At 35.2% G+C, this 113143-nt stretch overlaps 4 protein-coding genes across 8 annotated transcripts; 1 reads left to right on the top strand and 3 right to left on the bottom strand.

Moving 5' to 3' along the window:
* Window positions 1-3741: 3741 nt before the first annotated feature.
* Window positions 3742-21595, bottom strand: LOC128994376 (juvenile hormone epoxide hydrolase 1-like). Of its 2 annotated transcripts, none has more exons than XM_054418912.1 (7): window positions 21535-21595; window positions 14344-14533; window positions 12221-12466; window positions 11051-11358; window positions 8702-8904; window positions 8146-8380; window positions 3742-4025 (listed from the first exon to the last, which is right to left on the bottom strand). In XM_054418912.1, exons 2-7 carry the CDS (start codon window positions 14530-14532, stop codon window positions 3791-3793), a joined length of 1416 nt encoding a protein of 471 aa, XP_054274887.1. In that variant the 5' UTR covers window position 14533; window positions 21535-21595; the 3' UTR covers window positions 3742-3790. The 2 variants fall into 2 exon arrangements, with proteins under 2 accessions (XP_054274887.1, XP_054274886.1); XM_054418911.1 differs by lacking the exon at window positions 8146-8380 and adding an exon at window positions 4693-4927.
* Window positions 21596-22531: 936 nt separating this feature from the next.
* LOC128994324 (negative elongation factor B-like) lies at window positions 22532-52725 on the bottom strand. Of its 2 annotated transcripts, none has more exons than XM_054418779.1 (14): window positions 52542-52725; window positions 51250-51384; window positions 50173-50271; window positions 45250-45510; window positions 43206-43388; window positions 40491-40664; window positions 35677-35775; window positions 35069-35215; window positions 34430-34504; window positions 30451-30601; window positions 25346-25527; window positions 24648-24845; window positions 23861-24001; window positions 22532-22861 (listed from the first exon to the last, which is right to left on the bottom strand). In XM_054418779.1, the coding sequence occupies exons 2-13, from the start codon at window positions 51373-51375 to the stop codon at window positions 23861-23863; spliced, it is 1836 nt and encodes a 611-aa protein (XP_054274754.1). In that variant the 5' UTR covers window positions 51376-51384; window positions 52542-52725; the 3' UTR covers window positions 22532-22861. The 2 variants fall into 2 exon arrangements, with proteins under 2 accessions (XP_054274754.1, XP_054274755.1); XM_054418780.1 differs by having other exon boundaries at window positions 45322-45510.
* A 7963-nt stretch (window positions 52726-60688) lies between these two features.
* Window positions 60689-84083, top strand: LOC128993966 (zinc finger protein on ecdysone puffs-like). Its single transcript, XM_054418111.1, has 14 exons — window positions 60689-60714; window positions 63884-64160; window positions 64515-64658; window positions 65423-65604; window positions 67221-67278; window positions 67637-67708; window positions 68380-68481; window positions 70148-70294; window positions 72979-73080; window positions 73791-73884; window positions 76391-76612; window positions 77156-77292; window positions 78881-79015; window positions 82410-84083. Exons 2-14 carry the CDS (start codon window positions 63888-63890, stop codon window positions 82668-82670), a joined length of 1929 nt encoding a protein of 642 aa, XP_054274086.1. The 5' UTR covers window positions 60689-60714; window positions 63884-63887; the 3' UTR covers window positions 82671-84083.
* On the bottom strand, window positions 68425-104954 carry LOC128993967 (probable cytochrome P450 303a1). 3 transcript variants are annotated; one of them, XM_054418114.1, is made up of 11 exons: window positions 104934-104954; window positions 93985-94070; window positions 93206-93463; window positions 92267-92529; window positions 91038-91199; window positions 88614-88722; window positions 88065-88245; window positions 86928-87045; window positions 85822-85960; window positions 85243-85441; window positions 68425-68566 (listed from the first exon to the last, which is right to left on the bottom strand). In XM_054418114.1, the coding sequence occupies exons 2-10, from the start codon at window positions 94067-94069 to the stop codon at window positions 85254-85256; spliced, it is 1503 nt and encodes a 500-aa protein (XP_054274089.1). In that variant the 5' UTR covers window position 94070; window positions 104934-104954; the 3' UTR covers window positions 68425-68566; window positions 85243-85253. The 3 variants fall into 3 exon arrangements, with proteins under 3 accessions (XP_054274089.1, XP_054274087.1, XP_054274088.1); XM_054418112.1 differs by lacking the exon at window positions 68425-68566 and having other exon boundaries at window positions 84564-85441; XM_054418113.1 differs by lacking the exons at window positions 68425-68566; window positions 104934-104954 and adding an exon at window positions 99825-99859 and having other exon boundaries at window positions 84564-85441.
* Window positions 104955-113143: the final 8189 nt, after the last annotated feature.

Below are 113143 nucleotides of genomic sequence, written 5' to 3'. Positions count from 1 at the left end.
GTCAAACGAAATGTCAACAATGCTCTGAACAGCTGATTCTAAACTTCACGTTTAGTGGTCTAGTGTACCAAACCGTTAACTTTATGGTATCCAAAAACCAATCCGAAATTACCTTGAGCGAAGGGGTGAAACAGTATCCACAAGAAAAAGAACACATGGTGGATAACGCACGATCACTGAACACTGAACAGCTGATGACGCTAAACTGAAGGCGCGCAACGAGCAACAATCCAACAATGGACTGGCGTAGTCAAGGTCGAGCATATATCTCTCTCACTCACTCACTCTCCCTCTCTCTCTTACACACGTCTTATACGGCTTCTATTTGCCAGGAATCGAGGCCGACTGTAAAATGATTTAGTATTTAATAATCGCCAAAATAACTATTTCAAGTAATTTGTGCTTCACATGTAGATATTTCACATTGATTGTTCAGCAATAAAAATTTCGATTTACCACCCTGAAAACAGACCGGCTTGTTGGCTAAGTTTTGAAATTTGGACAATGCACATCACGGTACCAAACCAAAGCTGTAATATATTCACATCCTAGGATGCTGGCTCCAACCCGGATTTTACACATTACTGGGCCATGGCATTATCACTTTTGGATAAAATCCATTTTGGCGATTGGCAGAGTTCAATCTGAATTTATATCCTCATTGGATGCCAGTAGTATTGATGATATATTTGGTACATGTAGACATCAGATCCAAGCTGAGTTTGCCTACCCAAAAGACTTAGTGTGTGTCTAACAAAAACAGTTTATATAAACAACCTAGACTGCAATCCGATCAAAGTCGTTCTTTTAGTTTAGTAAAAGTTCTGATTGAAGTGCGTCCAACAGTCTCAGTTGTCCTCACCCTCCATTATGATCTCACAAATGGATTGAACAAACAGCATCCCAAGATGTTTAGTGGTCTCAAGGCGGACCATATCTCAACGTGGGCAACGGAAGAACAGGTGTTCCTCGGTGTTGTGTCTAGATTGCCTCCCTCTTTGCTGCCAATAGTTAGGACAGGAATAACCTCAGCAATCACCATAACAGCCGGTTCAGACATTGTGAGGTATGCAGAAGTGACCCTGAGACCACCCCTGAGTGACCCTGTGGCCTGACGCTGCACTCAAGGTCCAAGGAGCCTCGACTAATACACGTTTTTGATGAGTGCATCTGGCCACACCTGTGACGTAAAGTAGCACTGGCCTGGCCCAACTGAAGACGGCAAGAGTCTCCTTAGCTCTAACAGGACAAAAGACAGTACATAGTGGATAAAAAATATCTCCTAGTAAACTGATTTTTACCATTATTGTGTAATTTCAAGATTCAAGATTTTTAAGCAAGTGATCAAGCAGAGGGACAATTGGTAAGTAAAAAGGTAATTTTCTGTATTGATTCCCCATTCCCCCACTAGTGTTGAATGTATTTCTAAAGTTTACTTAAAAAGACCCAGAAATGCTGATAAATTTATTTTATAACAGTTTAAATTAATGTTAACTAGTGTACATATGTTGCTCGACCAATTCGATCAATTGCAAAGTATTACAGGAGTTATTTCAAAACGAATAACAGTCATATTTACAATAAGTTTAAAAGATTCAACTCAAAGATTACCGGTGTGTAACTCAGACCATGTTTATCTTCGTTATTGATAAACCTATAGCATTCCGGCCGGGTTTCTCCTTCTCAAAATGCCTCGCTGTAGAGACAACACAGGTTATTGATAGAGGGCCAATTGAGAACGAACAGACGTTTTGGGGTAGTGTTAGGGCGCATTTGTAACCTAATAGTTGAGATTGTTCAGGGTCAGGTGCTGACTGTGATCACACTTCTGTAACTGCGGTTGTTATCACGACCACGCCTCCTGTCAATGTTTCGTTGTCAATGCGTCGGAGGCATTTAAAAGAAAAAGAAAACAACAAATAAACAAATTATAGCTACACAAAACAACGATAAATGCACAAATTGAAGTTACAATCATGCTAACACGATCCGTCATAGCGACAGAAAACAACGATAAATACACAAATTTGAGATACAACCATACTAACACAATCCGTCTTGAGGGTTATGTTTATACAAATTCAGATAGTAAATAAATGTACTCAATCATTAAATTCATTAATTAATTCATTAAATTGAAAAATAAATAACAGCAATTAAATTATACAGCTGATCAAAATGTAAACAATTATGTTCATCATAAGGATAACATGGGAGCTTTCAAAGCCACTGGGGCAGAGCCCAAGGGACTTTTTCAAAAATGTAAGGTCAGTTTGCAAATCTACGTGACACGCTCTTTCCAATGAGACGTCAATGGATAAAATCGGTTAAGAAATGACGGAGTAGTTCGACTGACAAAGTTTCATGTAGGGTATTAATTACATAGATTGTAAATAAACAGCTGACCCATCAGTTAAATAACCACAGTCCAGAGACAACTCTGTGGGTAGTGCGGGGCCCATTACAAACAATCAGAGTGTGAGTGGGAAAAAGTAGTTTGAGAACAATAAAGACTAACAAAATTCTGAATAAATAATTAATATTTACTAATTTATACTCCCTCTTTTCCTTTTTTCATAACTGACACAACTAAATTAAACTTAACAGACTATTTTTGGCCCCCTGAGGTGCGGGGCCATGTGCGGCCGCACCTTTCGCACTCGCCTAAGGCCGGCTCTGCTACAGTCAGATTCTAAACAAGAGTCGAAACAGTTAATGAAGAGATTTTCCAGTTAATGCAAATGGATTTTAAATAGCCTAGGCTATTTACAGTAATAATTGTAGCCTGATTAGCAGTATCATTATTTTGTAATGCTCAACATACAAAATTGAGATTCTCCAAGGAAAACTTTCTTGTTAAACTGTATGTTCTTCAGTTTCTCCACAGATTCTTTTGTAGCTACCAAGAAACTACTGGGGCAGGGGCGTCGTCCTGTAATCCAGCTACTAGGAGGTCATATATTTATAGGCATACACTGTGGACGGGATACTCCCTGGTGTGGATTAACATCCACACTTGTGAGTACTACAACATCCACTGTCCTATCCTGATGATTAGACCGATTTGTTAACTACAAGGCAAAAATATGGTTTAAATTTGAATATAAACTGTAGGTCCCTTAGTTGCCATTGGCTGTATAAGCTATTAATTAACCGTTGTGTCTAAGGAACATATCACTAACAAGAGACTACAAGATCACGCCATTCATCTCTATTCAAACTTGGGGCTTAAAATACATACATTCGTATGGTTGCCATTTCAGAATAAAGTATTAAAAATTAAGAGGGTTCCACCCGTCGGCTGGTTACCGCGTAAACATAGTCCTACATAAAAGACTCTCGTGGCGTTATTAAAGTGTTTATTGAGTTGAAGTTGAAATACACGGTAAAATATTTACAAAGATCTAAACCATGTTCTGGATGAACTAAAACTTCAAAATTTTCATAGTATTTACAAAATCATTTTTTAATATACGTGAATTATTCTTTTTCACATGGAACTTAAACTAAATTACAAGCTCTGTTACGTCAAGCACATAAGGCACACAATCATTGGAAAACATATAGTTTTCAAATTTTGAGAGCTTGTACAATAGAGGCATGTTCAATCCCAAACTATATTTCAAACCATTCAATCCGCTATTTGCATTGACTTCAGGCTGCCGATATAACCAACTTAAACTATTTTTAAACATATGTAATCTTAGACTAAACCTACATCGATTAGTTTTACACTAGGGAAAAATTTAAAATGTAAACTTTATTTTTACAGACATCTACAAAATAACACTTAAAACCACTTAACATCTGGATGCTCGAGAGTAAGAGTGTGGTTTGCAATAGAGGCAAATTTCCAGATGTCATCAGCGAGCAGTTTCGGCTCCTCAAACGCAGCAAAGTGTCCACCAGTGGGAAAATCCGTCAGATGGACGATTTTCTTAAACTTGAGACCAAGTATTGAGCGAGGTTGGTTAGCAATCTCATTGGGTAATCGAGCAATTCCCGTAACAACTGTGACTGGAGCCCTGAAAACAGATTTTGATTAGACAAAAAACTTTAAGGAAATAGATTATAGAATTAAGTTTTTCTAAACACAGCCCAAATTACAAGTACAATTCATTTTTACGGGACAAACAACCTCATTTATTGGCTTTGTTTACTACATTACCGACTGATCAGGTGATAAAAGTTTTGGCGATTTTATCCATACAGTTTAGTATTATTAGAAATTAATTGTGTTGTGACTCAAGATAGTGCTTTCACAAGCCCAAAGAGTACGTATTGTAGAAGAATATACAAAAAGTAAACTATAGGCCTACATTTTACCACAAGAATTTTTGCATTTAAGATTTTAGTTGGGTACTTAATAAATCAAAAGTTGTATAAAGTGTAAAGATCGATTATACAATTCTTCTCGCGTTTTATAGAAACACACGTTGAGTTTTATCACAATAAAATCTCAATATTACTTAGCCAAGTAGACAGCAATGCATTTCAGCTGATTGTTAATGAAGCAGGACTGCCAAATTATGAGCTTCTTTTGTGTGTACACAATGACTCTTTGTATTTGTATTTTGGGTTGCGTTTAAAATAACACCCTGTACAAATAATATTAAAACTAAACCTACCTAGACTTTCCGGACTTGCCGATTGATCAAGTCTCTGCCACAACACACCACTTCTCATACTCACTTTTCAAATCCCAAAGTCATACTTTTCTTGTTGAAAGTCTCGCTGTACAGTCTCATAGATGAGGTGGCTGATCCAGTGAGCCAGTAGATCATGATATTATCTAAGAGATCCTCCAGTTTGTACTTCTTCAAGAGGCCTCCATCAGGCAAACTCTTCCATGAAGGGTTGGTCCATGTGGAGAACTTTTCCAAGATGTAAGCAGCCAATGCGATCGGAGAATCTCTCAAAGCAACTCCTATAACAATGTGACAGTGAAATAAAACGGGTGTCTTTGCTAAACATGTTTGCTATTTTGAAACAGGTTTAGTAAAAATGTACAGAGAAATCAATTTCCTAATTTCAGAGTGTTTTTGTACAAATTCTTTGTAATGTAGGATTTATGAAATAAATTGATTTGATTTTAATTATTGCAGGAATACAGATCAGGCTTATCAACAGCATTTATGATGACTTATTCCATTTTCCCTCTTTCACAGATTGACTAAAATTTTAAGCAGCGATATAAGTTGAGTAAATTCCCCATCACTGATTAGTAAAACAGAATTACAAAATTTCTAGTTCTGAAGAATGGAAGAAACTTAGAATATGATGGGATTGTGCTTGTGATGACATTGTGAAGAATCTATGTATTAATTACGTAAGGTGATTCTTTGCGTCAAAATGGTGGGCGACTGGGATGTCCTAGAACGATGAGAGAGGGCTCAAATTAAAGGTCTCTATACCATGAAGGCGGGAAAAATAGTGGAATTCCCAAAACGTTAACCAAAATGTTCATATAACGTAAAATGTTCTCCATAAGAATAGTATTGGAGACCATACAGAGCTTATTTTTGTGTATAATCTTGGAATGAACTATATTAAATCACAATAATGCAGATTTGTATCATATCCAAAGCATTGTTGTTAGTAATACCCTTAGTGAAACACAACATGTCAGTTGTCAATGAGCGGACTATTGATTAAATGTCCTACAAAGTCATGGTTAGTACTAACACTAGAGTTTGGACTGTTCACGTATCAAAAAACGTAAAATTTCTGCTCCATGAAAACACTGAAAATATAATAATTTGCAAACTTTTCAAGTTTAAATAATAGATGAACCAAACTTATATCACTCCTTATGATTTTTTAGTATGTTAAAGAGCGAAGATGAAATAAGTTAATCAACAAATTGCAAGCACTGTAAACCTGAGTTATATTCCTGCAATAATTTAATTAGTTCCTCTGTTGATCTTGATACAAATTATGTTTCAACATATTATGTAAGACACAAAATTGATTTAACAGTCACATTAGTTACCTCGTCAGGAGTTGCATTGAGAGATTCTACAATCGCATTGGCTGCCTACATCCTGGAAAATTTTTCCACTTGCACCAAATTTTCATGGAATTGTTTGCCTGATGGAGGTCTCTTGACGAAATACAAACTGGAGGATCTCTTAGATAATATCATGATATACTGGCTCACTGGATCAGCCACCTCATCTATGAGACTGTATAGCGAGACTCTCAACAAGAAACATATGACTATGGAATTTGATAAGTGAGTATTTATTTTGTGTAGGTATAAATTAAGAACCAACTCAACAGACAGTTTCAGGGTGTCTACTACATTCTGGATAAAAAATTCATGGACAATTCCCGTACATTTAAGGACACTTTACCGTAACCTTTGTCGGTGTCATTAGGCCTACCGAATAATTTTCCTGATTTGTCAAACTGTATTAATCTTGTTATTCACTGTAGTTGTACCAGAGAGAAAAGTAAATAATAATAGATAACTTAAGAGTTAAAAATTTCAAAATAGAAATTTATTGAAAGTAAACAAACATAGGCCTACCTATAAGTTACTTTAGGTAAAGCTTTTATAGTGTAACAGAGAAACGCAATCATTGTCTCCTGTGATAGCGACAAATATCTCCATTGGTCACGTAAACTTCATAACATAGCTTATCCGATCCAGGCCGATTAATTTGGCATGATTCGCCCTGGCTTAACGTTAGGTTCTCGACTACTTTTGAAAAAAAAATCTTTAATGCATATTGTTACTCAATTCTTAGTACAAAATCAAGGTATGGTAAGCGGCTACCAATAAGCAATAAGCACAGCGTAAGTTTATTGTATTTTCATTTGCAAAGTTAATATCGACACATAGCAATCATTAGTTGTTTATCTTGGGCTCAATTACATTTTCTTAATATATTTTACAGCTCTTTCAAGAATCAAAATACCCAGGCCTAGACCTAATTATTTAGGAGGGCCTATATAAACTTGGTAACAAACAATAAGGTTATAATAGCAGCAAAGTCACTATCATCATTCTAGTTCATAAGATTTAGATTGCTTAAAGCATACAACTCAATAAATAAATATATGGGAAACAAAAAACATTGAAACCTGAATAGCCAACAATATAAGACAAAGATACAGAAAATGCAATGACATAATTTGAAACCAAGCAGGCCTGCATAGTGATAAAACATTGCAAACAACAATGCTTGTGGTTTTGTCAATTGAAAGATAAAATGTCCATAAAAAAGGGGTTAACTTACAAAATAAGACTGTAGATTATTTACATGTTTAATATGAAACCATAAACAGTTTTATGGCACTAGGCACTGGCCGCGGCAAATTGAATCTTCAAGCCGAAAGTACAAGTAAGAAGTGAAATTTAACAGCCATTATAAAGCTATTATTTTCACGATAAAATAGGTTTGGGATCTAATAATAATTACCCTCTAGTAATAAAAAAAGAAGTTGTAAAGGAATAAAAGTAATACAACTTTTATGAGCTAGCTGCTGAGTCAACAGTTCTTGGAAGTACTTGACTTGACACTTGATTTTCGTGATAAAATATTAATGGGTTAGAGATTGCTAATGGGATTTTTATTGCATAATTACTCTAGTAATAAATTATTAAAATGTAAACAAACATCTGATAAACCTCTTATGTGCTCCTAACCAACTAGCGATCAATAAAATTATGGCCCATTAAAAATTTAAGGACATAGTCTGGTATTTAAGGACAATTCCGTACATTTCATGGCCAGTAAAAATGTAAGTACAATTTCCGGTTTTCCCGGTTGGTAGACACCCTGTTTGTTTAACAATTGTTCAAAAATTTAATTTTCAACAAATGAATGAAGATAACTGAGTTTAGACCTATTTGTAAATAACGCACTTTTTCATTTCATTTAATGGTAGGAACAATAAACAGAAAACTAATGATCATCATCACAACAACAAAAAACACAACTGCCGTACTTTTGAGGAATGACACTTGATCATTGCTTCTCACCATGACTCTCATCATGAGGTCCTTCCACATTGAATGACAACACGCAACTCAAATAGGTGCTCTCCAGGTGATTGTCTAGTAAGCGAGTAAGCTACCATCCGGGCTCTGATTAGGTCTGCTAGGCTCGAACACAACACACCACTTCTCATACTCACTTATTAAATCCCATAGACATATGTTTCTTGTTGAAAGACTCGCTGTACAGTCTCATAGATGAGGTGGCTGATCCAGTGAGCCAGTAGATCATGATATTATCTAAGAGATCCTCCAGTTTGTATTTTTTTAAGAGGCCTCCATCAGACAAACTCTTCCATGAAGGGTTAGTCCCAGTGGAGAACTTTTCCAAGATGTAAGCAGCCAATCCGATTGGAGAATATCTCAATGCAACTCCTGCGGTAACAAACTGTCAGTTAAATTGCATTTATATTTTATATCTAGGTTAATATTTTGTTTGTATTTTTAAACGTGATGTAAATTACTGATTTCTCTCACTTACCAGGTTAAACTGATATGACGACTTATTGTAGGCTATTGCATCTTTTATGACACGTCAACTATCTCAGTAACATAAACTATGGCAGAAAATACAATTTTAGAACACTAGCACTCTCTGTGACTGGCTAATTCGACCGTGTCGTCCGTATAGATGAGATGTCTACTTCAGTATTCAAAAATCAATGCTTTTACTCAGATCCAATACACACAACTCACCCACAGTGTCAGGCTTAGTGGCTTGTATATGTAAGTATCCGGTCTCCTCCAATAGGAAAGATAGTTTGTCCAGCATAGGATAAGTGAACTTCTCTTCTCCCTCGTCACAAATTAGTCTCGGATACAAGCTGCCGGCCATCAGCTTCAGTTGTATACCGATTGTTGGTTGTACGTTCGCCATGTTCAAGTGTAGTCCGATGACACTGTAAATTAAGTGGTAAATCTATAATTACTGGTAGGAGACTAAATAGCTACATAACAAGAAAATAAGAAGCTATACGCACAAACGGCCATAACTTAAAAAAGACCCTCTTAGAAGTAGACATATTATACCCATAAAGCTGTCACTCCCAATTAACTGAGGTTATTGGGACTGAGACGAGACTATCTCGGTAACCAAGCATCTTGGATAACTTGAGGGTCGCTTAGATTTTGAGGTAAGGGCACATTAGGAAGTAAAATACTTTTAAACTATATGTTTTAACCCACTGACGATGACTTACGAGTGTAGCACGTCACCAAATTTTAGCCAAATACAGTAGAACCTCTTTAATCGACCAGTGGTAGTTCGGACTATTGAATAGTTTGAACTACTGAACAAGTGAATTGTTGTTTTTATGTAACAATAGCTGAAATGTGGCTAAAATAGATCGTAATTGTTACGGGAAAAGTGAAAAATGATTTATAGAGTAAAATACAGTGGGAAACATAGTGAATAAACAGTAGGCCTACTGTAAATTACAATAGAAAAAATTATGGTGAATATACAGGGTGATTTTTAAATGAGTTCCCCCCCTACTTTTTTCTACATTTCTTAAGATATCAACTCCGGACCACGTCAGATCATTGTAAAGTAGTAAGTACTTCATTTTGACTGGGTACAAATTTTTGGCCGCCATCTTGGATCCGCCATATTGGATACATAGATTTTTTTTTCAAATGTAAAGGTAGGGTTGTGACCCATTATTCCAAACTAGAATTTTACGCTGATTACAATGCCGCAAATAGTTTTTAAAAATCTTGATCCGTTCTAAAGTTATAAGGACTTTTTATAACTTGATTTTTAGCCCATTTTAACATTGTGCATTTACATACTAAGACCATAATCTCAAAATAGTGCTAGATAAAGATAAGTATACACCACCATTCATTGTCGACCTATTTTCACTTGGTTATGACGGATGTATTTTTTTCGGCCGCCATCTTGGATCTGGCATTTTGAAATGTGACAAATTAATTTGAATATGAAGGTGGTGTTGTGACCCATCATTTTGAACTATTGTTTTCTGCTGAACTCAATGCCGCAATCAGTTTTTCATTTGCATGTTTGGTTTTTGAATTATTGAAATTTTAAATAAGATAATTTTAATATTTCATCAAGAAAGCTTCATAACCAAAAACGAATTGCGGCATTGAGTTTAGCAGAAAAAATTAGTTGAAAACGATGGGTCACAACACCACCTTCATATTCAAATTAATTTGTCACATTTCAAAATGGCGGATCCAAGATGGCGGCTGAAAAAAATACATCCGTCATAACCAAGTGAAAATAGGTCGACAATGAATGGTAGTGTATACTTATCTTTATCTAGCACTATTTTGAGATTATGGTCTTAGTATGTAAATGCACAATGTTAAATGGGCTAAAAATAAAGTTATAAAAAGTCCTTATAACTTTAGAACGGATCAAGATTTTTAAAAACTATTTGCGGCATTGTAATCAGCGTAAAATTCTAGTTTGGAATAATGGGTCACAACCCTACCTTTACATTTGAAAAAAAATCTTTGTATCCAATATGGCGGATCCAAGATGGCGGCCAAAAATTTTTACCCAGTCAAAATGAAGTACTTACTGCTTTACAATGATCTGACGTGGTCCAAAGTTGATATCTTAAGAAATGTAGAAAAAAGTAGGGGGGGAACTCATTTAAAACTCACCCTGTATAAAAAAATACAGTATACAATATTAAACAACTGTATTGTGTATAGAGTACAGCAATGAGGCGTTCCGATTATTGGATGTTCGGATTATGGGGGTTTGGATTAAAGAAGTTCTAAGATACTGCTAATTCACTAGCGCTATAATAGTTCATTGAATCTAACCTGCAGGCCTAACTAGGTAGTATCGTTGTGTACTTATAGTGGTAATCAACACATTCGACCGACGGTGGCATGGCATCTACTTGGCTTATTATTGAAATATGCAAACAGTTGAATAATGATTGATCACTTTTGGTTTACTATCTTTACCATTCATTAATTTCTCTTTACAAAATCATTATATTCACCGTCAAAGTACTCTAATCCAGCATCTATGTGCAAGTGCTCGTTGCCAATGGCACTACTCACTTGTCAGGATACATCTGGGCAAAGTAGATGCCTATTATACTTCCCCAGTCTCCTCCTTGGACGAAATACTTGTCATAGCCGAGTCGCTCCATGAGAGAGTGGAGAACGACAGCCATCTGAGCAGCTCCTAGACCCGGCCGAGCGGCTGCCTCCGAGAAACCATAGCCTGGGAGTGACGGAGCTACTACCTCAAAGGCAAAGGGAAAGTCTTGTCCGGGTCTATGTGTGATCAACTTGGGAATCAACTCGTAGAACTCTCTTACTGAACCCGGCCACCCGTGCAACAGCAAGATAGGAACCACCTTCAACTGCAACAGGGAGACTCATCATTGTAAGTTAGATTAAATGAAAGGTTTGGTTTAGTCATCATGTCAAGTTTACAAAGACTGATTATTCACATATAAACATAATGACATGTCAATACAAACTTAATTTTTAAAACCCAATAAATAATAACTAGTGCTAAATTAATTTAGAAAACCATCTAAGGAACAAGTACACAAGAACATGAGATAGTATTTAAGTTTTATTTTTTTATTTTTTTGAAAAATTTCAAACATTTTCTTTAATTTTAATTTGTTTTAGGAGCTGATTGTACATTTTCCTATGTGCCATGGGCGGCCCTACATAAAGAGCTGTTCTATGCACAGGGTATTGCAGATCAGTCCTTTATTACTTATTAAATCAATGACTCTAATTTATGAACACTAATTCCTCATAACTTCTTTTTATTAAAGTGCCAAATTTAAGAAAATTTACGAGAGTTTCATCTGAATAAAAAAGGTGGCGGCAAGAAGGGTGGTTCAGTATCCACTAAGATTCATATGGCTATTTTTGTAAAGTAAAAATACTCTTGCAATTTGGGAACTGTCCATGAGACAATACAGGGCCGTTCCTAGGGTTGGCGGCGCCCGGAGAAAACGTGGTCTTGATTATAGTGTTTGCCCCCAAATCTGGAGGTCGTAAGTTTGATTCTGAGTGGTATCAATTCTGGACCGAGATGCCCTTCGCCGTTGGTTAACAATTAATCTAACAATAGGTCGACTTTAGATAAAACAAAGCAGGGTTTAGACTTTCACTTCCTTGCAAAACATAAGTTAATACAAATTGTAAAAATTAATAATGTTACAAATTGGAGTTATTTATTTAAAATCCTATGATCCAACCTACCCCTGGTTTTTTTGTCTGTGTTATCTTTGTGTGGATAAAGTGGATCTTGAGGCCTTGGATTTCTGTGGTGAACTGTGGAAATGAGTTTAAGTACTTCTGGCGTTCTTCCCAAGAATACTTGGTCTTCCAAAAGTAGAGTACTTTTCGAAGAAAATTAGTGTTGAAGCCATACTCGAACCCAACACCTTCCAGTGGGGGGTGGAATACTCTGGTGTTGTTCAGCCGAATATGGAGATCATCAAGCACCTAAGAAATCAAAATTATTTGAAACGCTGAATTTCCAAATAGAGAAGTATAGACACAATATTACAAAATAATCAAAGTTGTTTATTTATTTTGGAATAGTCCTTTGTTTTGAATTGTGCAGTGTGCTAAAGGAACACTGATAAAATTGAATGTATATTTTGAAACCTTTTTGATTGTTTAGTAAATCATGGATTTTACTTGAACATGTGCGTATCCTACAACTAACTCAGCAGAAATATAATAATTTAGATGAAACTCGAAATTGGAACGACATTGACTCGCAAATATTACCAGAGGATTCTCAAACATTATTATTCAAAACTTCAGGTTTTAGAACAGATTGAAATAAGGCAGCAAAATATAAAGTAAGATTAGTAGAACAAAAAACTAGAATAGCCTAGGAAGTAGGGATGGTCAAGTCTCGAAATTTCGGGAAATTTTAAATCTCGTTACACGAGACGAGATTTCTTTTTGGCCGAGATTTTTATCGAGACGAGAATAAAAAAAAAAAAAAAAATTAAAAACGCCTGCAGAAAAACAATGCAATACCCGCAATACAGGAGCGTATTGTAGTTGCGTTTCCTTTGCGAAGGCGTTCTTATTTAATTAATTCTTCAAATGTAAATATTACTTTAATTATTTTAATTACATTTGAGAAGTTTTGTTAAGTGTTAGCAGTGTGAGGAATGTTTTATTACTATAAAAAAAGTCAAAAAAAGTAACTATTTTATAAAAATTAATATTTTATTTTATGATTTATTTTATTTTAGGATAAGTTGAACTCTATCCTAACTGATATCACTATGTTTCCTAATCGTAGGCATTTTTAATAATTTAGGCGTGATTAATAAAAAAATGTTATGCTGATGTTTTTTAATAAAATATTGTAAATATTCTTGCCTATTATCATTATTTTTGTATTTAAACAGTCATCTAACAATGTTACAAAATCAGGTAAAAATTCCGAACGTGCATTTCCCGTTGTGTATGAGAAGGGAAATCCCGTCTCGATCTCGTCTTGAAATTTTATGAGAAATAAAAAATCTCGTCTCGTCTCGTCTCGAACTAAAAATCCAATCTCGTCCATCCCTACTAGGAAGTTTTATGAAACTGAGGAGAAACATGTTTGTTTGTCTCAAAACAATGACTCATCATTTGTGGCTCACACTTGATAATCTCTAATCATTGTACTAACAGTTCTAACTGCAAAACAGTTGTCACTGAAACCAAAAGAGCCAGGTCAATGAAGGCTTGAAGCCATGATTTCTCAGTACTTATTTGAAAGATAAAATGTTTACAGATGAAAACATAGCCTATTGTCTACTGTAATTTATGTAAGGTTAATTAATAGATATTCAACTATCCAGTATTAGATAACAGTCTGTGAAGAAGCAAGATAACCAAGGACAACTAGCAAATTACACACTAATCACAGGTCTAATCCTATTATCTCATGAATGAAATATTGATCAAGTGTGTACAGAACTAGTATCCATCAGTTTTATGGTTGAAAGATCATATCATATTACTGTCCCTATCATAAACATCAAGCCATATGTAAGAATATATTTCTTTTTTTTTATTGGATTGTAAAAAAATTTACTTAAGTAATGAACTATTTATGTAGAAGAATTTGCATCATGACTCTTCATGGTTTAAATTCGCACCATAGGGTGACAGCTTACATTATTTAGTCTCGTTTTCAGGATTCTTAACAAAACACCTGTTTTTTTTTATGGGTAACAAATCAAGTTTTCATTAATAACATTTCAAGACGATTTATTTCAAATGCAGAATCTATACGATGATCAAAATGAATTGTCATAAATTTTAAAATTAAGTGAGGACAGCATTAACACATTTTAGGATAAACACACCTGTTTAGGGTAGTTTATCTTGAAGGGGATGATGGAGGTGTCGTCTTCTCTAGGAGGGCCGACCCCCCACCACTCCTCAGTCAGCTGAGGTACTGCGCCTGAGAATGCTGTCAGGTGATCATAGTAGACACCTGCGCCAACTGCTAGCAGAACTATCACAACGCTCAGCACCAACCCTCTCACCACCATCCTGCCCAACATTAAATGGCTGTAGTATGCAAGTTTATCAATGTATGGTGTTTCATATACTAGGGTTTGTTTTTATTGCAACTGTGATATTTTTCAATGTTTTTTTTTTGTTGAGTACAGTAGTTATTTGTGTAACTAGTGGGCAAAGTGGTACTTTGCTGCACACAAGAGAAATTTTTACACACGAGCCCTGGAAAATTTATGGAGTGCAGCAAAGGCAGTTTGCACTCACGTTACACATTATATTTTTCCTACAGTTACTATAAAGCATAAACAATTAGTCTTTCAAACATTGTACAACACTTTTTTAGTTTAGGTTGGATCCAAACATTGAACGAAATGGGAAGAGCTGCACCAGAGGATCGTAGTTGTAATATCTTTAAGTGTTGCCAACTTATTTTCAAGCGTACTCGTATTACGTGCCTAATAAAAGCTTTTGTGTTGTTTGGTAGGAATACTGGTATGCGGCAAAAGTAAGTAGATGTAGCAATTTGTAACTTTCTGTGCTACAATCAGTGCAAGGAAGGCCACTTGGTCAGGTGACTGTAGGAAAAGACTTTGCTCAGCTCACAAATTGATATTTGAAACTGGTACTGTATTTAAATTTTCTTTTGCAAGTATTTTTTCTGAAATTTGGATTAATAATTCCTGGACATGGCGAGTTTACAGATAAAATGATTAATTTGTTTACTTTAAAATATTCCAACACATTATTTGTGACGTTTGTTTTTTATTAAAAGTGGGACAGAGAAGAAAAGGCTAAATCCTAATCTAGTTAACTCATTTGATATTAATCAGATTTATCATTATCAATCAGATTTATGAAATCCACATAAGTTTTAAATTATAAAATGAGTTTTTTAAGTATACTTTAGAATCTTAAATAAAACATTTTTTTTAGTTTTATATCACACAGTTTACAACTCAATCAGCTAACCAGTTGAGTTGTGTTGTAGCAATACAAATTAAAATAAATTCCAAGTCATTACAGGGAGGAAAACATGTTTGCTCCAACTCAAGCTATTTGGGTGGAGGCAATTAGTTTGTGTTTCCAGTCAAATAAAGTAACAAAATAATCACTCGTATTTCATGTTTACGCATTTCAGTCGTTATCAGGCAGCCGATGAGGAAGGAGCTCGCTATCTGATCGTCCTTTGCCCGGTCCTGAGCGTCGCATACACCGTGACTACATGCTAGAATATCGTTACAAACTGATATTCCGAGTTTTTTTATATACCTTACTTAAAAATATTGCTTAAACTATGGCCGAGAAGTGTGTGAAGTGCAACGTGGAGTGCAATGTGGACGGGTCTGACGCTGTGAAGTGCTCGGAGTGCGGCGATGTGCTACACGTGGCCTGTGCGGGACTGAGCGTGCAGAGGAAGACAAGAAAAAATAATCAGTTCAAGTGCGACAAATGTAAAGAGTCGGCGGTATCCATTTCAAGTGCTAGTGACAGTGAGGAGTCGTCGCTACTTAAAGCAATAAATAGTTTGCGCGCCGATTTCACTGATACACTTGGTAAAAAACTCTCAGAAATGGAGAAGAAGATAAATGAATCGATCCATGGTAAGCTTAACGAAATAAATGATAAAATTAATTCGTGGCAAGAGACAGTAGTAATGTCAATAACAGATCTTAAATCTGAAAACGAACTGTTAAGAGAGGAGTGTGGCGTGCTCAAATCACGGTGTGATGACCTGTCCAAGCAGGTCGGCACTTTGACGGGAGACCTTCAGGATCTGCAACAATATAGCAGAATAGACAATCTAGAGATCGTCGGAGTCCCCCTGACTAAGGACGAGGATGTCTACGCAGTGCTGCAAGCAGTCGCCAACGCTATAAAGACGCCATGGAGGCGTGATGACATCTCCATCGCACACCGAGTACCTTCGAGTCGCCAGCGCTTCCCCAACATCATCGTGCGCTTCATCAGACGGACTGCCAAGCATGCATGGATCAGCGCAGCCAAAGATCTACCAGAGAACCTGACAGCCTTCATGGTCCACCGAAGCTTCCCCAACTCACCTGTATTCATAAACGAACACCTGTCAGCTCACAGTAAGGCAACTTTAAGCCACGCCAAGACATTAGTTAAAGAAAAACGTTTAGCATATGCATGGGCGAAGGAGGGTAAAATCCTTGTGAAGAAGACACCGAACGAGAAAGCAAAGCGAGTGAAGAACGTCGAGGAGGTGGAGGCGGCAGCGGTGGCGGCAGCGGGGGCGGCAGTGGGGGCGGCGGCTCAGCAGCAGACCAGCGACAAAGACAATGGAGAAGCAAAGGGACCAGTGTGAAGATCGCCAGGAAGTTTAAAAACAATATCATGCTGTAAATATCTTAAGGTATATATCAGCCACATTAACAATATTAACTTATTATATTTTTGCATGCACCAAGTTTTATTTATATTCTAGGTATCTGTTTATTTATTTATATAAATTATTTTCAATCTAAATTTTTTTACTAAGATCATTGCCTGTTCATATATTTCTTGTTTACTAATTTATAAGCTAGGGCAAAAGAGAAATATTTTTGGCATTTTAACCATTTAATTCTGAAAGTTTTAATAATGTAATACCTTAACTCAATCAATTTAATAATGTAAATTAATTGTTAATGATTTCAATTCAGGAAAATATATACAATTATTTTGCAAGGGCATGAAACAATTATTTATAAAAACAATTCATTAAATTTAAATTCATATTTAGTTTTATACAACAAAAGAAAAATGAATTGCACTTATTTATTATATAAATTGCTTTATTATATTAATATTAATATTTTATGACCTATTTATTTTTTGTATTATATTTATTATATTAAATTTGCAAGTGATGAAGAATGCAGCTGATAGGTAACTTTTATTTGTGATTGATATTTAAAAACAGACATTATGGGACGGAGGGACTGGGTGGGGGTTTTTCAGGGGCGAAAAGGGTTTTGTTTTGTTTCAATCTTAAATAGCACACAAGTAATTTGTTTATATTTTTCCCATAAGGAGACATGGATGATTCCAATTTGTTTTTCGATCAATATAGGCAGATAGACTGTACAATAGTAGATAGGTTTAAGGACATAAGTTCTGTTTTTAAAAGTAGTTCATTCAAATTTTTATACATGAATGTTCGTAGTTATAATAAAAATTTTGATACACTTTTATTAATGTTACAGTCAATCGATGTAAGGTTTGATTTCATAGCGCTTGGGGAGACATGGCTGGGTAGGGATGGGGGGTCGGGGTTGGACATAGAGGGGTATAAATTGTATTGTACAACTAGGGGGAAAAATAAAAATGATGGGGTCTTGATGTATGTGAGTGAGAGAGTGAATGTGTGTGAATGCAAGGAACTGGAGCTGGGTGACGTGCATGGACTGACTTTGGACTTTGTCCATCAAGGAACTAGATCTAACGTTCTGACTGTGTACCGTACACATGACAGCGACTTAGACAACTTTACTAACGCTCTTAGACATTACTATGAGAACAAAAATGACTGTAACACATACGTCTTCATGGGTGACACTAACGCCAACTTACTAGAAACTGACTACAAAACTGAACGCTACTTGGACGTTTTTTACGAACATGGTTTTATATGTGGCATAAATACACCTACTAGAGTAGTAGGAAATAGTCAAACAAATATTGACCACATATTTGTAAACCACAATGATTATACTGCCTTACAAACTGCTGTGGTGAGGACGGACATAACTGATCACTACAGTATCTGCCTACAAATAAGTCACAACCCCTACACTAAGGACACGTCACACAACACAAACACTTACATTGACAAAACATCTTTGAGCTTAAACATTAAAGAGTGTGATTGGTCAGATGTCACGCACACGTGTGACGTTAACACATCTACAGACATTCTTTTTGGCAAAATTAAAGATTGTGTAAACAAATCCACAAAACAAAGATCTGTTCTCAAACCGAGGCTGAGGCCCCTCAAACCATGGATTACCCATGACTTAGTACGAAAAATAAGGGATAGGGACAAATTGAGCAAGTTAGTTAGGAGACAACCTTTTAATATGGAATTGATTTCAAAATTTCAAAGAGTAAAAAATGAGTTAAATCAAGATACAAAACTAGCCAAATACAATTACTTCAGAGAAAAACTTTCACATTCAAAAAATAATCCAAAAACATTCTGGAGTACTTTAAACGAATTAGCGGGTAGAGGTAATAAAAAGGACATTTTCCCACTTACACAATTTACAGGAAACAGACTGAATGTTGAAAACGACTGTAGATTACGGGTAGCCGACGAATTTAATGAGTACTTCGCCAACGTTGGTCCCAACTTGGCAGCAAGTGTGGATTCGGGCGGTTTACCTGTGGTCGATGACACTGACCACTCTGTTGACTCCATCCTCACGCTTCACACTGTCACTGAACAGGAACTGTACACTTACGTCACTAGACTGCGAGGTGGCTCAGCTCCAGGGTATGATTGTGTATCAGCTGAACTACTCAAAGACAACTGGGAGACACTTAAACAACCACTGCTACATATAACTAACACAAGTATCCAAAATGGTATATTTCCTAATGCCTACAAAATTGCCAAGGTAATTCCCCTCTTCAAGTCTGGTGACGTCACCAATATCTCAAATTTTAGGCCAATTTCTTTGCTAAGTGTGTTCACTAAGATTTTAGAAAAAATTATCAAAGATCAAGTTTGTCATTACCTTAATCAGCACGATATTTTGACACCCCGCCAGTTTGGTTTCAGAAAATCAAAAAACATCACAGATGCATTGTTCGAGGTTAATAAAGATATAAATTTGGCCATCAGTAGAGGCAGACGTGTTATTCTGGTATTTTTTGACTTGGCCAAGGCTTTTGACTCAGTTGAGAGATCATTTCTTTTAAAAAAATTAGAACTGGTAGGTGTTAAAGGTGTGGCTCTAAAATGGTTCCGATCTTATTTTGATGATAGAAAACAGTTTGTAAATATAAATGGAATCGATGGGAATCTTGGTAATGTAGATTTTGGTGTGGTTCAAGGTAGCACGTTAGGGCCTTTACAATTCTTGATATACATTAATAATCTTGTGAAATTGGACATTGAAGGTGAATTTTACCTCTTCGCCGATGACACCTTAGTTTTATTCCAAGGAGAAACTTGGGACTCAGCTTTTGCCAATGCCGAAAGAGGTGTATCGAAAATTAAAAAATGGTTTGATCAGAATATTTTAACGCTAAACGTCACCAAAACAAAATTCATTCCAATTTCCTTAAGAGCTCGAAGTGACACACTTCGCAACGAAATCAAAATTCATTCATGTGGTCAAGAAACCGGAAATAACTGTATTTGTCCAGTAATAAATAGAGTTCAAAATTATAAATATCTTGGAGTTGTATTTGATTCGAAATTGTCATGGACAGATCACGTGTCATATTTAAACAAAAAGTTAAGAAAGTTGATATTTGCTTTTCGTCAACTACACCAATTCCTTGAAAAAGATGAAATTAAAAATGCATATTTTGCTTATGTACAGTCGCTGCTTGAGGGGGGGATAATTGCCTGGGGTGGTGCTTACAGCAACATTCTACAACCTCTCGTTGTAACACAAAAGGCAATCATAAAAGCGGCACTCGGCAGGTGTAGGCAATACCCTTCTGAAACTCTGTTCACTGAAATGAATGTGCTTGATGTAAGACAACTTTTCATCAGAACAGTTTCACTGTTTATTTACAAACACCATGAGACGCTCTTTGACCGTCCACAACATGACCATAATACTCGACGTGCACTAGGCCAAGGTATACGCTTACCCAGACTTACAAAGACATTTTCTACCACTAACTGTTATTATGTTGCACACATCATTTATTCTAACCTTCCACTAGACTTACGAGAATACGGCAGACACTCAATTTCAACGTACAAAAAACACATTGTTCACTGGCTTAATCTCATTGGTAGGGATGGAGCTAATAGTTTATTAGTTTCTATATACAGACAATAGGTTGACAGCTGATACAGGTGTGCGTGACATTGCTGTGTGTGTGTGAGTGCGTGTGCGTGTGTGTGTGTATGTGTGTGCAGTTCTCGATTCTGTGCCACAGGGACAGAGCATTGACGGCCCTAGTACCCTAGGGCTACCAGCCGCTTGTTGGTGTTGGGACCGAGGACAGCTGAGTGTATCAGTGTGTGGTAGTGTGTTGGTGTGTGTGTGTGTGTATGTGGGGGGAGGGTGGGGGGGGGTGATCGGGTTGGTTAGGGATGGGGTAGGTCATCATGACACTGATAGTTGTTATCTACATGGTAGATTAAAAGTACATAGTGGGCCTAATCTACTATGTCATGACTCCGCTGGCGCTTTGGAGTCTTGCCCGCACTTTAATTATTAGAAGTACCTGTTTTTTGTTATCAAACCTTTTAATTCTTTCTAATCAAACATCATACGACTCACTCCCACGCACGGGTTATCCCATGTGGGATTAATTTCGTTTATTTTAGTTATACATTTAAAACCTATTTCTATTGCATGTATTACATTTTGTAAATATTGTCTATTTTATACGAAATAAAGGATTTTGATTTGATTTGATTTGATGTTATTTCCAACAAAATTTCAGTGTAAACAAACTCAAACTCCAATCCAAGCACTCATACAACTTTTGTTGGATTTGAAAATACTGTCAGAGTGGAAAACAATCACACAAACAAATGCATCTACCATAATCATAACCCAATACAACAATTATTTTTAAATTACTACACTGGTTTAACACGTTGGATGCTGATGACGGGAATTCCCGCAATTGCTTAACATTGAAATAAATGCAACTTTTATGTTCAAACATGTCGACAGCACGAATAGTGTTAAAATAAAATGTTATTTTAAATGTATTTTAATAACTGTATCTTATGACATAATGTTAATAGCAATGTTAGATATAACATTGTATTGGATGTACAGTAACTTTATTCTTTCCTGATAAGGAACTAAAACTCAAGTTCATGGACTCACCTTGCAGATGATTAGGTTATGTCCAAGGATTGTGGCTTGTGGCTGTGCTGCTCTCTACAGCTGTACTGCTGGGAAGATTGGAGTGGGGAGTACAGTCCGGTATGATAAACATTATGACTAGTACAGTCTAGTCTGGAGCTCTTATTATGGGTGACTTGCACTTTGGAATTGACTCATCCTTTGACATGTTTATCTTGCCTGATTTAGCTGCAAGGAATCTAACTACTACAGTAATATCTGAGTGAAAAATTACATTTCACTGGTAGTTTTTATTCTTAATAGTTTTGTTGGAGAGGAAAAATGGGGCTGTTTAAAAACAATACAAAACTGTTCAGTGAAGAATCCAATTATTAGGTCACTGAAATTAATACACTCAACACACAATGAAAAATGTTATTATATAGTTAATTTTCATCATTCTTTTATTAGGGTATAACAGTTATACCTTCAAATATTTCATAGGACTTGGATGAAGATTTTAAAAACTAAATTTCTTTCTTAATTAAAAGCTACCTTGTAATTGAAAAAGGATTTATCCTACACATGAAGTCACATTTTTGGTACATAACGATTTTTATGACAATAAGAAAAGGTCAAACCTTTTCCCTTTACTGCTAACCTACTATAGCAAAAACATAGCGAAGATTATTAAATGATTTCAAACATATATTAATCTTTGGGAACTGAATAATATATGTTGTGATTGGGATATTTCTGAACCACAGAGCTGATAGTGTCTTCTTAACTCTTAGAATAATGTAAAAATAGAGGCTATATAACATTTTTTTGTAAGACACTTCAAAATAATATAAAATACACTTTTATCGGTTTTAGAAAAATGTGAATACAGTATACTAATTATTGCTTCCTTTAAGTTTAACATAAATATAAGTTTCAAAATTTGGTGCAGGTTTAGAAGAATATAACCAAAGGATGAATAAATTGGTATGGTTTTCAAAAATTAAAATAATATTTTATTTACTCATATAACGTGTTTTTTAAAACAAGAAAAATATTTTTACAATATTTACATTGTTGAATGGCACATATTGAGTAACCAGGTCCCAATTTGTATTATGGGCTGTCTGTGCTATAGCCCACAGAGGAAATTATTTAGGGCGCTATATTTCCAAAAGATTTTACAATTTTATTATGATAAGTTTTGTTGTTAAGTTCCACTCTAGAGAAATATTAATTTGGAAAAAATATTAAGCTGCTTTACTTTTGTACAAAAAATATTCTCACGACCCCCTTTTTGCTGGGGAAGTGCTACAGCAGCCCTGGGCCTGGCTGTGCCTGAGATCAGGAGCTGAGATTACTCTTCAGTCTGGAACATAATTAATAATAGATTATACAGAGTCCCCAAAATATCAGGGAACTGTGACTACTCAAGCAAATATAAATTTTGATCATCATACTGGGAGTATGAAGGAAATCTTAAATAGAATATGTCGTGGTCATTAAATTTACGGTTTCTATAAGGGGAACAGAGTACCGCAAACCTGACCCTCAAAAAATCCACCCTAGCCAAAACAGTGGTGATTTTAAATCACTAATTTGGGCTTGTTTTGTTGTATTGGACAGTGTTGTGCTAATAGAGACCAGACCGTTCATATTGATAACAATAAGTTTTTGTGTACACTGACCACAACTACTATTGAGAGTGAACTACTTCTGTCAAAAATATGTTTTTGAGGAAATAATTTGATTCTTCTTCCTTGATCTTTACCGACTTTCAGTGGGAAACAAAATTTCTGTTGTAAACACTAAAAAACCGTTTTAAACTTAAAAATGTTTCTGTTAAAAAAGTAGTGTTTCTTGGTTTTTAGGAACATTAACTGCAAACACGTGTTCATAGCTTCGGTTAACGGTTGGTTATGGATATCCAAACCGAACCGAATCCGACCCGATTTTTCGTATATCCTTAAATTTTAGCTTTAGTACATGTATTACATTTTTTGCATTATATGCAATAGTTTAAAAGATAAAATGCTGTTTCTGGTCTTTTTGTGAAGTCTTTGTAAGAGCTCAATTGCAGCGTTGAAGCCACTGCACCACTATTTTACCTATATAAATCGTGCAATAATCATTCAATTATTTGTTATAAATTTTAAAAATAATAATTTTACCTAAGTCACCAAGGATTTTGATTAAACTGATTGAAGAAACTGAAAGTACATCCAATAACTATTGCACAATCATATAAAAGATTATTGATTCACCAAGTGCTGCCATCCCTCGGAATAATGCTTAACTAGTAGCAATGTCCGTCTATGTATTAGTGGCGGGACAGAAATGTACATCCGAGTATGCCAACATCCCCTACCTATGAGATGGGCGCAGGAGTAGGCACAGACATCAGTGGTGACTCTAGATAGTCCAAGTTCTCAGGTATAGCAGGAGGCTCTTGCTCGCTGCCTATCTTCTCTGTCAGCTGCTTGTACAGTGAGTGGACCGCGTCGTTGTGCTACAAACATCATCAATACAATACAAAAAAACCAAGGAAAAACAGGATTTTTTAGACAAGATTTGTGTTAGACACAGTAGGGCTGCTTTTGTTAGAGAGTTTAGCTCTGGGCATATGTGGTGATAAGGGGAGGTTGTATTTGGTAAGATGGTAAGGTTTGATAAGGTAAACGTAATGTCAGATTTGAGAGGAGAAGTTGAATTTGTTAAGGAGTTTAAACAATTGTAATAAACTCAAGATTTTTCACTGACTAATTAAGTAATCAAATTAAATTTTTATATTTTTTCATAATGTGGACTAAATTGTCTTTTAGATGTAGTATAGCCTACTTTGTAAGGAATTAAGTATAATGAACGCAAAATAATTTTAATAAAAAAGCTTGACAATTTGTTTTCCTTAATTCAAGCAAAATTCAAAACCATTTGGTTAAAGAAATTCAATTGCTATGAGTGACAATTGATTTGATTGGATTAAATTTGACACCTTAGAACCAAAGTAAAAAAAAAAGATATAAGGAATATGTTGGTGCAGCCAAATTCCGCCATGGGGATGAGTGAGAGTGGGTGAGTGAGAAACAAAGTTCTGCACCTAGATGTTATTTACACCAATTCACAAGGTGAGTACAAATCAAGGTAACACTGTTTACCTGTGCGTTAGGCTGTAACACCTTCATGATAGCATGTAGCCGAGTGCTGGACAACTTGGGGTAAACGTACCACAGCAGCTTCAACATGTGTCTCACCACATTCTCTCGGCTGATACCTGCGTAGAAGAACTCGTCGAATATCACAGTGCAGAAGTCTTCAGTGGAGAACTCGTCTCCCATGTGGATCAATAAGGATATCTGGGAACAAACATGTCAATTGGTGTGTTTACTTGTGCTGAGCTGAATTTGCTGGGTTCTAGTAATGTTTTAAATGTAACTGAGAAACAATAAAAAAAGTAATAATTTAATAAGTCACCCTGAGATTTTACAAGTGGTAAAAATATAATCTAAGCTAATTTTTAGTTATATTGTACAAGAATACAATGCAACACTATGAAGGGATTTAAAATGTGTCAGACATATTTAACAGCTTTACCATTGAAAATACCCTCTGAACATGAACTGTATTGAGAACAACATCTTGCAACAACAGTTATTCTGAGAACAACATTGTGTAGAACTGTATTGAATGGTCGATGTTAGGAAAGCATTGGACAGTTCTACAAATATCAATTCTACATATACGCCTAAACCTATTCTCAGTTTCAAAAAGTACTTTTAGTTTATTGTGCTTAGGACTATTCCAAAGGCAAAAACTGTCAAAATCTGCTAACCTAAACATGTTGTTTAAACTTTACCAGGAAGTGTAGGAAGGGGTCTTCGAAGGCTCGGTCGCTATCACAGGTGGCCAGAGTGCCTAGCACTCTCATCAGTCCTATCCTGTCTCTCTGCTTGGCTGTCTGTAGAGTGTAGTACATAGCTATGATACTGGCTACTGAGCTCTCCTGTACATAGGCCTGGCAGGCATCAGGTGGCGGACCTGGCAACACAAAGATGCCAATGCAAGTCTTTCACACTTCATTGCCAAGGGTGTAACAATTTTCGTGTACCACTTAAGCCCATTCATAAATAATTGAGACTGATCACCTCGATTATGGATTAACCAGTTGAAGTAGCGCGCCTTCAAATGTTTGGCAATATCTACCAGGAAATGTTGTGCCATTGCCTACCCTCGCCTGAAAGGAGCAAAAGAATTGCCGTTGAGCCAAAGTAAGTCAGTTACCCTCCCCTCTCCGCCTAGACCATGTTGAACGCTGCCGATGATTCATGAATCACGTGACTTTGAGGATTGTCGGTGCATGCAAAAATTCCAGGAAGAGTCGACAACGCTTGTAGCGATGCATTTTGGACCTTAGTTGGAGCATAGACCAGGACATTGGAAGTTTTAGGACCCTCATCACCTTCGTCGGTGGATTTGAATGTTCGATTATTAGGAAATTTCTGAGGTAAGCAGGGAGCCTTTTCTTAAGTATCATGATTGAGTATTTATTTAGATTTGTTGTAAATAAATGTAATACCCGATTGCTTCAAAGATAGGTTTATGAATTTAGTATGTCGATCAGCCGTATCAAACCTGTTCAGTAGGATGTTTGAAACTCAAAGTTGGAGAGAATATTTAGTTAACAAACCAATTTAAAATAAAACCGTGTCATGTAAATTTGTAGGTTAGTAAAAATGTTGTACTTTTCTGGAGCTTTATTCAAAATGTTTGATTTAAACAAATGTAATTAATGTCAGTTGTTACATAATTTTGTCATTGTATTTGCAAGACCATTCATGTAGGTTATTTTATGTAAATGTACACGATTTTGTTTGCCATCTTGAAAATTTCATGTTTTATGTTTCTGTCGTAAATGTAAAGTAGTTGATGTTAACTTTTTGAAGGTCAAGAACCAAGGAGACTAAATATTAAAGTTTGAAAAATCAAAAGGGAATAAATAGACGATTTTAATTAATAAATTTATTAGTGTTAAATTTTTAGAGTGTAGGCTATGTTTCAATTGTAGTAAATGTTAAAGTAAATAAGTAACTGTTGACTCAAAAAGTTATAAAATGCTTAGATTTTAGTAGTAAAACAAACTTTGCGAATTAACTAGTGTACCTTTGTTTAAATATTTGCTGAACAATAATTTATGGCCTTTAAAATGTTTATTAGTGTAGGTAATGTCATTGTATTGTGTTAGTTAAAGCTCAAACTAGGGTCATTGTAATAGTTGTTTTGAATTTGTCTTATCTTTCAGCAAGTGCAACATAATATTTATTGTGCCATTCAACCTTGTATATTTTATTTTGAAGTAGCTTTTAGTTGAAAACTAAAGTTGGAAGTTAAATTAATTGTTGACAAGTAAAAATACACTTTAAAAATATAGTCGTTGTTATTTTGAATTTACAGTAAATTAATTGATTTAAAGAATAATTGATTTATATAAATACTGGACAACTTTCACTTGTAAATATTAATGTAAATTGTAATTTGTAAATATAATGGTAATTTCACATTTTATTATTAAATTTGAGTAGACAAAAATTTGTGTTTTCACTGTTATGGTTTTATTACAAGTCAGTAGGCTATACCAAATTTGTGCACCCAGGGTTTCCCGTTTCCCGACTACCGTACTCTGAGATCATTGTCCACCTGGATTGACTGAACTCTCGAGTGTTACCTGTGGACCTGGAGGCCCAACCATCTGTCGCAGCCTGTGTCTGGCGTCGACCCATTTGTCTGCCGCTACCGTCTACTGTCGCGCGGTCAGCTCAGTTGCCGCGACACACTATCGCCCGGTCCCGGCCGGATATCTATTGTCGAGCGTGTATTGTGTTGAAGACTTCTATCGGTGAGTGACTTATATTATTTACTCACAGCAAGTAAATCTACCGGACGGACATTCTTTGGACTGACGACTCATGGCAGTGCTCCAGAAGCTATTATTGGAATTTAGTTATACTGTATATATTTAGTTGGGAAAAATATTGAAATATTTGTGTATATATATTCTTGTTTGTTTGTATGTTCTGTTTAGGTGTTCCGGTGGCCACCGTCAAAACTCACATGTGTTTTGATTGATATTTGTTTAATATGTTTATGCTTAATTAAGATAGAGTTTATTTTGAAATATATATTGAATTTTGACACTTAAATAATATGGAGTAAGTTGCTTAAGAATTGAATTTGATACTTTGCCTTTGTTGAATTAAGGGACATTTCAAGTCCTTAGGCTTTAAATATAATTTGGTCCTGGACCTAAACAAATATTTTGAAAATTAATTTGTATTTTAGTAAATATTATCTGTTGTTGAGCTGTAATATGATTCAAGTAAATGTAACTTTGTTTTAAGAAAAAGGGTAAATATTTGAATTTTGAAATATTATTAGTTGATTAAAGAGATATTTGACTTTTGAAATTTATTTGAATAACTATTGTGTTCTAGCTCAATTTAGTCTTTTTATTGAAGTTGTTGGTATCCTTGGTATATAATTAAGTTAGTGTAACTGAACATATTATTTCACTTGATTGAATATTTCTTGCTAGTTTTAAGATTGTCTATTTGGGTATGATATGTCCCTCATTAGTGTAAATACGGCTCATTGACATAGTTAGATTTTTTTTCTCTCTTTTCTCCCTGCTTACTGAAGGAGTCACTCGGACTGGGAAGGATTAGTTCCTTGTTGCATCCTGTTAGTAAACCCTCAACAAGGTGGCGCCCTCAAATGAATTAGTTATAAAATATCGCCCGAGTGTCTGCTTGGCCCAAATTCAGGACTTACCCCGACCCAAACAGAGCTAGTCAAAACTTTGCTGGTGGCATATATTTTTCAGTCAAATGAGACTGTTGCAAGGGTTGTTTAGTAAATTTTGATTTTCTTCTGAAAGCTGTGGAAGGTTTTAAGGGTGGTAAAATTTGTTGAACATATTATAGCCGGTCACTGTTTGACAGCCTACACCTAGCAGCTTAAGACTAGTACTATTCATTATGTACATACAGATTTCTAGAACATACCGTTGGGCATTTGTTGAGGTTTACCTTAATGCTACCATAGACAAGTAAGCCACAGACAGCCATGAGCTTTTCGCTTATGTTGTGTCGAAAATATACTTGTCATGACAAAACATCTGCTCGTGCCGCGTCGTGTGTGGAACTAGTTTCCGAATTTATGTTAATCGTCTGTCAGTATGTCTCGTGTCATATTTATTTAAATGTTAATGTATTTGTGTGTCTTTAAACTCGACGATCTCGCAAGAGTGACAACAAGAGCCTGATGATGAGGTTATAACCGGTTGCTCACTACAATAATTTAGGATCACAGACGGAATCAGGTAAGTTTATACAATTTTAACAATAACAAGCAAGGAGCCCAAACGGCAAGTACTGTAAAGAAATTCCTATTGCACATGGCACAGGGTCTTCCTCCACCGGAAGCGTTATTGTATTACGTGAGGGTGAGGGAGACGGTGATGGACTATGCCCTTCACTAGTGCTAGTGCTAGACACGACTTACTTCTTCACTACTTATCTTTGATGCTACAGATACAGTTGTGTATATACAAGCTGGTGAAGGTAAGAATCTAAAATTGATTTGAATTCCTTATTAAAAAAAAGGAATTCCCTAAAAACAACTTAGAACGCTCCATGGCTACTTTTGCTAATAACATGAGGGTAAATTTGAGAGTTTTTGATTGAGGTAGAGAAAGTCGTATAAATTCACACAGTTCTAGGAAAATATGTTGCTGAAACATCACTGAAGAATTTGGATCTCTGCTGTACAATCTTTCGGCAAATTTTGTATATGTGATGTGGAAAGCGAAAAGAGACCTTTGGTCAGAGATACAACATTTTCAGTACGACCAATATAAGCAATTAAGGTCGAAAATATCAAATTTTGGGGTTTTATCGATTGTTATACCTCATTTAGCACAGTCATGACAGTATCGGTTAAAATATCAAATTGAAGATGCATAAGGTCGAAATAAATCATTTTGTTAGCCTATGCGCAGTCTGAGAAAAGGTACCTCTTGTCGCGCAATGTTGTTTCGCCATAACGACAAGAGGTCCCATTTCTAATATTCACTTTTTAAATAGATTTTAGTCCAAAAAATGAATTGTCCTGCATTCTAGTGGACATTTAGAGAACTACGTCAAAGTTCAGTTCACGAAGAACAAAATATCTTACAAATTTTGTGGTCCCAACAAGAGGTACCTTTTCTTATCTTATGGAGAAATAACATAGGGCCAACAAGAGGTCCCTTTTCTGAAATATTATTTTTAGACATGCTTCAATAAAACAGTTAATTAAATGAAAACTACCGTGAGTTAAGAAAAACATTTGTATTGCTTTCAAAGAGGACATTATAAGCTTTCTTTTGATACCAAAATTGTTTCTTAAATAAGAAAAGCACTGTTTCTATGCCTATTTGAAATTTTCATAACAGTTTTTCGTTTTTCTCAAAATTACCCTTTTCCATAACAAAATTTCAAAGTCCTATAACTTAAACAAAAAAAAAATCATACATGCGTGGGACTTGCACCAATTGATTCGGAATTTAATAGGGAATTCAAATATATATACAACTCAAAATCGAAAATTCCCGACAAGAGGTCCCTGTTCGCTTTCCACATCACACATATATTTCTGCTACTTACATCTTAGAACTGACCACTCTTTAAGCCCAAACTTCAAACCATTGTTTTAGGTTTTGAGCATCAATATGGAATTAAAGGGTGAAACCACAATAATAACATTCAGTCTGAGGCACTACTGATAATCAGAACAGGGAGTAAAAGCAACCTTGCGTTAAGAAATATACTGTACGAGGTGACACAAATAATAATTTCACCTATTACTGATAAGCTAAAGAACGTTCCTGATATTGCAAAGTAACGGTACAGTATTTCCCATCATTACCTGAATGTTCAATGATAGTGATGGCGGACTCCCTCTCGTCAGGAGGCAGTTTAGAATTGAGTGATCTGACTTGGTCGTCGACTATCAGAGACATGAGGGCAGGCAGGAACTTAGTGACAACTTGGGAGTCCAGCTTAGGTTCCTTAAACTCCTGCAAACGAAACATCATGCAAAATAAGTTGTTGCATATTAAAGGATTCACTAACAACACACGGCTGTGGTAGATAGCTAACTAAGAGTGATGAAAGAATAATATATGTTTTGGTTCATAAATTAACGAAAATGCAAAAAAGATACTCATCAAATGATAAGTTTTAGATGGTATATTATATCACACCAACAGAAATTACATGTTTTAATTAATTAGTAACATAATAAGTAAAATTAATAGTATAACACTACAAAAAACAGAAAATGATTTCTAAAATGAATTCGGATTTGAAGAGATTAAAATGTTATAAGGTAGAATCACGATAATTTGGCAATCGATAATCCAGTCTGTCCAGTAATTTGACTCGATCCCATCTCTCAAAGAAATCATAGCCTTAAGGACATGGTTTGTAAATAATGTAATTTAATTTTAAAGTACAAAACAATATATTATCATGCTTCAATTGTTCTTTATTCAATTACAAACATTACATTAATTACTGTACCTACTTTTGGATCATTGTGTTTTTGTAAAATACAAAAAATTAATATTTAAGACTTATATAAAAAAAAATTTAAAATCCTACTAATATTATAAATGAGAAAGTTTGGATGTTTGTGACAAGTGAACGCGAAAAATACTGGTCGGATTGGGCTGAAATTTGGCATGATGATAGCTCACATTCCCGATTAACATATAGGCATATTCTTATTTCAAAAATCCTTTCGGGCTCCGCCCCAGTGGCTCTGGAGTTTCCCATGTTAATCTTATGAGAAATGGAATTATTGAATCTTAACAGCTGTTTCAATTAAACAAGTTGGTTCCGTTCTATGATGTTCAATAGCATTAAAGTTACAAGGATTACCAACAGGGTGCAGCACTATTATCTCTTTAACATTTATGACAACAGCTAATTTGCAACCAAAAGGTGAGTGAGCGTAGCGAACGAACTTCAACCTGGTGGCGAGTTAGCGTAGCGAACAAGCTAACCTGAAGGCAAGTGAGCGCAGCGAACGAGCTCCAACCTAAAGGTGAGTGAGCGTAGCGAACGAGCTCCAACCTAAAGGTGAGTGAGCGTAGCGAACAAACTTCAACCAGGACGTGATTGAGCCATGCCAACGAGATAATCTTGAAAATTAAGAAGTTAAACGGGGCAAAGCCCGCGGGTTACAGCTAGTAGGTAATAAAAAATAAAAAAATTATAATATTTAGGGTGCTTAGTTGTACTTTATTTACTACAATAATTTAACATTGTATTTTTGTATATTAGTGGTGAATTGCAATGCCGAACTGCACTTCTACAGTACTAACTGGCAAGTGGCAACAAATCAGGGGACTAAATTCAACTGAGAGTTCACATAGGCCGATTTGCTCTTGCCACTGCTCATAAAAAAGGTCATCTCTCTTAGACAGCAATTATTTATTCGTAATTATTTTTTCACCACATTGTAAGTCATTGGTCATCAACTTCAAGCTCAGAACATTAAAAAGCAGTGCATAAAAATGTCGATGTTACTTTTTGCAGCGACTTTGGCAACCTATCCCAAATTCACAAACAATAACTAACGCCTATGCGGAAAAATATATTTCTTTTTAATTTATATCTGTTTATTGTTTTGTTTATATTTTGGAAATAAACGATTTGATTTGATTTGATAACTGTAATTTTCTATCCAATAATAATCTATATAAATAAAATTAGAGTTTTGTCTGTACATTGCTCAGAATCATAAACTTTACGGTTATTTTTACGATTTATACATTAAAGAAACCGATACAAGTCTCATCTAAATTTCTGTCTGTCTTCCAGTCTGTTACGGCCCAAGAGCCATTTTACGCGGCCTTCTCCTGAAAAACGAGAGTACCTATCAAGTTCCAAATCATTTTAATCTATTAACTGGATTGGCGAGATCGTCTTTAGCCATTAAAATATAGCGTCACTACTTTGTAAATAAAATGACGGACGTTTAAAAACCCTATTTTGTGCGATTTTTTGTAAAGTTTTCTTCCAATGTTTATTCATCTATGAAATAACGAACAGCTGTTCGAATCAAGATTATTTCTTCTAGCTGTCACTGATATGTTTACATTGAATGTTGTTTATAAATACCGCAACCATTTCCGATCACGTTTTGAAGGCAAATCCAAACCAAGTAAGATTAAAAACGTGTTTCCTTACATAACGGATTGAATTAATCGCAAGTGCAATAACTTGTAGGGTAACCGTAAATGAAAATAGAGATTCTTTGTGTATGAAATTGTTCTTGAGTTTTGATAACCGGGAAAAAGACCTTGAATCAGTGTTGTATATGGCTGGGAAACTTACATTTTTTAAATGAGTGTTTTCAGTCGAGACTCGGCACACGACCGACGCGCGTCTACATGTCCATAGTAAAAATAAAAGTAGGCATACCGTGTACTTATGTTTAATTCATCATGTGTATAAGTTTACAGTTCGTGTATGTGTTTTAAAAACTTCAAGACGCACCTAATGGGGAAGCTCAAGACCTTATATTAGGTCTGATGATGGCGATTTAATTTCGCCGAAATGCATCTCCTGTAATAAGATACTTTAGGATCGACCGGCGGACACAGGTAATTTATTAACCTTTTATTGATTGTCATACCGTACCGATTCAGAACAACAACAAACAGCATAAAATGAAGTTATGTATAATAGTTTGGCCAGCATATCTGAAAATATGCAAACCAACTGCTGTTCTTTATATAAGAAGGTTTCAACTGAATACTATAAGATCCCCGTGCGTAGAACGGGTACACAGCTAGTTAATTCTATATCTGTAACTAGTGTACATGTTGCTCGAATTCGAGCAATTGCAAAGTATTACAGGAGTTTCAAAACGAATAACAGTCTTATTTACAATGAGCTTAAAAGAGTCAACTCAAAGATTTACCGATGTCTAACTCAGACCATGTTTATTTATCTTCGTTATTGATAAACCTAAACTTTCCGGCCGGTTTTCTCCTTCTCAAAATAACTCTCCGTACAGGCAATACAGGCCATTGATAGAGAGGGCCAATTGAGAACGAAAAGTTGTTTTGGGGCAGTGTTAGGGCGCATTTGTAACCTAATAGTTGAGATTGTCCAGGGTCAGTCAGGTAATGACTGTGATGAGTTAAGCCTGTTACGCGCCACTGTTCTGTAGCTGCGGTCGTTATCACGATTATGCCTCCAATCTATGTTTCATTGTCGTCGCGTCGGAGGAATTTAAAAGAAAAAAAAACAATAAATAAACAAATTATAGCTACACAAAACAACGATAAACGCACAAATTTAGGTTACAATCATACTAACACGATCCGTCATAGCGACACAGACAACGATAAATACACATATTTAAGATACAACCATACTAACACGATCCGTCTTGGGGGTTATGTTTACACAAACTCAATTGGTAAATAAATGTACTCAATGCGTTTCATTGAATTGAAAAATAAATAACAGCAATTAAATTATACAGCTGATCAAAATGTAAACAATTGTGTTCTTCATAAGGATAACATGGGAACTTTCAAAGCCACTGGGGCTGAGCCCAAGGGACTTTTTCAAAAATGTAAGGCCAGTTTGCAAATCTACGCGACACGCTCTTTCCAATGAGACGTCAATGGATAAAATCGGTTAAGAAATGGCGGAGGAGTTCAACCGACAAAGTTTCATGTAGCGTATTAATTATATAGATTCTCTATCTGTAGATCTCTTGATAGTCTGGCCTTTTCCTAAATCCGGCCTGTGACAGCTGTTTAAGCCGGTTTATCGATGTTCTACTGTATTTAGATGGGGTTTTTAATTTTAGTCTCACTTACCTGAGAATCGATCATGACCCAAGCACTGAGCCCCAAAGCCAGCATCCTCAAAAGCAAGATAAGGATGGTGTTTTCCTGAAAACAAATTAACTATTTTAGAAGAAGAACCTTTCTTGAATGAATTGTATTGCAATCGTTACCCGAATGTTACAGGTAGGCTTGTTAAGTTTACCTCATTTCTTGACCTACCTTCACATTCTAAGACACATGTGTAAATTACACATAACTTCTAGCTAGGCCTTGTGGGTTGTGTTAACACATAGCTTAACACCATATTGGGGATTGGCATGATTTGAACCTGGTACCTAAGTCCCACACTATCACTAGACCAATGACCCTGTGAAGTTAACCATGCACTTCTAAAAATATAGGTATAAACCTTGTAACATTTCATAATTATCCACACAGATATTTAAAGCACATCATAAAACACTTAAGATAAACACTTAATGATCTAATTCCTTTCATTTCTGAAAAAGATAATTGCTTTGCCTCCCAATTTTCACTATTCTGAAAACAAGTTAAATTGATTAGATTTTTTCTCAAATAAAATTTCAATAACAAAGCGTAGCAACTTTTCTGCTGGATAAGTGGCCTCTATAGTTATTTTTCAACAGCAATCCGACACACGTCACATACCCTGGGCAGTCCCTCGTTGTTGATGAGATGTTGCAGTATCTTCATGGCGGAGGTGGCGAGGAAGTTGATGGCGTAAGGGTCACACAAGGTCATGGAAAGATCGCCCAGGACCTGTTCTTGACCTCGCTTAATGCTGTCCAGGAATCCCTACAACATATCACAAACAACTTCAGAGTTCAAATTTTTTTTTTTTTTTTTAACTTTATTTAATTTACAATCTGTTCAAGTGGAACAATAAGCAAATGATATTGTATCAAAGAAAGTATTAAGACTGGCCAAATAATTTAAAAGCTGAACAAAGAAAGTTGCATAGCTACTGACATCAGCCCTGAAGACAAGTCAGAAATGAGGAATTTAAAAAATGCAACTAATACCTCAAGCTTCTAGAGTATATCAAATAATATTCTAATACCAACATATTTTGTTTGTACATCTAGAATACATAAAATCAACAGCATATACCAAATTGGTAATGCAATTAAGACAAAAAAAAAACATTAATTAGATAGGTCACAAAGTACTACTTTCTTACACTTAACCGGCAATGCATATTACATGAATAATGTTCGTAAAGAAGTTAAAATTTGTAGTTTAGTAGCTGTACCTACCTGAAGTTCTCTAGATCGTTTGATATCCACATTTTTCTCCCGAATGCAAGCATCGAGGCACCACGTAAACTTGTGACAAGGATCGACTGATATAATGTCCTGCAAAGCAATATCACATGTTACAATTACCACAGAAAAAAATATGTCTAATAAAATTATAAACATATATTCACACCGTCTTATACTCTTTGCTTAAAAGCCAATAAATACATATAAAAGATAACGAGTGGTGATTGTGGTAAGTGGTCTTTAGAAGTAGATAAAAAACCATTCAACTATCTATTGTAACATACGAGGCTTGTCCAGAAAGTAAGTAACGCCTGCACAGCCCTAAAAACGATAGTCATAGTCATAGTCATAGTCATAGTCATATAATCTTTATTCAGGAGTAAAACATGTTGCACCAGAATGGCGTTATACAATTAAATTATATTGTTAGAACTAACCATAACTTATATAAAAAGGCTAAACAAAAATACAAAAGCTTAGCTTAAAAATTTACAACACATTCAACTAAAAAATTCATCTCGGGAATAAATGGGCTTGGATAACATAAAAGTTTTTAGCTGTTTTTTAAATTTATTTTTGTCTGTTATTTGTAAAATATTATCTGGTAGAAGGTTATAAAATTTAATCCCAGCATATGAAGGTTTATTTTCAAAGAATTTTAAGTTGTGATTTGAAAAACTGATTTTGTGTCTGTGCCTTGTCCCATAGCTGTGGCATGAACCCAAGGTCTCAAATTTTGGTAAATTATTCTTTACAAACAAGATTAAATCAAAGATGTATTGGGCAAAAACAGTAAGAATACAAAGTTTTGAAAATTGTTCTTTAACTGAGGTTCTCCAATCTTGAATGTTTAACATGATACGAAGTGCTTCTTTTTGAAATAATAATATTTGTTCCAAATTTTCATGAGAGGTTGCACCATATAAAATTATGCCAAAGGAGATGTGGGAGTGAATAAAAGCAAAGTAAATTATTTTTAATGTTTCCAAAGGACATAATTTAGACATTTTTCTCAGTGTAAAAATCCCTGATGAAATTTTACGGCCAAGATGTTCAATATGAAGGTTCCAATTCAAATTTTTGTCAAGTACAAGTCCTAGGAATTTAAAATTTTGCAGTTCTTCTAGACATTTTCCTTCCATCAAAATTCTGTGTTGAGCTGGTTTATTACTTTGATATGTTGAGAAAGATATGCACTTTGTCTTATTTATATTAACTAAAAGGTTTAAATTGTTTAAGAAAGTATTTACGTGTGGAAATTGGTTATTTGCTATTGACTCTACTTTTTGATGGGTATTACCAGATACAAGTAAGCTAATGTCATCAGCATATAAACAGACTTTAGCATCATCTAATACATCTGGTAAACCCTTTGTATAACATATGAACAACAGTGGTCCCAGGATTGATCCTTGTGGCACTCCATATTTTAAAATTTCCAATGATAAAATAAAATTTACCTTATTGTTGTTTGTGACATTAGTTATTTCTACATATTGTTGTCTGTTATTTAAATACGATTTAAACCAATCTAAAGCTCTTCCCTTGATACCCAAACAAAACAGGATATTTACCAGCTTGGAGTGTGACACACTATCAAAAGCCTTGCTGAGGTCCATGAAGACCCCAGTAACATTATTTCTCTTATCCACCGAATCTATTACTGATTCAATGAACTGAACACTAGCACTAATCACAGACTTGCCGGATTGAAATCCATGTTGTTCTTTATCTATCAAGTTGTTGGTTTCCAGAAATTCTGTTAGTTTTATACACATAGCTTTTTCATAGATCTTAGAAAAGGATGGTAGTAAAGATATAGGTCTATAGTTTGAAGGTATAGCGGGGTCTCCCTTTTTAAAGACTGGTTTAATCTTAGAAATCTTTAATTTGTCAGGAAAAATACCTGTAATAAAAGAAGAGTTTACAAGATGACATAACGGATATTTTAGATAGTCAATTGCTGTTTTAATAATAGGCATGGGGATCTCATCATAATCACAAGAAAATTTATTTTTAAAAGAAAAAACTATTGATTTGATTTCTTCTAATGATAGAACATTGTTACGATGTTACGTGCATGCACACTAGTCTCCTTGTTTCATTGTTGAGCAGATGACGCAGTTACGGCAAAATTGTGTTGTGTTTACATTGGTAAGTGTGCACTCAAAATGTTTGAAACAATTTCTGATCCCCTGGCCTGTGAAGTGCGTTCTGTAATACGATTTTTGAACACAAGGAACGTGAAGCCTGCTGAAATTCATTGCCGACTTACAGAAGTTTATGGAGAAAAAGTTATCAGTGATGGAATGGTAAGAAAATGGATTCGGTAATTCAATTATGGGCGAACCTATGTTCATGACGAGGCTCGCAATGGGCGGCCATCTGTTGTGAGTCCCCATTCTGCTGGTGCCATTCAAAACCTTATTCACAGATTTGGTTGGGAGCACAGTTTGACCATCTTCCATACCTCCCTGATCTGATATCCACTTGTGTTTTGCTTGAAGCGGGATTTCGGACGGCGCCGCTTTGACAGTGATGACGACGCTCAATACGGTGTTCAGCAATGGCTCTTTTCAATGGCGGCATCTTTCTATGAAGAGGGTATAGAAAAGTTGGTTCCTTGCTACCAGTACGACAAATGTCTGAACAATGGTGGAAACTATGTAGAAATAGTTGTTTACGCAACGATTGCGTTAAGTTACTCTTTACGACACGAGAAGAAAATTTAAGGCACGAGCCTTGGCAAGTGCCTTAAAAACTTCTACGAGTGTCGTAAAGACTATTAACGCGAGTTGCGTACACTACTTTACCTACGACCGTTTTTTTAATTACTAAAAATCTGGTTTTAGCGAATTTCCCTATAGGGAAGTAGCTATTACCGTAGGTGGCACGGTAAGACCTAGCCCCGGGACCGATTTACTTTTTCATTTTGATGTCCCCAGAGGCCAAAAACACCATTCGTTCAAATTTTTATATATGTGTATATATATATATATATATATATATAGACTTATATATATATATATATATATATACGTCCGTGAACGCGATAACTTGAGTAATTTTTGTCCGATTTTGATGAAATTTGGTTTAAAGGTGTAAAGCGGGATAAACTTGAATGAGTTCGCGAACCAGCACGATCGGACCATGGGAACGGGGCTTTACGGGGGGTTTTATGGGGTAAAAATTGGTTTTTCTCACTTTTGACCCTCAAAATACAAAATTTCCCGATTTCTCTTTAGACCTTTTGAAAGAGCTTAAAAAAACAAATAATTTAGTATATAAAAGTATTTTTGTTCAATAATTAGTAACGGAGAAAATTAAAAAAATTGTAAATTTAAAATTCCCATGTTATTCTTATGGAGAATATTGTCAAATGTTGTAGTTTGCTTGTTTATGGATATATTTTGATCAAACTTGGCAAATTTATTTATTTTGTACTAAGCTAACAATATTTTACTCAAAAACACACTTTATTAGTTTCCTTGTAGCAGCAAACCTAGGTACTCGTTAAACCTAATGCTATTAAAATATATTTAACTGAAAACAATTCAGACAAATGGAAATTCGCTTAGTCGGCAGGTTTGCTGCGGCGGGGGTATTTTATTACTAACAATAACTACTTCCTAGACAGGTTATGTTTTCCTTTATTGTCATTGTCACTGAAAGTGATGCAACGACTTATTGTATAATCAGCTGATTTAATGTAATTACGTGTTTGTAATACTTTGTTAAATAATACATTACTTTTTCAGGCAATAGGTTCTGCTAGCAGCATTCTTACCATAAATACTGTATAGTATATTATAAATATATTTATATTAAAAATATAAATATATTTTTGGACAACTGAATAATATAGTGAAACAGTTAATTTACAGTTAGATCTCAGCATCGAATATGTGGTCCAGAATGAGTTGGGTGAAAAAGTGGTTAAGAGGTTTTCAAAATAAACTAGAAGAACATTTTCATTTATCAATTTAACCTTATTTTGTTTCGTCCATTTAATGAATTGCTGGTATGTAATTGCATATGGTACCTTTGTTTTGATTTTGGTGGCAAAAGATTAGCACAAACAGTTTGTGCTCTCATTTCTATCTCGTCAACATCACTTTTACTAACTGATATTTTAAAATCAACCTTCATTTAACTTCCACCAACTTAGGTTAAGAATACGCGAGTATCAACAGGAACAAGCCGGATCAACAATTAAAATTGTCAACTGATCAGCTGATTAGTTGACGTTCGAAGTATTACAATTGTACTTCTTTTCTCTCAATCCTTGAACCTCATTGGTCCGTTACCCGTGTTGATATGAGAAAAACTATGCTGATATGAAAGTAAACAGCTGTTAAGTGAAACTTTTCAATTCTAAGAACTGAACTGAAATGGCTACTTTAAAAAACGGTCGTAGGTAAAAAAGTTTAAGATATCCTCTTTCTTTTAGTAATAAATTTTGTTGAAAAATAAAACTATCTGTTTGTTTATTTCGAAAACGGTATTTAATTTCTGGACAAGCCTCGTACTTTTGAAAATCAAATTTAATTATTGGGCTACAGTTAACTCAAAACAATAATGTTTCAAAATGATACCAATGATTAAAAAAATGGTAAAATTGATTTAGGATTTTGTAGTTCAGTAGCTGTTTGTTACAAGACTATGAAATTCCATTTTCAAACTATGGCTCGATATTCGACTTTGGCAAAACAAGAATTTTACCTTACATAAAAGCTCTAACTGCCACACGCCTTCATAAACTTAATACTTGAAATACAAAAAATATAATAATTATCATATCTCACCTGAACTTCCAGATCATGCAGAGCCATGAGCAGTTCAGCGCGCAGAGTGCAGTAGTGAACATTGCGTGTGCGCAGAAACAATGTGCGCAAAAACTGTAATACCATGTCGTAGAGTTTCACACTGTTGCCGATCATGTGAGCCAACTTCTGAACAACGTCTCCCTGTCTCCTCAGCTAGGGACAAAGTATAAGTGGCGATGAGTGAATAGTCATAACCCATAGGATATGAAAAGAAACTATTTTAACACGTTGACTGCTGAAAACCTTTACACAGGCGCTCCTAAACTGCTGCAAGGCAACTGAATCCGCGGTTGCTATTAACATTGAAAAATCTCAGTAAGACGAATCACAAAAGAGCAATGGTGATTGTTCTGCGTTACCCCGAAAGTGGACGTAGTTCACTGAAACACCCAGGGAGCAGCATTGCCTTGATCAATAACCAGAGTCTTTGTAATATGGCTCAAATCGATCTATACTATTTGATGGGATTTTACAGGAATGTTTAGTACCAACCTACACCAAAATAAAGCTTGTAGGGGAGATACAGCGTGGCAACAATCACATTGTCGCCGGCCGAGTGCTGGGCTTAGACAGACGCAATATTTGGCAGGCAAGCACACTACTTATATAGCAGTAGGCCACGAGCAGTGCCAGTGCCGCGCTACTGCTATAACAGTAGGCCGCAGTCAACATGTTAATTTATGAACACGTAGGCTATAAAATATATCATATTAATATGTATCTTATTTGAAAAGGTTTAAGGATCTTCATACTTTGCCACGTAGATGTACCAAATCACTTGTCTTTCATCAGTTAAAAAGACTTTTAATCAACAAGAGCTTGAAGAAGCTTCTGGGTACAAGATTGGGTTTCTAAGAGACAAATGGTGTTACCCTCAAGTCCAAACACCATATTGCCAAGTCCACCTTCACACTCCAGCTGGCTTTGTGAATCTAGTATGATAACATTGGCCACAGACTTTGTTTGTGTTGGATCGTGTAGCTGCATGTCGTAAAAATGGTAGGCATAAAAGTTGAGCAACGCAATTGTGGCTCGGTACATCCGCAACAGAGATGTTTTCTCTCTTACTATCAGGGCCGGATTTCCCAATAGGCCCGGGCCTATGGGCGCAAGGTCCCAGAGGGTGCACGGCCGAGAGTAATTTTTTTTATACCTAGGCTATCTAAAAATAAAAATAAATAGTCATAGTTGATAAAAAATCCAAAGCATTGTGATTCTGAAGTTTATAAAAAGAATGAAGAAATAATTGTTAGGAAATTTAAACTATTTTTCAGAATTACGCATCAATTTCGTTACAAAATTGGTAGCGAACATTGGTTATACGGGAGTAGGCTGTAGGGATGTTGACGTTGACGAGCGCCCAGGGGGTACGCATCGTATTGCCACTCTGCTCTACTATGCTGGCTCGGGCCTCGGGCTTGGTACTACTGATCAGAGTGATTAGGGGCGCATACGTGCTAGACATTGTTACCACCCTCATCTCACAAAACAAAAGTTATTAACTGTTGTGTTGAATATTAAAACAACGATGAATTTACCTTTAAAATTATTGAAAAAATATTAATTTCAGCTTGCATTAGATTTTAGAAAAATCCAATACCCTCCAAAGTACCCACCATTAATGCTGTCATTTTCTCCTCAGACCTAAGGATCGGTACGGTTGGCCGGAATATTGCTCTGGAAATATAACCTAAATGCAGTACGACCATAGATTAAATATAAATCAAGTCGACTTCTTATGACATTGTTAATTCAAAATTTGTTCATGTCTAGTTCATGTTGGTGACACTGGACGTTAGTTTTGACATAATTTTGTTTCTATTTTTTTCATGGTTAGTTCTATGATGTGTGTTTAAATTTCTTGTAATATAAACAGGAGACGACCTATTGTTGATGATTAGATTGTTTTATTTTGGATAAACTAGGTTTAAACATAGATAAAACATACTCCTTAAACAACAAGAATTGTTTTCAGCTAATCCAAAATGACGACAAATCTACTAAAGGAGTATGTTTAATCTATGGTATCACGTACTGTTGGAGTTAATGTTTTTGGGCCTGGAATTGGAATCAATGGCCATGTTCTTTTTGCAGGAATGCTTGGTGGGTTGAGTTGTTTAGTTTCATTCCCACGACCACGAACGTGAGCATTTATTAAAAGCATAGAATTGCTAAACGTGTTTAAGACGGCATTTTGTTAAGGCTAAACAAGTCAATTCTTAAAAGGAGTGGTATTCAAGCAATTGACTTAGGCCTATGGGCATGATATAGTTTTTAATAAAGGTTTGAAGGAAAGTAACTGTTACCAGACTAGGGGGCGGAAAATTATTTGGGCCTAGGGGCGCAAAAATGCTAAATCCGGCCCTGCGTACTATTTATTCTTACCTGAGGATAAACAAACCAGAACTAGTTGCGGAACATGAATTTGTAGATCTGTAAATGTTGCCAAAACTATCGTCATCCAACCTTAGAGGAAGATAAGTCACAAGACGAAACTAAGGAAAATTAACCTCTTATGTAGATTAGACTTTTATAGATATGTCAAGGTACGAGAGTCAGGTACTAGAAAACCTGCACGACATTCACAATCCTGCACCGCATTTGGCAGCTAGGAAAACCCGCCATAATGGATTAGTGCCCCTTAAAACTGTCTGTCTCTAAACTAAAAATTACAGCATAATTTTAAGAGCATACCTTTGGTGACGGTGTGAAAAACAGGTTGGTCAAGTTGTTGTGGTCAAACAAGACGTTTTCTTTCTCTTTGATGTATTGCGACAGCAGCGGTGACACCTCGTCTCCAAACAGAGATTGGTTGTCCTTCCAGATCTGACGCTTCACTTCGGTGTCCGTGTCATTGTACAAGTCTCGGTCCCTTACCTGTGAAATTGAACAAAACACTACCAGTGGTACCAAGACATTATATTCATAATTTTGCATTTTCCTCTCCCATGTACAATATGTTAATCTCTTAAAGGGTATTTCGACATAAGTCAAAACTGTTTTCAAGATGCATTTCGAAGTTATATGGATTAAGGGGAACTAAGCTCAGTGAAAATTGCAAAGCAGGTTTTGAGGTTGAGGTTTTAAATGGTTTAACCCTTCCATGTTTATATTTTACCCCCCCCCCCCCCCCCCAAATATAAAAAAGCCCATTATATGTCAAAGAGAATATTGATAAGTACAGTTACTGATCCGACATACATGATCATTACACAAGAATCAGCCATAATCTCAACCTGTGAGTGCAAGAGGAGGAGCTTTACCTCCTACAGACATTACAATGATGAATTTTGATGTTTATTTGTTTTCACGTCCAGTGCCTTTGGATGACTGAAATCTGTCATCGCATGCTGATTGGTTCCTGGAATCTGGAACCTAATTTCAGCTGTCTCTAGTAGACATTTCTGAATTTCGATATGACTAATCAAAGTCATTTTAAACTAAATTGAGGTATAATTAATAATATACATAGTCTCTGTGAAATCTTGAAAAGTAGGGCACTCTTGACATTGTGGATTGCTAAATTCTTCCACTGTCACACAGAGTTTGTAAAAGCGAGTCGAACGCTCGTACTGCCCAGTGAATGCTGGAATCTCGTAATGAACACGTTCCACGCAAATCACATTTACTGTTGTCTCATGGTGGTCTTCGGACCTATCCATTATGGATAGGTCCGAAGACCACCATGAGACAACAGTAAATGTGATTTGCGTGGAACGTGTTCATTACGAGATTCCAGCATTCACTGGGCAGTACGAGCGTTCGACTCGCTTTTACAAACTCTGTGTGACAGTGGAAGAATTTAGCAATCCACAATGTCAAGAGTGCCCTACTTTTCAAGATTTCACAGAGACTATGTATATTATTAATTATACCTCAATTTAGTTTAAAATGACTTTGATTAGTCATATCGAAATTCAGAAATGTCTACTAGAGACAGCTGAAATTAGGTTCCAGATTCCAGGAACCAATCAGCATGCGATGACAGATTTCAGTCATCCAAAGGCACTGGACGTGAAAACAAATAAACATCAAAATTGATGAGTCCGTCCACAATAATTTTAAGAACAATGAGGATTACAATGATGATTATAAGCAAAACAAAAGATTATGATTACAATGCAAGGAAAGGAAGGATAGTTACGGAGCTGCTAAATCTATTGACAAGAATATGAATCTCTTGGTTGGTTCTGTTTTTATTTAGGCCTACCACTTTGAGCAATTTTTTACGCTAAGAATGTGGTAGCAAAAGTAACTAAAAAAGAAGTGAATCTAAAAATGTTCTATAAGCAAACATTTGTAAAGGAAAGTAGATATTACCATAGTCTTCATAGTGAGACCTATATTTGTGACTAACGTATATCAAAGTGTATTTTTACTTTTATTATGAATATGTTTTAATAAAAACTCAACAACTAAACATCAACTTACTCTGAAAGTGTGATGTTACAGAGGTATTAATATAAATACTTTTAATTATCGTATTGATAAAGTTTTAGTTTTTAGGCCTACACTTATTTCAAAGATAGATATAGACCTACTTTGGTGGATGTTTAAATATTGACATTACCTACACAAGTACAAACGACAAAATAAAATACATAAAATATTTACTTAGGTAGCCCTTTCTGTTTTTTGTAGACCTTTGTAACTACAAGTAAAAATCTCACTGCTAGATAAAAGAGTAAATTATCTTAAGTCTGAAGTGGAACTTGAAGACTGATGCTGGCCTACTCACCAATACCCGCAGGTATTTATCATCTATGTGTGTTGTGTTACGTAGGATGGCCATTACAACTGGCCTACTCACCAATACCCGCAGGTATTTATCATCTATGTGTGTTGTGTTACGTAGGATGGCCATTACAACTGGTCTCAGTGGTTTCACCTTCACCAGGGGAAAACTTTTCGACAACAACTCCTTCAACTTCTTGTCCCGTTCCCTGCCTTCCTTCTGGCCTATGTCATTGATGTGCTGAATAAGTCTTTCTCTTATTTCCTGCAAAATAATAAAATCATATACAATACCAGTAACCAGCTTATTAGTATAACAATTCTTGGTAGAGGACTCTTGAACAGAATATGTTTTATTTGGTTTAGGGTCTAGGAGGGAGAGCAGGCATCATACGTACGTGAGTCCTTCTAAATATTGAACACATATAGGCCTGCACACACAAAACTAAAATATTTTATGGTCACTGACCGCTTTGTTGATCACAAAGAAAGGAAGATTGCAAAGTGGTAAACATTGATTAAAACCAACAGTACTTGAATTGGTCACTCTTGAGCCTGGGTCTCCAACATATTTTACTCGAGGGCCATATGGTATGTCTATGGAGGAAACAGGGGCCAGCAGTATTTGATTATAGAAATCTTAGCCCAATAAACCCGCAATATAATTTTTATTCAATAGTTCAGTGGTGGTTTTTGAGATTTTCTCGCTTATTTCTTGTTCCTATACTTTTCCTCACATGTGATTTGTTGGCGAACTAAAATTGTTTGCATGTTTGTGCGAATAAAGCTTTACAGCTAATTTTCACTAGTAGAGAGAGAGAAATTCTTTATTTACAAATTATTAAGCATAACAATTAATTTACTACACAATTATAATTATATATAAAAAAAAAATGTGAAACCTAACAACCATATGCAAATGTAACTCAATAGTAGGGGAGCTCATTGCTTGCATTGCATTACATCCAATATCTGTTTACCAATACACATTAATTTTTTTTCCTTCGATTCCCAATTTTACTGAGGCGTGGATTCCATCAAGTAAGAGTGCTGTAGAAGGTACAATAGATAGTCCAGTTATCAGTTGGTTAGGTCTAAACGAGATATTCTGGGCTGATAAGCGACTCTGTATTGTCGAGGCCTATCTCCATCAGCCAATTAGCGATAACCCTCTTATATACACTCAGTGACACTCGCAGGTCCCTAATTTCTGGAGGAATATTACGCAGCAAGCAATTAGCAATGTAAAAGGAATTTGTTAAATTGATTGATTTGAGAACTCTTGGGACCTGTAATCCCATCATCACCGAGTTTCTGGTATGATAGTTATGAACTACGGGCGATGCGATAAGGTCTAAATGAATGTATGAATAAGCTAATAAATCTTTAACATATAGCTGCCTTATTGATAAAAGCTGAGATTCTTTGAACAGATGATCAGTAGAATAACGTCTCGGTTTTCTTAAAGCAGCTTTAATTATTGATTTTTGAATTACGAACAAAGGTTCAATTACCGATGAATAAGCCCCTCCCCAAGCTATTAAACCATACTGCAGATGAGATTGAACGTATGCGTAATAAATTCTTTTAATTTCTTCATGTCTTAAAATTTGACCCAATTGGTGAAAAACAAAAATCATTTTTCTAAGTTTGTTTTAAAAAAAATGTATATGACTTTCCCATTTCAATTTAGAATCCATTATAATGCCCAGGTATTTGTACTGCGACACAGTTTCAATAATTTGGCAGTTGCAATCGCTGCCTGCGGTGCCACATGAGTGCAAGGTTAGTCTGAGTTCGGCGGGCGGCCCGCTAGCGGGACGAAGTGCGATAGGCAAACATTTTGTTTTACCGACATTCATTGTTAAAATGTTTTCTGAAAACCATCTTTTTAAAATTTGTAATTCTGATGATGCAATATTAAAAACCTCTTCCCAAGTACGTGCCCTAAAGATTACCGCTGTGTCATCTGCAAACAAGAATATTTTTCCAGAAATATCAATTTTATCTATGTTATTTATGTAAATTAAAAATAGTAAAGGCCCCATAGTAGAACCTTGAATAATTCCAAAATCTACATTCATTTGATCACTAATAACGTTATTAATTGATACTACTTGAGTCCTATTGCTTAAATAACTTTTAAACCATGCCAGGGCTAAACCCCTTACACCCAAATATTCTAATTTTTTTAACAGAATTTTCCTATCAATAGAGTCAAACGCTTTAGCAAGATCTATGAATGCAATTAGTATTTTTTCATTTCTATTCACTGACTCGATTAAAGTTTTATTGATAGGAAATAGTGCATCAGTAGTATTTTTACCTTTTCTAAACCCAAACTGTTGGTCTGATAAAATTCCATGTTCATCCAAATAATTTTGAAGTTGTAGTAAAGAAAAAAATGTACTAAGGAGGAAGGAAATGTACTAATATTTGATACTATTATAATATTTGATAATATTTGAAGTTGATACTAATATTTAAACAGCTTTTCCAGCCAAGCTGAAAACCTGGAATTGTAGGTGAATTTTAATGACTGGAAAAAAATCTAAAAATGAACTTAAATTTGGATTCCAGAATAATAACCCTTATCCTATGACTATAATTGATCCCAGGGCTAGAGATATACAAGGGCTGGCTCACTCCTTTGATGTTAGCGGTCGCCGCCTGATCCTACTTCCCCTCCCCCGCACCTCCTCAGTGACATAGCGGAGATACATCGGCGCGAGGCGTGACGGTAGCCTAGCACGGCAGTGCATATGTCGCCCGGCATCTACTCGCATATTAATAATTGTGTTTATAATAATGTAGTTTTATAGTGTGATTTTTAAAGCGGGTTTCGTTAACCCTCCAACTTGCAATGGGCAAACTCTGTAGTGGCAAGGCATTTTTGGCGATTTTGCAGTCATATTTTCGAAAATTCATATAAACTAAGCCAACAGATCAAACCTATGAACCGTATTTATTATTTCCCACTTGAAGTGTTCGTAATGAAATGAAGAATTTGAAAATGGCAACGAAATAAATATTAAAAATATTATAGAAAATATTGTCAGTAGGTAGAAAAATTGCTGCATGAACCAAAAATGTTTTATAAGATATACAAATTGTTTGGAATTTATTTCCCTATATGGAAATGTAAAAAGATTCCAATTACCATTCATACAAAGTTATGGCCCAAAAACAATAAAATGACAAGTTTCACGATTTTGCACAACAAATTTCAAATAAAAACCAAATAAATGTATTATCAAGAGATAAAGTAAAAGAGGTAAAAGTAAACATTTTTAGGCAATAATATTGGAGATAAAATGAAGTAAGAATTGTTTATGGATACTGATCATTTCAATAGATGTTTATGACTTTTAATAAGTGTTTATATTTGTCTAGAAAAACATTTTGTTATTCACACGTATATATTATTTTTAAAACCCCATAAACCAACTATATCAAATGAAAATAAACTTATCCCCCTACATGAATATACATAGTTATAAAGCCAAATATACAAAAATAAATATTTTATAGTTTTTTCTATAAAATGCTGCTGTGCCTTTTTCTTTTGGCGATTAAATAGTTTGTTAATTATGACGAAATGTTTCAAAAACGGGCTAAATGTAATGTCCCAGACCTCAAATTAAGTAAGTATGTCCACATAAAACAGTTGATAAACTAAATAAGTACAATTCTTACAACTAAAGAGATAAAGAGAGAAGATAAAGATAAAGAGATAAAGTCAAACCCACGATATTCATTGTTGGTAAAAAGTAAATGAAGTTCACAAAAACTGCCTAAAAAATATTGTCTCAAGTTTCTAAAAGTAATGTCACATTACAGTCGAGGCACAATAAATAATATCGTAACTAAACATTTAAAACGTATAATCACGATGTAAACCGATAAAGTAAAATCACACCAAAACTCGACTTGTTAGTCAGGCAACTTAAAGTATTTCTGCAGCTATATGTTATTTTAATGTATTGAAATATGTAGGGCCTATAATAAAATGTAATTGATTAATTGAAATTCTTTTCCTTCCTGTAAAAGTTACAAAATACTAAGTAGGCCTATAGGTAATGTATACAACCTCAATGTATTTTATATAACCTCAATGAATCCTAAAAGGTATGGATAAGTAATAAATAAATACAATTAATAATCCACACATTAAGATACATTCGAGCAATATGAACACAGATATTACACAGTAACTTTAATGCATTGGATCAATAACTACAGTAATCTTAGCCATCGCTTTACATTCCACTCCCATCCTTAAATATCTACTAAAGTTAATTTTTTACTTATTAAAATTGATGTTATACGTAATCCTATTTGAAAATCAATTACTTTTATAAAATACATTAATACCTAATAAAAAATGTCCAACATAGAGCTTAATAAACGCTAAATGTGCGGTAATACCAGCGCTCACACAGGCAAAGATATACGGTGTCGGGAGCCCGAGGTATCGCCGTGACGTCACAGCGGCGGAGTGGTGGGGAGCCACCTGGCATCACTTTCTGAGCTCGCGTGGCCTAGCCCTTGTATATCTCTAGCCCTGAATTGATCCTTTATTCTTGATGACGTTCACTTTTAATTTTGTAAAAAATCCTGATTGAGGTATTGCCGAGACCGCAGGATATGCTCATTTGCTCATGAGTATTACTATGTTCATGGGTTACAATCACCGTGTCGCTGAGGAGACCAAGAGAAATAATCACAAATGTAACTGTAATCTCAGAAGACAATACTATCAGATAAAAATAACATTTTTTTCAATAGTCTACGCTAGATTTGCGATACCGGAAATAAATATTTTCGCGGACCATAGGTAAAAAAAAATATTTTCACAGAACATAGGGACCTAGTCGACACAATGGAATATTTAAAACCGTTTTTAATATAAATAAAAAAAATTTACCTCCATTACTGATGTGTGGAAGTCTAATCTCCTGACTCCGTGAAGGTCCAGCAAAGGCAGCATTTGTCTCAGAGACGGCAGAAGAATTCCATTTTCCAACTGAAAATGTAAAAATATAGTTCATAAAGTCTAGTCTATTAGGATCCAGGACACAACTTATTTGGTAAATAATAGCTCACAAATAAAAAACATTTAATTACCTGATGTCGCCTTATCACCAAAGTTTTGTCCTGACAGATTATGTGCATTTTGGCTCTTCAGCCATCATCAAATTGTTGTAAAGGAACTTATCTTGCCTGAAGAGGTGTGTCAAAAGTTTGAAATAACTTCTTGATCAGCATTGTACGTGTTATTAAATTTACGGAAAGTAAATAAAAGAAACGTCTTATAACATTTAAAACATATATTTACGCTTATACTGTTACTCACAAGACGGTAAATATACAAAAAAGATGGTAAGTGGTGATCAATTTCAATTGGACACTCCAATCATCATCAGACCCAATAGGCGAAGATTCAATCGTGTTTTATGTGTTAAAGTATTTTGTTGTGAACTTTTAATACACCTTTTTAGACAAGAAAAATTCTTATACAACCATCTTATTGGAAATTACCAATACAGTAGAACCTCTTTAATCCGAATCCCTGTAATCCGAACGTCCACTAATCCCAACCCCTCATTGCTGTACTCTGTACACAGTACAGCAGTTCTTTATTGTTTACTGTATAATTTACAGTACTGTTTATTCACCATGTTTACTACTGTATTAAATAAACACTGTATTTTACTTTATAAAACATTTTTCACTTACCTATCCCAAAATAATGTAGATTAATTTTAGCCTTGTTTTAGCTACTGTATTGTTATGTAAAAACAACAATATGTTCTGTGATCCGAACTATTCAATAGTCCAAACTACCCTTGGTCCCAATTAGTTCGGATTAAAGAGGTTCTACTGTAGTTATTTCCCTACAAGGTACAAGGGAATTTGCTGTAACCCAAACATCTCAGACTAAAAATGGGGGATTTTGCCTTGTTGGACAATCCAGTTTAATAAATAAATTTGTTTATTTTACCTGAAACTCCTCGATTGCTTTGAGCGGATCAGTGCAGCTAGTGAGAGCATCGCGAAGGAACATTTGTCCCGGCACTCCGATGTCTTCCAATCCAGTCCCAGGCATCTTCTTTTCGTTAGCACTCATTTTTGAATCCTGAAAATGAAACTGATTCAATTACAGAGTATAAATACCCACCCTTTCAGTGCTATGCGATGATAAATGTTGTGCATCTTTTTCCCAAAAGTGCTATGGAACGATATATCGTTGTTTGCGTTTCATCAAAAAAGTGCTAAGCGACAATTAATAGGCAATTATATATGGTCCCAGACATAGTGGCCGAGATGAGAGGTATGAGAGGAATGAGATGGGCTGGCCATTTACTAAGGAAAGAGAACGACTCCTTAGTCAAGAACGTCCTTTTGAACAATCCGGAGGGCAGAAGACCACCAGGAAGGCCCAAGTTGAGATGGCAAGACCAGGATAGAAAAGACCTAAGAAGACTTGGAAGAAGGGAAGAGGAGGCAATGGATAGAAAAATCTGGAGGCAGTGGGTTGGCAAGGCAAAGTACCACCTTGGGTACCAAGAGCCTTGGCAGTAAGTAAGTAAGTAAGAAAGAAACCTTGTACTATTCTCTTATTTTAGTTTTTATTTTAGCTGTAGTTGTACTGACGTTTTCCAGTAATGTAACCCTGCATTTTGTGGAAATAAAAATTCTTGATTCTTGATATAGGCCTAGACCGTCCCTGACAAGGAATAGCTTCCCGCAGTTGCAGTGCAAATGTTCAATGCGCTGACCTCACCTGAGAGACCTTAAGACAAACATTTTTTCAGGAAAGGATCAATTAGCTCCTCCTGTGAAACCGATACTACTCCAATAAGAGTATTTTGAGGAGGCACAAGCTCTTGACTGCCCACCGCCATCATATTAAAACCAAAAGATGTAGATATGCCTAACATGTTTGTTCTAGCCTAATCCAAGAAGTTTTATTTTTTTAATGTTTGACACTGTCCATCCAGCTCTGGCTGGTCAAAGACGAAGAGGAGGTAATAAGGTGTATCTAAATATTCCTAGGGCTCAAAAGGTAAACTTTGCCAATGTGAATTTAGGCCTCAGTTGAAAGAGGCCATGACTGCTTTGTACATTTTTATTTTTAAGCTAAATTATTAACTTATCTCATTATTGATCCCTTGTAGAAATATTAATGATACGTTTCGAATAATTTAGGGAGAAATGTTGTACAGTAACACTAACTAACTGCCACAGGGTAAATAGTTTGCTTGTATCAAAGGCCTGATAGGCTATACTCACTGCGAATAGTTAATTTTCAGTTGAGATGTAAAATATAACCACGAATGGAATGACCTAGAAATTAGCCTGAAATTCTAACATACTTTAACCATTTAAGTTTTAGCATTTGTAGTCACTTCAACAACCAATACCTAACCAAAAAGGAGACTTCAAAACTCAATTATTTAAAAACAAAACAACAAAGCTTACAAAAAGTGAGCAAATGACCATAAACCATAAAACCTGATCGCCCTGATCTACCACTACTACCAAACTAACAACAGCTACAAAACAAACCAGTAACCACGGCTACCACCATGGCCGCCTTTACCGCCCGCACAATTTGTTCTTCAGGATTAATTTTGCCAACAGTGTCATTTAGAGGCTTCTGATTGACTATAATGAAGGTTTACTAATTGAAAAATTAGTTTTGTTCATAGAATAAAATTATAAATGCCTCAAATTCGATTTTATATTTTTTTATTGTAAAATTAAATCGTCATAACCTAACCAAACCAACCAAACGTGCTAAAAAATCTAATGAAGGTTTATTAATAAAAAAAAATAGTTGTGTTCATAAAATAAAATTATAAATGCCTCAAATCCTATTTTATAATTTTTTAATTATAAAATTAAACTATCATAACCTAACCAAACTAACCAGACTTGCTGACAATGAAAAATCGAATGAAGGTTTTATTCGAAAATATGTTTCTGTTCATAAAATAAAACTATAAATGGGTCAAATTCAATTTTATAATGTTTTAATTATAAAATTAAACCATCATAACCTAACCAAACCAACCAAACGTGTTGATAATGAAAAAGTCCAATTCAAAAAATAGTACTACGGGTGGGATTCGAACCCAGGTCCTTCGAATTATCAGCCCAGCACTTTATCCACTACTCCACCGAGGCCGTTGACGTCGATCCGTATCGTTGCGGTAATGATGTTCCCTCAGCCAATCAGAAGCCTCAAAATAATACTGTAGGCAACACTAAACCTGAAATAAAAATTCAGCTTACCGCCCTAACCAAGCGCTGAATTTTATAACTTTTCCCGTTGCACCATTGATTATTAACTGGGACTGACTACTTAGTATGTGAACAGATATTAAAAAATAAAATGAAGTACATAAATCAAAGAGGAAACTTATTCGTCCATAATATACCCCTTAAAATAAAAGTCTATACTGAAAGTTAGTAATTACTGAACGTTTATTATATTATTAGATTATAAAAGGTATAATGTTACCTGGATCTGCCAGAGTAATCCAAAGGCTGTCTGTCGAGACTACGCGTTTCGAAGCATTAATAGCGTCATCATCAGGGGCCCATTTCATAATAAAGTACAAACTAATATTATTAGTAAATCAGCTGATCGCCCAATGCAAATCTAATGGAAATTACAAGTTACAAGTTGTAACTGGTAGTTTATTATGAAATGGGCCCCAGGTCTTCAAGAACACTTATCACTCATCAGTTTGTCGTTTAATAGATCATAACTATGGCTTTTTGTTGCTTTGTATATCTCGTATTCTTCTATGGTGTTCATGAAGCTTCCTTTTAGCCGGGTTTACACGATGCCAGTTGGCGAGACAATTGTCAGGAGACAACTGACTGGCTTGGAATTACTGGCTTCGTGAAAACACTTCAGGCCAATTGGCCCGCCAATTGTCCCGAAATTCAGTTATCTCCGGGAGTCCGGGAGTAGACTGAGGACAATGAGCTGGGCCCAGTGAGGCCCCCACCCCTCAAAAACCCAGTTGTCGTGACAATTGGCGCCGTGTAAATAGTGTAGAGGCCAATAGCACTGTCTTGTCTTTTGGCAGTAGTACCCTGGTTCACTGTAAAATGCCTGGGCAAGTGTTGGTCACGTGTAAACAGGTTCTCGTTCAACTTGCCTGGCCTACGACAATTCCAAAACCACGTGATGCCAATTGGCAAAGACAATTGTCTCGCCAACTGGCATCGTGTAAACCCGGCTAGTGCAAAAATGTAGGGGTGTCATGTTTGTTTCGAAATTTGTATAGTTATGATTTTCATTAGTCAGATGGGCTGCATAATTGGATTTTAAATAATTTTTTGCTTTTGGAAGGTGTTCTTTGAATCTGGTTTTGATATACAAGGCAACAAAAAGCCATATTTATGATCTATTTAACGACAAACTAAATTTCCAGTCAAATGCATTGTATGATACTGTAATAGCTAACCAGGAACAGCTGACCGGCAAGGGACAAAGTTCACGACACCAACCTTCACCGCTGCAGTCAAAAGTGCGCACACGCGGTTCGTAGGCCTACTATTTTTCGTATGTATGTTTGTAAAAATTATATTTATTTGACAACCTCTGATGAGTGATAAGTGTTCTTGAAGACCTGATGATGATGATGAAGCTATTAATGCTTCGAAACGCGTAGTCTCGACAGACAGCCTTTGGCAGATCCAGGTAACATTATACCTTTTATAATCTAAAAACAGTAATCCTGAGACAAGAAACAACATGAAGTTTATTATTTGGAAACGACTGTTGTTTATTTACATCACTATAATATGTACATCAATGTTTTATGCAAATAAATAATAAGTGCTTTACATTTAGTTTTAATATTTTAGATTCTCTAAGGATGCCTCAGTGAGGTGAAATGCGCATCGTTTAACCCGGAACATTACAATTCTTCAAATTCAAAATTCAAATTGTTTATTCAAACATTTACAGTAATAGGCTGCAATGTCAAATAAACAAATGTTAAGATATATACCAAATAAGAAAAATAAGGCAGCTACCAAATAAAAAGTTTTCTTGAAACTTTAACGAAATTTGGTATGCGGGTCGGTATTTATTCGATAATATCAGGTATTATTTGATTCTTTTTAATTTAGATGTCTAATACTAATTTCAACCCTAAAACCCTATAAAATTACGGAAATGGGATTTTCATCAAAACTACTCGAACGTATTGATTAAATTGAGTATTCAATGGAGCTTTAAATCTATACAAAATGGTCCCCTCCCAGTGGTGTAAAAATAACGGTTCAAAAGTTATTGCAAATTTTTCAGTTTGTAGAAACCGTTTTTTATTTGTCTTTTTTATCTGTTCTTTTGTTGTCTGCACAACAAAAAAATGCTCAAAAGCAGTCGAAGTTTTCTTCGAAATTTGCATAGTATAATAAATGCAAATTTCGAAGAAAACTTCGACTGCTTTTGAACATTTTGAGACGTCTTTAGGGCGTCTTCTTATACTTTACTGTAAGATCATCACTACCACTTTGGTCTGTTACTAAATTTATATAATATATATATTAGATTAAAGAAGTAACAGTGTCACAACATAAGAAAGACGCTCTGAAGATTCCTTAGAAGCTGGCCAAATGTGCATATGAATATACTACCTATATATAAAATAAACTACAGTGCTGTGTACTGTACTGTAACACTCGGTAGACTACTACGAAAACAATCAAGCTCGACATGCTTGCTTGTTTGGTTCTTGGTCTGGTGTCGCCCGATTATTATCCCTCTGGAATTCTACCCCCTGGTCAAAGCTGACGTCACTACGACGTAGTAACCGGAGTGCTCAACAGTTTGTTCGCGGGTGGAATTTTACCCCCGCGGATTCGGAAGTCTAATGAAAATAGACGGAGCGTGATTAATTTGACTATCAATAAAACCCGGAATTTTACCCCCTGTAGACTACATATAACTAGCGTTTAGACAACTGAAGATGTACGGGCCGGAATTTTACCCCCTGGCCGGGCTTAATTATAAATTAAGAATGATTGATTTTCTTGTTTCTGTATTTATTCAATTGTAAACATTTTATTATTAAGTAGCCTATCATTATTTATTTATTTTGTAATCTTAACTTAGTAAACAGAATTTTCTGTTTTATTTTGATGTTCGGGATTTGCGTTTGGGGCCAACACTGTTATGTTATAAGTACTTTATGTAACGTAAACTGAGTAGCTCATTTAAATAACAATAGGGTGAACGTTTCACGACTTTATTCTACCACCATGAAAAACGATGTATTTATTTTGTTGTAAAATAACACAAAACAAAAACACTGTTTTACCACGGTTGTATAATAAATTGTAAAAGAAATCTTCGAAAAACCATTCAGATGTTTGTTTATATGTCATCATAATGAACCAACATTTGGCTTCAAATATCGAATCCTGATACTCAAATCTCAAAATTAAAATTAAAAAACCTGTTCGATTAGTTTTTGTTAAAAATAAATTGAGAAAGTCTTAATAAAATGTTTACTTTTAAATTAAAAGTGAATGAAGATAATTAACCATTCTCACTAATTTATATATTAGACCAAAAATTCCGGGGGTAAAAATCCGGGGAGTAAAATTTCGGGGGTATAATCTGGGGGTAAAAATCTGGCCCGTACAATCTAGGTTTTTACAATTTGATGTGGTCTGATTAAATTCACAACCGTGAAAATATAGATTCCACGTTCAATCCATCGAACTGATGTCGCGATCAGCGAGCACATAATAATAATAATAATAATAGAGAGGACACGGCGTTTAACCAAATGCACTGAAAGTGTGGTCAAATCCGCCATATTGGTCCGTCACACAGCCTGAATCCAAGACCCGCGAGCTCAGTTCGCATTAAAAACCCCGCGACAAATACACGATCATAAATAACATTAATAGTTGACAAAAAATTCTGAAATTTTGCACACTTGTAGATATGATACTGAGGAAAACGATGGTGTGAATATAAAATTATTAGTTATGATAGTAATTGAGTAATAAATATGTTTAACACTTCTGTAGTTTAATTTTTCAGATTCAGACATGAAAAAGTTGTATTGCGAGGAAATTTTTTATTTTTTGGTCAGAGAAATTTCGTCAGCGGGAAAGTTGTGGATAAATAACCAAATTTAACTATGCGATTCACAAAAAAATTTTATCATGTTCGGTTTTCTAAAAAATCAGGTACAAAAGGGATCCATTGCCGCTGCTTCGCGCCACGCCCGCTGCGCCGCCGGGCCGTCGTCTATACATTTAGCGTGCAGTGTTTTAATGTTTTATTTATACTGTTGTACTGTAATTATTACAGCCAATATGATTGCAATATGATTTCACAACGTTGTACACAGCGCATGGCCCCCACAAGGGTGGGGCTGGCGCAACTCTAGTCACAGGGCCCGGGCCCCCTAGGGGGCCCGGGCCTACCCATTTGTTTTTTATTTTTTTCCCCATTGAAGATCACTTTACAGCTCATAAATTGAAGATAAAAAAATAATATTTAAATATTTTACAAAAAACAAAGTTAAATAATTTAAAATGTATTAATTCTTGATTCTAAGGAAGTTTATATTTAAATTCTATAGGTGCGTAGGTGCGTATGTAGGCCTACTATACAACAGCAGAACAGCCAGCTCGGGCCCCAGTGGCCGGCTCCACAAACTCCCTCTACCCCTTCCTCCCGCCAGGCGCCTAGCCACTCCTACCTCATTCCCCCTATAATAAACAAAGTTTGGTTTTATAATTGAACTGATAGTTTCAAGAATGAATCCTTATAGTTATAAGTTAAAATAAAATTTGTAAAGCATTGAAAAATTGACATGTACTATGTACCATAGCTAAGGTGACCAGACGTCCCGTTTTAGGGGGACTGGTCCGTCCCGACAAATCCTCTCGGGATGCTTATTTGTCCTGTTTTATCAACATCTGGTCCCGGTTGCACTTTTATGTATGGAATATTTCAATTAATAATTATTGCAATCTAGGTTATTTGACACAAACTTAAAAATTCTTTACTTTTGGAGTTTTAAAAATATGAAAGATTGTAGGCCTAATAATTTTGACCTAAGTTTTCTTCCCAATTTGCTCGGTATAATACTGTACTAAAGCATGGATTGGATAGCATCGGTCATTCTCGGCATTACTCGTGCACATTTGTTTTTCTCCGTGACTACTCGGCGCAAGTTCGGCAGCTCAGGCATCCACTCCCAAAAAATGTAGTATTGTTAAAATTCTTGATGAAAATTGTCACTGAATAAAATATGATTTCATTGGTGTAAGCTGTTAAACTCAATTTACGTAAGTTTTTTCCTACTCCATATTACTAAGTACAATTATAGCAGTTAAGATAGCCAAACCCTCTTACAGGGAAATAAAAAGGACAAAATATTAATAGGCATGGAGCTTTTGTGTATTGATATAATAGTTTTAATTGCTGAATTCCTGTAATTTTAAGTCTTATAAAACTCATTGAAGAACTCTTTTCTTCCTTAAAAAAGGCTGCAAAAGTGCCATTTACCACTCACAAATTTAATACCTAGATTGCCTTAAAAACTCACTAAAATACATGACATTTTCAAAATGTTCCCGGGGGGGGGACCCCCGGACCCCCCCTCTACGCTGGGGGGTATTCCATACCCCCCCGACCCCCCGGTTGGTAGGGGGGCCCGAGCCAGATCCTGGTAACAGGGCCCACAATTAAATGTGGGGGCCATGCTGTAATATTGTATATATTAAAGACATTTTCAAATATATTGTCTATGAAGAATTTTCAACCGATTAGCACAACTTTTTAAGGACTAATTAGCTTTCAATATCATCCAAGATAAACTAAAGATAATTCTGTAAGTTAAATTAAACTTCCCAAATATATTTGTAAAATTACACTCAATTTATTGTCCCAGAAAAATTACAGTTTTATTGAGATGTTGCCTCATTTTATTTTTGTGAAAACTTTCGTTACTTATTTTTTTTACAGTAGTAGCGAACTCTAACATTGAAATATTTTTGAGCAATAATTTTAATTAGGTACTAAAAAAAATGATTTTTGTCCATATTGTTTCATATCCTGAGAAATATGTACTATTTGGAAACAAATTTACTCCTACACATTGTCCAAGTACTTTGTTCGTCAAGTCCTCAATTACATTGTTTTCCTTTACACTAATATCATTAACTTTATATCCACACTATTCTCATCAAGCATAGCAGACGACTAGCGCGCTGCACACGCCGGGACTACTGTCGGGGAAATAAATATGTGCTTGAGTTTGAGCCTAAATATCTCTTGAGATTAATTATCCAATTTTCTTGAAACAAAAATTAAATATAAGCTGGTTTAAATACATTTTACGTGGTAGCAATAAAAAAATCCGTTTACCCGAAAAAGTTATATTGTTGAAAGATCCTAAAAGTAGGTACCGGTTTTTAAGAAACTCTGCACTAACACTGAAGTTTAAAACTTAATTGTAAACAAACCACTGAGCCAATCTTTCTGACCTTTTTATGGCTTATTGGTAGATTTATTGTTAACAGATCCATGCATTTTAAAATTTTTACTCACAATAGTTTTTATGCTGCTGTTTATTTTTAAAACGTATGCTTACATAATAAGACGCTAAAAATTTCGTTCAAAATATCATCGTGTTTGTCGTGACACAATAAATAACACCAATATGACAGATTAATAATGCGAACAAAAGTGTTTTTTAAACAGATATATAAGTTATTTGTAAACAAAAATTTCTCCCGCAACTGGCAGGGGCAGGCCGATTGGCTCAGTGGTTTGTTTACAATTAAATTTTAAACTTCAGTGTTAGTGCAGAGTTTCTTAAAAACCGGTACTTTTAGGATCTTTCAACAATATAAATTTTTCTGTCAAACGGATTTTTTTTTATTGCTACCACGTAAAATGTATTTAAACCAGCTTATATTTAATTTTTGTTTCAACAAAATTGGATTATTCATCTCCGAGATATCATATTTATTTCCCCGACAGGTAGGCTAGCGCCGCCATCTTTGTCCGTTTCGCCGGCTAGTAAGACTGCCACGCTCCTGCGCTCCGAGTAGCGCTTCTATTTTGTTATGTGTTCGCTGGTCGCGATACTCAAAAGTTCGCGGCCGGAATTTTACCCCCTGGGGCCCATTTCATAATAAAGTACAAACTAATATTATTAGTAAATCAGCTGATCGCCCAATGCAAATGTAATGGAAATTTTGTAGTTTATTATGAAATGGGCCCCTGGTTTGTGGCGTCACGTTTTCCCAGGGGTAGAATTCCAGGGGGAAAATCCGCTACCCCTTGGTCTGTACTGTACTAGTTTCTGTCCTGATCTGTGATTGTGGTGTGTGGGTGACGCTGTGTCACTGTGTCAGCCATTTTCTTTTTCACTAACCGTACGTCGTGTTACACGCAAGCTAACCGGTAAGATAATTTTTATCTATAGCCCTAGCCTATACCTTAATTTATTTTGAAGATACTTTGCTCAAAGGACAAATTTTCGATGTATGTATTAAACTAAGAATCAGCTTATCAGTTTCAAAGTAGCCTATGTTAATAGGATAAGGCATTTATGAGTTCTGCTCCACGCAACACGCAATAGAATCATAAATGCCAGCCATTTCAAAAGCTTAGGCAGGCAGCTTGATGGGCTATTTTTCATCTCATTCATCAGCAGTGTAGTCTTAAATTAACCATTATGGAAAGCTTCCCCTTTCCTAGAAGTGAGAAGTGACGGATGTTTGATAGTACCGGACTACCGGTATTCTCATGATTTCACCACAATCACGGGAGATATTCATGGTTTTGCCGCGATCGCGGGAGACGCAGCCGATTTCACAGTGATTTATTTAGGCCTAACTCAATGCAATTTAACATTGTGTAGCAAACTTAATATTTTTAATACGTACAAATACAATAGCTTGTCCTAGCAATCAATAACAATGTAGCACAACATAGCCTAACTTATGTAAAATTTATAACTTTTAATTAATAAACTTAACAAATAACCTTTGGAAAGCAATAGGCAAATATTTGGGCCTACGTTAGGCTGCCACCCTAACTTGAGGTAGCCCAAGGCCGCATTAGATATATGGCATGCAGCCTTGGGCTGCCTTAAGTTATGGTGGCGAGGACTAAGTCATAGAGAAGGCATAGCCTAACTTAACACATTGAGTGCTGCCTGATCACCGAGGACCAAACCTCTATCATGCTGGCCTCCAAACACCCGACCAGGCTGGCCTGGTCATCTGCGCCCAGCCAGGTCCCGCTGAAATTGATCACTCAGTGTAGCGCTACATTGTGGAGATTGTATGTGCGTTGCTAGCGGTAAACTTATATAACCTATTGGCCTACTGTGTGTTTTTCGCCCGCCGTTCCTGCGGACTGGTGCCGGTCCCGGGACCCGTAAATTCCCACTTGCATAAGTTACCGGTACCTCTTAAGTTAAGTTACTGGTATTGACTTTACACATTTATTTTCCTACGGTTACCTAACAATGTACATGTCCTCTCACTGATTTTAGAAAGCAAAGTGGCCAATTTGTTCATCAGTGAGACAATGTTAACATTGTCTTACTCTATTTAACTTACTTTGTCTCACTCCAGATTTGCAACAAGAAGACATGAAATAGTGAGCGCGTAACATGCAGGCAACGTCGTATGCGCGCGAAATACATTGGCAGCACTGGCTGTAAATCAGCTGGTCAGCTGTTGTACTGTTGTATTTGTCACTTCACATTAAATGTTATATTAAAAGTTCACTTCTGTGTAAAAATAGGTTAAATGTTTCTTCACCAATTTATTTGTTTTATGGTAACTGTAGGAAAAGTATAATGTGCAACTCGAGTTCAAAGTACAATTGCCTCACTCGAGAAACCATTCCTCACTCGCCTACGGCTCGTGAGTAAGGATTTCTCTCGAGTGAGTCAATTGCTCACTTTTCTCACTAGTTGCACAAATAACTATTACGTTACTTAGGTAACTTATTTCTTCTGTGTTAAGTTATTGCTTTTTAAGTTAAGTTATTTGACATAAAAGCCCTTTCCAACTGATTTTATTAGTTTATTATTTTTGTTAACTTAATGTGTCTTTTAATAAAGATCAGCAGTTCCATGTTCCACTGTAATTAAAATTAACAATGGTTGGGTGGGAGAAAGGGGTTGGTACCTAGGTATATAAATTAATTTGTAAATAAGTTATTAGTTATACTGTAGTGCTATAACATTTTTAGTGTGAAAAACAGCGTTTGTGAGACCAAAAATGGAGTAGGTATTTTCGTCATATTGCCTTCAAACTTCATTGCACTGGCCGGGCCGGTCACTTGTGACAGGCGATTTCGGGCAACATTTTTATTGGAAAAAAACTGCTCAAAACACTATTTCTGACCTGGATCCTCACTTCTGGCAACAAAAAATAACATTTCATGTAGCCTACAACAAAAAACTTTTAGGTCCTGGTGAAGGACACTGATATATTTACAGCCCCACTCAATGTGTTAATAAGAAATTAGAAGAGGCGGAAGAAAAAAAAACCTTTAATTAGGCTAAACATTTAACATGAAACCCTTAAGTTAGGCCTAAATATTTAACATTTAAACCCTGGGTGAATATAATTTTGTAGCCTCTACTGTCCACATTGACATGTTATTAATAGCCTATTGTCAGATTTTCTTTGCTGGAAGATCGTGAATGACACGTGCCACATCAACCTCACTGGCAGAAGCTAATCATAATCATAATTGGCTAGACTTTTTGTATTGTTTATAACTTAATACCTTACTCCATATAAGTTAAGTTACCGGTAGGCCTATACCTATTGTGTTTTAGACGTTCTCTGGATTCTAAATTTTCTTATAGATGGCATAAGTTAAGCCTTTGCTGTACTGTATATAACTTAATAACGTAACCTTTCTAAGTAGTAGGCTATATTATAGCCTACTACCTAGCCTATCTTTTAAAAAAATATTTTGGATTTTTCATCGCTGGTTGTTTTATACATCAGAGAATAATATTTTATTTTTTGTTGTGAAACCGAAACTCCTAGGGTGATCCAGGGATTTTTTTGTAGGTATTGTTTCTTTTTCTTCCGGTTTTTAGAATGGACAAAACATTAAGATTTTAAATTTGAACTTTATTAGGCCGAGGCCTAAAAAAAAACAAAAAAAACTTTAGTTATAGAAATCCTATGTCTCTTTGGTGAGATTTTTATTAAACAGGGATAGATGTAGCTTATATATTAGCTACTTGGGAACAAAACACGTTTCACAGATACATTAAAATAGGGGGAATGTTTCCATGATTGCGGAAAGTGATTGTACAACATCACTAAGACAGCAGGAGACTAAAAATTTTACTGCAACCGGTTTTTGAGGTTTTTTTGTTCTGTCCACTACAAACTGCCTTGAGTACGTCTAGATCTTTGTCAGAATCAACTTAATGGTTCTAGAAACATTGAAATCATACTCTACAATTCAAACTGTGGATTCACTTCAGGTCATACTTTTCTAACATAAACTTGTAACAAGCCTACAGATAACTCGTAGGCAGATGAGACATGTTCTGCAAACCTGCTAATCTGATTCTGTAGTTTTACAGAGTCATGTCGTACAATCGAGGGATGCGCCGAGACAGTGGCAGAAGATCTGAGTTTGGTGGCGGCGGAGGCAACCGTAGGGGAGGTGGAAACTACATGAGCAGCTACGATAACTATAACAGCAATATGAATCCGTGGGAGGGAGGAATGGTCCCAGGCCGCTCAGGAAGCAGCATGCTTGGAAGCCAAGGGCAGGGCGATCTTCTATCTCAGCTGACCTCACCAGAGGCACAGCTGGCTCTAGCAAGCAACTTGATCACCAAGTTGATTAGCCAGCAGGTACAGCTAGCCTACAATATTGTTCTCATATTAAGCTTTTTCACACACTTCTAGCCTATCTTTATATTTGCATCTTTAAAAAAATCCTTCATTAAAAATATTTTAAAATGTTCTCTTAAATCCAAAGATTACCTTGAATCAATATCACATTTAATTTTTCAATCCTCCCACAGAAGTTACTTGGGCATTCTGTCAGAAATTATTTTGAAGTGCTACTATTAAATAACTGCACACTTTTTGTAGTATGATTTTCTAATTGTTTTAGCTATTACTAACTTTCTGCAGTAGGCTATAATCTTACCAGTAGTTGATTACCGATGACATTATTTAACGTTGTTGTTCGGTTCACTGCAGCAGTCAGTTCCAAGTCTGCTCAACATGGGCAACATGGGGTCAGGCGGAGGCATGTCCTCTTTCAATGATAGCTATGGTAACAACCGTAACTTCCAAGACCGTCGACGACGCATGGACCAGCGCAGAACAGAGCCGTATAATAAGGTATAGTATGGAATTACGGTATGCATCAGCTTAGTTGTTACTTTTCTCTCAAGTTATTTAAATACCTTTGAGTAACAATGATCGTAATATGGTCTAGTTGAATATGGTTTTACAAGAAAGTTTTTATGACACAAGATCAGGTAACTTTTTTCATCATTTAGACCCCCTATAATTTTCTACATCGCTTCAGAATTTCTTCCCTAAAGTACAGCCTAGTTTTCTTTAAGTCAGTTGTTTTAAATCCTCGATGAAAAACATTGACAGCACAGTTGTAGGCCTATTCTCAACTAACAACCTACTTAAATACCCTAGACCTCCTTTAATCTCTTTCCTCTTGCAGATAAATGTTGAACATTTTGTTGTATTCTACTGAAATTCAGTGAAAATTTTAAGTTTTAAGAAACAGTTACTATTGCTGTTGACTTCTTTCATCCAGCTATTACCGTACTATAAAATTATGCATTTTCAGTGAAATCTTGTTCCAAAATATTTTTTGTATACCATCTCAGTAGGCATTAACTGATTTCTAAATGTTAAATAGCATAATTGAGACAGTTAAGTCTTCATACATGTCCATTCTTCTGGATTGCTTAACTTTAGGCAAACAGTTAAATCGCTTTTCAATTTGATCAGTTTATTAAGAATTCCTATACAAATCCTTTTCATATTTTCAATATTTATTATACATTTCTGTCACTGATTTTCTTAAAGTTTGTTTTAAAAGGTTGTTACTTACTTGTATGGTTCTCCACTATGCTTTCCAGTCGGGTATGAACCGACGTATGGATAGTGACCGTCGCAATCTAGGCCGTAACCGAACAGGTTACGAACGCAAGACTCCTGTTTCAAAATCTCCCAAAGCTCAGAAAGAAGAGAATAAGAAAGATAAAGAGGCTGAGAAACCCAATGGAGATGTTAAAACTGAACCCACTGATGTTTCTAAAAGGTGAGTCGGATGGGAATTTTCACCCTCTATCAGCAAAGTTTCTGTTTTTCTTTGAAAAACAAAGACATTTTCTCTACGTTATCTCCTTCCAATAACTGTCCACCAATCAAAATATGCGTGTCTAATGATTTCTATGTGGCCATTAAATGCTTCCTGTTAAAAAATTATACATCAAAACCCTCAATCAATTAATGTTCAATTGTTTTATATACATTTACAAGCTTTTATCTAAGAACCGCCCTTTTTGCTCAAAAGTTGGCTTCTTTCAAAGCTATTTTACTCGAGCTGAAGGCTGTCGTCAGTTCCATTTCTGTTGAGAACAAATTATTCCTGGGTTGCATGGAAATTTGACCAAACTCATCATTCATTGGCTAAAATCAATAAGTGCCAAAATCCATTGATTCTTGATTGGAGCTACGTTGTGCGTAAATATTCTGTCTGGGCTCACTACAAGAAGTTGATGTTCGATGAAATCTACATTTTTTGTGGTATGTATGTAGTTTTAAAGGGAATTATATTATAAGAATAATGAAACCGTATTTGAAGGAAATATGAACTTGAAATGATTTGAACTGCAATAACATTCAAAGCAATTGTCGTAGAGTCCAAAACAGCTGCTTCGGTGGCAAATCTTTTGACAATAAGAAATCAGATATGAAATCAGACTGTAAGCGCAATCTGCTCTATTTAATAAAGTATAAAAAAAAGCTATGTCATAAATACTCTTCTTTGTATGCTTATCTTTACTCACAAATAAGAGGCGTTAGCTGTTTGCTAACGTTCTGACTTGTATTGGACTGTAATATTTAAATGATTGATTGTAAGTTTTTTCAATTCAATAAACCCCGCTCTTGAAAATTAATGTTAGAAGTACTCTTGGCCATGTACTATAGGGATTGTCATGGAAATAGGCAAGAAGTCATGAAAATTTCCAATGATGGATGGATTTGAGGGGACCATTCAATGCTCTAGTCAGCCGTAACTCCGACTGTTGTAGCATTTTTCAGGATTTTTCACAAATGTGACAATTCAATTTATTACAGTTGTATTATTTTATGAGTTTTGAGTTTGTTTAGTTCATTGTTGTACCTATTGTACTCCATTGTCATCTGTTATTAAATATTTCAGTATTTTCTACAAAATAACATGTCCAGGCAGTATTATTCGTGTGTGTATGTTATATAAAAATTTTTGAGCAAAGTTCGCAAGTCATGGAAATCAATGTTTAATGGTCATGGAAATTAACGACAAAATTTTTCGGACACCCTGTATACATTAGTTTTGCAGATTTGTTATGGTTTATGTGAATATCAAAAATTATTTATTTACATTAAAAATAAAACACTTTCTTACTGTTTATTGAACAGTAATCTTAAGATTTTTTCCTAAACTTATATGCACTTTTATTTTTAAATTTTTTTAAACATTTGACTTCTTTCTGGTCACAAAAGGCCACGGTCCGTGATAGTCTATCTGTGGAGCAATATCTTCGGCTTGCCAGGAAAGTGGTAGAATTTTTTTTCCAAAATGTAATCTAAGTTGCTTGTGTATGAACAGCAGTTTAATGTTTAAGATACATGCCCTTTCTTAAACAAATCTGTACTTGATTTATTTAGGGAAGAGAAGAAGGAAGAAGAAACCGAATCTTCCCACCCCAAAGAGGCTGAAAAAGAGGTAGGCCTAATATTAGATAAGCTCCATGTTTGGTTTTAAAAATTTGTAATAAAAATAATTAACTTAATGACTTTTTTACATTCTTTTTAAGTACAAAGGCTTAGAAAAGAATAAGGTATAAGCTGATATAGTAGAAAGTCCATGTGGTAGAAAAGAATTAAAAGTTGAAGCAAAGTTTGAGCAAGTCTTATTTAATTGACTCAAAACAACTCAGTTTTATATATTTCTCTCTTGACCCTAGAAAACATAATATTTAATGTTTTAATATTATTAATATTTAAGTGTTTAATGTGTTCAGACAAAAATATGAAAAATGCATTACATTTTGAAGCTAAATATATATTTGTATTTTTTTCAGACCAAACCGATTCCGATTCCCGCAGCTCTGCTCTACTGCCACGTTTGCTCTAAGAACATGTGGGATGAAATTGTAAGTTGATTCTGACAAAGTTTTGTGTTGGTCGGCAAAAGTAATCTCATAATTGGGTATCTAGCCGACCAGGTGAATCGGAAATTGTATGTACATTTTTATGACTGGAAAATGTCCATAAATTTTGTATTGAGACTGATTTCCTATTATTTAGACATTGAGTAACCACTGATAAAATCCAAAGAAAATAGCCGTTTGTTTGTTTTCTTTTAGTTTATTAGGAAAGTTTTAATTACATTTAGTATCCACTTACAACAACACTGCTGCTTTTTTAGGCAAATATACATTTTTAAAGCTAATATTTTGTGTGTAATTAGTCAAATGGAAAAGAAACATATTTTTTTAGGTAACGAGATATGACCTAGGCAGGCATATCATCATCATTATCATCAAAGATTTATTTATTTAGATCATTATTTAGATCATTTAGGCAAATGATTGAGTGCCGGTATATTTTTTAATCTTGAAGAAATTTAATTAATACATGGCAACGGCTTTAAAAACTTTAATACTTTTACAATGGGTTGAAGAGTTTGGGTTTCTTTTCGTTGTTAGTAAGCAATGTGAATTTTTTTCAAAACCCATTGGTAAGACTGACACACATTTTCTAATTTAAAAAAATGAATGCTAATGTAGGCCTAATGTTATATTCGTATTTCTTATTTTTTCAGTCCTTCACTAAGCATCTGAAAGGAAGACCTCATCAGCTGATGATGGATGGTCTGAATGAGAAGTACAAGCTGAAAGTGGATCTGCTCCGTCATGAGATGAGAGTAAGTTCCCAAACATTGGTTGTAGAAGTGTTTAGTGCTTGGCCGACTAAGTCATATCGACACCCCCTCCCCCGTCCAGTCTTGGCTGGCCAAACAAACAAAATCAATTTAAAATATTTTGTGTGATTAATGTAGGGTAAGCGGGGGGAATTGGGTGGGCGGGGTAATTGGGTGGTAAAATTTTTAACAATTTTTATATTTTTTATTTATTGATATTTTAACATTTAAATGACATGTATGGACAGCCAATCTCTTCAAGAATAAGCCATAACCTTTTCAGATTTGTACCTTTAAACATTTAAAGGAGGGAAATAGTTTTAGGGACCCTTGTCATTTCGCGATTCTAAAAGTTGTATGCAAACTTTTTCAATCTTTCATATAAAATGCATTAAAATTTTCATACATGTGAAATTACATTATTTTTCACCATAAAATGAATAACAATATACCAAAGAACATGCACAATACTTATCTTCATAATAAAACTAAGTTACTTCTAATTTTTTTTTTTTCAAAAATGTTACCACCCAATTACCCCCTTATGGGAAATTGGGTGGTAAATTTTAAAACTGAGCTAATACTGTTTCCTTGGCTTAATTTAATTAAAAAAGGCAATAATAATAATATTTTGTGAATATAATTCACACTAGAGTTTTTGTTTTGGTATTTCACCACTACCACCCAATTACCCCTATACCAATACCATTAACCCTATACCACCCAATACCCGTGAGTTCACGTCACATTGGACTGAACCCAGACGACCTAAAAAAAGTCACAAAATTGTATTATAGTTACTTAAATAGGCATAGAGACTGCAGTAGCGACTGAGCTGATGTAGTAAACTAGTGCATTAGGCCTACATTACTTAGTTTATACAGCATCCCTTGTTTTATATCGTGCGAAGGACTGGAAAATCGTGCCTCATTTTCTAAAGTTTTGAGACCATATTACATAATTTAAACCTTATTAGAGAAGAATCTGTCCCTATTTTCCTGTTAATATTATTAATGTACTCTTTATATTATGAATTTAAAAACTGTAGGCCATAATATTTAATTGTGGTTAAAGATTTTTTTTTATGTGCGTAGTTCAGGAAAAATATGTTTGTTACCGCAAAATTTATGGTAAATTTTGTTTGTTTTTATTAAACCTAGTTAAAAATGTTGCTTTTAGTTTCCTTTATAACACCCAATTTCCCAACTTTAATTAGCATTTAGTGTTTATGGATTGTTGACCTACCACCCAATTACCCCCATGGGGGTAATTGGGTGGTAAAACACATTTTAATTTTTTTAATTTTTTTTGGGAATTGCGGGAAAAAAATAAAACATGAAAAAGATAGCTTTTTGTATTATAAAATTAATTAAGTAGGCATTTAACAACAAAAATAGGAAAAGTGGCCTAACCAGATACATTTGTAAAACATACCTCCCAATTCCCCCCGCTTACCCTATATAAAATATATCTCCTGTATGTGTGTGATTAATGTATATAAAATATATCTCCTGCATGTGTGTGTTTAATGTATATAGACTATAACATTTTGTAACAGGGAAGATGAAATCTTTGATAACAAGGCAACCTAAGATTTAACCATAAGGATTGATGTGTAAATTTGCAATGTGTAATTTGGACCCTGAACTGATAACTTGTGTCCGTTTAGCTGGCAGAACAACAGCGCGAGATGGAATTGGAACGCAAGCAGCGTCAGGGACTCAAGATTTACAACCATCCTCGTGAATACTGCGCTATGTGCGACCTCCACTTCTACGGAAACCTGATTTCTCACCGCAAGAACGTGCGCCACCAGGTATTCAGAGTTTGACTTGTCAGTTAGTTTAACAGGGATTGGTCATTAAAAGTGTCATTAAGTCACTGGTTTAAAATTATCTGAGACAGGTTTTTATCCCTAATTTATCGTTTTTAATCTCCCCAAAATCAGAACCATTTAAGGGAAAACTGGTGTAGTTTATTCTACTAATTATAGAAATATACAAAAAAGAGAAATTGTAGGATTATTTTATAGAATAGATAAGTCTATAGAGATTGATTAAAAACACAGGGACTTATCTTCTTAAGTGTTATGAAGTTATTTTAATCATTTTACACACAAAAAATGTTGGTTATTTAATTGTTAGAAGACATGGAATAAAGCTTTGACATTTAAGCACAATTTAGACTAGTTAACTCTTGTGTCTTAAAAAATAAATTAGTAAATAAAATTTAAAAAAATAGTATAGGCCTAGTTTTGGATTTTTTTATAAGCATAGCTATTTTTTTTAAATGTGTATAAAATTAATACTTGTGTATATATATTTATATAAATATATATATATATAAAATAGGGGTGTGCGAATAGTGATTTTCAACCTCGAGCCGAGCCGAGCCGAGCTTTTTAAAAAATGTTCGAGCTCGAGCTTTTTCGAGCCGAGCTTTTCCTAGCGTAACCTTATCTTAATTATTAAACTTTTTTTTCTTAAAAAAGTGCATAATAATAATAATGTTCAGTCAATTTTTAAATAAACACAATGTTATTTTAATATGTTTAAAAACATTGAGAATTGTCAAGACATCAAATAGTAGATAATCACGATAAGAACTGAACTGAACTGAAGATGCAAGAAATAAAAGGATATCGATTGAAGGCCTGAAGAGATATGAAGTGCAGACTGAGACAATCAGATTGTCTTTCATAACAGAACAGCAACGCGACCTTGAATGACGACAAAACAACTAGCAAGTCGATTACATATGTATATTGTAACTACTAGGAATATTTAATTCTATTTTGTATAAATAAATACAAGATAAATTTAAAAACACGTGATTATTCTTGTTGTTTTCCATGCACAAAATATTTTTGTTTTATGAATCCTATTAATAAAAAAAGAACATGGTTGGTTTGGATCCAAAAAGGTGGAGAGACAAGTTTTACTTATATATTAAAAAATATATAATTGACATATAGAGGAAATAGACCAAAGCACTAGAATTAATAGAATAACACACAAAGTAAACAAGAAATGAAATGCAGAACACGATGATTTAACACTGTCACTCAATTTTGTTATCTAGAAGGGTCGGCGAACTAATCAATAAATAGCCAAAACCAGTTTCCTCCCCTTCACACAGTCTCACCGCCCCCCTCCCCCCCAATCCGGGTGGCCCAACACTTTGTCCTTGAAACACCCTTGCGTCTGAAACAATAAACCCTTACACCCTCGTTGCTGTTTTGACAACAGGTTTATGAATGCGATCACTATTTTTCATTTCCAGAATTAACTATCAATTATTATTATTTGCAAGATACAAATAGGAAACTACATCACATTATGGTATTCAATGACCCATGTACTATCAAAAATTAATAACTCATTACTTATTTTGATAATAAAAAGCACTCATTACAGCACGCGCCACTTATTGATATATATATATATATATATAATCCTCAAAGTAACTGTTACTTTATACAAAATAAAATAGGTACAAAATTGTGTGGCCAGTCAAACTTTATAAACAAACATTTTATTCTATAAAATACAGATGGTAAATAGGGGTTGGTTTAAAGGAAATAAAATACAAAACATATTAATTAATTATTTTGATAATCATTAGAAAGGTTATGGGATTGATTGAACTAAAATAACCGCAGGGAAACTGTAAGTAGAAAAGTCGTCAACCACAATCTGTTTAATCAGTACATTGTTAGAGAGAGAGAGAGAGAGAGAGAGAGATAGCAGATAGGGGCGTTTGATAAGGAATCTGAAAAAGTAAACAAACTAGGAACAACGACACGACGATACTCGTTTATAGCCTTATTGTCTCGCCCACTACATTTGCACACGTGACCACTTTTTGTTTCTTCCTTATCTTTCATCCGTCCCAAAATAGAATTCCTGAAATAGTTTGTTGGTATAATCTCCCCTCCCACACAAGGTGCAGTGCTCAGTGCGCACTGTAGGTTGCCACGGCAACCGTGTGTCGTCATAGCGACTTAGCCAATCACGCACTCGCACTGCGTTGTATATTACGATACGAATAGTTGTGTTAGAAAGACAACGCGATAGGTGGTAGTTTCCTCAAAATTACGATCGATAATCATTGCGTCTTGACTGAGCTGAGGTTCTTGCTTATCAAGACACAATTATGAAACGGAGGAGAGTAAATTTAAATGAAAGTTCCTTATTTATTAATTGAATTTTTATTTGCTAGTTCAATAAGTATTCGGCTCGAACATTTCGAACTTTTTGAAAATCACGAGCCGAGCCGAATAGCGTCCTATTCGGCTCGAAAAAGCTCGATGTTCGAAAACTCGCACACCCCTAATATATATATGTATATTTATGTGTGTGTGTGCTTTGTATTTATTTTGCTTTTGAAGTTTTATTCCACACTAAAAATGATTTTAACTAAAATGATTAATTTAAACGTAATTTTAGTTGATTTTGAAATAAAGTAAATATTGGATTAAGAGGCTTATTTCCTCTACAGAAATTGAAGGCGTTTTTGCACCCCAAATGTTCCCACTGCAACAAGGAGTTTTCTACACGGCTGGAGTGGGATGAGCATCGTCTACAGTTCTCTCATCTCGAGGTAAGTAGGTTGAATCATTATTCTGGGGTTTTTAACTTTGTAGTTTGACATTGAAATTAAAGAAACATCCAACCCATTGAATTATTAACGAATATCCCCATAGGGGAGAAAGTTACCAAAGGTGGCGCAGTAAGACTAGACCCAGGACCGATTTACTTTTTCATTTCTATGTCTCCTGAGACCAAAAACGCTATTCGTTGAAATGTTTTTATATAGTTGGATCACAAAATTTAAAGTTCCCCCGCTACTTTTTTGCTTAATCCTATATAATTGTTCTAGCTGTTAGCAAACCTCAGCTGTTAAGCTATTATTTTAAAGGTTGATAGATTTCTTCCCATTTATTCATCTAAATATTGTGACCGGAGTAAGTACATATCTTTATATGTGTGCTTCAATGAACATGTTAACTCGATTAATTTTGGTTTGATTTTGATGAAATTTGACATGAATGTGTTAGGCTGGATAAACTTGATTGAATTTGCGAACCAGCGAGATCAGGTAAATGGGAAATGGATATAGTGATGTTATGATTTTGAGATGTTGTTAGAGATCAATATCATCAACAGAAATTGTAGGCCTATTTTCTATTCAAATATTGTTGATTTAACTTAATACTTAGGCTAGCACATACAAGACTATATTCAGTTGTTCTTAGGAGTTGGTTGTTGTTTTTCCGCATAGTTTTTTCCAATAACAATTTTGGTGTACAGAAAGTGGCCGAGTTCCGTCGAGCTACAAAACCTAACATGAAGGATGATGATTTTGACATCGATGAGCTTGTGAATCCTGACAGTGTCAACTGTGGTAAGAAAAATTGTATTTGATGGATTTGAGTAATTTTAATGGATACTGTATTTTATTAGCATAACCGTTCCAGACTTTGTTTGACAGTCTCTCAATTAATTATTTTACCGTTAAGATTTATACCCAGGGACCTGTTAAAACCACGGCCTCCTTTAACTACAGGCCGCGGCCAGCGAGAATTGGCAACGTCGCACTGAGCATTAACTCCCGGCCATTTCACCATTACGGTAGTACGAAACTAGTGGTCGCGGTTTAAATATACTGCATTTTTACACCCTTACAATTGAGATAAAAGTTTGAAACTTTGTACAGAGGTAGGGAATAAACCCTTCATGCCAATGGTATGGTTTTGAAAATTAAAATTTTATTTGGTAGTACATATATATATTTTTAAAATTAACACATTAGAAAATGTTTGGAATAGTGAAGTGAAAAAGTTAGTCGCCTACTAAAATTTGTGTTTGTTGGTCAGAGAAGTTTCGTCTGTGAGAAAGTTGTAGATAATTAAATATACTTTAATTTTTGTATTTAACTTTTCTTTCTATCATGCTTAGTTTTGTTAAAGTTTTGGGTTGAACAGAGTGACCAAATCTCAGTTTTATGGTGCGGCGCGGCGAGTAGCGCTGCTCGCAACTGTAGTGTAGTATCGCATAGCTAATTAATGTAGGCCAACTGAATTATTTCAAGCATTTTAATATGCCTTTTGGGTATCCACAAGAATATTACTTTTGTATCAAATACTGCACGACTTAATGTCTTCATAATTAAATACCGTAGCCTAAAACAAAAATGCCTTATCCTTTTAGTTTTAATAATTTTGCTGTAGTTCATAATGAATTTTAAGTAATTATAGAATCCAAATAAAATCTGAATGATTTTCCTAAAGAAGATGGAACCAGTTATTTTAGTAATATTGGCTCTTTCCGTCAGATGACAGACCAATTATATGAACTCCTTTCCCCATATAGTGAAATAGGTTTTAACATGAACAAAAGTCATGAACAAGAAACAATTGTAAGACTCCTGAAAAGCCTTTTGGCCTAAAGCCGATAAAAGGACGGAAAATATAGATTTCAACGAATTCAATAACCACGTTTTTTAAGGTACACAATCCTCTTACTCATAGTTATGTTCATCTTCCCTTCATTTTAGGCCTATTAAGATTTTAATAACTTCACTCTATCCATCGCAGTTAGCTGAATTTACCTAAAAACTCAAGAGTAACCGTTGATTTCGACGGGATTCACCTAGTCAAAAATTATTTTGAGAATGAGCAATATTTTTTTTAAATATCTACACGAAATTAAAAAAGACCAAAATAATAGCTACTGTAACCATTGAAAATGTCAATCCTTTCTTGAATAAAATAATTTTATTTTAATGCTTTTGTTAATTTTTACTGTGTATAGTAAACGTCATCATTCCAATGATCAAACAATAGCTTACACAGAAGCTGTAACTAAATAACATTGTAGATAGGATTTAAATTTTAAGTGTTTATCAATTAATAAATCATAGAGTAAATACGTAGAAAAGACGGAAGAAAACTGCAATCATGCGCCTACTTATACGTTCAATCATGTTCAATGTACCGTTAAAGGTTTTAATAAATATTGTATTACATTCTTGTAATGACACGAAAGCCTCACATAATTATTTACTCCTTTTCCTACACATCAGTGTTATCAGATATAAAACATCTAAATAATTCGCGTGCTTGTTCCAATCCTCCGCGGCGCGAGCGTTCACTGGTGTAGTGGTGTAGCGTAGCTTAGCCATCCAGCCATCCGATGCGGTGTTGCCACTTCGAACGCCGCGGCCTGTAGTTAAAGGAGGCCGTGGTTAAAACGCACGAAATTGAATTGAACTGAACTAAGCTGTCAAATTTATTTTTTGTGAATGGAAATTAGTGTGCTCCTTTCCTCCTTATTATTAAATATATACGTGGCGTTGATCATTGCAAATGAATACCATAATGAATTGCAAAAGCAGTGTTTCCACACTATTAAAACAAAAATTCTGCTTACTGGGTCAAGAAAATCTAGTTTTATCACACATGAGAGCTGTCTAAACAGTACAGTTTCATCCCAGTGATAGTTTCATGACTTAAGCATGTACAATAGCTTCATGACTTAAGCATGTACAATAGCTGTTACTGTGTATAAATAGCTGTTAATAATTTTGTTGCTAAATTAATTTTATGAATTGGGTTAGTTTGGATCTGGAAATTAGTATAAAAATAAAATTAGTCATGAAGAGCCAACAATTTTGCTTCCCTTTTTTCTGGTTTAATAAAGTTAAATATGTTAAAGTCTTGTTTTTCTTATAAAAACCCCATGTAGGGGTTCCCTTCAAAATAAGTTGTGACGTTTCTTAGACCTTGCGATATTGGTTCCAAAAGCCTAGCTGGCCTCGCACTTTGGTACTGGGTAAAGCGCAGTAGCACTACAAGGGTAAATTTAAAATGTAATTTGAATCACGAACTTTGATGAGATTACTTGCTCAGGTGAGATGGTGAACAAGGAGATCCCGGTGTTGGTGCGTTCTCACTCCGAGGAGGATATCACTGGAGAGTTGAAAGAAGAACCGCTGAAGGAACGAGAGGACGCCAAGAAAGACGGCAAGGAAGGAGAGGAGAAGAAGGAAGAAGAGAAAGAGAATGAAATGGCTCAGGGCATTGACATAGAGCCGAGTAAACTCCCCAAGTACATCCCCTCAGTTCCTGTTGGTAATTGACATTTTTAAAATATTAGGTTATGAAGAATTAATCGAAAGCCTAAACATTGTCTAGGAATAAACGCTTTTTTCAATTTTTGTGTGATGGACATTATTTAAAATGGTTTAAATACCCGATTCTGACGTAGAATCGGGTATTTAAGAAGAATCGTTTGTACGTTGCGTACAAACGTTGGATGTGTCCCAACTAGTTTCAACTTGTCATGAAGTATATTCTTCAGGCGATGAAGGATGTCATAATCTCTTTATCAGAAGTTGGTTGATTCACATAAACTAACATTCAACATGTAAACAGAGACTCACAAACATTAAAACCGCAAATGTTCAGATGATAAATTGATAAATAAAAAAGATTAAACGACAATAATAACAGTAATGAGGAATAATGGGACAACACCTAATAGTTGTAGAGACAGGACTTTGTGTGTTAAATTCTAATCTAGACAGAGCATCTTTCTGTTGAAATTCCCTGTAGATTGTGTCCCCATCTCAAAAGTCGTGGATATTATAATAACCCATTCAATATTTTTTCCAGGAAAAGATTTGGTGATACAAGTGACCGGGTACATGTGCCGAGTATGCAGTCGCTTCATTCAGAGCGAAGAAGAGTGTAAAGTCCACTGTCGCACATTGTCTCATTACAACAACTACTGCAACACCGTGCGAGCCAAGGTAAACAAATCCTGTTTGGTTAACCTAGTATTGTCACTTTGATGAGTTAAAAAAGAGCCTCAGACATTGTATCCGTGTATATGTAGTGTAAAATTAAGTGTATGTCGGGTTCAATTTAAACTACCGGTTATTTTTGTGTCACCACCGAAGAAAAAAAATTAAATTTCAAACAAAGACTTTTGATATATAAATACTTAGTTTATGTGACAAAAATTCATCCCGAGCACTTTGCCAATATTGAAAAGAATTTGGATGTAACTTATTACACCAGGTGGTGATAACTGCAGGCAGTAGAGAAGTTCCATGCAGGCAAGACGAATAATGAGCGAAATAATACTAGTGGGCGGGAGCGGCGCCAGGCTAGTATTTTTTCTATGTTGTCAAGCGTGGTAGGGGCGGAAGGAAGGTGAAGGGGAGGGGGAGGTATGGCTCGAGATGATTTGGTGCAGTGTCTCGGGGTATTCTTGTTCATTTATTAATATACCACTTTTTCTTTGTTTAGTGCTAATAATGAACTATAAATTCGGTTAAAAATATTTCTACAAAGTATGCGGGTGGTGAGGTGGTAAGTTTTGAACAGAGAACTGAGCTAAAGCTTCTAGGCCCGCCAAAACCCGATTTAGTTATTACACAATGTCAAAAATCCTGTAAAAGTAGGAAAGGATTTATGTTTGTACTGTTCAATAATGCCCTTAGATAATGCCCAAACGGGCATTATCTTCTATCTAACTAAGTGCTTAAACGTCACCGACATCTACCCGCCATTAGTTAATTCTTGTCCTTTGCTCAGTCCCCGCTGTTTACGTGCACTTGGTAAAGCTATCCTGTTTTGAGGTGATGTCTAATTCTAAGTAAGGAAAAGTTCCTTTCAATCAACTTAATTTAAATTTATGTTTTTATTTTCTAACACCCTAATGAAATGGGTTAAATATAATGAAAACAATAAAAATACCAATTTATGTTTTTAAATTTATTATGTTATCTATATTGCATAAAAACGTTAGTTTACGTTATTATTTCAAAGTTTTTCCCGGACCCCCCGCCAACCTAGGGGGTAATCCATACTCCCCAGTACTGGGGGAAGGCTTGGGCCATCCCTGCTCTGAGGCGCTCCGAACCCTACGCCACTGACAGAAGGCAGGGAAAGATAGAGTGTGTTCACAAATGTGAGTTTTTGCACCCCTCCTGCTCTTTTTGACTTCCCACTCTTCTCGGTTTGGAGGTCACACGGAATGCTAACACCTCTTGCCAACAAAACAACCAAGCCATACGTTCCATGCCACAAAACTATTGATATAGTAATGGATGTATCAAGTCCTTTGTGACACTCAACAAAAACTGAATTCAATTCAAGATCATGTTGGCTTGCTGGAGTTGCATCATGTTTCTTTTGCCCGATTTCCGTTAGCAGTGGAAATGGCTAAGATTTAATATTTAGAATATTTCACGCATCAAGGAATTTTCCCACCAAAAGTATCCTCTAAAATAGGTCCACCTTCCGAAACTACAACGTAGTTAGTGTGAAAACTACAAATGGGATGGTTCATTTTTTAATCAAACATACTATTTCTAATGTTTTACATTTTAGGCTCGTATCATGGGAAGAAAGAAGAGAAATGACGATTCATCATTATTGTCTCCGACTAAAGATGGAGATAAAGAAGATGAAAAAGTTGCTGTCAAAACTGAAGGGGATGAAGCAGTTGATGGTGACAATGATAATGTAAGTTAAGACTTTTCTATACATTTTTGTGTATCACTAAAATATTATTTTTTTTATACTATGTTTCATAACAAAGAGTAGTAAGGGGGTCATTACATATTTGAGACCATAGGTTTGAAGTGCCAGATTTATCGAGCACCTTAAATATGGCCGAGAATTTGTAAAGACCCACTTCCACCTGTCTCTTGAACGTTGCTTTTCGCTACACTACAATGACTAATTATTTCCTTAATTAAATCAGACATTGGATATTTCTTCATTACACTTAGGTACTTGACAAAACTCTTATAATTTTTAGGCTATTCCTTCAATTTTAAGTTAATAGGCTACAGTATATTACTTTGGTTGTTGAAAATGTGAAACTGTTGACAAAACAAAAACAAAGCTTTGTTTACGTCGGCAAAATCCAAAAAAAGAGAGTAAACATTCTTTTGCAGCAGTAAACAAAGGATTGATGCATTTTTGCACGTGATAAACATATAACAAAAACAGGTAATTTCACAGTGGTGTAGCGATAAGGTTATTTTCTATTGAACTATGGTTAAAATTTGGAGAAAACAAATTTGTAAACAGAAGTATAAAAAAATACGAAAGAAAATAGTAATAATTTGTTGTTACTAACTTGTTACTTGTTAGTTTGTTGGTTTGGATTATTCTGGTTGTTGATGGAGTTGGAAGAAAGTTAATTAACTACAAAAAAAAATTAACTCGCCATGAGTGCTATTATACTAATAGCATGCATGCAACTATGGGGCCACTGCTACTAAATAGTTTGATGTGTTATGTATGTTGTTCTCTATCTCTATCAGCTTTTCTGTTCCCCTCCTTTGATTTGCTTTAAAAAAGTTTCACATCCGGCCTGAAACCTTCTCAAATGACATAAAAACAATAAAAGTGCATAATTTTATTTTATTTTTTGTAATTTATTTTATTTACCTACTACTATTTTTACCTTGTTTCAGGAGATGGTGTAGGCTACTAATAAGAACGTTGCATGTTTCAATCTCAGAAAAACCGTGTTTAAGAACTTGTGTGTCAGAAGGAAATATTTAATTTCTGTTCTTAACAATTTTTTAATTTGAAACCATTGTAGTATTAAAAAAAATATTTGTTTTTGTTTATTTAGGGAGTTTACTGACAACCATAGATTTTAAAACTTAGCGAGTTCAATATTAAGCTGCTAATAGCACTATTTGTACATTATAACCTTTAATGTAAGCTACCGTGTTGCACTTTCCTCTATTTTATATTGTTTCTAAATTGCCAAATACTTTGGTAACATACAAGTAATATTTTTCATCATTTTTGATAATATGTGTGGTTTTTGTTAAGTAGGATTAAAAGTTTGTTATTTTTTTAGATGTTACTAACTGTAGTATTGTAATCTGCTTATTTCCACGTGTGTTAAATTTTCATCTTCCTTGTAAAAATGTTTTGTGGTGGTCAATGTAAAGTAAATTATTTCAACACAATGCATGAGTTCTCAATTGATTAACCTTAAAGTGTTGATATGCATAGACATTTTCTTATAGATTTCATCCTTTAACCGAGTTTATGGATAATATCCTTGATTTATCTTTTGATAAAGTGGTGTTATAAGGTAATAAATCTAGGCTATTTATAACAAAAAAAAAAAAAAAACAAATTAATCAAACTAACTAGCCTACACATTTTGGGTGATAAATAAAAAAGTTAATTTTATTTATTCACCGTAAACATATTTGCTGAAACTTCTGTAATGTAAAAACCGACGTTTTCATAAGTGCTATCTAAGAGAATAATTCAAACATGCCCAACACTTCATCGGTCGTCTTGAAAACTTCAAACAGCATTATTAGAGCTTTGCTAAACCGATACAATAGTATTTGAACCAGCACAATAAGATGGATCTTTCTAGTCTAAAAGCATGAAATTTCATTTTGGTTGAGTTTGGCCTGAGCCATCACTTGGCACAATCATGTCTACATCAAAACATCGTAATGACAAAAGACTAACACTGCTTTTGTTCTTGTTTTGCAAACGGCTCGTCCATCTAGTTCAGTAGTTTGCAATATAATATAGTATAGTATATTGCAATATATTTTCTAGATATTGCGGATCACTCTAACGTCAAAGTGGCTATTTAAAGTATTCATTTGAACAAATCCCAAATTATATTTGCTATTTTTACTTTCCTATAAACAGAAACTAGAAACATAATATTTTTGTTGAACAGCATAACAAAGTTCTTATTGTTTTCCAACTGAAAATATAAAAAAATTTATTTAGTCATAAACGACCTTGGATAATCCAGGGGCTAGGATAATCAGTAGTGTACTGTACTAAAACATACCTAAAATCGACGGGAGGCTTGTTTGAACTGAGAAAGGAGAAGGTGGTTGAGGACAGTGCTTCACAGGTGAACATAAGAAAAAGGAAAAAATCTGTCAATGTCAAAAAGGCACACATTGAAGTTTTATGAAAATGACCATAATCCTGGCTGGTAAGAGTTTTCTAAAATATATCCCTAAAAATTAGAAATGAAAAAGATCCAACATAATTCAAATACTTCCTAATAAACATGACCATTACTCACTCACTCACTCCCATGGCCATTTATTACATGACCATTTATCCTCAAAAAGAATTTCTAGAGAAAACTAACCAACAATAATAAAATATGTATCTGCCATTTTTTTCCTAAGTCCCAATTCGATTGAAAGTTTATATTAGGAATTTTATTTCGATTGTATTGTAGAATAAAGAGGATAGCAGTTGGATTACCTTGAAGAAATACAGTATGCTTTTTAGAACATACAGAACACACCTACAGAATATACAATATTTTTCGGGAGAGTTTTCTAATATGTCATGTCATTTTGTTTCACTTCTCTACGCTTGACAAAAATCCCAAAGGGGACAAAATATTGTGTGTCTTTTGTGCCTTCTATAATGTTCTATGGCCTACCTGTACTTAAAGTAAGCTAGCTGCTATTCTCTTTATTCTCCAACTCAAAATCCATGCCTAGAGGCTTCCTTGAACAAATCTATATAAATAAGTAATTTTTAACACCATTTAAATGTAGTTTGATGTACATTTTATATAAATATCCATTAGGTAAAATAATTAGGCCTAAATTGAACTATTTTGTTCACTACTTAAATAATGATCTGTGATCTACGCCTAATTTTTGCCAAATTGAGTTTTGCCAATAAAACTTGTACAATATCCCCCCGTAAAATTTACTTTGATTAAAATACCTTAGACAAGGTGTTATAAACATTTAGAATGAACTTGTTAGAAGCACCATATTAATTTCTAGAAAGTAGCTTTCTGAGTCTGTGTTACAAATATTAAAAACCACTCGTCTAGATCCAGTAGAACTCTTTCATTTTTCTTTTACGTGTTGATTAGGCTGCCGAAGATGACGAGGGGAACTGGAAAAGGCGCAAAGTGAGCGACAAGGATGAATCTATGGAAGTGGACGAGAGCAAAACAGAAGAGAAGGATGACATACCGGACAGTGTTTGGGAAGAAGTGGATAAGGATATAGATGAATCAATAGAAGCTACAAAGGAGACGGAGGAAGCTAAAGAAGAAGACTCGGCTCCTGTCAAGAGAGGACGAGGAGGTGGTGGTAGAGGAGGCCGTCGCGGAAGAGGGCGAGGAAAATAAATGTGACGAGCAAATATCCACTTAATCAATGTTAGAAGCATAGTTTTAATCATTTTTAAGAATTTATACATAGTTTGTTTTCAGATTCTATTAAAGACTAGCAGTATGCTTTGTAATGGGCAGAATGTATTAATCATCTTTTGAAGCACTAATGGGAACCAGGTGTCCTATTATCAAACCACATTATAAATATTTATTTGGTTAACTCAGAATTTTTCTGTTGAAAGTTAATTAGTGGTAACAATTTTGTTTTAATCTCTTGACAAATTTCAATTAAATCACCAGCAAACCCCTTTGAATGTAGCCGAATCTGAAGGTCGCTGGTTTGATTCCAAGCAAGATAATTTTATGGACCCAGATACAAATTTTTTCATTGGCTATCAATTAATGATGCTGCTATTCTACAAAAGTTCAACTTTAAATTGTAACAAGACCACAGTTTGAACCATTCCCAATCAATACCTAAAAAGTTCCACCTGCAAAGGAACAAAAAAATGTATGGGGAATTATTATTATGAGATGGGGATGCCCCTGGGTGTATTCTATTCAAATATGAATGAAGGATTCGTGTAGATCATAATTTGAGCTAAGACCAAACAAATTGCTTATAAAAACCTCCATTTTGTTTTCTTTTGTATAGTGCATCGTTTTAAGATTCTATAAATAAAAAATTAATTCCCATGTATTAATACTAAATGCCCAAATCTTTAGGTTAGGAGACATAATTGCTATTTGCAACTTATAGATCACTTTTTCGTCATATTGCAGCAAAAACAGCCGTTTTAATACATGCGTTGTGGGTATAAAGTAACTTGTTTACTCCCTAAAAGCCTTTTTAGTCCCTAGGGAGTAAGTCAGCTATTGTACACTCAGTTGAAACATTTGATTCTTCCAGAATCATTTTCATGGATCGATTTACTTAATTGATTTTGCATTCTTCTCAATATTTAACATATCTAAAGGATGATGTACCTATACTAACAAAATCATCATGTACTAAATGATTGAACCCCCTTCTAAACAGCTGCTTATTTGAATTAGCAAAATTAAAACCAAGTTGGAAGTCGTTTTGAAAAAATATCTTAATATGAAAGTAATTTTGTTTCCAACTTAGTTTGCTTAAATTATGATGCAATATGACGAAAACTATTGTTCATCACATGGTCAAAAAGTGTCTTTTCAACCCTCACTCATTTTCCGACCTTGGCTTTGCCTCGATCGTGAAACTTAAGAGTTTGGGTCGAAAAGAGTCACTTTACGCTCTAGTGAAGAATACTATCTTACTTTGTGTTGTTGTATATTTTATTCGAAATATGTTTGTAGCAACATAATTGAACATTTTATTTGAGCCAACCAAGGATTTTATAATCGGCAATTATACTTTTTACTTTAAATAAATCATTATGAATTTCATGTTTGTGGGATTATTACCTTTTTTGTTGAGTCACTAAGAAAACTGTAGTTATATTTAGAAAAAATTCAAATATAGAAAATTGATATGGGAATGTGAAGAATAGAAAGTTCAACCTAAGAAAATTACAGAATTGTGAAGTTATAAAAAAATATGCACTCTTATATGAAATATTTTAGGTTTCTTCAAAATTTGGTTCAGAACAAAATAAATCCTTCTTTTGGTCAAAAGATTTTAGAACAAACTGGGTAAATCTGTAATAAAGGAAATGCAATCTTGCGATAAAAATCACAAATTTCATATTGTATCAATACAAGTAAATATGATGTAGCCTATATGAAAATAGCATTCCTCAAAATCCAATTATTTACCTAAACATAACTAAAAATAATTTTAATTATAGACTTAAATAATCAAATATTAATTCTAAAAATAGTATTTTAATTATTTACAGTGAAATAAACTATTTTTACAGTCTTTGAAATTGAGAAATATCAATTAATAAAATTATATTTACAGCTTAACATCCCAGGTTACACTTTTTATATATATTTATTTTATAATTATTTATATATTGTGTTTGCGGTGTAAATAACCAATATTCGGTTTCTTAAAATAATCATTTTCTTTTCTTAACACTGAGAAGCAATAAGAGCTCTTTTGAAATGTTGTGAAAAATAGAAAGACAGTTTTGCCATGTGTGCAAACGAAGTAAACAACTAATTATTTCATTTTCAGGAAAACAGTTGACTGAATAAAATTATTAATATGCAGTATAGTACGCTATATTGTAGTAGGTTCACAATCCACTCCTGTATTAGTCATTTTTAAAACAACAAAATTGGTTCTCAGCTAAAACACTGACGGAAAATACAGCTGTAAACTACTGTATCCCTTTTATGAACACCGACTTTTAATAACTAACGGAAACTGAAAATACAACGTGTAAACTTCAGCAACGCTTACATTCCAATCAACTCATTAGTGAAAAACAGAATAGCAAATACTCTCTTTTTGTCTTCTACCTTTTCCTTTCTTTACTTGGAAATACTAGAAAGGTAGACCTAGTACTCAGTCGTCTAGTTTGGTAGTTAAAAATACTATTCTAGCAATATTTTAACGGTATAAACGGATCGGAAAATAACCTGTTTCTCAATTAACCTTTTCTCAATCTAAGTAAACACTCTAGGTTTGACGAGTGCTGTGTAGAGGCCGGTGCCGGGTGTTGCCCCGTCAACCCCCTTGGTGGAGGGGGGAGCCTGGCCTGGCGGGACACAGAAATCATATCTCTGTAGTAGACTAGACGTGAAGAGGAACACGTTGGAGCGAGCAAGTGTCTGGCCGATACATCGGTGCTTGCCTGCAACACAGATAGATGAGGAGTTTCTCATAAAATTGTTCAAATCCTTGATTAAATTTACAAGTAAATTTACGTTAATTTATCTTTAGAGTTGAATAGGTGTGAGAAACTAACCTAAGGATAAGCAGGCTTACCTTAAAAAATGTAGGCATCCCACTTCATGAAGTGGGATGCCTACATTTTTTAAGGTAAGCCTGCTTATCCTATCCTTTCTCACACCTATTCTCAGGCAATTAGCCCTTTCTCTCCAAACCTATCTTTAGAGTTGGTCATTGGGAGATTTTACAGCAGTTTGTGTCACTCCTGGGAACAAATGATTATCAATAGAGAAAATACAGAGTGTGTAACATATAGTAGGCTAAATAAAGGAACTTGCTTACCTAAGCCGAATGGAATGTAAAATTCAGGCACTTCTAAGACTCCATTTTTCAAAAACCTCTCCGGCCTGTAGATGTGGGGGTCTTCCCAGAACTTTTCGTTCATCATGCACGAGTTGAAATTCACTACAAGCATTGTGTCCTAAAACAGATTAAGAGTTCATAATATGTGAAAAACATTAAGAGGCGGTTCACAAGCTCGGGTTTATCGTAATCCGCCGGAAATAACCGGTATTTGTGCTGCAACTTAAAAAATCAGGTTCAGTTATCTGATTTCATACAAACTTTTCATACAGGCTTGTGTTTGAAAATCAACAAAAATTGATACATTAGCTTTAAAAAAATAAAATACGCGAATAATTATCACTTTGGAAATTTTAATTTAGCCTTTTTTCACGATCATTCTATTGTATAGAAGTGCGTAAGTCAGGAGCAGTGGCTTCACATGTGTTTCCAGGCTGTTGTTACCAACGTCTCATCAAAGATTCCCTGCGAATCTCTGCCATTAGGCTCCGCATCGATTTGGTCTTGACCAAAGATAAGCCCGGCTTTCACATCATTACGCCCTGTCTCGTGAACCAGTTTTTTATCGTCTCTTATATAGTCCGGTACCCACGTCTGGTCGCTACTATGAAGTCCCGAGCTCGTGAACCGCCCCTAAATGCATAGGTAATGTCTTATAAGTAATAAGTACAATTAGCTCACCACCATCTCATGAGGGTGCTGACAGTTTTTTTCTGTAAAATATTTTTTCTTTATAAAAAAGATGTTGGCGGCCTCTTATAACCTTACTTTAGTCTGTCCACGTAGACTGTGGAACTGTAAGTGAAACCTATATAGCAAAGCAAGGGGGGAGACGGGACAGTACAACGGTGAAGTGTACTGATAAGAAGTGGCAGGTACCAGGATCCAAACCCACAACTGTCTTGGTCAATAAATCTGCCAAGTTTAACGAAATATTTTAGTGAGCTAATCAGGCAAATAGAAATTCTCTTAGTCTGCAGGTTTGCTGCGGTGGGGGTATCTTAAATTGAATAAAATTAGGTTGTCTTTTTCTCTATGTAAGATTTCCTATAAAACCATATAAACTGACCAATCCAACCACTTACTTTAGGAATGTCGTATCCTTGTAGTGTGGTGTCTTTCCGAGCTCTGTGTGGAATGCCGAACGTTCGTCCCACAAACATCCTCACTGACTCTAACACCACTGCCTCCATGTAGGGCATGCTGGAACATTTACATCTACTTACAAACAGTGTTCACCACCGAGGACATAATCTACATGCAGTAGACAATAGACATACTATCCCATGTCAAGGTTGTAGCTATTTTGGAATAAGAAAGAACCATAGAGAAGTAAAAAAAAAAACATACTTCTCTATGAAAGAACTCAGTTCAATTTTCTACTGTTCTCAATGGTAGAGTGTGTTTCTAAAAAATACTTTCCCCACAGTTACCCAACAATGTACATGTTCTCTCACTGATTTGAGAAAAGTGGCCAATTCGCTCATCATTTCGCTCACTCTAATTACTTTATCTCACTCCAGATTTGCAACGTGAAGGCACGTTTCTTCTCCAATTTATTTGTTTTATGGTAACTGTAGGAAAAATATAATGTGCAAAGTGCAATCGCCTCACTCGAGAAACCATTCCTCACTCGCCTACGGCTCGTGAATAAGGATTTCTCTCGAGTGAGGCAATTGCTCACTTTGCTCACTAGTTGCACAAATAACTATTCCCACGTCACCAATATGTTGATCATGCTAATATGAATGTAAACACAGCTAAATTAGCAAGTTGGTCAGCATGCTTGCCTAAATAAATTATATCAAATGTAGTGGTTATAGTCATGGACCAAGGGTGGGGTCTGTTTCCTGTACCTTGTATTGTTCACTGGTTTTACAGCAGGTCCTTAAATGCTGCTGTTCACACTAAAGGAGTCTTGGGAGCCCAATAAATACAAGTAATTTTCTTTAATTAAATTTGCCATATTGTGGTTTCTCTTAAAATTTCTGTTGATTTGACTAAGACGCTTGAAAAAATACTTCTGATATCCATATGCCATATACTGTTATAGGGACACATAATCCATACTTCATTACATAATTTATGTCACAAGGGATTATTTTTATCTTCAAAATTAAATTTCCTTGACTTCTTAGATTTATGGAAGACAGGCTGATACAGAAGTTTTTTAGATTTACTAATTGTAGGTGTAGGTGAATTACTTAAGAACACAATCTTACTTTGGCCTGTCGTTCAAGTTGGGCAGCCTGTCTCTACCAACCACTCGATCAATCTCTTCCTGAGCTTTCTTCTGTACATCAGGAAACAACAACATGTAGAGAAAGCAGAACGCGAGAGATTTGCTGGTTGTTTCCGACCCAGCCATGAACATGTCCAGGCAGATAGCTAGCAGCTGGTCCTCTGGAAAATATTACAAGTTACAAAAAACCTAAGGGCTTTGGATTGAAATCTTCGAATTATTTCTATGTTGGAGTTCAAAGTGGCTCCCCAGAGTTGGATACTCTAGCCACAAATTAGTTTCAATATAATTTTGTAAAACATTTTTACAATGGATAATTTTGGGCCAAATAAGCCAATTTACTTTGTTTGCTTTTAAATTCAAACTAAGTTCCATAAATGTATAAACTTAAGTTGTCTGTCAAAATGGATACCAAGGATAAATACTTGTTAGAAGAAATTAGTACAGTTCAATGTTCAAAGTGAAATTTATAATTATATTTTCTCTTACTATATCAATAAAGGTAACAACAGACTTGATATAGGCCTACCTGAAAAGCTAGGTTTGCGATCAGGTGAGTTGAGCATTTGCAGATAAACGTCCATGAGATCTCTGGGCTTGTCAGGAACAAAACTTGCTTTGTGACTGTCTAACTCTGCCTGTGGAAAAATGCATCACAAAATTAAACTGTCTTTTTATATTTTTTCTGAATGACTGTAACTTATACAAATTGATGTTTCCATTTTGTATGCTCCAACAGGCAAATTTATATTGAGACGACAAATAAATTCATCTATGGATCGAAAATCCATCCTGCTACAGGTTGAACCAGCAGTTTTCAGATTTGAATGGGAACACTAAGATTACCCTGCTAACCAGACAAATTAGATTTTTGAGACAACTCGAGACAAGCAAGGCTTGAAGCAAAATAATTCTGAAAACCCAGGTTCCAATCCAATACTACCAGTGACTTTAAGCTGTGTGGTAATGTTAAAGTGGATTCTTAGCCCATAAGCAGCATAATAATATAGATATATTTTAAACTATGAGAACACTCTGTATTGTAGAATACTCTCCACATAAAGTTGTATGATAATTTTTTAAAGTTTGATAAAGTTGAAACTTTGATAATTTGACTGGGACGGATGGCGTCGTCCTGTAATCCAGCTACTATAGGAGGTCATGAATTGTGGATATTTATAGGGATGCACTGTGGATGCGATGCTCCCTGGTGTGAATTAACGTCTGCACTTGTGAGTACTACGACAATCTGCAGTACTATCCCGATAACTAGACCAATTCATAAATTACAAGGAAAAAATGTGGTTCGGATTCCACTATAAACTGTAGGTCCCTTAGTTGCCATTAGCTGTATGGGCTATTAATTAACAGCTGTGCCTAAGGAACATGTCGGCCTTAGTCACTAACAAGACTACAAGACCGCACCACTCATCCTTCATTCATATTTCGGTTAAAATACGCACATAGTGGCGTCCCCATCTTAAATAATTGATAATTGATAATTGAAATAGTTTACAGATAGGTGTTACTCAAACTTCTTGGTCGAATTCTAGGTTAATCATTATCAGAAATTAATGGTTACCACATTTATTAGCGAATTTCCCATAGGAGGGAATAAGCTATTACCGTAGTACTCATGGTAAGACCTGGACCCGGGACCGATTTACTTTTTCGTTTTAAGGTCCCTAGATACCAAAAACACCATCCGTTTAAATTCATATATAATATATTTATATATATATGTGTCCGTTAGCGCTATAACTCGAGCAAAAATAATTCGATTTTGATGAAATTTGGTACAAACGTGTAAGCCTGCGTTTATTCAAACGAGTTCGCTAACCAGCATGATCGGACTATGGGAACAGGGGTTTATGGGGGTTTTATGGGGCAAAAATTGGGTTTTCCCATTTTTGACCCTAACTTAAAAAAAATTAGCATTTTCTTTCCAAACCATTTTGTAGAACTTAAAAAAACAAATAATTTAGTATATTGAAGCGTTATTATGCGCCTAATGGTTACAGAGATTAAATTAAATTCCAAAAAACTGTAAATTTAAAATTCCCATGTTATTCTTATGGAGAATAAGTAAACTGTTGTAGTTTGCTTGTTTATGATTATATTTTGATCAAATTTGGCAAATGCATTCATTTCATACTAAACTACTAACATTTTACAAAAAACACCTTTTTACCCTCCCTGTTGTAGCAAACCTAAGTCAAGATTGTTAAAACTTCTGCTTTGCTTTGATTTCAAAAAAATTGTTCAAGATTTATTCTACAATCTTTTGTATACTTACTAACATTTTTAATTTGAGATTTATTGTAGTGTTTACAAAAGGAGCATGCACTTAGAAATAATAACTGGGTCGGGGTGCTAATTTAGCGGTTTTAACTAAGCTTATCTCAACACACCTTTATTTGCCTTTTCATATATGACGAAGACAATTTCCAATATTTTAATCAGGAAAGCCTTTTTATTATCAAAAGACCAAAGCTACCTTATTAAACTAATATTTATTCACAAACATGTTGCTGCCTTTAGCAGAGTTAAACCTTTGGAGTAATTTAAATTATTTATTAAAAATAACATCAACAAAAGCAAACAAAGACAAACAACAAACTATTTTTTACACTAAAGATATGTTGTACTGGGATATATATCTGATATATGTATTAGATTTATTTAAGTTTGTTTATACTGTATTACAATAGTTTGTTTTACATTTGAGCTTTTCAGGGACTTATGTCCCTTCAAGCCACTAGTGTTATTTAATTAGGGAATAAATGTGATATTTTTAAGGAGACATTTTAGTGTAAATCCAATCAGGCAAATGGAAATTCGCTTAGTCTGCAGGTTTGCTGCGGCGGGGGTATATTATTTAAACTGTCATCTAAACATTCTTTACTGCCTTGCAATGCCATTAGAAATTCTTGTGAACCTTTATAAAACTTACCCTCAAAAACTTCCACAGTTGCTTGTGAATGTACATAAACTTGTTGTAGCCAGATATCTCGGGAGCTAGGTACTGCAGGACAGGGAACTGACTGAACAGAGCTCCCACCATGTCTATGTTGGCGAACAACTCGGTCAGTAGAGTTTGAAGGTCTTGTAGCTCCTGTAACACAGCGTAATGTAACACAAAATAGCATAGCAGTACCATCAACTTGTAGAGAGCATTTTGCTAAACATCAAAAAGGTACTTAGTTCTGAACAGCTTATGATGAAGTAAAGGTTGAGTCTGTGTTCTAAGTTATGTATTGTTCACTGGTACAATGGCCAGTATTTTATTACAGCCCCTGAGTTCACATTAAAGAGGACTAGTAAGCTAAAATTACAACACATTTGATTAATATGTTCACTCGGTCACATTCCTTTCCCATTAGTGCCATCCATTCCTGCTATCCATTCCTAAGCTAGCCCCTAAGGGAAGAGTACCCAGTGACATTCCTCCATCCAGGTTGGTGGTATGTTCAGCTCTGCGAGAGGAGGAAGTGCGCCATCAATCTCTCACCTGCCTGTGGCTATGGTTCTATGGGCTTCGGCCCGCTTGCTGTGTGCGATCAACATTATGTGGGGCAAATCCTCGACTTTGGAAGTAGCCTTTCCTGGAGGTGAAATCGGGCAAGTACCCGTAAGCTCACGGGGACACTCTAGGGGAGCGTAACTTTCCGCAGTGTGAGGGTAACGGCTGGGCGCACTCCATCAGCCAATCCCTGTCTCTGAGCCCGGAAGGTATGGTTATCTAGAGTGTGGGGGGTTTTCTCTGGAACCTCAATTGAGTTAAGGGTGTCGCCACCTTTGGTGGATAGGTTCATCCAGGTGGGTCCCACTTCTAAACCCGCCTCCTTTTGGGAAACCCTGAGGGCCTGGCAGTGATGTTGGGCTTGATGGGCAAACGAAGTAGATCGGGTGTTCAAATCAAGCCCGCTATAGGGGTATCTTTCAACTTGGAGCCCTATACTACAAGGTAAAACTGGACAACGGTTACATTGGCAAGAGACACGATCAGTTGAAGAGAACATCAGTGCCAGAAACACCACACAGCACACACTCCAGCTCATCCTTTATTTTAAAATCAACCTTTAGATTGGATGTGTCATAAAGAACTTTGAATCAAACTAAACTTGATTTTGAAATTGAAAAAGCACAATTCTGTATTTCAACCTATACTTTAAACTTTACCTTTTCCTCAGGGTTGTATCTGATTCCAGCCAACATGGACCACAAAGTATTGAGGACACACACATTGAAAGCGTTGGACATTTCCACCAAGATCCCATTCTTTCCACTCTTTGCTATTCTCTTCTCAAATGATTCTACCAGAGCCGCAGCCTCATCCTCTGTTAGTCCAGCCATCGTCTTACGACCGAAACCAAACTCCCGCAAGTGTCGAAGGACAAAGCGCTTCTGTTCTTGCCAAAACTCTTCATCAGTTAGGATCAAACCTGAAAAAAATAGTTGAATATTTCAAACAATTAATAAAGAATGTTTAGAAGTACTTAATGTGAAAATGTTTAGTATAGGTTTTTTGGGGTTACATATAAGAAAATCAATAAGTAACTAAATGGCAAAAGAATGAGGATTTTTAATGATACATTCCTCATTTGTAGATTTGCACCCTTATCTATATACTTAATACAATAAGTGTTTTCCTTGTAACATCCCTTTTCCAACCCTCCTACGTAACTGATTTTTACGTTTCAGATGTAATTTTACAGCTTATCATCTAGTGCAACTGTGCATGGTACCTTATTAAAAAGGTAATTTACTTTAGGGCTTCGCCTCTCTCACTATTTGAACGAATCGTGCTTATAGCCTCTGGGAATATCCAAATTAAAAAGTAAATCTGTACTGGGTGTAGGTCTTACATTGCCACCTACGGTAATAGCTATTTCCCCCTAGGAAAATTCGCTAATTAGGAATAAATAGCTAACACCCAAACACACAGTATAAAATAATCAACAGAAAAATAATCTGAATTTATCTTTCATGAGCATAAAGGGCTACGTTTCATCCTATACCTACAGGTTGATGATAATACTGTGTATTACCTTCTAATGCATAGTTAATTGTTAAATTCTACTTATTATAGTAAATAAATGGAATTTAAACCTTGCTCACCTCTCCGAACTCCCCAAGTGCGAGTCTCGTAGAACGGTCCGTGAGGTCTCCCGTCAAAATCCTCCCTCATCATCATCTCTCTAACCGCCTCATAGCTGGTGCAGACGACAGTTCGGTCCTTACCGATACGCAGGCCCACACAGCCAGTCTTATATTGCTCGGCCATCTTGACAGAGGCGAGGTAGAGATATCCTCCCATCTCCTTCCTTAGCCGATGAATGGCCAACGCACTGCCTACCACGGGCCACCATACTGGGCCTGGAAAACACGGATTGGTGTATATGTGTAAATTGACTGGTTTTATATGATTTGTTATAAATTGAAAATATAAACCAAATAAAGTAGGCGACAGAGACAAATGATGATAAAATACCTCAAAATGATAGCAAACCAGCAAAATGAGCGTTTTTCCATTCGCCAACATGGAGTAAATACTAAGTCAAAGTCAGTGTCAATTATAGTGACACACAAGAACCCTTCCCCTACCACAGTTACTTTTCTTATTTCGTACAGTCATCTCATCAATTAATTGCCATAGGATTAACTTAATACCACCAGCGTACATAGAAGTGTGTATATCAGTGTTGTTGGTAACATTTCCCTCCACTCCCACTTGCCATGCAAGTCAACACAACCCATACAGTACCTATGTCGATCAATTAGAATTTAGATTATTGATTTGAAATTAAACCTTTTTGGACTATGTGTGCAAACAGAGCCACAAACTAGAATTGTCAGTGACATTTTCTTCCCGCAATTTTTAACATATTGGTACTCACCAGGGGGGAAGTTCTTCGGTTTCTTCGAATCTAGGTACAAAAGAAGTCCCAGGATGAAGATGAAGAGTGTTGCCTCTATCCACATCCTGAAATATTTAAATATGAATACACTTTCAATGCAGATCCTAGTACATGTATGTGAGGATTAATGTACACACTAATTCATAGTCCATTATGTTGAGGGGGAGTTTTCCTGGGTCCCCCCCACCACTTGTTTTCTGTTTTCTTAATCCATGTTACAGCTGATTGGGGTTGGGCTTATTAACATTTGGCCAGCTGTGGTTTCTAAGGTAGGGTGAGGTACGTGGAGGTGATGGAATTGCTTTCCCTACAACCGCCTAAATTTTGTCAACATGATGTTAGTATAATGTTAGGCTAGGATTATACTAGAACGCTGGCGTCCGGGATGCTGGCATCCGGGATGCTGGCATCCGAGAGCCTAGCGTCCCACCTCGAGCCGAAAAATGACGTGATTTGTGTTGGGATGCTAGCCTCTCGGAATGCCATTTTATTTAAATGTTTAGTCACTTTTTGTTTATATCTATTTAAATAACATTAGGTTTAATGAGTACCAAGGTTTGATGCTTCATGGGGGCTAATAAAGTGTGTTTTTTAGTAAAATACTGTATTATTAGCTTAGTATAAAACAAATTGGCCAAGTTTAATCAAAATATATCCATACACAAGCAAATTCCAACAATTAACAACATTTTCAATAAGAATAACATGGAAATTTTTAATACACTCTTTTTTTAATTTTCTCCATAACTAATAACAGTAAAAAAACACTTGTTTTTAAGCTCATTAAAATTGGCTAGAGAGAAATTGTGAATTTTATAGTTTTATGGGTCAAAAATGACAAACCCCCTTATTTAGCACATAAAACCCCGTTCCCAAGTTATGTTCATGCTGGTTCGCACTCATTCAAATTTATCCAACCCTGCCAACCCTTCACCTTAAACCCAAATTTCTTCAAAATAGAACAAAAATTACTCCAGTTATCGCGTTTACAGACATATATAGCCTATATAATATTTAAATCTATACGAACGGATGGTGTTTTTGGCCTCTGGGGACATCAAAATGAAAAAGTAAATCGGTCCCGGGCCTAGGTCTTACCATGCCACCTACGGTAATAACTTCGAGCTTTCGTTGGCTTTTTTTAGCATCCGACGCTTATGGATATAGCATCCATAGTATAATCGCCCCCATTTGATTTAATGCCCCACTAGCGTCCCGGACGCTGGCCTCTCGGACGCCAGCGTCCTAGTATAATCCTAGCCTTAGTTTTGGATAAGGCACAGAGGTTTTTTAATGCTGATTTCACAATAAAAACCCATGAAATTCTGAACAAAATCGTATATCTCCAATTGCTGTAAAAATTGCAGTTCAAACGTTTTTGTGACTTCTGTTACTTTCCCATAAAATAACAAAAAATCGGATTTTCGAAAAAAAATTGATTTCTGATTAAAATTAGTATGTTGTGGTCCTTTCTTACTCCAAACAAAATATTGCAAACCCCAATTGCTGTAAAAATTATGGTTCGTTTTCCCTATGTAATATCATAGTTACTCCCATCTGAGTCCCACCTTTGTAGTTTGACCCAAAAAGGTTGTTGACAAGCTAATGGGAGAAAGTATGAGTCAGATTGCTGATACCTGTTATTTAAATCTTAAATCCACAATAACTGACAATAGTTTTTGACGTATTATTTGAAGAGGACACCGACTAAGTATTCAAAAATCTAATGGAAAAAACATGGGTCCAGTTTTCTGGTACCGTTTACTATACTTGTATGCTAAAACGTCTAAAAGCCTAATTTTGACAATTTGACAGAGGCAGCAGAACCGACCCTGACGAAGTTTCTTAACTAATTAATAAATTCCAACATTACAAAAAACTACAAAAAATAATATCCAGTTTTATCTCCGCCAACTAAACATGAACGTAAGTAGTAGTCCGGAACTCAGCCTCCGTGTTACATCACAGATTATACAACAGCTGATTGCCTGATCCTGGGCTGTTACCGAAGAAAGTCAGAGAAAGTGGTTCGGCCGGAAGAGGCTGAGGTTCTCAAAAACAGAGATTACGCAACTGTGACGGCCAAGGTGTGGGTCAAGCCTTCAAATTTGAACACCGCAGCTCCGGTCCTCACCTGCACCTGTTATGGGGCCGAGTTTGCAGGGAAAAGGGGAATGGAATGATCCAATGACACCATACTCATAGCCTATTCTTTGTTGTATTTCGTTCATTCCTTGTTGGAAATATCCACTTTGGTGCAGTTGCAAAAAACTGAAATAGTATATTTCGTACCTAGGGCCGAAAATGAGGTTTTTGCCAGCTTGAGATAGTTTTTAATAAACGACCAAGAGCTGCAAAACCATTTCGGTCCGTGGCACGAACGCTTTTTCACCTCACTATACCCTATTACCACTATTCAACACAATTATAATGCACACTGATATTCAACTCAACTACAACTTTAAGGTTATTTGAAGAGATAATTTGAGGAATCAGCAAAAATAATAATAAATAGTTGCTAGGCAGCTGTAGCTATAAAACAATTCTCTTGCAATGCTATGGATACTGAATTTAATATGCATTCATGTTTTAAGAAAGTAAGCGGGCAGCTGATTTTGCGGCCTTAGGTATGTAAAATGTAAAAACCTGCTCAGTCCCCAAATGACGATGACAGCTGGCATGGCCAGCAAAACGTAACTTTCAGCCACCAATTAACGTATGTAAAACAGCTAAAAACATCATACAGTGGTGAAATAGTATATTTCGTACCTAGGGCCGAAAATGAGGTTTTGCCGGCTCGAGTTAGTTTTTAAGTTCGAGACGAAGTCGAGAACTTAAATCGATCGAGAGCTGCATAACCATTTCGGCCGTGGTACGAACGCTATTTTTCACCACACTATACCCTATTACCACTATTCACCACTATAATAATGCACACTGATAGTCAACACAACTACAACTTTAAGGTTAATGAAAGAAATAATTTGAGGAATCAGCAAAAATAAAAATAAATAGTTGCTAGGCAACGGCGACAATAACACAATTTTATTGCAATGCTATGGATTTTGATTGTGTATTTAAAATGCATTCATGTTTTAAGTAAGTAAGCGGACAGCTGATTTTGCGGCCCCGGCCTGTAAAAACCTGCTCGGTCCCCACATTTCGATGACAGCTGGCATGGCCAGCAAAACGTAACTTTCAGCCACCAATTAACGTATGTAATACAGCCAAAAACATCATAGTGTGGTGAAAAAGTTGTTTTCACCACACTATCATGTTTTTGGCTGTATTACATACGTTAATTGGTGGCCGAAAGTTACGTTTTGCTGGCGATACCAGCTGTCCATAATTTGGGGACCGAGCAGGTTTTTACAGGCCGGGGCCGCAAAATCAGCTGTCCGCTTACTTACTTAAAACATGAATAAAATTTAGAATGCATTTTAAATACATAATCAAAATCCATAGCATTTCAATAGAATTGTTTTATTGTCACCGTTGCCTAGCAACTATATATTTTTATTTTTGCTGATTCCTCAAATTATTTCTTCACATAACCTTAAAGTTTTAGTTGTGTTGACTATCAGTGTGCATTATTATTGTGGTGAATAGTGGTAATAGGGTATAGTGTGGTGAAAAATAGCGTTCGTACCACGGACCGAAATGGTTTTGCGGCTCTCGATCGATTTAAGTTCTCGACTTCGTCTCGAACTTAAAAACTATCTCGAGCCGGCAAAACCTCATTTTCGGCCCTAGGTACGAAATATACTATTACGACTCATCTTTGATGGGTAAAGCAAGTATTAATAGACTAGGTTAAGGATTAAAAATGTGTTGGGTCTAAATAAAATTAATTATAAAGGCATAACCTAGCCTAACGTGAGAATTATTAGTTACATAAAGTACCCCTTGATGTATTGATTAATGGTGATAGGCTTTCTTTATTTGAAACTCTTTAGGTGTCGGAAGTAGAATGGTATTTTGCCTATGTGAAAAGAAACACCATCGAATGATAATGTTTTTAATTAGGTAACTAATTTTAGGGTTAATATTGATTACAAACACTTTATTTCAGGGGATTTTCAATGTTCAGAATCAAGATTAGTTAACACGTATAAAATATAAACTACCTATAACATAGATCAAGCGTCATCCTACAACAAATCTTTGCGCGCAAATGTAAGGGTTTGAGTTCTTACTGATTATAGCCCCAATTGTGAGCCGATTTAAAAGATCTTGGTGACATATTTTTTCGGTAATATTATTGTAGTTTTGCAGTTTTTTTTATTTTGATAATTGAAAAAAAATGTGGGGCTCAAATGTTGGTAAAAATGTTAAAATACGGGTTTTTTATAATAAGTTTTAACGCATACAAAAAATTTTTAGAGAAAAAATAAAAAAAAATGGGGACAGTGCAATAGATTCTTATAAACAAGAATCTGCAGGTAGTTTATTAAAAACTTTAAGAATAACGATGTAATCAACCAGATTCGAAAGGCTTGCAAGCGCTCTCCATGGCGCTGTTCAATACAATGGTGGCATAGGGGCATCGGCGTTCAGCAACTTCGTATTGAGAAATCCGAGCTGAGGTAGAGCGCACCTTTGGACTGGCCCACTGTAGTTTCGAACCATAAAAATCCACCTTTAGTATAGTGTCATACGTGCTTGCACTCGTGGGTTTTTATGTTGTTGAGGTTCATGTTGTTCAATTTAATAAAAGCAATTTAAGGAGTTTGTGGAGAAAAGTTGATAATCTATTTGGTAAATTTGTTTATTAAGTAGGCAACGAAAATTGGCTACGGTCTAACATTTATAGTTAATTAGTTTGTTATAAAATGAATACACGATGCAAATAATACTTTACTTTAATTCGAGCTATGTGTGTTTGTGGGCATGATTGTTTGCATATATTTTCTCGGAGTCCAGCGGAAGGATTTGGACTAAAGTTTGGACTTACTTAGTGGGTACTTTATCTATATAGTCAGTTTATTTAATTAACAGTTAGGGCCTAGTTACAAAGCTGTTTTCCTGCTATAACCAACTCCATTATTTAAGTTACACGGTTCTTAATCAGATTATTGGGGTTATTAATCGCACGTGGTTTGGAGTTGCTTATAGTGTCTTAAGTGTTTTAAATTTTATTCAAAAGGGTCAAGTTTTTAAAACGTTTTTATTAGCTCGCTTTCTTGTCCGGTACAAATTTTGCAATCAATTTTATACTAAGTTTCCGATGAGCTAGAGACTTGAAACTTGAAACATAGCTCACAAATGAATGACAATGCAACATTATATAATTTAATTTTCATATTTCCCTTGGGCTACGCCCCACAGGCTTGTTTTTATTAACTCGCTTTCTTGCAAATTGTGATACTTCCCGATGAGTTAGAGACTTGAAACTTGAAACATAGCTCACAAATGGATGACAATGCAATATTATATCATTCAATTTTCATATTTCCCTTGGGCCAAGCCCCTTGGGCTTCCAAATTATCCATGTTTACATTTTGAAAAAATGTAAATATATCAATTAATTTAAGTCAGCTGTAAATTATTAAATTTTACAGTTCGAAGAGCAGAGGTAAAGAGGAACTGCAGCTGAAATAAAAATTGTGCAGAGATTCTTTATACAAAGAAACATTTCAAAATAAAGATAAACAATCTGATTGCTGATATAAAGGTGTTTTTTAATAATGTAATTTTGTTATTTATTTAGTATTCTATAAAGTAAACAATAAATTAAATAGATTGATATATTTATTGTTAGTAGGTAGGTCATACATTCAATCTAATGCATAATTATATGAAAACAAACTCAAGTAAACCTTAGATTTCCCACACGCCTCTGTCTTAACCTTGATATAGATGCCTGAAATAGATTTAACATCCACACACATTAAAAATCCTTTGTAAAATCCAGCTTGTGTCAGTGCAAGTTGATGCAACTCACAATGTTATCATCTCACGGTGGTAGTGATAAGAGCTGTTATCTCATCGTACTGAACAGCTTCTACCTTCTCTAACACTCCAGTAGCAGACTAGAGACGCTTCAGTTGAGAAATATTTAGATTTGCCTTTGCTAGATTCACTTCATTTAATGAAACTAAATCTGTCCACATTTCTTTTACTCTAAATCAAAATTCTTGTCCACCTGTCACAATAAACAACGCCCAACTTCCCGAAGTAACTGAGGTTAAATACTTAGGTATCCATTTAGATAGGAAGTTAACTTGGAAAACACACATTTGGAGAAAACGGCAACAACTAAATTTAAAATCTAATCAGTTAAATTGGCTCATCAGAAGAAAATCAAAACTTAGTCTAGAAAATAAATTATTGCTATATAAAACTATATTGAAACCAATATGGACATATGGAGTGCAACTATGGGGCTCGGTGAGTACTTCTAATATAGAAATTCTCCAAAGATACCAATCGACAATGCTGAGGAAGATAACAAATGCACCATGGTATGTCAGCAATAGGACACTACATCAAGACCTTAAGATGCCTACAGTTAAGGACGAAATCATGACCATAAGTGAACGTTATATTACAAAATTGGAATCTCATCAAAATCATTCAGCTCTTAACTTATTAAACAACATGGATACAATTTACAGACTTAAGAGGCCATCAATTCTCGACCTGCCCTACAGATTTTTGTAAAGTGTTTTTATTGAAAAATTTGTTGTTGAGAGTGCTTAACAGCTATTTTTAATGTTCCAAAGTCAATTTTTCGTATTACATAGTATTCACTTATTGTTCAATATATAATAGAACAGATTGTAAAGTAAATAAATAAAAAAATATACATATATATATATCAATTAATATAAGTCAGCTGTAAATACTTAAATTTGACAGTTCGAAGAGCAGAGGTAAAGAGGAACTGCAGCTGAAATAAAAATTGTGCAGAGATTCTTTATACACAAAGAAACATTTCAAAATAAAGATAAACAATCTGATTGCTGATATAAAGGTGTTTGTTAATAATGTAATTTGTTATTTATTTAGTATTCTATAAAGTAAACAATAAATTAAATATTTTGATATATTTATAGTTAGTAGGTAGGTCATACTAATGCATAATTATATGAAAAAAAACTCAAGTAAACCTTAGATTTCCCACACGCCTCTGTCTTAACCTGATATAGATGCCTGAAATAGATTTAACATCCACACACATTAAAAACTAAAAAGTTGAAAATAATTTATAAATATGTGGAGAGTATAAAATACTTGTAGGAATTAAAACGAAAAACTTTGGGTGCATGAAATTGATAATAATACATTAGTTCAATGGATGAAGGCAATCAAATTATTTGACTGATTTAATTTTATTTGATAAGCATTCATTGCAGGATAAGCCTATAGGTCAAATTGAAAATTTTCACTTTTGTAGAGTGAGTTTTGTAGAGTTGTTAAGTCCAGCTTCTAAATTTGTACCAACATTTCTTTCTACGCCAGTGGCAAGTTAAGTCAATCATAAACAGCTGTTTGCGGTGCAAAAGACATTCACGTTTAGAGGATGAGCCGGGAATTCGAACCCGTCCCTCCCGCACCCAAGTCCGGAACGCTAACCACCCAAAATGTTCAATCAAGGCTCGAAAGTCCCACATTGTTTGAAAAAAATAATTTCACAATGCATTTTAGTTCCTAATCAAATAAAAATACAATTTTTAATATTATTTTTCCCAAACACTAATGAAAAGTGGTGGGGGTAATTTTGTTATAGGGCCTACTCATTTCAGTATACTTTTATCAATAAACTTTACTAATATTTTATAAAACCCCTAGTAGATTCTTAAAGTGCACTGAGCAGCAGCCTAAAAAATACGATGTAACCTCCTCATATAGTTACAAAATGCTCAAACTCGCATTGTGACATTCATGATTCGGCTTATATTTCTCCAACATTTATTCATCTGCAGAAGAAGTTCAGTGTGCTCTTGTCGTGTCTAATAACATCTAAACACAAAAACCTTGCCTAAATGGTACCTATCTTGACAAAATTATTTGCAGTGGTCTATATTACGGACCGTGGCCATCCGTGGCCCACTGGGTTGGTAACATTATTGAAAGTAACATGATATTTTGGCTGTAAGAATAAATACTATTTAAGCAGCTACTGTCATGACAGAAAGGTCATAATCCTTTTAAACTAGATCACATTATCCATTATAAGATACGTTGATTAACAATGCATGTAAACGTCAATATTTACGTAACAGCCAATTTACAGTATGTTTTTCTCTTTGAAAGTACCACATTGCTATTCCATTTGCATTATTTGTTGCCAATGAAGCCACACGACCATATAAACGAGGAGGCCCCTTACCGTCGATTTCGACGGGTTTCACCTAGTGTTAATTAACGGTCGACCGGTTTTTATGTGTGTTTTGTGTTGTGAACTTTTTACGCACCTCTTCAGGGAAGTTTAGTGAATAGTTCTTATACGGATCCGAGGGGGTAGGTTGGTTCCGCATTTGCTACCTACACTAATCCGGGTCCCGTAGGGTGGGTTATAATCTGGTAGGTCAGTTCCGCATTTGACGGCTTTAACAATAGATCTCTTGAAATTGTAAAGATCAGTGAAGCGTACAAAAATGCCAGTCAACCGAAATAATCCATAAAAATAAGCAAGTTCTGAATGAGTTAAAGTTGAAGTAGCATGTTCCAGTTGTAACGATTTCTCTAGTTTTTTACCATAGCTGATGCAGATATTTCTTTCACCGATCCCAATCTTAAAGGGCGAAGATTATTATTGATTATTATTATATTGAAGATTATTATCCCAATCATTATTGTGAAGCCGCAATCTTAAAACTAAAAAATCACATTACACCAGCTGCTGCTTAAATACGCTTATGTTACAAAATGCTAATAGCTCAGTTGGTAAACTAAACCTGTCACAGGAAAAACTTTAAACTTTGTAAGCATCTTATAACAAATTAAAAATATAAAACAGAACTAGTGTACATGTTGCTCGAAATCGAGCAGTTGTCTAGTACCAGCACTATAGAAGCTATATTAAAACTAGTAGTCATAATTTTCTATGAGTTTAAAAGACCCTATTAAAAGCGTATGCAACTAATGGAAATACATACGCATAGATACGCACAGATACGTATAGATACGCATGGATAATAACAGTTATAATAAACACGTCTTGTAAATATTGTATCATATTTCAGAAGCTGACCATGTTTTTACTGTTTTCGAAAAATGGTTCCCGTTTTACCCATAGCCGCATAAAGTGATACTGATTACAAATTGCAGTCATTTTTCTTAAAGAGTTATAATTATTCATCAAGTATTACTGATTACCTGCACTAACAGTAAAAAAATGCATAATCAAAGAGTATCTTGTGTGGTTTTATGTAAGGTCGTATGAATAATAGTAATATTAAAAAATAATATTATTTATTTCTCTTTAGGCCTACCTTCAAGATGTTAAATTTACAAAAAGAACAAATACAATGAACATACAAAATACAATGAACATACTAAATACAATGAACATACAAAATACAATGAACATACAAAATACAATACAACGAAATAATGAAAATAAAATACAACGAAAGAGCATAATGAATGGTAAAATGAATGTATACATTCCAAAACATAAATAATAGCATTGAGTATACACGTACAACATATGATAATAGCATAGGAAAACTTGTTAATTGCCCATACATGATAATTACAATGGTAATTAATTATGATAATTGTTATTGTTACATGATAATTGCCCATACAACGTTTCTACGTACAACAATTCAAACTAAAAGTGAAAAGATACCATGTTGATGTATTGCATTCTAGTTAATCTTTTTGCTCGATATTGAGCAATCTTTTCATCAATAAATGCCTTCCTAAGTCTGGTCTTTCTTGAAAGCGTTCTACATCGGTTCCTACTGTTGATTGAAATGTATGTTTCAATTTGAACTTCCATCAAGCATTTTGAGAACAAAAAAATGTTAGGATGTGAAGTTGGACACGAGGCTTTCCATTTTGAGTGGAATCCTTCGCAGGAGTTAGTGGTTTTCCACAGGTATCTGTGCAGTATTATTACTAAATAGTCAAATCAGTATTATTACTAAGATCAATTTTGTTAACATTTATGAAACAGGTGATTTTCTTACATCCTAAACCTAAAATATGTAGAGTTTGTATCATTAATATTCCGAATTTCGAATCGGATACAAGCGTATCCAATCTTTGGATATTTAACTTAAATTTGTTCAATATTCATTCTACGTCGGCTTTTAGTGAGGCTAATTACCCTTGTCTAATGGAGTGTAACCCACCTTTGTCAATATAAATGCGGAAATAACCTACCTACTTAAGGGGCCCACCAGATTCAAATGCGGAACGAACCTACCCATTTATGGCCCTAGGGTCATTATCTGCGGAACTAACCTACCACCGGATCCGACGATGGCGCTCGCGCCAAAATGTACATAATCCACTGGGACAATACTTCGGACCACAAGGCGACAAGCAGGTATTTCAACCTTTTATTTATTAAAGTTGAATGTTTTCAGTGAGTTTGTCATATTGAATTACATTGTTAAATGTCATGAAAGTAAAGTAAGTAGGAATATGAACAGTATAACTGTATACTATAGTTGTATGCATTTAAAGCATTATTGTTAATACTATTAACCCGTAGTTAAAATAGCGTGTATAACGTCAACGAAGATATGCAACTGAAGGCAATATTACAATTGTATGGGACAGATCTGAAACCGATTTGAAAACATTATTTTGGCAACAATTTTCTATAAACTCTGTTAAAATATTGCACACTTTTGAACGAGTTTTAAATTCGGAGTTTGATGCATTGAGAGTTGTAGTCATAGAAGACTTGGAAAATTGAAAAAGTCCAGGTACAAAATATTACTAAATAAGACCTGGTAGCCTACCTGATGGTTATGCACTGTTTATCCAAGCACTTTCACTACGCGGCGGCCGCCGGTGCCGTCTCTTATATAGACTCTCCCCACTTTGAAACTTGTGTAAAGGGGGAAAAAAACTCCCAAATATGTATAACAGGTGCAGTTGTATACTGCAGTGTTACATTGATCCCCGTTTTACTGGACTACTGCAGAGAAATTAACGGCGGTGGGGAAATTTAAAAATTAATATGGTTTAAGGGGGCACTCTCCTAAAATATTTTCAAATTTAGCAGTGAACAACTTTGTTTTTTTGTCAAATAAATCTGTAGATGTGATCAGAATTTATGATGATTTGCCCCACCACCTCCGATGGGGGATTATTATAAAATCATACATTTACGGAAACGGATGTTTCTTGTGTTAGATATGCAAGATGATTTAATTATCACATTTATCTTTTGAAGAGTACTTTGTACTTATATAATCTGTAGCAACACTAAATATTACAATAAAAATATTTTAAATGGAAAATCATTCAACATCTTTAATACAAATTGTTTAGTATTTACAATAGCATCTATTGTCTCCCAAAACATTTAAATATTTGTTATTGAAATAATCTGAAATAGTCTGACCATCATTCAGGCGCTTCTTTCCAACTTGAATGTCAGGAAAATCTAAGGATTTATTACCAGAAGATCCGAGCTCAGACTTAACAACATTCCACACAGCTTGACTTTTATTATCAGCAGTTGATATTACTTCACAATTATACATCTTCCTAGCTTTATCACATACAGTCTTAAAAATTTTCCTGTAATTCTTATAGTAAGCTATAAAATTCTTATCTTTACTGGTTTTTGCAAGTTTGCTCAGTTGCCTTTTAGTTCTGCTTGATTCTGCTTATCGCAGAATAATAATTACCATAGCTTAACCACGACCACAGCAATAAAAATATTGTTGTGAAACATTATCATTCTTAAAATAGTGTTTAGTTATTGTGTACATAAACTTAGTTTGTTTAAGTTATATAGTAAGTTATGTAAAATAACTATTAGGCTTTTGCAATGATTATCTGTTGAAATAACCATTTGATGTGTTTACCGTGATACCGTTGATGCGACCGTGGAAATATATACAGGACGTAGACACATGGTCAAATATACATTGATGCGGAGCGGAGAGGGAAACTTGTAGGAATCAGGCCTTTTTATAGTCAGGGTAATAGTAAATTTAAGATCAGTTTAGCCTTTAGTGGTAAATTGATTGCTATAGTAGCGAATACTATTTTCTATTGTATTCCATTTAAAATGCTTTAAAATAAAACGTTATACAGGGTGGCTGGTCATCAGTGTGACAAAATTTTTTTGGCGTAAGTACAAAGTAAATGCAGTGCATATAAAAGCATATAAAAGGTTCCAAGTCCAAAAATTAGCTTCCCAAAGAATTATTTTATGTTTTTCAAAAATAACTATGTTTTCAAACCTAATATAGCTATTTCTCAATTACCTGTAAATGGATTTGAGTAGACAATGTCATTTTCGTGTTCTACATTAAATTTTAAATAAGAATTATTGAAAATGACGGGGATCAGTTGTAAAACCTCCATTGTAAATAGATTCAAAGATAAAAATTAAGATGTTTGATAAAAGTTTAAAAAAACATTGGTATATTTTATTTGTTCACACCCTGTATGCAATAAAGTGTCCGAATATGTTAAAACTGCGCCATTTTATAAGCTTTCTAACCATATGATACACTATTGAGGTTTAAGGCCCGTTGTCCAAGAACGCGTCTGTTGCGTCTGACGCTGAGTAATAGACGCTAGCGATGGACGCTCGGTGACTGCTTAGCATTGATTTCAATGGACCCGTTGTCCAAGGGAGCGTCTGACGCGGGGCACTGCTCCAGGAGCAGACGGGATCGCTGATGGCCAGCGTCTATTGCGTCTATTGCATTATTGTTTCTGTGTTCTCCCGTATAACCCATAATATACTGTATCTTAATGTAATGACTATAGTCAAATAAATATAGGATAAGACCTTAAAAAATTGCAAGAAAATATTTTATGATTTTATTTTGTAGTATTGGGTCTGCTAAGTGACATTCTAAAAGTTTACAAAAATCGGCCATGGGTAGGCCTAACCCCCTAAAATCATGATAAAAAATAACAGTTTTCCCCAACATTGGACAAATACAAAAAATGATTCCACATGCATTATTATGCACATTTTTTAGGCTTAGGACCACCACCACTATTTATTGGGTGGTAAGTACTTTATTTCGATAGAAAACGCGTTTATGGCTGCCATCTTGGATCCGCCATATTGGATATACATATTTTTCTATGTAATGATAGTGTTGTGACACATCATTATAAAGTAGATTTTCATGCTGATTTGAATTCCGAAATCAGTTTAAATTTTTGTTTTGTTTTAAAGATAAATTCAAACGAAAACTCTCCCCCATACATTTCTTATAGACGTTTCATACTTCAAATTAAATTTTAAATTTAAATTTAAAATTATTTTTTTATATCCCCAGTTTTTATTAACGCTTGCAGTTTGTTTTAGCCTTAAATTATTCAGTAATGTAAAAACTTCCATTGATTGTAGCTCATGTCCATTGTAGCTCACTATTGATCATTAAAATCGGACGAGTTAGAGACCAGCTACAAACGAAAACACAAATGTAAATTTAACTTTTTTTTATAATTTTGTATTTATTAAAAGATTTATAAATCGGGTTGTTAATACGCCACCAAGTTCTTTCTGGTCTTAAAATTTTCTGTAAATGTTTGGCTTTAATTTGATTAATCACTTCTGACAAAAATTTAAAATGAGTCATAGACCTTAATTTAATATTAAATTATTTTTATTTGTCTTAGTAGACATATATCCCCAATTTTAAATAACTCCCAAAACTCTTTATAGTCCTAAATAATGCACTAAAGTATTGACTTTTATTTTAGCTATGGGTTACATATTGGGAGTTATTTAGAATAGGGGATATGTGTCTTTAACTAAAGACAAATTTCAAAATAATAATAATTTAATGTTAAATTAAATTATTACAACTTAAACGTTAAAGGATTTAAAGGAACATACACAGTTTCCTTTAAAAGTTAAAAAGTCACTAAACAGCCTCTCGTCTGCATTTAAGTGATTTTTGATAAGTATTTTCAAATATCCTTCCTCACATCTCTTTTTGAAAACACTGTGGGTACACAATCGAGGATCACTTGAGGACCAGAATTTTCTCGCTTTCCATCTCTTCGATGAACAGGATCTTCAACACTTTGCTCTTAACAGTAATAGTTAGAGCAAAATAAATTTTATTTAACACAGTCAGCAACCAACTGTTGAACTGAATAGACGCGTTCTTGGACAACGGACCTCTAGGCCGGGGCCACACGACGCGGATCATCCGCGCGGACGGACCACGCGGATGATCCGCGTGGTCCGACAACACATTGAATCAAATGAGAGTGGCCACACGGGGCGATCCTAAGCCGCCTGGGCGGATTGTCCGCGCCATGTCGCGGATTGTCCGCGCGATCATAAGCCGCGTTGTAGGGGACGACACACGTAGTCTTATGAGAGTGGCCACACGATGCGGATTGTCCGCGCGGTTGGAGCTCATTTTCAAGCATTTGTAGTTGTTTTTTTTAGTTTGTGCTTGTGCGTTTTGGTTTATAGGTGTAAAATGTTTGATACAGACAAATCAATAGAACTTGTTAAAGACAATGTGGGATTTCTCATGTTGTACATTTCTTATGAGTATATCTTCCTTAGTTATATGTGGTCAAAGCAATTGAAGTAGCTCGTCAAACGATGCTATCTACATGCGATAGTAACAAAAAAAAACTCCGAACTATGGTTTCGCATGTGCTCGTAAAAGGTTTGGAACACAAATGGTTTATCGGTTATGAAATGATGGACCCAATGATTTCGGTTTGCCTTAGGCTCTAGCTCACCACACGCTTCTAATGCACAAACTAACATACGTGTTTCTTCCATGACTACAACGAGAACGAGTGAATTAAACCATGTTAGAATCTCAGGCTGGGAAACCTCAACCGGAAGCGGTTCATCCGCTCCGTGTGGCCGGGACATCGTCGCGCGGCTTATGATCGTACGATCATAAGCCGCGCGGACAATCCGCCACGTGTGGCCCCGGCCTAAGCGATCGACGCCCAGCGATCATCGCTCGGCGATCATCGCTCTGCGTCAGACGCAACAGACGCGCCTTGGACAACGCACCTCTGTTGTTTGTTTTAGTGGTTTGAATACCAGAAAACAGGGTGTCTTTAACATTTAAAACATAGAAAGCCGGCATGAATTAAGCTAAAGTTTAATTTTTTTCAGCTTGAACAGTAAAAACAGTAAAAAAGTTCCCTGTTTTCTGGTATTCAAACCACTAAAACAAATACTACCAATATTATATTTATATTATATACCAATATATTTAGTATACCTTAAATGTTAAAGTTAAGTTCCTAAACAGGTGGATTGGCAGATGTGGCCCTATATAGCATAGCATGGCCTCCAAGAAGCACGAACCCGACTCTTTATGAGGAGATATGTCAAAAGCATTGTTTATCCTCAAAAGATTCAAAATTAGGCCCAGTAAGAGAACGTCCACTGTAACGAGAAAAATATTGCACAACATGTGAGCTGAAATAGATCATCGTCTGGATGCCTCTAGAGCAAGAAATAGGCCCACGTTGAGTTTATTAGCTATGCATAAAATCTTTTTGATGTCAGGATTTCAACAAAACAAATAGTGTTTTTCTATCTTATTTTCTTTCTAGTTTTAGCGAATTTCCCATATAGGAAATAAGCTATTACCGTAGTACTCATGGTAAGATCTGGACCCGGGACCGATTTACTTTTTCGTTTTGATGTCCCTAGAGGTCAAAAACACCATCCGTTCAAATTCATATATATATGTCCGTTATCGCGATAACTCGAGCAAAAATGATCAAAAGCGCTGGTTAGTGCTTCAACTCCCATCGTTAGTGCTCTTACGGTACAGGAGCTATGACCTAAAAACTGTGGGCGGGGCCAACTTCACGGAATAATATGTGAGCACCAACTTTCAAAACTGTACCAACGGTTAGTGCTTCGGTAGTGCTGGTTAGTGCTTCGACTCCCATCGTTAGTGCTCTTATGGTTCAGGAGCTATACAAAAAATAAGCTATAAAAAACTGTGGGTGGGGCCAACTTCACGGAAGTTTTTTTTTTTTTTTTTTAAGAGATTGGTGGCCTCTTTTAACCTTGCATTTGCCCGTCCACATAGACTAAAAGCGCCCGTGCGTGGAACGTTTATAGCAAAGCGAGGGGTGAGCCGGTACAAAGGTGAACCGTACTGATAAATTTTAGTGGCAGTGACCAGGATCCGACCCGACGACATCCGAAGTCCGCGACGCTATCGACTCAGCCACCGACTCACTACCCCCCCATAGTGTGAGCACTAACTTTTAAAACTGTACCAACGGTTAGTCCTTCGTTACTGCTGGTTAGTGCTTCTACTCCCATCGTTAGTGCTCTTACGGTTCAGGAGTTGTAACTAGAAAAACTGTTGCGTTGTTAACTTTACTGAAGTTAGCCCCCCCAACCAGTAGTAATAGGTGAGCACTAACTTTCAAAATAGTGTAAATGGTCAGCGCTGGTTAGTGAATGCTCTTGGAGTTTTAATGAAAAGCTCTAGTTCCGAGGTTAGATTTTTAAGGCGATTGAAAGACAGCTCCACTCAATTATATCAACTAGACTCCACACATTTTTTAAAGCTTTAAATAAAAGGTAATATTTTCCCAGGGAAGTTATCCCCTCCTCACATGGGGCCAGGATTCATTTTTAGTACATTTAGCCTATCAAAAAACAGTTAGTACTGTATATATTTTTACTGGGGTTGGCTAACTTCCGTGAAGTTGGCCCCACCCACAGTTTTTTGGTCATAGCTTCCTGAACCGTAAGAGCACTAACGATGGGAGTTGAAGCACTAACCAGCACTAACGAAGCACTAACCGTTGGTACAGTTTTGAAAGTTAGTGCTCACATATTACTACTGGGGGGGGGGCTAACTTCCGTGAAGTTGGCCCCACCCACAGTTTTTTGGTCATAGCTCCTGAACCGTAAGAGCACTAACGATGGGAGTTGAAGCACTAACCAGCACTAACGAAGCACTAACCATTAATACTAGTTTTATTGTTAGTGCTTTTATGGGGGGGGGGCTAACTTCACGGACCTCCGATTTTCATGAAATTTGGTATAAAGCTACGTGTAAAGCTACATTTATTCGAACGAGTTCGCAAACCAGCATGATCGGACTATGGGAACGGGGTTTTACATGGGGTTTTATGGGGTAAAAATAGGGTTTTCCCATTTTTGATTCTAAAAACACAAAACAATTTTACAATTGCTTCCCAAACCATTTTGTAGAGCTTGTTGTGCGCCTAATGGTTACGGAGAAAATTCCAAGAAATTGTAAATTTAAAATTCCTATGTTATTCTTGTGGAGAATAAGTCAACTGTTGTAGTTTGCTTGTTTATGAACATATTTTGATCGAATTTGGAAAATACTTTAATTTCTTACTAAACTATTAACATTTTACAAACAAAAACAAAAACACTTTTACCCTCCCTGTTGCAGCAAACCTATAAGTACTAAGTACTCATTAAACTAATTCTATTTAAATAAGAAATAAATGTGATATTTTTATGGAGGCAATTTAGTGTAAATCCAATCAGGTTAATGGAAATTCACTTAGTCTGCAGGTTTGCTGCGGCGGGGGTATTTATTTTTATTTCATAATAAACCCCACCATTATTTTATGGAAACCCTGGATAATTAACTCATTTATGTACAGTAAACTTAAATGTTGGTTATACAGCATTAAAAAATATTGACATTTAGGGTAATTATCATAGGGCAACTCAAAAGTATAGATTATTCGGGTAATTGTAGCTCGCATTTAAGCATTTAAAACAGGGTAAAATCACAACAACGAGGTGGTGGTGGCAACACTGGTGTGCACTCAACAACGGAAAGAAAATTCAGTTTTATTTTTATTTTTGTGTTTTAATTCTACATTTAATTCCGAATCCACAGAAACCAGTTATTTATAAGGCAACAAATTAAATACGAATTTATTTTGGGGTTACCTTACTCATGCAAGGATATTTTTATGAGAAACAGCAAAAAAAAATACCTCAACTATTATATGCTACTAACGCTGTAAACATTTCTTTAGATGTTGTGTGGTTGGCTACAAGCATCTAACATTTCTAGTAATCGTGTAAAATACCATTTTGTATTCGTTTTTTTTTTGCATCATTGTTTGTAAACAAAACAAACACTGCTGCAGCTGTTGCACTTTGCACTTCCATCACCGTAATCCTGTTTCTGACGTTTCTGTTTCTGCAACGTTATTACGTTACTGTTACTTGTACTAAAACAAAACCTAACCTATTCATCCAATATTTGATTTTGGTTATTTGTATTGTTGCAGAAGTGTTTGTTATTTATTATTTGGTAGTGTTTAATAGGAAAAGAAAATTGAATTCAAACATACCTAGAATAAAGCGTTTTGGGAAAAGACTCAATAAGAATTTAACCGTCGTGAAGTTAGCGGCTCTTTTCATCGGCGCTTTTTCGGTTTGTAATAGATGTGGGTTGGTACGCCTGTGGGCGCCACAAACGCGTTTTGCAGGGATGTCGGAAACGCAATTCAATGACAATACGGTGCGAAATGATGTTTTTTCATTTATATAACGTCAATTATACCTTGATAAAACGTGTATACACGTTAAAACTAATTAATTGGCGTATTTTAAAAGGCATATTTGAGACCGTACTGTACATTATACGTAGCTATGGCTTATCATAACGCGATCAATTAAAACTCCGAACATAAAAAAGTGCATAATCGTTTTACTAAGCCCATCACACCACCTTTAAGCTATTATAAAGGTAATATACAATGTCTAGAATACTCAGTATAAATATGATTGAGGCAGTCCCCTAAATTACGAAGTTATATGGCAAAATGTATATGGTTGATAGGAACTTGCATCAGGAAAAAGTGCACAATGTTGACCCTAAGCCCATCACATCAAATTTGAGGTATTCTAATGGTAATATACAATGTGTAGAATACTCAGTATAAATATGATTGAGGCAGTCCCCTAAATTACGAAGTTATATGGCAAAATGTATATGGTTGATAGGAACTT

Source organism: Macrosteles quadrilineatus, unplaced genomic scaffold (assembly GCF_028750875.1).
Source record: "Macrosteles quadrilineatus isolate MER2022 unplaced genomic scaffold, UCM_ALF_1.0 Scaffold_5__1_contigs__length_97177068, whole genome shotgun sequence".
Lineage (NCBI taxonomy): Eukaryota > Metazoa > Arthropoda > Insecta > Hemiptera > Cicadellidae > Macrosteles > Macrosteles quadrilineatus.
This window is presented reverse-complemented; position numbering and strand designations above follow the sequence as displayed.

Bases quoted from the DNA above. Each gene is read 5' to 3' on its own strand.
- LOC128994376 (XM_054418912.1), bottom strand. From the start codon at position 14,532: ATGGTGGTGAGAGGGTTGGTGCTGAGCGTTGTGATAGTTCTGCTAGCA. The intron at 8,381-8,701 runs GTGAGTTGTGTG...TTGTTACCGCAG, and splicing joins CACTAAGCCTGACACTGTGG to GAGTTGCATTGAGATATTCT. The intron at 4,026-8,145 runs GTGAGTATGAGA...ATCTGTTTTCAG, and splicing joins ATGTCTATGGGATTTAATAA to GGCTCCAGTCACAGTTGTTA.
- LOC128994324 (XM_054418779.1), bottom strand. From the start codon at position 51,375: ATGAGTGCTAACGAAAAGAAGATGCCTGGGACTGGATTGGAAGACATC. The intron at 40,665-43,205 runs GTATGCTCTTAA...CTTTGTCCCTAG, and splicing joins TTTTCACACCGTCACCAAAG to CTGAGGAGACAGGGAGACGT. The intron at 24,846-25,345 runs GTAAAGTTTAAA...GTTTGTTCCCAG, and splicing joins ACCCCTTCCTACACTTCCTG to ATATCCTTATTGATCCACAT.
- LOC128993966 (XM_054418111.1), top strand. From the start codon at position 63,888: ATGTCGTACAATCGAGGGATGCGCCGAGACAGTGGCAGAAGATCTGAG. The intron at 67,279-67,636 runs GTAGGCCTAATA...TATTTTTTTCAG, and splicing joins CCAAAGAGGCTGAAAAAGAG to ACCAAACCGATTCCGATTCC. The intron at 76,613-77,155 runs GTAATTGACATT...TATTTTTTCCAG, and splicing joins CATCCCCTCAGTTCCTGTTG to GAAAAGATTTGGTGATACAA.
- LOC128993967 (XM_054418114.1), bottom strand. From the start codon at position 94,069: ATGTGGATAGAGGCAACACTCTTCATCTTCATCCTGGGACTTCTTTTG. The intron at 92,530-93,205 runs GTGAGCAAGGTT...TATTTTTTTCAG, and splicing joins CACTTGGGGAGTTCGGAGAG to GTTTGATCCTAACTGATGAA. The intron at 91,200-92,266 runs GTAAAGTTTAAA...GCTGTGTTACAG, and splicing joins GATACAACCCTGAGGAAAAG to GAGCTACAAGACCTTCAAAC.